Source organism: Erythrolamprus reginae, chromosome 1 (genome assembly GCF_031021105.1).
Source record: "Erythrolamprus reginae isolate rEryReg1 chromosome 1, rEryReg1.hap1, whole genome shotgun sequence".
In the NCBI taxonomy this organism is placed as follows: Eukaryota; Metazoa; Chordata; class Lepidosauria; order Squamata; family Dipsadidae; genus Erythrolamprus; species Erythrolamprus reginae.
Window position 1 is genome coordinate 189,929,814 of NC_091950.1, and position 144,179 is coordinate 190,073,992.

Genomic DNA, 144,179 nt, shown 5'->3' on the forward strand with positions numbered 1-144,179 from the left:
TTGGAGGAAGCAACCTTTATTATTTCAGTAGCTCTACCAATGTTGCCTCTCAACATTTTGCTTTCTTCATGTAGCAGGTGATCTGCCAATCTCTTTTAATTTGGAATATGGATAGTCCACAACTTATGGCCCTAATTGAGCTCAACATTTCTTTTGCCAAGCAAGATAGTTGCTAAGAGAGTTTGCCCCATTTTCATGATCTTTCTTGCCACATAGGTTAACGTCAATCATTGCAGTTGTTAAATGAGTGACACTGTTGTGAAATGAACCTGGTTTCTCCATTATCTACTTGTCAGAAGATCACAGGTGATCACATGATCCCGAGACACTGCAATTGTCATAAATATGAACCAATTTCCATGCACACGAATTTTGATCACATGACCATGGGGATGCTACAACCGTCATAAGTGAAAAAAGGGGTCATAAGTCACTTTTTCAATGCTGTTGTAATTTTGAAGTCACTAAATGAATCGTTGTAAGTTAAAGACCACCTGTATATCTAAGGAGTCCTCGGAGAGGGGCGGCATATAAATCCAATAAATAAATAATAAATAAATACATACATACATACACAAACAAACAAGGAAGACCTTTTTTATTATTCTCCGCATCCTTCACTCACCTCAGCTCATTCTGAGTGTCTTCTTTCAATTATCTATTCTACGATTCCGGAATATCGGTCTGTATTCTTCCTTTGTAACCTGTCTCTTTCTATTTCCGTCACACTGTATATCCTTTGTAGATCTGTTATAAGCAGCTTTTCTTTTTCTTTCTTTTCAAAAACTGGTGAATTCCTTAAGATTATCTGATTGGCAGGGTTTGCCATCTAACAGATCTAAGGAAAATTGAAATACCTCCTCCTACCCTGCACTCCCAATACAACTTCATGTCTCTTTGAAAGATCCATAATTTGCTTTTAAAAGTCATAAATCTACATATGCTTCCTTGGAAGAGTGACAGTTTGATAGAAGAGCGTGCTGGTTTTATTTACCGTTTCTCCTAACTCCTACTCCATATAATATTGCCTGTATCATTCATTTCAACATCTGAGAAGAATGGAACAAACTCCTCCCAGGCAATTGTTTCTGACACTTTTGAGCAAATATATTTTAAATTGCTACATTTTAGTCACAGAAGCCCTTCTGCGGCTACTACCTATAAAGCTCTATATGGCTTAGGACCAGATTATTTACGGGACCATCTTCTGCCACATGCCTCCCAGAGACCAATTAGAGCTCACAGAGTTGGTCTCCTCCAGGTCCCGTCAGCAAAGCAATGTAGACTGGTGGGACCTCGGGGGAGAACCTTCTCTGTTGCTGCCCCAGCTCTTTGGAGTCAACTCCCACCCGATGTCCGCACTGCTCCCACCCTGTTGGTTTTTCGTAAGGCCATGAAGACCTGGCTGTGCCAGCAGCCTTGGGGACCCTAAATTAACATCAATTGACCACCTGTATGAATATGACTTTGCATGAATGATATGAACGTATGTTGTTGAGCCGCTGTTATGAGTTTTAATTAAGGTTTTAGTTTTCTTGACTTCTTTATTATTGTTATTTGTAATTCTATAGGATAATTTTATATTCTTGTAAGCCGCTGGAGTCCTTCAGGATTGGGCGGCATAGAAGTCAAATTAAATAAATAAATACCGGTAAGCACCTGTTGCTTATTTCCCATATTCTGGGCATTAATGTATTGACAATGAGCATTTTTTTCTGATTTTCTTAACAGGGACCAAACAGGTGTGACCAAATGGAGGAGGCCAACAGTCATAGACCCAAAGCAGATGCTTTTTCTTAAACCCCCCAATCGTCACAGAACTGCCTTGGGAGGACTGCAGGTCCTCTAAAATAGGTGGTGGAGTTGCAGAGATAAGGAAATAAATACACTAAACATACCAAATTGCTTTCTCATCCAATGGGAGGCTTTTACTAATTTATTTTTTCTCTCCATCAACAGAAAGAATCCTTCAATTTGTGATTAGGCAATTCTACATTTGGTGCATTATCCTACATAACAGATGGACTGGCTCCAAGAAAGAATGTAGTAGTCTGATCAAATGTAGTTGGACAGAAAACAACTGGTTTTATATTGAGGGACTAGGAGAAACTACTCTTTGTATTAAGAATAAAAAACATTGTAAACTGCCTTTTCTATCCCAAAAGAAGACCTTGAAAACCAGCTTAAATTTCAACTCTCATTATTTTATTACTGTTTTGGCTACATTCTCTACAATTTCAGCAGCATTTTGAAGAGACAGTTATGTATCCTTATGTACAACAAAAACAAAATGTCTTGCAACATCAGAAACAAGAGCCACATTTTAACTGTACAATATTAAATGAAAAACCTGTGGTAATACAGCCTCCCTTTCTGCGACATGGACAAAGTTACATACAAGTATTCAGCATTATGAATATGACAAGAGGAATCTTGTATGGAAGAGAGATACTGCATTTGGAAAAAGGAAAAAAAAAACCCTTACCATACAAGGCAGTTAGAAAATGTTTCACATTTTAAAATATCTGTACAAGCCACAAGAGACATCTCTTTAGAGGAACATCTTCCCACCTTGTAGACAGTACTTCCAGAAACCGAGAATAACCATAAACAACTTCTACATCTAGTTCAGGAAACTGACTCGAACTATACTGTATAGTTCCAACACAGATCGGTTTGACATGCCTTGATTGTTAATGAATTATCTACTTTCAGTCTCTCTAGGACTTTCAGCTGACTTGCACCTTAACTTAAGGAGGTTGTTTTGATTTTTTTTGTTTTGTTTTTGTTTTTTGCAAAAGCAAAAGCAACATCATTTAGCAGCAATTAAAAGCGCCTTCAATGAGACTTAAAAAAAATACAATATCCAATTAGAAAAAGCCATACTTTTAAACATTTGTACAGAAATAAGTTGCTGAATTTTTTTTTAAACTGAAAATATGACATCTGTACAATACATTTACAATAAAATTAGAAGGGAATTTGTCATTATCCTGCATAGAAACATTAAACATGACCAATTTGCTTTTGGTTACATACACGGCCTTGTAAATCCTCCACAAAAAGCCTGGATAGCAGATAATCAGATGACAACTCTGCTAAGTATCAAAATGCCACTTAAATAGTTGAGCTAAGTTCAAACTAGATTTTGCTCCCTCACTGGAACTGTTATTTTTATCCCTTTGAAAATACAGTCATTCAATCAACAAACACATTTTTAAAAACTTCGCTCCGGCCCTAGCCCCGCCCCACCCCGATATTAAATCCCTTCTATCCACTGAAATTAAGAAACAAAGCTGTGTCACTCAACTTGACTTTGGTTTTTGAAATGTTGACTTCTTGGGAAGAAAGATTCTTTTATTTAGCTTTTTTCTTTATCTTGTCCAGGCACTGAGTTGTTGTTCTGTGCTCCATTTTCTTCTTTATTGAAATAATGAAAACTACCCCTCTTTATAAGAACTCTCCAGTATCAACCAAAAGGTTTTTTTTTTAAAGTAAAAAGATTATGTACAGTATTCCCTCCCTAGAAGTCCAAACACACATTTTCTTCAGTCTTAATAACACAGTACATCTGGTTGGGAGGCAGCAGGCAATGCTGTCCTTCCAAGTTTTCAAAATGAACATCTAAAATAAAGGTACCCTTCTCAGATCATGATCCTGTCTCCTGAGAGAAACGACTTTTCTTTGAAGGGCCACAGTATAAAGACACCATTGTTAAATTTGTCCTGCTGTGTAAACAACGCTAACAGGATGCTTTCAAATGAAAGTCCACTGCAGCTAAATATCATGAAGGTGTCAAGAGAACCATCTAGGTGAAGAAGCTTCAGTAAGGAATAATGCTTGATATAGGTGGTGTGGGAGAGGCTGCCAGTCCAGTCATATGCAAGTTTCCTGAAGAGTTTGATCTTCTCATGTGTGGAAGTAGGTAAGCATCATTAGCCAACTGATGGACATCAAACCGATCCTCCTTACGGTATGCCAAGCAACGCCTGATAAAGGCCTAGAAGGGGGAGAAACAGACAGCATGGTGTGGAATTAAATGTAGTTTGCTGATGGAATGTCACCCAACAGAATATATTCCTCTTTTTTATGCCGAGTTTGCAGAGAGGGGCGGCATATAAATCCAATAAACCTAAACCTTTTCTTCCTAGAAGCTGGGCAACCTCGATTTGAAGAATATATAGGTGAAAAATCCCACTATGCTAATGGAAACCCATTCATGTTAATGTTGAAATAGCATAATATCAAATTTGAAATCTCTGATTCACATTTCAGTTTACATTGAGTTTAGCAGATGTTTTTAGCAAGCCATGCTTGGCCAGATTTGTTCAGCGCCTCTTAACAAATTCAAAACTTGTGTTTCATTTATAGTCAACTATAATACATTAAATAATCCGAGATGCTAATTATAAATAGCATTTTCCCGCTAAAGTATTATGAAGAAAATACAAATCGACCATAAATGAATTGCTCAACCATATTGTAAGGTTGTATTAGGTACAATAGTGCAGAGGTCCCCAACCTTTTTTGCACCAGGGACCGGCTTTAAGCTAGACCAGTTTTCCATGGCCCGGTGGGGGGGGGGAGCTAGCTGTCAGCGGCGCCATAAAAGGGGCGATCAAGAGAGGAATGGGTGAATGAATGGACGGAGGGTGGGAAGGAAGGAAGGAAAGAGGGAAGGGACAGGAACAGAAGAAGGGTGCAAAGGAAGCAAGGAAAGGTGTGAAAGGGGAGAGTAAGAGAGGAAGGAGTGAAAGAAGGGAATGAGGGAGGAAAGAAGGGAGGAAGGAAAAGGAAAGCAAGAAATGGAGGGAGGAAAGGAAGGAAGGAAAGAAAGAAAGAAGGGGGAAGGGACAGGAACAGAGGAAGGAAGGAAGGAAACTTATGAAAGGGGAGAGTAAGGGAAGAAGGTAGGAAGGAGAAAGAAAAGAAGAAATAGAGGAAGGGAAGGTAAAAGAGAGAAAGAAAAAGAGCAAGAAAGAAAGCAAGAAAGAGAAAGAAAGAAAGAAAGAAAGGCAACTTCAAAGAAAGGCTCACTGAGCATCTCTCACTCTCTCTCTCTTTCTATCCCTCTTTCTTTCTTTCTCTTCCTTTCTCTCTCTCCTCTTCCTTTATCTCCTCTCTCTCTCCCTCTCTCTTTCTCTCCCCCCTCTCTCCCCTTTCCCTCTCTCTTTCTCTCTCTCCCTCTCTTGCTATCTCTCCCCTTTCCCTCTCTCTTTCTCTCTCTCCCTCTCTTGCTATCTCTCCCCCCTCTCCCTCTCTCTTTCTCCCTCTCCCTCTCTTTCTCTCTCTCTCCCCCTCTTTCTCTCTCTTCTTCTCACTTTCTCTCTCTTGTTTTCTTTCTGTCTCTTTTGCTTTCTCTCTCTCTCACTCTTTCTTGTTTTCTTTCTCACGCTCTTTCTCTCTCTTGTTCTCTCTCTTGCTATCTCTTTCTCCCCTTCTCTCACTCTCTCTTTCTCACTTTCTCTCTATCTTGCTGTCTGTTGCTCTCACTCACTCTCGTTCTCCGTTCTTCTCAGCGGTGACGCGCGCACGCCCTGCCCGCCTCACCTTTGCGAGAGCACTTTCGCCCCTGGCTCTCAGCAAGGGGGTTTGCAGGAGAGGTGGGGCTGGCGAAGGTGATATTCAATGTCGGGGGCATACAGGCGGTTGCACGCGCTCCCTATCTCCCTGCTAGCCCACTCGGAGTATTCAAAATAAGAAAAGCCTTCGCCGGCAAAGGTTTTTCTTATTTTGAATACTCCGAGTGGGCTAGCAGGGAGATAGGGAGCGCGTGCAACCGCCCGTGCGCCCCCGACATTGAAGACCTCCGCTGAGAAAAGCCTTTGCCGGCATTTCCTCTCGGCGTCAAGGAGGCGCAGCGGCGGGCGGAGAGAGGGAAGGGGGGGCAGCGGCGTCCCTCCTGGCCTTGGCGGGCCGCCCGACCCTCCCCACCTCCTGCAAACGCGAGGAGCCGGTTCCGGCGGGCGCGGGGCTTGGCTGGCTGGCGGGGGGAGCGCCGCTGGTGGTGCGGAAAGGCCGAGGGGGCCCTGGCGCCGCGGACCGGCTGAAAACCCCCAACGGCCCGGTGCCGGTCCGCGGACCGGCGGTTGGGGACCTCTGCAATAGTGGGAATAACGTTGTTCTAAATCTACTGAATTCTAATTTAAGAGTAAATCATTGTAAAAGGATGGTTAAACATCAGTTACTGATGTACATAATACTGTATTGTCAATTAATTTTTTAAAACTTTTAATGTTGTGCCACTTCTCCCTATTTTTTTCCTTTTAAATATTTTAATCTTGTTATTGGAAATATGTAGATAATCCCCAATCATCATTTACACAATAATCTTTAATAAAAATATAAAAAGGAAATTCAGAATAGCAATAAAGATTGTAGGAAAAATGTGTGTATTAGTATGCATCTAAATTAGAAATTTAACTAGGTTTCTAATTTACAGAAATCTCTTTGATTCAGGAGGGGCTTCCATCAATATACCAGAGAGAAAAGTGAATTTGCTGATTCACTGTCCTCGCTGGAACTTCACCTCTGTCCTGTGATGACTGAAGAGGTTTCCCAATCCCTGGAAAACTAATATGGAGATGCAAAAGAAAAGATCAATGGGTGAAAATTACATTTATTTAGATGTTGGGGCTACTTAATGCCAAAACAACTCTGTTCTTCATGTTCTTTTCATAAACATTCTTGTTTTCTGGGTGGAGACCTATGGCAGATTAGACATCCCTGTAAGCAAGGGAAGCGCTATGGCCAAGCTTGACAGCAAGTTCTGACCAATAAAATTCCCTCTGGAGAAGGAGAGATTACCCAATTATAGTCTGGATATACTGCTCCTCACAAATAGATCATAAAAATTGACTGTCCTGTAGTCGCTCACGAGTTTAGTGGCTTAGGAGCTAGGAAATCTACATCATCTACAAAACTACTGTGTAGTCTTTATGGACATATAACCAGCAAAAGTCTCACTTTCTTAAACTCTTCTGGGTGCGATTCATTTGACCTTGGACAAGTTACTCTCTCTCAGCCCAATTCACTTCATAGAGTTGTTGTTGCGGGGAAAATAGGAGGAAAGTGTATTGGATATGTTTGCTACCTTGAGTTACTTGTAAAAACAATAAAGGGAGAATATAAAACAATAAGCCAGCAAATTTAAGAGGGATCTTGGGAATGGCAGGAAAGAACAAAGGTACTTGATAAGCCACCTTTTAGTAATTTAAGAACACCTTAAAGTATTTTGACTTAAAAATAAAAAGCTTAGCCAAATCGTCAATAGTTTGGATGTTTTTGAAATAGTAGCGGAAGAAGAAATTTTCAGGAATTAAGAAAGGATATGAAAAAACTTAAGAATATCTTACTTGAACATTGGAGAAAAGTAAGGAAAAACCATTACTATAGAGAAGTGCTTAGATGGCTATCTACATTGGAAGCTCAAATACATCCGAATATAATTAATAAAAACCAAATTAAAACATACGAAGAACTTTTAGATTCCAAGGGATTCTTAAAATCCAGAGAAAAACTCAAAAGTGAAGGCTTGGAGTTAGATTGGTTACCATATTTTCAGGTACAAAGTAGATATAAAAAAGACCTAATTGAATTTGGAATATGTAAAAAACCTAGTGAAATAGATAAAATCTTAATAGGATCAGATAAAAAATTTATTACCAAAATGTACAATTATTTACTAAATTATGAAAATACAGAGAAAGTAGTTAAACATAATATGATAGCATGGATGACAAATTTCGGTTATTCTATTCAGTTAGACGATTGGGAAAAATTATGGAAAATTAATTATAAGATGACATTGTCGGTATCGTATAAAGAAAATCATAAGATGTTTTAATGGTGGCATTATGCTCCGGCACGTTTAGCCAAAATTCATCCAAACATAAGTAATAAGTGCTGGAAATGCAAATCTGCCATCGGTACATATTATCATATTTGGTGGTTATGTCCGGAAGCAGAAAAACTTTGGTCTAGGATTCAAAACTGGTTGAAAGAAATGTTAAATTATCTATTGGAAATGAAACTGGAAATTTATCTTTTGGGAATAATTAGAGGACAGCATAGTAAGGAAGATTACTATTTGATAACGCATATATTAACATCAGCAAGGTTGGTATTTGCACAAACTTGGAAAAAGGAAAATACACCAAATGAAGAAATGGTGATTAGGAAAATGCTAGATTGTGCTAAATTAAGCAAATTAACATATGAATTACAGAATAAAAAAAATAAAAACTACTATACAGTTTGGGGAAAATTTTATAGCTGGATAGGAAAGAAAAAAGAATTGAACTAACGTTTTAAAAAAAGAATGAATCAATAGAAACAGAATTGTAAAGTATTAAGCTAATTCATTTTTTTTAAAATTATATCTGAAAGTTTGTCTGAATGTTTTGTTTGTTCATTATTAAAATAAAAATAATTTAAAAAAAGAAAAAACTTAAGATTGAAAAATCTGCAAGACAACTGGCTGGAAATATAAAAAAATTAAGGACAAAGTAGAAGTTCTGGAAAGTAAGACAGAAGTTATAACTAGAGAGTTGGAGAAAGATTTAGAACAACTTGGCACAACTGAAACTGACAGAAAAAGATTTTTGTTTAAGTTTTAGAGCAGATCTGGGCATTCTATGGCCCACAGGCCACATCTGGTCTTTTGGTTGTTTATATGAGATGGGCAGTAATTCAAAAAGATCAAGGGGAAGATACCAGATTGCTGTGTTTCTGACTTTTTAGATTAGGATTCCAATGACACAGAAACATGGATAGATAAGGGAGATGTTTTGCAGATTGATTGATTGATTGACTGATTTGTATTTCTAGACCACCCTTCTCCAAATGGATTCAGAGTGGCTATTGTATTGTATTGTATTGAGGAGAATATTGTAATCCTCGATTGATGACTGAGAATAACACTAAACAATGAAATATATCTGAATAAAGGAGAGGTTGTGAGAAAACCCACATCACAGCTGCTACTTATAGGTAATAGGAGGAACAATATTTGCATTTTGCTTGCTAGCTGAACAGCTGGAAAGCAAGAGATACAAGTTATAGAAAAAAAGAGAATCATGATGTAATCTTAGATAGGTTTGATTAGAATTGCACTGTAGCTACCAAGAGGAAGATTGGAAGCCATTTATTTATATTTTCTTCTCATGTTTTCTGTTGGTCCTCCTATCTCCTTTTTTTCTTTGTTCGTTTTTCTGTCTTCACATTTACTATATTTTATGATATTTTTCTTTCTTTGAATGTATTTATTATCAATCTAAAATCTTTCAATAGAAACTATACTTTTTTTAAAAAGTCTCTGTATTCCATCAGAAGACTGGTTTATTACACGCAAGACTCCTGTAGTGATTAAGAACTTCATTTTCTTGGTTCAAAAACCATATTTCTTATAAAACTGAAAGGTTTGATTCATTAAGAGGTTCTGCATCATGCTCCCTTTTATATGTACTAATATTATCTTCATAATTCCTCAGCGCCTTTGCGGACTGATTACGATAATTCTGGTCTAGTAAATTTTCAAATTTAGCATTCAGAATACTTTTGTGTTCTTAGATGTGGATGGTGGTTGGTGATAGAGTATTATGAATTTTGTCAGGAGCAAAGAAACTAGAGAAGGAAAGAGTGGAAGTGTGGATTAGGGTAGATAATAAGCTACAATGAAAAAGATGACGTAGTTGGAAAGAAGCAGCATTATACAATATACAAATATTTAATCCAAGCCCAGAAGCACCAGGCAAGCCTAGTCTTGCTAAGCTCACAGAACTTGTTTAACTTGGATGGGACTACAAACAAAAATAGTGTACCTGAAGACATTCTTCTGTGCAAAATAAAGAGAAAATGCAATATTTTCCCTTTACGTGAAGAAGATAAAGAGGCCATTAACATGGAAAATTAAGTTACGTATGGAGGAATTGTATGAATAGGTTTTCACTTGCTTCCACATAAGGACTAATGGTTAAACAAGCTGAAACAAATTATTTCTATTTAGTCAGACATTATGACTAAACTAAACCAGAATGCCATGGCTGATTTCCCCACCCCCCATCAAACATGCTATTTCATTAGGTTAGTTTGGAAGAAATAGATAAAAGGGGCATTGGTCTTAGCTGATACACCTCTTCTTGTAGGGTGGAGCTAACAACCAAGAATGGGATGAGACCATCTGTTCAGCCAATGAGGACTGAGTCTGTCAAACTATAGATCTCCACCTTTGCCTTGATTTACCACTCTTTGGTGAAGACAGTGGTGGACAGACTCGGTTTGTATTTTCCCAAGATGCAAACATAAGAAAAGGATCACAATTTGATGTCCCAGCATGGAAAACAGACTGACTTTGGGCGGGATTGGATATTAGCTCCACCCTACGAGAAGAGGCGTATCAGGTAAAACCGACACCCCTTCTCCATAATGGGTGGAGCTAACATCCAAGAATGGGACATACCAAAGCTGTCTCTCCACTGGGAGGTCCAAGTCTGTTTAATGTTGTCAGCCTGTGAATGTACTCTTTGAAATAACTGGCGACCGAAGGTCACCTCCACTGAAGCAAAACGTCAATTTTGTAGTAGCAGATAAATGGCACTGGTGAGGCACAAGTGGCCACCCTGCAGACCTCCTCAATGCGTGCCTTCATGGACCATGCAGCAGTCATCGCTGCACTGCGTGTTGAGTGCACCATCACCCATCCCGGCCTTGACAGTGCCTGGAGGTTGTAAGTCCTAGCAATGGTGCTACACAGCCATAGTCCCACAGTGGAAGGAGATACCTTCTGGCCCAGAGAATTGGGTTGGAAGAAAACAAAGAGAATCTCTGTCATGCGCAACAAGGACATGTACTTAATATAAATTTTGAGGGCCCGCCTAACGTCAAGGGTGTGCCACTGTCTCTCTAAGGCATGAAATTAGGTAGTGCCAGTTCCTGAGCTCTGTAAAATCAGGAATTTATCTTGAGCACAAAAGTGGAGTCCAGCCGAAGGACCCCTCTGTCAGGATGGAAAATGCAGAGGTCCTGCTGAACCAACAGGGATGCAAGCTCAGAAATTCTTCTGGTGGAGGTGATCACTATCAGAAACGCTACGTTACAGGTAAGGAGGCGAAGAGGGGAAGACCTCAAAGATTCATAAGGGGCCCCCATGAGAGAGGTAAGCACCTTAGAGAGGTCCCAAGTGGGGTACCTGTGAACAACAGGCAGGCACAGGTTGGTAGCCCACTCAAAAACCTGCAGAACCTGCAGTGCTACGCTAGGGATTCCAGAGAGCCACAGGACAACATTTGATTGTTTTGGGCACACCTCTGCCCTCTCCTTCAGGATCTTCCTGATAACTTTGAGGAGGAGAGTCTGTGGGTGTGGGGACGATGCATAAAAGAAACTGGGCAGTCACTGGCAATGGAGAACGTCTGTCGTCTCCACACTCTGGGTCTTATATCTGGTATAAAATCTGGGCAGTTGCGCATTCTCCAGGGTCGTAAAGAGGTCTGCTGCATGCAGGCTGAATCATCTCGTTAAGGCCTTGAAGATGGAAGGGGGGGGAGACTCCACTCTACCTGATCAATCATTGTCTGACATAGCTAGTCTGCCATCCCATTGGACACGTCTGAGATGTGGTCCACCACTAGTGACTGTAGGATGCGCTCTGCCCAAAGATCCAGGGTTTTGGCCTCTGCCATCAGCGGCCTGGACATGGTCCCATCCCCCCCTTATGATTGATATGGGCTTTTGCAGCCACATTGTCCTTGAAGACAAAAACATGCCGCCTGTCAGTCAGATGTTGCAACTGCCTGAGCACCAGATAGACACGCATGATTCCAGTCAGTTGATGTTGAACTTTGATTTTATCAGAGTCTATCTGTCCTGGGCTACTGCCAACTGGACATGAGTTCCCCAATCATACAGGCTGGTGTCCATCATGATGACAAGTCTGTATGGCTCTTGGAAGAAGCAGCTTTTCTTGATGGAGATGTCCATCAATGGAGAGAACAACAGATATTCAAAGGCACTAGAACCATGATCGGTGATATGCTGCATCCCAATCTCTGGAAGGGCAAAAGAAACCACTGCAATTCCCTGGAATGCAGGTGAGCCCAAGGGGTAATGTTGATGGTGGAAATCATTTACCTAGGAGTGTGGAGAGCAGTTTCACGGGAACCCTGTTCTGCTGCAGGACCTGATGAGTTATGTCTGAGATACTATCATGCTGCTCCTGGGAAAGGTATACCCTGAACTCCAGAGAATCCACAATGGCCCCTAGATGGGTCAGACATGTGGCTGGGGAAAGAAGACTCTTCTCAACAGTAGTCGAAAACCCATGGTGTCTCAGGGTGTTAATCATTACCCAGATGCCCCATACCACTTGATACCTGGATGAAGACTGAATTAAGATATCATCCAGGTAACATTGAATACACACGGGTATGGCCCTGAGATGTGGAGCCACAACAGCTAACACCTTGGTCAAATGGGAGGGCTCTATATTCATAATATACACCTGCATACCAAAAATGTACAAGTTTATGGTGAGAAGACTGAATCAGTATGTGCAAACAAGCCTCAGTGAAGTTGATTGGGGGGGAGGAGGTCCCCCTTTCCTGATGCTAGTCAAGATGGTTTGGAGGCTGTACACCTAACCCTAACCATTTATAGATGATATACTTGTTCAAGTGTTTTAGATCGGGAATAGCTCTCCACCCACCCATGAATTTGGGGATGACAAACAAGATGGAGTAGAACCCCTGCCCTTGCTGGTCCTCAGCCATCTCCTGGATGGCTCGAATGTCCAACAGGTGCTGGATGGCAGCCGCCATGAGGACCTGTCTGTCTGGATCAGAGGACAAAGGGCATCTTATGAAAAATCTGGGGAAGGAGGTGTGGAAAGGAATTCTAGGGAAAGACCAGATGAAATTGTCTCACTAACCCACTCATCCATAGCAATTTTCCCCCAACAGCTTGCAAAAAAAAGCGCCAATCTACCACCAATGGGGTAATCGGGGGTGGGTTTACTTTTCACGTAGGAAGGAGCATCCCTGTCTGCCTCGAAACGACCGCTGGTATAGCCTACCCCTGGCAGCCCTGTCCTGGGGCTGTCATTGACTGGTGCCATATTGACCGGGAGATTTAGGGTAGCTAGACCTGAAAGGGACATCTCCAGTAGTTAGTACAATGAAAGGAATCCTTCCGGGTGAATGTGGGCAGAATCTTACATTTATCATCCCCAAACAACATATGACCTTTGTAAGGAGAGAATGTGAGGTGCCTTATTGTTGCAGGTGTCCATGTGCCAGCCTTTCAACCACTGCATTTGTCTCACTAGCAGAGAAATCCCTAGAGCCCTGGCAGCGAATCTGGCTGACTGTAACATAGCGTCTGGGGTAAACTGTGACGCAGCGAAGAATTTATTCAGATCTTGTTGAACCCTGAGGTCGGACACAGGAATCTGCTCCTGGACTTGTCTGAGCCACTTCAGTGAAGTACAGGAAATAAAGAAGATGGAAGTAGATGCCCAGATCGCCCAGACAGCCGACAGGATCCAAGACAGTGCGGGCAGCAAAAGGTAATGGGCTGAGCCAAAGAACCCTGTTTCACGGGCTCAGGCAGCTAACCACATGAACGAAAAGGCTTCTGCAGGCTCCTAAGTATCCAAGCTGACTGCCTTTGCCGAAGTGGGAAGGAGAGCATTAGCTGTTCTGGCCATAGGTCATTCATGCGGTTACCTCCTGTGACTGAGGAAAAAGTTTTTCTTGATGAAGCGGAGGGTGCACTGGCAGTTAAAATGCAATCAGCTGTTAGGCGCAATTCCTGTTAACCACACCAAAACTCTGCGGCCAGACCCACGATGCCTCTGAGTAGCTGGCAATTGCAAGTCTGGAGCTAGAATTCCAAAGGCCAGTCGGGAAGGACACCCACCCACCCCCACCCCGGGATGATTAGATGGCCCTCAGCTGAAGGCTCGGCAGCAGCTAGTGCTACAGCTCTGAGCCACTTTCGACTTCAGTAACGCTGAGCAATGTGAGAGAAGTCAGCAGGAGGAAAACTCACAATTATCAAAACCTTGACTCGGTAGTAAGAAATATCTGAAGATGGGAGATTGAAAAACACACGTCCTGTCAGACCGAGGACTGAATAAAAGGGCAAATCAAGGCAGAGGGGGAGATTTACAGTTTGATAGACTCAGTTCTTATTGGCTGAATGGACGGTGTCATCCCATTCTTGGATGTTAGCTCCACCCACTATGGAGAACTTGTCCAGAACTATTTACATAACCACTTTTCTTTGAAGAAATTTCACTTATCCAAGAAGCTTCTTTACTTCTGACCTTCAGGATTGGAAGGATTTATACCCCTTGCAGGATCTGGTCATTTCCATCCTTTTAGAGAGTAGCTGAGGCCACTTGGAGGTTCACCTGAATAGTGCAAATGGGTGTGGAATTTTGCACTACTCAGGTGATCTTAACGACACAGAAAAACCTCCAGGTGGCCTCAACAACTCTCTAAAACAGGTATATCAAACTGGCAGCCCATGGACCGGATGTGTCATGCGCAGGCAATGCCCACCCCAGCTCCATGGGGGGGGGGGGAAGTCACAATATATCACGTAATGGAAACATTTGACACCCATGCGCTACAAGAATGCAAATAACTGTCTGCAAGGAGTATAAATGTTGTAATGTTATGTTGTAAGCTGCCCCAGCTCTTCGGAGAGGGGTGGTATATAAATCAATCAATCAATATTTCCACCCCCCCACCCCCCCAAGTCAGAGCTACAGAAGCTTCTTAGATGAGCAGTGAAAGATCTTCAAAGAAAAACTAGGAAGTCCATTTGCTCTTGAAAAAGCACCTTTGGGACATAAATTTGGGGAACACAGAAAAAAAATGCATTTATGTATGAATTCCCATGTGAAATTTTAAAAAATTCTTTAAAAAATGTAAATGCATTTTATTTGTAATTAGCTTTAAAAGTTTTGTCTGACTGAATCTCGTGTCAGAATATACAGTGATCCCCCGCTCGTTGCGAGGGTTCCGTTCCAGGACCCCCCGCAACGAGCGGGATTTCGCGAAGTAGCGCTGCGGAAGTAAAAACACCATCTGCGCATGTGCAGATGGTGTTTTTACTTCCGCAGCGCTAGCGAGGAGCCGAAGATTGGGGGCGGCGCGGCTGTTTTAAAACGTCCCCGCCGACATGGGGGGCTCGCTAGCACCCCCCCGAACCCCCAACCCGGGTTTGGGGGTGTGCTAGCGAGCCCCCCATGTCGGCAGGGACGTTTTGAAAACACACGCGCCGCTTTCCAATGAGTCCCGAAGACAAACGGGGAAGTTTGACGTTTGTCTTCGGGACTCATTGGAAAGCGGCGCGTGTGTTTTAAAACGTCCCCGCCGACATGGGGGGCTCGCTAGCACACCCCCGAACCCCCAACCCGGGTTTGGGGGTGTGCTAGCGAGCCCCCCATGTCGGCGGGGACGTTTTAAAACAGCCGCGCTGCCCCCAATCTTCGGCTCCTCACTAGCGGGCAGGCAGGCGGCTCCTCGCTAGCGGGCAGGCAGGCGAGAGCTAGCGCCAGCGAACGGCTTGTCCGCGCTCACTCTCGCCGCTTTGGAGCTGAGTCCTGAAGCGAATTCGCTTCAGGACTCAGCTCCAAAGCAGCGAGAATGAACGGTGTGGGCGGGCGAAGGGCGGGCGGCAGCTAGGAGTTTGCGTGGGCGGTGGGGAAACTCCTTGCTGATGTCCGCTGCTCGCCCTCCCGCCAGCAAGAGGGGGAAGACCCAGGGAAGCCGCCCAGCAGCTGATCTGCCGGGTGCCATCTACGCATGCGTGCCCATAGAAAAAAGGGCACGCATGCGTAGATGGTGTTTTGACTTCCGGGTTGAAAAATCGCGAATTACCCTGTTCGCAATGGTCGGGGACGCAATAACCGGGGGATCACTGTATTACATTCTACCAGAAATGATGGGTTGAATTCTTTACCTTGGCTTCATTGCTCACAACAGGCTTTACTGGGAATTGTACTTCAGTGGCTTTTAATATTGTGTTTTCTTGAAGTATATCTTGTTGTGATTGGTTATGACCAAATGGCTAGAAAGAGGTAAAAAGAAAATCAGTTCATTATACCAAACATTCACATTTTTATTTTAAAAATAAACCTTATTTTTTTTTAATCTAAAATCATGCTGTTGCTATTTTAGAATAATGAGAAATGAAATCAGGTGTAAGTTGAATGGAGAGCACGATTGTGGTTAAATCATTAGGCTAGAAACTGAGACAATGTGAGTTCTAGTTCCACCTTAGGCACAAAGACACCTTTGTGGCCTTGGCCTAGTCAACTTTCTCAGCTCTAGGAAAGAGGCAATTAACAAATTACTAATCTTGCTAGGGGTTTGACCAGGCAGTCTCTGAGATTTTGACACAATTGAGCAGAAGGAAAAAAAAGTGTATTTGCTTGTACATATTTATTCATGCAACCATGCTAGTTAAACCTTTCTGTATGGAAAATTGCAGGTTATAGTACATGCTTACCTTTCGGCCATATAGACACTGGAAAAAGATTACTCCAACTGACCACACATCCACCTTGTTAGAAATTTTTGGTGGTTCTTTTCCTACGACAAAGCACTCTGGAGGCAAATACCTGAATGAAAAAAGGAAAGGAAAAAAACCATTCAGGGTAAACAGGCATATGATTTTTTACAAAACCTAATCAAAATGGTGAAGCACAAACATTAAAAAAACATGTATGTTGTTAATGCAATTCACAAACACACTACATTATTTATTAATTATGTTTATATTAAAAGTTTATTAAAAGCTTTCAGGACCTAATGTTGACTTTTATAATTATTTATTATTAATATTATTATTTATTATTATGAGGAGTCGAAATAATACTGTTTCAGTCAGAATATAGAAAAACGAACAAAAATATATTCATAAGTATATAAAAATGCAAAATCATTGTCTCATAAGCTTGCCAGACTAGTAAGAAACAAACTCTTAAAATTAAAACATTCCAGGTTTGCATCTTAGAATCAGTAATATCTTTCTTCTCTGACTTGTGAACGGCACTACTACATAAACTTGTGCTACTTTTATACATATCTCAATATCCAAGCTATAAAGTAAAATGCAGCAAGCGATTCTTTAGAGTTACTCAAATAAGTTATGAAATGTGGGAATTAGTATAGGGATCTAATACTATACCATTTGATGCAAAGCTAATAATATAGAGCATTGGAGCACATGGTTTACTAACTCTACTGCTCCAGATCCACAAGGGTAGACTCTTCTAATTGAATGGAAATTTCCTGTTTCTCACACAGCATTGCAGAGGGTCAGGCATTTCATCTTACTAATGAGAGTGTTCTTCTATGCGTAGGAGTTGTTAAAAGACATAAACATACGAAGTTGCTTTATGTCAGCAATTAATTTCTTCGAAAGCAATTCAGAAGCAAAGAGGCCTATTTGGTGCTTTGAATCACTGATTCAATACAAGAGTAATCCCATTTAACAACCGTATGAATGAGCTTAATGGTGGCACTATGAAGGAAAGCCAGTGTTAAGGAACCGAATTCATGTGGCTAGAGTTAATTTTAACAAACATAACCAAACAGTCCAAATCCTTAGTTCTATTTTCAATAGTCTGGACTTAAGACACCATCTGGGGTCTCGAAAATTGTTTTTACAATTTATATTGCACCAAAAGGGAGGCTAGAATATAAACCACACTGGCCTCTAAAGAGAACTACGGTAGATTGCAGGAGAATAATGTATGAGCCACCTCTACGTGAAAAGAAATTCAGTACTAGGGCACAGATGAACTGTACATTTTGAGTCACATATTTGGTAGGTTTGTTTCAGACTCTAGAAGAGTGATGGCGAACCTATGGCACCGTGCCATAGGTGGCACTCGGAACCATATTGGAGGGCATACGAGGTGTTGCCCTATGTCAGCTCCAGCACATATGTACGCCCTGGCCAGCTGATTTTTGACCTTGGGGTAGGCCATTTCGTCTGCTGTTGAGTCCAAACAACCCAACGGGCAAAACAGAAGTTTGGAAAAACGGACTTCCGGTCTGCTCATTGTGCTGTTTTTTGCACTCCCGAGCCTACAGGGAAGCTTCCTGAAGCCCAGAGTGCAAAAAATAGCCCAACAGGGTGACCAAAAGTCTGGAAAAACAGACTTCCATTTTGCTGATGTTTTTTTGCACTCCGGGGCTTCAGAAAGCTTCTCTGAAGCCTCCAGAGTGCAAAGAAACAGCACAACGGGCAAACTGCAAGTCTGTTTTTCCAAACTTTTGGTTTCCCTGTTGGGCTGTTTTTTCACCGTCCCAAGCTTCAGTGTGGCCTGTGTACATGCATAGGAGGGGGGGTATTGAGCACATGCACAGGGCGCAGAGCAGGGGGGATTTGCATGCATGGGGGGAGGCAATGGGTGTGGGCACGCATGCGCGCACTAGAATGTGTACACCTTCCCTTTTGGCACATGGACCAAAAAATGTTCACCATCACAACTGTAGAATGAAGAAAAACATTCCTCAGATGTTTGAAGTTTTGGACCTGCACAATATCTAGCTCATTTACAGACCAGTGATGCTGAGGACATTTAGGTCTCTACAAAAAGGAGTGCTACTGATCTTGAATTATTCATCTTCATCTCAATATCTGTATATTGTGTAAAACCATTTAACTCTCTCCTCAAAGTAATTTCTGTTCTATAACAAATGATATCATCTGTAAGGAAAATGATGGCAGCATATTTAATAGCTCTTTTAGCAGAATGAAAATCCCGTTCTTTTAATCTTTCTAGACTAGAAAGCCAAAACGCATCTGTTTTACTCCTCTCAGTGTAGGGAGGACAATTAAGATATAATAAGTATCTTATTATAAGCATTGGTTTCTAGTTTTGGATTAGCAAGCAAGCTCAATTTACTCAGAGAGTAAATTTACTGAATTGTAAGAAATTATGGTAGACCAAACTAGAAATTGAATTGATAAAGAGAATTCAAAATCCAGGTCGGACGTTGGTAAGATACACAACTGAGATGAATACAAGCCATTCTGAATGCTCACAAATTACAACTTTAAAGACCAGACCTGGGCAAGGGGCGGCCCGCCTGCTGTCTGTGACTGGCCCGCCTGCTGTCTGTGACCGGTCCGCGGGGGTCGGGGTCCACTCCAGTGTGAGGATGAAAGAGCTCACCGCGTCTGCCAGAACTCCTCAGATTCCTGCTTTCCTGATGAATCATGAGAAAAGCAGGAACCGGAGGAGTCCCAGAAGATGCGTTGAGCTCTTTCATCCTCGCACTGGAGCAGACCCCGACCTCCTACCAAGAGCGGCCGAGCACAGAAACCATGTAAACACTCCAGCGCAGGGGTCTGTAGAGTGGGTCTGGGTGTTTAGGTCAGGCCAGGGTCTGAATCTTTACAGTATGGGGTAGAACTTAGTTAATTATATTAATCTGGCCATCTAAAACCAACCCAATTTCTCATGCGGCCCCCTGGCAAAATTAATTGCCCACCCCTGTTATAGACCAAATACATTCAAAACATGGCGACATCTTCATTCATTTGCAATCATAATACTTCCCTCCTCACACACATTTATGATGGAAAATGGCTTTGCCTGCACATGCCAATTATGTACATCTCACAACGTTCTATAGCCACAATACAATGCTGCTTTAAGGATCTGGGGAAAAAAATAACCCTGTCCTTCATACACTCTCATTTGTTGCAAAGCATTTCCCGCAAAGTATCTGCAGAATACTAATACTGGTGAAACTTGATGATTTCAACACATTTAATGATCACCACAATTCACAAATCAAATATATCTGTTTGGCTTCCCTTTTTCAATAGAACCAAAGTTTTACAATTAAGAAATATTCAGAAATGGCACTTAGATTTATATACCGCTTCACAGTGCTTTACAGCTCTCTCTAAGTGGTTTACAAAGTTAGCATATTGCCCCCAACAATCTGGATCCTCATTTTAACCACCTCAGAAGGATGGAAAGCTGAGTCAACCTTGAGCCAGTGAGGATCAAATCCCTGGCAATCAGCAGAATTAGCATTCTAATCACTGCAAGACCACACCATAGCTCCCTATGTCTCTCAACCTGAATACATATGTTGAATATTAGAATGTTTCAGTGAAGATTTCTCAGTTTGTATTTGCATATCTGGCTTTTAAGTTCAACATATAAAATACAAATTCGGCACCAATAAGATATTAATTAAATTAGGCACAATACCAATCTTTTTACTCTATTTGTAGTGCAGCTGTGCATAAACTTTTGTTATTTATGAGAATAATTAAAATGTTGTTTTAAAATTTTTATTTTAAAAAATTTAAATTTTTTAAAAGTTTTTTTGCTTAATAAAAGAAAAAAGAAGTTTGTGAAATGGAAAATAATATACCAGTAAGTCCCAGCTCCTTGTGAAGTTAGGTCCATTCCATCAACACCATAGCTATCATCATCCATTATTTTAGACAGGCCAAAATCTGTGATTTTTATTTCTCCACATGCTGTTCCATCAACCAAAAGGATGTTTCCTATCAAAAGAAGAAAATCTCATTATAAAAAGCAAGTCTAGCCCATTATGGTGGCTCAATAACATTTCCTTCAGATGATGAGAATGTAATCGTTTCTACAGCTGAACAAAGGACTAAAGATGTGTTTTATGATTTGCAGAAGTATGAACAAAGCACCTCCTCTTTGAATCATTCAAATACCCATATTTTTTAGAGTTCATGTGGCTGCTTCAACAGTTGTTCCAATTCTCAATGCATATACACATTTGCTTAGCTACTTTGCTTCATTGGTGGACCCAGGAAAAGTATTGTCTATCTTACACAGACCTACAGAGTTAACAAAATACAGCTTTCAAAGCAACCAACTAGCTTTACAGATTCAGTGCATCTGACATACACCGCTTTCAAATGCATTGCACAGCCCTAAAAATTTTACAGAACTGAAATATCTAACAGGCACACTATAAGTCATAAATAAACTAGTCATAGAACAACTACCCAATGTAGCACTTGAAACCTTTGAAAGGCAATTTATTTATTTTATTTATTAATTTAATTAATTAAATTGTACTGCTCATCTCACCAGTGAGACAATGCTGGATAGCTTTATCTCTTAAGTTCCCATATTTCAAGTCACAGAATGCATGCAAACTTAATTATTTACAAGGCTACAAAAACTTTATTTATTTATTTATTTGTATGCCGCCCCTATATAAGGATAAGTATACATTTAATGAATTAAAATCCAAATTATGTATTTTTAAATAAATAATGCATTTTGGAGTAATGTAACGATGTCATGCTATTTATTATTATTTATTAAATTTGTATGCCACCCCTGTCCATAATTTTTGTGTATTTAGCAATTCATAGAATGAGAAACAAGAGCTTCAAGAACTGGGAAACAATGCCTGTAATTATATTTGCGTTATATTTTTGTTGTACTTCAGTTTTTCTTGATTTGACTAAGCTCTATAGCTACTGTACAGTAGAACTCCGACTTACGAGACTAATTGGTTCCGGAAGAAGGCTCGTAAGTCGGAACGCTCGTATGACGAAACATTGTTTCCCATAGGAAACAATGTAAAGTCAATTAATCCGTGCAACAGCAAAAAAACCCGCTGCCGCCGAACGCGGAAGTTAGCGTTCGGCTTCAGGAGACAGCTGCGAAGCGGCGCGGGTGTTTTAAAACGTTGCAGCCGGCCTGGGGGCAAGCCCCCGAGCCCCCCAGGCCGGCTGCGACGTTTTAAAACACGCGCGCCGCTTCACAGCTGTCTCCTGAAGCCGAACGCTAACTTCCGCGTTCGGCTTCAGGAGACAGCTGCGAAGCGGCGCGCGGGATACAAGCGCCAAGGAGCTGTCTCCTGAAGCCGAACGCGGAAGTTAGCGTTCGGCTTCAGGAGACAGCTCCTTGGCGCTCGTATCCCGAATGTGAGCTCGGGAGGCGAACAAAAATGTCGCTCCCCTCCCAGCTCTTATCTCGAGTAGCTCGTAAGTAGAGCTGCTCGTATGTCGAGGTTCCACTGTATTTTGTTATTTCTATTTGTACGTTATATTGAGTATATCTCAAAATAGAGAAATACTCAATCTTGTATATCTCTATATTGAGATATAATCCAAAAACAAAGGAACTGAATAAAATTATTTCCTGCCTATTCAAAAACAGACAAAAATAATGTTTCTATGCAGTGGAAGGAAATTGTTATTTTATATTCCAGAATAAAATCTCTAATGATGAATATATTACACAATAAAATAAGCAATATATTAACATCACACACACACAGAGTAATTCAAATTAGGTCATAGTATCAGCAATGTTATACTTAGCAGCCTCTTGCAATTTTTCTGCATGGAAGGTTGGGCTGAGAGAATGATAGGATCAAGTGAAACTCAATCTGCTTCTTCTTGTCCTAGTCTAACACCTTAAGTACTTCCCTATGCTATCTGTTTTTAAGCAATGCCAACCTGATGGATTTAATAAGGACAAAAAATAATAAGCATAAATTTATGCTTATTAATAAGCATAAAGCAAATGATATATTTTACAAGAATGCTATATAAAAAAGAAGTTGTATTAATATTTCTGACTCACCTGGTTTAAGATCATAATGTATAATGGGCGGTTTAATTTCATTGAGGTATCGCAGCGCATTTACAATTTGCATTACAATGGACCTAGCTTCCTTCTCTGTCATTAGTTTATGCTGTTTGAGATAGAAATCCAAATCATTGCCTTCACAATATTCTAACACTGTACAAAACCTACAAGAGTAGAAACAAAGTCCAGATAATTAAAAAAAACTATTTATTTAAGCATAAATTATAAATATGAAATTAACTGGATATTAAAAATATTAATATAATTCAAATTGCTCTTTAAAAAGAAGTATTATTTTATATACTTACGTATCTGTATCCAAGGAGAAGTAATCATAAAGTTTTACTATCCGTGGATGATCCAATTCTTTGTGTATTCTGTACTCTCTGCAGGCATGTCTTTTGGGTGGGGTGGAGAGAAAGGGAATCCATTAATCATGGATACTGGAATATCATTTTAACTTGCCACCAGAAAAAAGGTTTTTAAAAATGCTTACTTGTGATAGTTTTCCTTTTTCTCATCCCTCCAGCTTTTGTTAAGTTGATGTATCTTTACAGCAGCATACCTTTGCTCATAAAGATCAAATGCCTGCAAGATCCATTAGATGATGTTAGTAAACAGAAAAATACTGTTAAAGTTTCAAGTAAACAATTCCTAACACTTCTCTGTACAATGTGAGTCTTTAGACTTTATTAACTGAAACATGTAAAATGGAGATAAATAAAACTTGAAAAGTCAGGAATTATGGGATAAAAAGTTGAATTTGGAATGTTGAAAGAGTTCCAGAGGTATTTTCTTCCAGCAGTTCCAAAGGGAAAGAGGATTGACAATTTGTCCTGTGTGTGGGTGTGCTGATCTCATTAAATACTATTTTTCTAAAGGAAAATTGATAATGTTTGCAGTCTGATTTTTTAAAATTATAAGGCCAGTTTTGTAAACTACTTTGCAAATATAATTTCCCCCCTTTTTATGACCCTATAATACCTTGCATTGAGGTAGAGTAGAGGTGACTATACAACTATGATTAAAAATATGTTTTAATTGCCATCAATTGAATGTTTCATTTAAGATCATACATAATCTTAACTACAAACTAACTGAAACAAGGTAATTTCATAATCTATAGTCAAACACAGCTCTATACCATTGATAAGATTTGCAGAAACAGGATGCTGTTAATACAAATAAAAGTAAAAGGTTTCTAAGCTTCTCACAATAATGCTAGAAGAAATATATTGCTTTAAGCATATTAGCAATGCCTTAGGACAGTGATGGTGAACCTTCTTTAGCCCGGGTGCACAACCGCCCACATGCTGCCCTCCCACACATGCACACAGGCCTCATTGAAGCCTCTGGACTCCTGAAGTCTGGGGACAGCGAAAAACAGCCAAATGGGCCAACTAGAAGCTTGGAAACAAACTTTTGGCTGGCCCATGGGGCCATTTTTCACTGTCCCAGGATTCAGGGAAACCTCCTGAAACTGGTGATGGTGAAAAACGGCCCAATGGCCCAACCGGAAGTTAGTTTTTGAACTTCCGGTTGGGCCGTTTTTTGCCATTCCCAGGATTCAGGAGGCTTTCCTGAAGCTTGGGTAGAATAAAAATGGCCAAAAAGAAGGCTGAAAATCAGCTGGCCAGGGTGCGCACGCACTCTGGAGCTGACATCGGGCAATGCCTTGCTAAGGCAATGATAGCTAACCTATGGCAATGCCTTGCTAAGGCAATGATAGCTAACCTATGGCATGTGTGCCACAGGTGGCACACGGAGCCATAGGTTAGCTATCACTGCCTTAGGAGGATTTCTTTAGAAGTGTGTTGGCAATGAATGTATACTTATAACAAAAAAAGGGAAGATATTACCTTATATACTTCACTAAATCCACCTCGACCAAGTAAATGAAGTAACAAATATCTCTCATTTAATGTTGGATGGTCTTTGAACCTTAAAAAAAAATTAAGCACATGGTTTATAAACAAGACAGGGCTTTAAAGTTAGCGCTATCTAAGTAACTGTTTAAACAAGTAAGAGAGAGGAAAGAAAAAGTTGAAGAAAGTTATTTATTGAAGATGTAACCACTTGTTATATCTGTATAATGCAGGGAGGCTACGATTGGTCACATTAATATGCACTTGCCTGTGCCCCATTTAAAAATAAGAAGGAATCATAAATTAAATCAACAAATGGCATCTGACAGGAGTAATGGCATCTGGCTACTACAAAGGCAGATGGGGATCAAAAGCCATTATGCTATGAACTCAACCAGAAGATTGGCATCTCTAAATTCCTCTTCTTGTAGAACTGTTTCAATTCCTGCTATAAAGGACCATGGGTAAGATGCATGTCCACATTTCCTCAAGCACACAAAATTTCCACAGGAGATTGTTAATCTGCTCCTACACTTATATTACTACTATTATGGGAATCAATGGGAATTGAGGAGACAATAAAAGACACTCCTTCCCCCACTCAGCAAGTGCAGTGGGATGAAAGAGTACTAACTTTAGCTAAGAAGGACCTTGAAAAATGACTAACCAGCTTCTATTTGAACATTTTGACTGAAGACAAGTTCACTACCGCACAAGACTGTATTATGTCATTAACTACCGTGTTTCCCCGATAGTAAGACACCCCCGATTGTAAGACGTATCGGGGGTTTTAGGGGGTCGGCTAATATAAGCCGTACCCCGAAAGTAAGACATATGTCTTACTTTCGGGGAAACACGGGGGTATTGCCGCCTCCCTCTCATCTAGCTGGACCTGGAGAGCGAGAAGGCGGTGGCGAGGGAGGCGCTTGGGAGCGGCGCGGCGGGGAAAGCAGCGGGGGCGGGGGCCGCCTCCCTCCCTCCCAGCTGGCAGCGCACTCCGGGCCTCGCCGGCCGGCTCCCTCTCCATCTGTCTATGTCTTTTTCTGACTCCAGCGCTACCTTCCTGCTCAACGAGGTAACTTAACGGGCACGGTTTTTTCCAATATAAGACATACCCCGAAAGTAAGACATAGTGGGGCTTTTGGGGATAAAAAGAAAGTAAGACACTGTCTTACTTTCGGGGAAACACGGTATGTGCTTGGTGCTTTTAAAAACAGATTTTTAAAATGAGAAGTCAGACTTCAGACTTGTTTCCAGGTCAGTAAGATTTCTAACTGGACTTTAATGGAAACATTTAAGACACTAATCACTGCTTCACGGATTGCTTCTACTTTTATTCAGAGATCCATGAATGACAACATTCACATTATAGAAGAACAAAAAGTTTATCAAGATGTAAAATACCTGTGGTTTTGACTCTTTATTCTAAACCCCCCCGCCAACCTCAGATAATCGTTGCTATGGGTCATCCTTTCTACAAAAAGAACAGGATATTGGTGGAATATATTTTCCTTTGCCACCTCTAATATCTGATGACATTTGGGAGTACAGTGTTCCCTCGATTTTCGTGGGTTCGAACTTTGTGGAACGTCTATACCACGGTTTTTCAAAAATATTAATTAAAAAATACTTTGCAGTTTTCCCCCCTATACAATGGTTTTTTCCCGCCCAATGACATCATATGTCATTGCCAAACTTTCGTCTGCCTTTAAAAAACATTTTTTAAAATAAACTTTAATAAATAAACATGGTGAGTAATAATCTAAATGGTTGCTAAGGGAATAAGAAATTGTAATTTAGGGGTTTAAAGTGTTAAGGGAAGGCTTGGGATACGGTTCATAGCCAAAAATAGTGTATTATTTCCGCATCTCTACTTCGTGGAAATTTGACTTTCGCGGGCGGTCTCGGAACGCATCCCCCGCGAAAATCGAGGGAACACTGTATTCTACATGAAATTGGAGGAACTTAATCCAGTCCTTACATGAAAGGAGGAGCCATTCCCACCAAAATCAAACACAGATGGTCAAATGCCAAAATAGTTTGGCAGCAAACAAGGACTATCTGAAAATAAGATATTATTTTCTACTACTTCAGAGGTCTCTTGAGATGCATAAAAAGAAATTGGAAGCTTTTTTAAAATTACCGTGAGCTACCACATAAACTTTCAGGATATAAAGAATTTAATGGAGTTGGGATATTAGAAAAGGAAAAGGAATGAATTGGCTTGTTAAATCTCCTAATAGCCAATTTTCAAGTATGTTGAAAGAGGAAGGATTGTGAGGTAAGAAAAATCTGCTCATTGTATTATTTAGAGATATGGTAAAAATGCAAATGAATAAGAGCACATTTTACACTTTTCAAAATCATCATTCTACCTTGTTAAGAAAAAAATTCTCAGAATTACCTAAGGAAGTTGATGCATATTTTGTGTTATTTTATGTTTACTTCAAGAAAAACAAGAGTGAAAAAGAAAGCCAAAAACTGGCTAAGTAGAGTAATAGTATCTTTTGCTTATTTTTATGTCACATTTTTCCAGAACCAGTAAACATTGAGAAAATGAATATGGAACATTAAAGTCTAGAATCTTACTGAGAATTATCTTCATTGTTTATTCTTTTGAGTTCTCGTATATGAAGGTTTCTAACTCTTTCCAAACGTTCAAGTTCTGCTTGTATTTCAGCTTCTTCCTGCAGAATATATGTTACAAAAACAAACAAGGAAAAAAACAATATTTTATCCCCATCTCAATTGCAGTGCTGATAAAATAAAAGCCAGAAACTACTATTTTCATTGGTTGGAATCATTTTTTAATTTAACCCCATTAACAACTTTCAACCAATTTTGAGGACAAATGAACAGCAATATGGACTAGATGAGGTTGTTCTACAAAAAAAAGGCGAGAGAAAGTAGGACAAGGAACAATAGACAAATCTGCATTGATAATCATGAAGATTCTAAAGCAGATAATGCTAAAATGGTTCCTGTCTTAACTTGTTTTTGATCCAAGTAAATTCCTTCATTGATTGCCAAATTTCTGCCAAATGACTATGATATACTGATGAGCAAACTAATAAAGCTGATTGACATTAGAATAAATGGATATAGACATTTTAGAAAAATATATTTATATTTTACATATAAATATGTGACACAGTCATGTGCCACATATTTACATTAACTGTAACAAAAATGGAATGAAGTGCCGCAAGATTCTATCCTAGGTCCAGCACCCTTTTATATTTTTATTAATTACTTGGAGGATGTGGTTGAAATACAGTGGTGCCTCTACTTAAGAACTTTTCTTGAAAAGAACCGGGTGTTCAAGATTTTTTTGCTTCTTCTTAAGAACCATTTTCTACTTAAGAAACCGAGCCCGGAAAAATTTCCCAGGAAATTTGAGAGCGGCACGAAGGCCCAGCCAGTTTCCTGCTATTCCCCCTTTAATCCCGGCCATCTCGGGCTTTTCTGGACTGCCAAGGGAGCCTTTTGGTGGCACTAAAAGAGGCTTTGGCAGTCCAGAGTGAACTAAGCATTTTCCTTTCTCTGGGCGCTTGGAGAGGGAAATAAACCACTTCGCTGTGGTGATTCCCTCATGCTGCCTCCCATACACCCAGTGCAAGGTTGCCTCCCGGAGTGTCTGGGTGTGGAAAGGGGGCACTTCGCCCCGGCCAGATCAACTTGGCTTCAGCCAAACTGAGGAGTTACCACAGCGAAGGAAAGGCGCCGGCTACAAAACTAGTGAGCGAGGAGAGGGGAGTCCTTCAGCATGGGAAGGAAGAGGTAGCAGGTAGTAGCAGCAGCAGCAGCCGCCTTTCGGTCAAAGGAGTGGGATGTCTTCTTTTTTTAAGCCTTAAAGTTTTGGATTTTTTTGATTTCCCCTCCCCTCACCTTCTTCCTTTGGCAGTGACTCTCCTCCTCCTCTTCCCACCCAAATTCTGAGCTTTTATTTCTTTCCTAATGGGTTTGCACACATTATTTGCTTTTGCATTGATTCCTATGGGAAAAATTGCTTCTACATAAGAACTTTTCTACTTAAAAACCTGGTCACGGAACGAATTAAGCTCTTAAGTAGAGGTACCACTGTACTTCCACTCTGATTTACAGATGGCATAATTTTTGGTAGAATAGCTAATTTATTAAAAGACAGAAATAAAATTCAAAATTGTAGTATAGGTAAAAAATAGATTAAAGAGAAGAGTTATAAATAAAACAAAAATAAAAGAAATGTAAATGGCAATTAATGCAAAATTCATTTAAGAAACAAATATCAAATGCATGGGAATAGAATAGGGGATGCCGAATAGTAACTTACAAAAAATATGAATAATGAAAAAATATGACTATTTTAAAAAAAGGCAAAATCAGTTTTAGTTGTGTCAAGAGAAACAAAATGTAGTTTTCCATTTCTGGGAAGTGAAATAAACACTCTGTTAAAGTGGTCCCCAATCATTGTGGTTTGGTGGCCTGGCTGTGGGTAGAGGGAGAGGGAAACTGAGTCACATGAGTGGCGGGCTGATGCACACACAGCCCTTGTGTGAGTGGTGGGTTGTCCCACTCGCATGGCCCAATTCCAAATAGGCCATGGCCTGGTAGTGGGGCATGGCCCGGCAGTTGCGGACCCCTGTTCTATTTTATTCTGTCTTGATCACTCCTTCCCTGTCTATGAGCTCTGAATATTCTATTCAATTCTCAGGATGAAACTTGCAAAAGGATTCAAACAAACAGATCAAGAAGCTAAACTGCTTGATAAGAAAGTGAAGAAACTGAGAATGTTGATAAAGAAAAGAATGAGAGGGGATATGACAGCACTTTTTAAATAACTGACAGGATGTTACATAAAAGAAGGTCGAGAGTTTTGGAGAATATGGAGTAATGGATTTATTTAGAGAAAGCTACATTGCAATAAAAACAGTTTGACTTTTGAATGAATTATAGAGAAAGAGTAGTCTCTTGTTTACTGGGTGTGTTCAAGCAGATGTGAGACAGCATCTGTCAGGAATATTTTAATTTAGATGGCCACATTGAACACGAAGTTGCATTGAATAGCTTAAATTATTCTTCTCAGTTCTGTAACTTTTTTCATAGTAAAAGAATATAAATTAAACTGCATTGCAGCTAGTAAATGAAAAGCTTCCCTGACTGACCAATCAAAATTAATCCTACACATTGGCCATGGCAAGAAAATATAAATTTCTCCAGCATGTTTCTCATTTACAATCTTGGTATGAAATAATAAATAATCAATATCTACTTTGGACACCAATCCAGATAATAGTGAAGATATATATTACATTCAAGTTTTCTTTGAGAAACTAAAAATTAACCACTTTTAAAAAATGAAAAAAATAATAGATCTCTTTTAACTATTTTGGTCTACATTTTCTTTGGAGGCTGCTGGTCTTAAAGATCTCAGATAATATAAAAATGTAATATTAGTAGGCAACTTTTTATTCTTTCCATAAGCAAGGACAGTGTGATGGCCACAACTTTGAGGATAGGTTACAAGTACCATCATTCAGCACCACTGTAACAGTTGCTGAACAATTGGTTGCTAACTGACTACTATCTGTAGAGCAATGCACATATCTAATATCAACAATGTAGACTACATTCGTATCTAGACAGAAAATATTTATACTGCCATAATATTAAGTAGAGAGAAAGGGGTTTCAGTTACTCTTCAGTTACTCTGCAATTTAGAATCGTAAGCAGCTGGGCCTTATCTAGGAATGAGAAGAAGGAGATGGATGAACCCAAGCTTGCTATCTCCAACTGTAAATAATCATGCCAGTTCTGCCAAGAAATGTGACTGGGAATTGAAAAGAAAATATAAATGAATGCTAAAGTAATCCCTTCTTTTCTGAGTCTTTTGTAAGTCTTGAGAAACTACAGTAAACCCCTATGACAAACTGTTTTGTGTTTTTTTTCAATGATGTATATGTTCACATCCATCCTTTATTTATCTAATTTTCTGTGTTCGGGTACCAATTCTCATATTTGAAAATATTCATATTAAGGATGATTTGTGTTATTTATCATTCTTAGTTCTGAATATTCCAAAATGCTATTCTAACATTAAAGATCAGTAATCCTTAAACTGGGGAAATTATCTCCAAGGGTCATGTTGGCGTTTCCTAGGAATAATGGAGCAATAGGTAATTGCTTGTTTGAGGGTTGAAGATTCAGTGTGGGACTTCTGCGAACCAAGATCTCTGTATAAAACAACAGTGTCTGTTTGACATTTTTTGAGACCAAGAAAGATTGTAACTGGATCAAACTGTTTAGGAACCACTGTCCTAGGCGACTGCACCCATCCTGTCTGCCAGCTCATGGAATTCAATTCAATTCAATTCAATTTATTAGATTTGTATGCTATAGCAACTATTAAAATGGATACTTTATTCTTTTCTATCTGCATCCAAAATTTTAAATATGCTTTAGAGGCCTAGAATATCATCTATAGTAGGGTAGTCAAACTCAAGGCCCACAAGCCGGGTCCGCTCCATGGGATATTTAGGTGAGGCCCACGGGGCCACCTTGGAAAAAAGCAAAGGACCACAATGCAGTGCCTGTGCCAGCAAAAATGGAGCTCAAGAGGACTGCACGTGGCCCCATTTTCAGCACAATAGCCTCCTGCAGCCCATTGCCAATGAAAATAGAGCGAGCACCTCCCCCAAAGCTCCATTTTCAGTGGCAGAGGGCTAGCACAATAAACTAAAAACAAAATAAAAGGAGAAATGTTTCCCCTTTTGCATATGAGCATCCAATAAGGCACAGGAAAGGAGAAATTGAAAAGGGAAAGGGGGAAAAAGGAAAGACGGGGAGAGAGGAAGGAAGGAAAGATGAGAGGGAAAGGAAGAAGGAGAAGACAGGCAAGAGGAAAGGAAGGAGGAAGGAAGCATGTAATGAGTGTGATGGAGGGTCTGAGGGAAATCCTTTCCTTAGCACTTGGCCACCACAGTTGCCCTGACACCAGTGATGGTGAGCTGGCCACGCCCATCTGGCCATGCCCCCCCCCCCGCCGGCCACAGCCACAACCTCCAGCCCCCCTCCCCTGAGGTCAAACATAACCCTGATGTGGCCCTCAATGAAATCAAGTTTGACACCCCTGATCTATAACATAATTGGGATATACATTCAAGTTGAAGGATAGGAAACCAAAAGAAAACATGCAAATTGAAGCATGGTATATTGTGGTATATCAGGGACTATGGACATAGGTTTACAATGGTACAAAAATAGTACAAAAAAGAAATCTAGCAAATTCTGCAAAACCATTCATAATTTATTTTAAATTTTGAAGGCACTTTAACTATGCTTATCCATGTGCAGTGATACAAAACAGTAGGGGGGGGGGGGAGAGAGCAAAATGCACACAAATCCAAAATTAGGCAATGTTCATTTTGGTTTGTGCATATTACTGTTTGTAGGGTTAGGCGGTTTTGGGGGGGGTTAATTAAGGACAAATAAAAGACTGATTAAATGAATTTTGGGAAAATGTGAATGTAAGTTTAAAAAAAAAGAAGTATAATCTAACATGGATTTCAAAATCAAATCTTTTCTTTGAATGGTGGAGCACATATTTTCAGGAAAATTTAGCTTTTTAAATTATTTGATGAAATCAAGTATCTATCAAATACCGCAGGTTGGTTTGGTGATACTTATTTTTATTTGTCTATGTTCACTATACACAATCCTATGGATAATTATTTTGTGTTGATACATAGGAATGGCTATTTTACAAACATTTAAAATAAAATAACTATGACATGCACAATATGGAATTAAGGGAACAACTGATTTTCTAGAAAAGAACAAAGCCACAGGGGATGAAGTTTAATAGAGTCTTGTGTGGTTATAGCACTTCAAACTAATCAAATCTAAGAATGGATTAGGAAAAAAATGATTGCATTACATACCTTTTTGAGATGTCCTAATCTAAGCTTGAAAATTTCTTCTTGTTCATGATATTCTGCTAGTGTTAGCCTACAAGGATAAATACAAGTAATAAAACTTTTAAAAATCAAATGGAAAATAATTGGATATAAAGATACAACACTATTCTAAATACGAAGAAGCCTGTACATGCCTTGAAAATGATAGGTAACAAAGCTTGGGCTTTGATGTGACACAAATTAAGCACCCCCATGCTATTCACTAAAATAGTTTGACATTTTACAAACTTTGGTGTTGTCCTGCAATTGTTTTAAGAAATCTACTTATTGAATTTCAAGCAACTTATAATGTAGCCATAACTTTTTTTAGATTCACCTAGAATACTGAAAAATAATCAGTCTCCTTTAACAAACCTGAGAGAACTATGCTTCCCCCCCAAGAAAAATCAATATTGAAGTGTACCCAGCCCTATTCTGCCGACTTTGCAAAAACAATTGCGTCCTGAATAAGCAACGGTTGAATGTACAATTCAAGTATTTCACAATCCAAATTAATTCCCTTCTCCCTCCTCCCCCCCTCTGTCTCTAGAAGAACTAAATATTGGGTATATTTAGCATTTCTGCCTAAAGAGCTTCATATATTAGAAAACAAGAAGTGGTACAGCAGTTCTAATAATGGTGACACTAGAGTTTTAATCTAATCTAGAAGTGATCCCGGAAATGCAATAATACTGAAAGTCTAATGTGGGATTTACCCATTAAGAACTATGCTTTGTTTGAACGCTAAACCACTGATTACCCTTAAAAAGGTAGTTTCAAAGATATTGAATTTTACAGATCAGGAACAAGATTTGAAGACTTGTCCAGAATAAAATCTTTCTATGAATTTGTTTTAAAAAGTATATTCAAATGTTGTATTTAATAAATAATTTATCCACCATTAAAATCTAGTCTAAGTTATACATTTCCATAAATATGGGCATTTACAGAAAACAATTTTTATTACACATGCACATGTGGGGGTGTTATGTGTGTCAACAATATCAAAACTCTGGGCATGGCCAGGTGATCGAACACCTTTCCTGATCTCTCGCTCATGCTTGGTGCCAGATGCCAGATGCCCCTGTATACATCCATTTGTCTTTAAGTTAATGTTCTGAGCTTACAGTTGTGGCAAATTGGGCCTAAGAAATGGATCGTTTTCTGCTCCGTTGACGGCTTTGTTTTTCCTCTGTTTAGGCTCTGAATTGGCAGAAGGTGCTTGAGAATTATTTGTAGTTGGAGGCTTCCGTTTTGCCAGAAGTTTCCTTTGTCTTTCAATATCTTCTCTTTGTTGGTTTACCCACTCCTGTTGCCTGCAAATCAAAATGTCGCCTTTAAACTGCAGAACTTCTTAAGAACAAGTTATATGTCATATTAACTTCTGGCTTATTTGTTGCTTTTGCTTCATTGCAACCAGGCAGACTAATTACTTATAGACCTGCTATATTGTGGATTTGAGATCTTTATAAAAAAAGATCAGCAAGCTATTTATAGACAATGGCCAATCTGAAATCTGTGGTCTATGTTTACAATAATCTCTATGGAAAGTTGTCAATAATCTTCTTTTGAATTAGACTCAACTAATGGTTGGTTAGGCAAGGGAGGGAGGGAGGGAGGGAGGGAGGGAGGGAGGGAGGGAAGGAAGGAAGGAAGGAAGGAAGGAAGGAAGGAAGGAAGGAAGGAAGGAAGGAAGGAAGGAAGGAAGGAAGGAAGGAAGGAAGGAAGGAAGGAAGGAAGGAGCAGTTGATTAAGTACTCGGTTTCTTTGATTTTCAAAACAGAATAACACTGTGTAACAAACCAGTCACAGCACTAGCTGTATGACATAATATAAATCAACCACTCCTGGGAGCTGATAATTATTAGCAATTTAAAAACAAAACATTGACTAACTTTACAAGATTCTGAAATGCAAAGCCATCTGTCCACTGTTCAGTAAACGAAGCACCATGTCGAACAGTTGTAAAATGCCCAAGGCGTAATCTGTCTTGCATACTTTTTTCTCTGCTTGCCAGCTTTTCTTGCGTGCTCTAAAGAAACAAAAATATTCAAAAGGTGTGACTTAACTGTTTCCAAAACGGCAATTTCATCTACTAAAAATGATTTCATTAAAAATGATTTAGATATGCTCCTCTGTGGCATTTTTAAAGCATTTTGTAATGTCATATAACTATTATTATTTTCCTAAAATAGTAACTTTAATGCTTTTATTGATTGTATAGAACTCAGTAATCTTTACTCAAGCATTAAACTTTTCTTAGAGTACAAACAACAGCTTGCTTCTACCACTTAGTACAGTGATGGCGAACCTATGGCATGGGTGCCACAGGTGGCACACGGAGCCATATCTGCTGGCACGCAAGCTGTTGCCCTAGCTCAGCTCCAACGTGCATATGTGTGTGCCGGCCAGCTGATTTTTGGCTCGCACAGAAGCTCTGGGAGGGCGTTTTTGGCTTCCAGGGAGCTTCCAGAGGGATGGGAGATTTTGTTTTTACTCTCCCCTGGCTCCAGGGAAGCCTTTGGAGCCTGGTGAGGGCAAAACATGAGCCTACTGGGCCGACCAGAAGTTGGGAAACAGGATGTTTCCAGCCTCCAGAAGGCCTCTGGAGAGTGGGGGAAGCTGTTTTTGCACTCCCCAGAGGCCTTGAATTACGGGTGGGGGTACTCGTGCATGTGCAATAGCGCACACACATGCTCTTTTGGCAGCTGCGGGAAAAAAGGTTTGCCATCACTGACTTAGTACATCAGTTGAAATCACCAAAGCTAAACCGAATATCCTGTTTCAGTATCACGTGCCATACTACAGGGTTACAAATATTCTTAAGACTGAAAAACTTCAAGATCTGAATTCTTAAAAAATAATTATGGACTTCACTAATTATGGCTGTCACAGGATACCTGTTTATCCAGTGAAGGTAGCCACAACCTATTTTATTCAATGATTGGAAACTGTTCCACCTATCAGCTGACCTATGACAGGAAAGTGGAGATCTCTCACAAGGTGTCAATTACAACAATCCTGTCAGTATTTTGATTTAAGCAATTCCTTACTAACTCAATTTTTGGTTGAACTATTTCTGGTCCCATCCTTTATTTATAAGGTCAGTTTCCTTTCCATAACATTCTAAATGCAAATCAAATACAATCCAACTTACTTTTTCAATTAAAAGTTTCTTGCTCATTGAAATGCATTTATTTAATCTTTCTTTATATTTTTCAAGTAACTTTTGTTGTTCATCTATTTGCCGTCGTAGATCACAATTAGCCTAAGAATTAAATGAAAGTATAAACATATTATGAATACTGATTATTAAATTGCATATAAATAAAAGTAGTTGTATCTTCTCTTGAAAACCTTGGCATTTATTTACAAAATAATTTGCAGCAGAAGTGACACTAAAGAATTCATTTTAAGCATATGGAAATGTGGGAGGACATTATATTTAGAACACGATAAGCAAATGTTATGCCATTTTGTTTTTGTATTTTGCGTCAAATACAACTATGTAAGTTACCATTTTAAAACAGCATACAGTTTCTCCTACTCCATTAATTTAGCACAGGTAACCCAATATTTCTATTAATCTTATTATCATATTTACCCTGAGCAAATCATCTATACGACCTTCTTTTTTTTCCAAGTCTTGATTTTTATTACTTTCAAGTGCAGTTAATTTCAACATTGTGAGATCAGTCTGTATTTTTAAAAAAATGAGGGGGGGGGGGGGGACAACAGAGATGAATACAGATAAACGATAAAAACCCAGCAAATTAAATGCATATTATAACAGGCAGTTCTAAGTAATTATTGGACTCTTTCACCCAAGCAAAATAGCAACTTCCCTTAGGAAGACAGAGAAAAAATGACCATTATATAAATTTCTGTGCTTTTATTCAGAGAACACTGAGTGAGCACTCTAAAATTTATAATAGAAAATCCAAAACCTTCCTAAGGAAAAGCAAGGGCAATCTATTAGTACAAATATGTCTTAACAGATTTTGTTACTTGAACAACCAAGTAACAACCAAGAAACAAGTTAATGTGTCATAAATGATTTGTGTCAACAAAAAAGTTAGTTCGAGTTAAAAAATTAACTTTAATAGAAATTTCAGAGATAAAAAATATACAGATGTACTAATAAAGAAGAAAGAAAATGTCCACTGATATAGATTTTTAGGTCTAATCTTTACCAAAAACAAAACAGCCTTGTAATCAGAGCTGTGTATGTTGTGCAGACTCTGAAGGAAGGAGGCAAGTCAACATGACACCATGCTTCTCAATCCCAATCAGCTGAGCTAACTCAGGATTATTATGACTGATGGCATCAAAAGCTGCCAAGAGGTTATGTATGTATGTATGTATGTATGTATGTATGTATGTATGTATGTATGTATGTATGTATGTATTTATTTATTTATTTATTTATTTAATTTATAAGCCACCCAACTCCTTCCGGACTCTGGACAGTGAACAACAATTAAAAACAATACAAAAACAATTAAATCCTTTAAGAATAAAATCATTCATTTCTTCCTTGGCCGGAGCTAGGTGGTATTGCTCACAGGTCACTGTCAGCAGAGCCAGGTTTTCATACTTTCCAGAAGGCCAGAAGGGTGGGAGCGGCACAGACCTCCGGGGGCAGTTGGTTCCAGAGAGCCAGAGCCACCACAGAGAAGGCCCTCCCACGTGGCCCTACCAACCAATATTGTCTACCCAACGGGTCCCGGAGGAGGCCAACTCTGTGAATCCTAATTGGTCGCTGGAAGATATGCAGCAGAAGATAGTCCTGTAAATAATCTGGCCCTAATCCATGAAGGGCTTTATAGGTAATAACCAACACCTTGAGTCCGGAGACTGATTGGGAGCCAGTGCAGCTTGCAGTGTTGGTGTGATGTGGATGTACCCAGGCACACCCACAACAGCTCGCATGGCTGCGTTCTGGACTAACTGTAGTCTCTGAATGCTTTTTAAGGGTAGCCCTAAGTAGAGTGTGTTGCAATAATCGAGCCAAGAGGTGATGAGGGCGTGAGTGACTGTGAGTAAGGAATGATGCACTATCCCCATCTTGCCCATGCTAGAGGTTATCCAAAAGAATAGCCAATGCCATTTTCATCCTATACCCAGATTTGAATTCTGACTGAAATGATTCAGGTACTCTGTTTCTTCCAAGGCCCTCTGAAGCTGTATAACCATCTTCTCTATGATCTCCTCTCCCCCCCCCCAAAAAAAGGGGGAGATACTGTCTAGTATGGTAGAATCTAGCTATGGCTTTTAGAGGAGAGAAGGAACTAAGGATTCTTGATAACAGTCCCCTTCCTTAAAGAAAAAATAGTCACTCCCAGAATCCATTCACACAACATCTCCCGTGCTGCTTAACAAACCAAGAGAGATATAGATCTAAAGAGCAGGTGGCTGAGCTCACAGATCTGAGGATCCTGTCCACTTCCTCGGGTCCAATAGGTTCAAACCATTCCCAGATAACTTGGTGCAAGATTCCACCCTAGGAATCTCTTCTGGATCTATAATAAGGCCAGCATCCAAATGGGAACGAATCCAAGTTTCTTTATGTGAGAGATGCAATGGAAATTCCTCCACACAGTGAAATGCTGTGGATATCTCTTGTAAGAGGTTCTCCTTTTTACCCAAGAGAGTATGTGTCACTTGAAACAGGGCTACGGGGCAGCAATCTGTGCATGTTATAACAAGGGCAGAGAAATTCTGGCACTTCACCATCTTTACCACCAGCTAAGCCTTAACAGGACTCTGTTTGATGAGTTTGTTCCTTGTTTTTGTTATTGTGAATAAGTAATCCTGATACTGGACAAAATGATCCAGTAGATAATCCTGATACTGACCAGCATTATTTTCCTCCCTTCCTTCCGTTCCATTCATCACCTGATTTTTCCAGTTTAACTATGAGTCGTGGAAACTTAAATTCCAAAGCAAATGTTTTGAAATATTTTCAATATTTTTAAAATAAATATCTCCTAGCAGATCACTTGATATTACAGTGGAGAGGGTTGAAAACACACTGCTTCACTTTAATTATGGATACATACAGGTTCATTGCAAAGCTGCTTTCAGAAATATGAAGATAGAAACGGAGAGAAAGATTAATGAAACTAATGAATGCCTGCCTTCCTTCCTTTACTTAGCACTAAGTAGATACTGAGAATTTAAGATACACACCTGAGTGATTTTAAACGATAACTGTTTGGGTTGCGTAACAGGGTGGTCCCCAAAAGACAATGCCGTAGGAGAGGGGCTGTTTTGCCGAACCTAGATATACAAACAGTATTTATTTATCATATTATCAGAATATTGGAAGAAATCTGTATAAATATCTGCACTATAATATAATCTTTATAAATATCTGCAACCGGGAAGAATTTTATTTTTCATTCTCTAAATCTAAAGGTATCCATGAGGTACAAGGACCATGAGATATTATTGCAAAGTTATTGATTTTTTAATCAATAAAAATAAAGCATCTTAGAAACAGCACAGAGGATCAAGACATTTACTTGATTTTTCTTGAAGTGAATACAATCACTCTTGAAGCAAGAAACGCTTTACAGATCACTATATAAATACAATAACTATGCCATGAAAGTTCCAAACACTGTTGGTCAATGGATTTTCCCATGGTACTATGTTTTAGCTGATTGACTTACATTTCCCCTACTATAAAGCGACACAATGGAAAAAACCACTGTGAGCATTTGCTAGTTTCAAATTCTTCCAGTAGCAACTATCGTCCATTACAGCAAGTAGAAGTTGTGTTAAGTTTCAGTAACTAAAACTAAAATGGATGTGGAATGAAAGTCATTTACCACACAATAATCAGGAAACATTATTATTGCTATTGATGAACTAAGTTGATTTGTCTATTTTTATCTGTCTGAAGCTTTATGTAACCTCAACCAAAGGGACAGATAAGGACATCCAGAGAATTCACCAAAGAATAAGTGCTTGTCATTTTGCTAGACTGTTGGCTAGAAAGGATGCACTATCCATGGATACAGATATAAATGGTAACAATTTACATGGTTTTTAAATTTCTGCTGTTCATTAAAGTAGCTTGTCTAATTTCAGGCTTCTGGATGAATCTGAAAGAAAGCTAATGGTGCTCTAAGGAATTGATAAAATATATAGGGAAATAGTTTTCTTTTATATAATAATAAAAGAGGAAATCTTTTATCAGTGCTGAATAAAATAACCAGGAAAAGAAAAAAATGGGGGATACTTTTCAATGATTTTTTCCCCAAGTAAAACTGGAAACCACAATTATTATTATTTTTTTAAAAAAATGGATACTTTCTTATATAAGCGATATAACTGCAAAGATTGTTTACCTCCCTTGGATATTGCAGCTTCTCTCCCTAAATTTTCAGGTTTTTTATTTTGTAATAGTTTTATCAATGTTTTCCTCTAGTTGATAAAACAAAAGCAAGCACAAAACTCCTCAGCAAAAAAAATGCTTTCATCTTCCAAGATTATGCCACTGTGAACTAGCAGAAGGACTCAATGGACCGCATTTGAATGTTCAGGACTGTACATTTATTTAGGCTATGGAGCAACGTCTAGCATATTAGTTTATTTTTAAATAGACTTCTTTCCTTACATGTCCTTGCAACAGCCCTTCATAATATGATTTTTGGCATTTCTTATAAGCATCGACTTACAAGTATCTCCTGCTAACTTCAGACCAGACATCATAAACAAAGGAAATTAATTATATTTCTGTACAGGTTTATTGCCAAGTAATTGATCAGAAAAGGTATAAAACAACAGGATAATTTTGCTTGAACAACATAATATAAAAACGGCATCTGTAATATTAGTTTCAAAAGTGCATGATACATTCTCTTATTGGATGCTGACCAATGATGTCCGTAGATTACACTTACAGAAGAAGGGGCGGAATGTGAATTTTGAGGAGAACGAATTGCAGGAGGCATTCCTCTTACTGGACTAGACCCATTTCCACCTTGATACTAAGGGGGAAAAAATGCATATTTACTTAAGTATCAGCTGATTGCAAATAATCAACATTTATCTCTCAATTATAATTCACTATTTATTGTATTGTTAGCTTTATTCTTAGTATGATTATTAGATCATTATTGTTAATTTCAGTAAAAAAGTACCACTAACAAAAATAACATGATCTGCCAACTCTGTACAACAGTTTTATTTTCTTAACTTCACTTCTGCTAAATTCTGAGTGCTACTAAATTCTAGGCATGCCTAAATTATACATAATGAAAGTATTAGAAGTAAGTGTTTTGAAGAAACAAGTATCTTCTCAAGAAATGTTAATAACCTGCCTTATAGGATTTTTGTTTCGTTGATTTAGGTCTAACAGCAGAGTGACACTGGGCATTCACTATATAACAGACATTATAAAGTACAATATAGACAACCAGAAACAAGATAAAGAAAAAAATAATTATATATTAACATATAAATATATATCCAAACACCTCTCACACGAGGCCTCAGCCTCTTTGTGGTTCAAACTGAATCTTTAAGGTCTTCTGGAAAGCCATCATTTCCAGTTCCTGCATTATGTAACATTTATTTATTTGTGTTTGTTTGTTTAAGCCGCCCACTTGCTCTCAGTGATTCTGTGTGGCTTACAAAAATAAAAACCCTATCTACAAACAATAATAACTCCCCCCATCCCCCAGTGACAAAATCAGTCAGACAAGCCATTTGATGGGCTCCATCTCACTCCATCCCCACACCCACGCCTGAAAACCAGGTCTTTAGGGCCTTGGAAAAGTATGTCAAAGTTGAGGTCAATTTAATCTCTGCAGGAATGGAGGGAGGGAGCCATCATAGAGAAGGACCTTCTTCCGGGTCCTATCAGATGTCCTACCAGATGCAATATTCCTTGCCTCACTGGTCCAGTAAGTCAGATACTATTATTAAATAGTACATAGGAGAAAGCCATTGTAACTCCATAAATAAGCTGAAATAAATGTCTCCCAGTTTATAAACATAGAACTAAAATTGAACAAATTGCCACAGGTCAATGGCTTCGTAATGCATAAGGCTGAATTAGAACAATTTTATCCACATTCTCTGCAATCCTGTATTGGTAGGTTTTTCGTAAATAGTCCCATTAGAAAATTGTACTTTAGTTTAGATCACATGTATAGTTTAAAACTCATAGTGGCTTATGAAACTTTCCACTGACTCAATTTTATCACTGCTATTTGATGTGAGCCATGATAGCTTTGTTCCAATATCTCAGGGGTTGCCACAAAGAAGAGGGAGTCAAGCTATTCTCCAAAGCACCTGAGGGTAGGACAAGAAGCAGTGGGTGGAAACTAAACAAGGAGAGAAGTAACTTAGAACTAAGGAGACATTTCCTGACAGTTAGAACAATTTAACCAGTGGAACAACTTGCCTCCAGAAGTTGTGAATGCTCCAACAATGGAATTTTTAAGAATATGTAGGACAGCCATTTGTCCGAACTGGTGTAAGGTTTCCTGCCCAAGCAAGGGGCTTGACCTCCAAGGTTCCTCCCAACTCTGTTATTCTATTCTATATGAACATCCTTTTAATTCTAGATCTTTGATTCATGTATGCTGAAAGGGCATCAATAGCACAAAATCAAAACTGTATGGTTAAAAAAACTGAACACAAATTTGCTTTTCTGAAGCTTGCTATAGCTCAATAACCCTTATTAAAATTAATATCGGATGTTCCATTTAAATTTTCTTTTAAGACAGTGGGTAAATCAAGACCTATAATTTTTGATATCAAGTACCATCTGCATATGAAATAAGCACAACTAAAGCAAAGCTGAACTTTAATTACAAATAAAATCATTCTACAGAAAGACTAGCATCCATCAGTAGAAATACACTCCTTGCACATCATCCCCCAATCTCTAGTAAAATGTTCGAAAACCTTATAGACCTAATTTCAAGGCACATAAAGAGGGAAGGGAAGGAAACTGGAGGGAAAGATTAAAGGAAAACCACATAGTGCAAAGGGAAGTCTGGTTATATACTACTAGATTCATCCCATCACTATTAGGCTATTAATGACTAAATGGAAAAGTAAGCTATACATTTTAAATACACACTCCTTGTCAGTCCTAGATGTTGGGAGTAACATTTTGCAGAAGCTAACCCACCTAGATAGCCCCAGCAGCTAACCAGCCTGCCTCAGACCAGGATATCAGGAACCTTTGTCTTGAAGATAATTGAAGAACCTTACTGCAGAGTTTCTTACGAAAATATTTACTTCTTTAGTAGCAAACAATTCTTCATCCACTACAAGCCACTCTAAAACCATACTAAGCCACAATACCTTCAAGCCAAGCCACACGCCCAAGCCACACCTATGCAAAGGTGCATTATGTACTTTTGTCAGCCAATCAGGTTACATTGCAATTTGCATATTCATCATGACTAGGTAGTTTCACATTGTTAAAGTTATACAATTCTTTTCCCTCTGCAACCTGGAATATTGCATCACGTACGCTTCAATCTTGACACCACTTCCAATATTCCAATATTGCAAACACATACAAATATTCCATTATTTCTCTATGTTATACAAATCCATGTTAGCATCAATTAACCATACATTGCATTGCTTTCATGAATACACAATTCATACATTTGTAATTTACATTTTTGGTTTACAACTCCATTACATCATTATGTGCAGTTATATTTCACATTCTTGGATCCATAACACCAATATATCTTTGTCCTTAAACAACAAATGCTAACTGACTTTTGTCCATAATCCTTTTTGTGAATTTACATCCAGTTTCTCTTTGCTCTTTTAACAAACTAACATTGTTAACTACTTTTTGCCTTTTTTCCTGTTTACATTTCTTTACCTGTTGTGGTGGACTCTTTAACATTTCTACATCTTTCTGTGGCTTATATAAAGTGTTAATTACATATACTCATTGTGCCTATCCAAATCTTCCAGGTGGCTTACCTATGTTAGATCTTTCAGACCTCCTACGTAAAACTCTCTCTTCATCTCTAGGCAATATTTCTCTATCGTCACTAATCTCTGAAGCTTCTACAGGCTCTAACATCTCTCCCTCGTCATTCTCTTGCTTAACCTGACTGCATCCTGGAAGAACTTACATCATTATGATCATCATTAACTAACCTGGTTTGTTTTAAACATACCTCTATATTTGAATGTATTTTATCCTACCCTTGATGATTTTCAAAATTTACATTCCTGGAAATAATTACCTTTCCAAATGAACTAGAAAACCTGTAACCTTTGGGATCTTCATCATAACCAACAAACCTAAGTTTTTGCCATCTAGGCTGTCCCTTCAAACGTTTCTCTTCAGGAATGGGCAAAAGAACCAAAAATCCTCAGATATTTTAAATTACCATATATACTCCAGTATAAGTCGAGTTTTTCAGCATCAAAAATGTGCTGAAAAATCCAACCTCAACTTATACTCGAGTCAATGACGGCGCTCAGGCACTGCAATGGCCCGAGCGCCGGCAGTAAGGGTAGGCTGGACCCACCAGGGCATGGAATCGTTCTGCCGATGGAAATGAAGCTGCGTGCAGCTTCAGCTGACCGGCAGCAGTCAGTTCCGGGATTATTGATCTTGGCTCTCCTTTTTTCCCCTGCTGCTGTGTCTGCACTCCTCACTTTTTCTCTGTTTCTTCTTTCCTGGCCTCGGCGAGCTTCCCTCACTCCTGCCCAGCTCCCCTCCAGCCTCACGCGGCCAACTCCCGAGGCCAGGAAGGAGGAGAGAGAAAAAAAGTGAGGAGCACGCAGCAGCTGCAGCAGCAGCAGGGGGGAAAGAAAGAGCCCAGCCGCACCGCGCCAAAGCGGTCTATTTCCAACTTGTGAAGCCCTTGTGAAGCCTGCAGCTCAGATGGAAAACTTTTGGCACGGGGCAGCTCTCTTTTTTTGCTCCCCCATCCCATCCCCAGGGGGCCTGGGTGTGAGCCAAGCCAGGGGGGTGCGTGTGACCATGAATCCCCCACCACCAGTTCCAGTAATTTTCTTTTGGAAGGATTCCTTGCTGCAAAAAAATTACCAGTCCTGGCGGTTGGTGGGGTGGCGGCTCCAAGCAGGCAGTGATTGCAAAAGAAAGCGACTCTGTCCATGGAGGCACCTCCACCGCCCACTCTGGGATTCCTTGCTGCAATCCCATTCACTCAGCTTTTGCTTTGTAACCTTAAATAACAGTATTGATTGTGTAATTTACCCGAGGGGGAGGGAGAAAGAAAGATGCTAGGAAGGAAGAAAGAAAGAAAGACAGACAGGAAAGAAAGAAAGAAAGAAAGAGGGAGGGAGGGAGGGAGGAAGGAAGGAAGGAAAAGGTGGACCGCCTCAACCCAAGGCAAACGGCGGCTGCGGCTGCAAAAGTGACTCAGGCAGGTGCGAAGGCGGAGAGCCAGGTAAAAGAAACAGCCAAAGTCCCAGAGCCGAGGAGGGGGAAAACAAACGGGAGCCCAACTCTACAAATATAATAAATAATAATAATAAAATAATAATGTTTAGAATGCCTAGTTTCCTCTCTGCAACTCCACTCTCGGCTAGGGAACAATACTTAATCTTCCTGTGAACTATTCCTTTAACATTTAGCCATCTCTTGAAATTGTAACTTTTAAATTCACCTCCCCAGTCCATTTGCAATTTCTCAACCTTACATGCAAACTGCCCTTCTATCATGGCTACCCACTCTTTAAATCTGAATAATATCTCACTTTTAAACTTTAACAACAAACAAAATGTATATCTGGTATAATCTCTACTAAAACAAACACATACTTGGCTTGCTTTAAACAGACCTGCCAAATTTGCATGATCCAATTCAAATGGCACTCATGCTAAAGTTAGGTATTGAGAACCTTTTTACTTTTATCTTGCTGCAAACAGAACAATTAAGAAATTAGCTGCATCTCTAGTAAAATGTTGGAAAACCTTATAGACCTGATTTCAAGGCAGAGGGAAGGGAAGGAAACTGGAGAGAAAGATTAAATGAAAACCACATAGTGCAAAGGGAAGTCTGGTTATATACTATTAGATTCAGCCCATCACTATTAGCCCATTAATGACTAAATGGAAAAGTACGCGATACATTTTTAATACACACTCCTTGTCAGTCCTGGATGTTGGAGTAACGTTTTGCAGAAGCTAACCCACCTAGATAGCCCCAGCAGCTAACCAGCCTGCTTCAGACCAGGATATCAGGAACCTTTGTCTTGAAGATAATTGAAGAACCTTACTGCAGAGTTTCTTAGGAAAATATTTACTTCTTTAGTAGCAAACAATTCTTCATCCAGTACAAGCCACCTAATTTACAAGCCACTCTAAAACCATACTAAACCACAATAACTTCAAGCCAAGCCACACGCCCAAGCCACACCTATGCAAAGGTGCATTATGTACTTTTGTCAGCCAATCAGGTTACATTACAATTTGCATATTCATCATGACTAGGTAGTTTTACATTGTTAAAGTTATACAATTCTTTTCTCTCTGCAATTTGGAATATTGCATCAAGTAGGCTCCTATCTTGAGACTGGAAGCCATCTTTAACTTTGGATTTTCAGAGCTGCCACACTCGGCAGATGGGCATGCTGTGGGGAACAGGAGGGGGGGATGGATGGAGACAGGGTGAGATACATAGCCATAACAATGTTGTTTCCCCTGGGAATCAAGGACATTCAGTCTGCATCTGCAGAGGCGGGACTGGGGAGCAGCTCCAGGTGGGACAGTGACCTGATTGGAACATGTAGTGGACATGTGAATGCAGGGGAAGGGACTCTGACTTTACTTTGGGTGCAAAAACCCGGAGGCCTTTCAGATTCGGGTTTTCTCGGATGTGCCAATATGATATCTCTAATAAAATTGAGCTTCTTAACCGACTCAGGGCAGCGTACAACATAATAAATACGATATAAAGTGTATAAGAAATCTAATATTTTTTAAAAAATGAAAAAATTCTAAACCTCTATTTATCCTAAAACACAATCATCCACATTCATCTAGCTAGATCTAGCCACTCATAGCATTTGCTCGAGTTAACACTCAACACTCACGGCCCCCATGTCTGCTGGCAGAGATGGGTCTTCAAGGCTTTGCAAAAGGCCAGGTAGGAGGGGGCAGTACATATCTCCGGGGGGAGTTTGTTCCAAAGGGTTGGGGCCACCACAGAAAAGGCTCTTCCCCTAGGCCCCGCCAGATGACATTGCATGGCTAATGGGACCTGGAGAAGGCCGATTCTGTGGGACCTGACTGATCGCTGGGATACATGAGGCAGAAGACGGTCCCATAGGTAGTCTGGTCCTAAGCCATGTACGGCTTTATAGGTCATAACACTTTGAATTGCGTCGGGAGACCAATCGGCAACCAACGCAGCTCGCAGAGTGATTGTGAGATGTGGGAAGATCTTGGAAGATGCGCAATAGCTCACACGACTGCATTTTGCACTATTTGCAGTCTCCCAACACTCTTCAAAGGTAGCTCCATGTAGAGAGCATTGCAGTAATTGAACCTTAAGGTGATAAGGGTGTGAGTGACTGTGAGAAGTGACTCCCTGTCCAAATAGAGCCGCAACTGGCGCAACAAGCACACCTGTGCGAACGCCCCCCTTGTCACAGCCGAGAGATGGTCTTCTAAGCTCAGCTGTGGGTCGAGGACGCTGCCCAGGTTGTGGACCCTCTCTGAGGGGGGCAGAAACTCCCCCCCCCCACGAGTAATGGATGGACAGGTGGGATTGTCCTTGACAGGCAAAACCCACAGCCACTCTGTCTTGTTGGGGTTGAGTTTGAGCCTATCAATGCCCATCCAAACTCTCACAGCCTCCAGACACCGGCACATTACTTCCACTGCTTCACTGAATTGACACAGGGTAGAGATGTAAAGCTGAGGGTCATCAGCATACTGATGATAACTCACCCCTTAATGTGGGCACAGGAAGTTAACAGGAACATTTAACTATGTTGATACTTTTTGTCAAACCATTTGTATATTAATCTTATAATATAGTTTTTGTTGTTATTTTACATCATTTATAAAACAAAAGTGGTTAAGTCTTGGTAAAGTTGGGAATTAACAGTTGTGTTAATTTAGCCAGCTTCTCCACCAAACATCCATAGGTTGGATGACTAATACAACTTCAGATTCTTTTTCCTCAGCTCTAATCATTCAAAGCCTTGGGTAAAAGATTTGGTTAGGGTTGGGGTGAATTCTACCTGTACGGAAAATGACATGCCATAATTAAATAAAAGAGGAGCCATATTTTTATTACCAGGAGCCATAACTTTTCAGGTGAGAAAAAAAATACAATTTGTTTCCCAAATTGCTATAAGGACCTAAATAAAGAAATATAAGAAAATTCTAACTTTTGGGAGAGAAAACTGAGAACATCTAGCGAAAGGGAAGGCATCAATAATCCCCAGGAACACAAGCTCTTAAACTGTTATTCTAGCATAACATCTGAAATAACATCCAAGAAAAAAAACACTCATTATATAGGGTCATTAAGATTGATAGGATCTTTGATTAATGTTTGTACATTGGGATTACTGAACAAGAATAGCAAAATTAAAACTACAAAAGTCTCTACATTGCTTTTCATATGTTTCTTGCTCTCGGTAGGGCCTGTGACATGTATCAGCAAACAAACTGATCTGATAATACCATAAAATTTTACTACTGGTTTATTATTATACTGATTCAATGCAACAGCATTGATATGAAATGCGTTCCAAGGGACAAAGGGAGTCTTAAAATACAAATCTCTCATTCCAATCCTATTATCTTTTGTACTATCCCATTTTCCAAATATTTGTATGCAGAAAAGATTGTCTATAATTAATATACATGATGAAAAGAAGACAGATAAGCAAACTTGTTATCTTTTTCAAGCTTCCATAGTTGACTTAAAAATAGAGTGGAAGTAGAATTGATAGTCTTTTTAATACAATCAGCATAAAATGCTAAACTTTTAATCCTCCTTTTGATATTTGCTTTTCAGACTAAAACCAACTCCAAGGCAGGTTCAAAACTGGCTACAATTCCTAAAATACCTCTCAACTATGCAGTTTAATAATATAATTTGAAGTTCCGAACACCCAATCCACTTTCATCTGTTTTAGCATTTGTTGTAAGAAAGTCTTGTGTTTTTAGCTTGCCTATTTGAAAACCAAAAAATAATTTCACAAATTTTGGACTGTGAATGAAGATAAGCTAATTGAAAGAGCCCAAAACCATTATTTGCACTAAGGGCTCCACTGCTACTATAAACAATAATGGAGTGCAATCAATGACATGCTTAATTATGGAAAAGTCATTAAAATATACCAAGCAGATATACAGGAAAAGAATGGGGGTGGAGGACATATACATTGCTATTTAAATTAAAAGACTGTAACTCTAAGTAGCTTCAATAAACAAAAAGATAAGCAACATAAAACAATAAATAGTCCTCAAAGACAATTATTGTCTTATGATGGGAAATCCAACCATTTTGATTCCAATATACTGTAAAAGGCTGGGCTTAAAAGGACTTCTAATGGCCAAAATAATTGGGATCAGCTGTATGTTGGTGGAGGAGAATGTTCTAGAACAGGGGTGCCTGTTCGTAGCCTGGTATCAGCTTATTTGGAACTGGGCCACAGAGGTGCTGGGTGGGAAAGTGTGCGCAAAGGTGCATTTGTGAAAGTGGTGTGCACGCACAAAGCCATCTCTTCTTCCCTCCCCACTGTAGTGATTCACTTAATAACTGTGGCAAGGTAGTAAAGTGGAGCAAAACAACAACTGTATTACTTAACAATGGAAATTGGCTTCAACTATAGTTGTAAGTCAAGGACTACTTTACTATTCTCTCTGATATGGCACAATAAATGTTAGTCATAAAAGAATTCAGTGCCAGTAGGCAATAATTTTGAAACAGCAGGCAACAGTTTGGATTGATCGTACTTAAAATAATAAATATAATTTTGTATTCTAGGCACTTACTGCACATGAATATTTATGTATGCTATGAAACCATATTATAAGTTCCATTTTTAAACTACTTTTTAAAAATAGATGCCAGGAAATATCCTATCAAGTGAAGTACACTTTAATGTATAAATACTTTTAAATCAGAATCAAAATAAAAGATCATGTCAACAAAATGATTTATATTAAAATTGAACTTACCTCAAAATAGTCACTAATTTTGTGCCCACGTCCCCCAATGTTTTTCCCTAAAACAAATCAAGATTTAAGAAAAAATAGTGAGGAAATATATAAAAACCATAAACAATGTGGCTTATATTTTCTAAAAGATTCCTTACTACATATTATTTTAATTTGGCAAGTATTTAAATAAAATTTTCCTAAACCTATCTAATTTGAGAAAGGGAAGTATGAGAAACAATCTAGTTTTCCCAGATTTATTTTTACTACTGATTTAAGTATAGTAAGCTGATGTTTGTAAGACAGACACTATTAGTTTGCTGCAGAAAACAAATCTGCAGTTCGTGATGATCAGATTTATAATGGCATGAATATTTATATGGAATAGTTTACTGTTTTTAATATGTTCTCATTATAATAATTGTATTTAGCTTTTATTCATATTATTTTTTCAAGCTGATTCTATGATTTTCTATGATTCTAAATATATTTAGCAGAATCAATTTAGGAAGCAAAGGAAATATCAACATTTCATCATCTGAAGAGATTAGCAGCATAAAAAATTGATTAGTTATTCATTGTTATGGTTCTTACAAGATTAAAGCATTATATTTTTAAAATATTATTTACCAATTATAAAATTAAAAATGTCTAATCAAAGCCCTTAAATTGAAAACATGTTCTTATGATACTTCTAAAGGAGTTCACTTAAAAGGCCCAAAAGGCTATAAAGTAAGAACAATATTTAATAAATACCAGCATGATGAGCTTTTTTCTTAACGTTTTATTTTGTCTCACAAAATATTTTAAAATATTTGAAGGAAAAATATGAGCACGATATTAATAATTTACCTGGCAACCATAAAAGTAAATAGCCATTCAAACAACTATATATTTCAAAATACTGTTAGGGTCAATAACTTAGTAACAACTCTGATAGATATCATTTTTGTTATAATGTTAATTACGGGTGGGGTTTTTTGTTTTTGGCAGTCCCAACTATGAAATGTGAATAATTAAAGGAACCATGAAACAGAAAGAGATTCATAACAATCTCTAATACTTCAAAAACTGAACCTTTACTGAATATGATATTTTCATCAGCTGACAACTTCCATTCATACTATCAAACTGATTCCATAGTAATATATTTTACCTTGACTACTTTCACTCTGGTTTTCTGCTTTCCTTTTTCTACCCCTCGAAGACTCCAATTGTTTTTTCTCAGGAGTCTGGCAAGGAAAAAAAAATTAAACATGCTTTTTCAACGAATAAGAAGAGTTAGCAATTAATCTACATACTGTGTATCTGTACCAAAAAGAAGCAAAAGGGTATAATTTATTTCCATAACTCACATATTACTTTTGTAACACAAAACTGTATAATTACATAGCTATGAAGATTACATTGTTGTTTATCTCAGATAATTTAAACAAAAAAATTAAAATGCTTGTATAGAAATACAGAAAATATCCTTAAATATTGACTTCTAAACAATATTCATGTACTGTTATAAAAAAACCTCATTCAACAGAGTTCATTTAAAGTGCTTTGTTTGTTAATGAAATTATACCTTAACTTTGACCAAGGAAAGAAAAAGTGGAAACATTCCATATGGCAAAGTATGCAGCACCACAATAGAGATATTACCAGCATACATATAGACTTCACCATAGATATTAAACCACAACATAATGAAGGCATGAATAACTGTCCCTGAGAATCCCAGCTTTAAAAGTGGACATAATAGGCAGACTAGCTTGGAAATAAGCAAAGCGTTCCAACCATTCCATGGTGCTCAAGTTATGCACTTGTCCGTTTGAGAAGTAAGATACAACTCTTTTAGAACCAGACACAAGTAAATTTACGTGTAAAACTGGTGGGAACTTTGAGTCGGTTTTCCACCAGGAATGTGCCAATTTGACATGTCCCAATAAAATATTCTTTGAGGAATTTGCCTGCCTCGGAGTTGTTATTGAGTGGGATGTTTTACTTGGCACCTCAATTTTATTGAGGATCGCATCAAGGTTGTGGTTGACCTTGGGGAGGTGGGTGAGTGTGGCTAACTGGGTGGGCATGGTCAGCTTGACGCCACTCATGGAGCATGACCGACTGGGTGGGCGTAACCATTTTGACACCACTCCTCAAACTGCTTGTATGTTTCCTATTCGCACTGGTTAGACCGGGCCAAAGCCATGCTGGGACGATGTTTTCTCTTCACATTGAGTAGACCTGGCCGGTTTCATTGTCTGGGATGGCTTTGTGGGCTGGATCTGATCCGGCCTAAAGGCCTTGTGTTTGACACCCCTGTTCTAAGAAATAAATCAAGACATCTACTGTATCTCCTGATAATATGGGGTACCATCAGCAAACTAATAATATCTCACCCTAAACTGATGGATGAGCTATATCAGCATTTTAACATAGCTTTTAAAAAACACAGGGGTGTGGGGATATGAAACTCTATAGCAGCACATAAGGAGCAGCCAAGGTCTTGTTCATTCATCTATCATTACCACCATCTGAACTGTCCACTCAGGTAAGAGTATAATCACTATAAAATTATGCCAATCTCAGCCCTTACAGTTGACCCACAAGAATACTATGATTCATAATACTGAATGCCAATGAGAAATCTAATACCAAAATATTTGTACCTCCTTCATTTAGGTCTTGACAGAGAACATCAACAAAAGGGAGCAATGTGCTTTCCATCCCACATTCAGGTCTGATATCTCATCCTATACCTGTGTTCCAACCACCTTTTGCAAAACTTCCCTAAAAAGGCATTCAAAATATTGCATATACTGTATTGCCCAGACCAGTCAGCTATTTAGATGGTCTCTTCCTGAAGGAGCACACCACAGCATCTTTCCAGGCTATAATATTCCTCTCTTAAGGAGTCATTAATCATGTCCCAAATCCAATAATTCCCTCAACTTTCACTGCTTGACAGAACAGGGGCCAGGTTTCCAGTCCAGGGTTCACTAAATTCACAGTTCATCATGGAATCACCTGGATTGGCAGTCAAGGAGAGGTGGTATGTAAAGCTGTGTCAGATTTTATTTATTTAAAAGGTTTATATGATTGCCTGTAATTCAATATAGTGGCTAACAGCAGCAACACGGAAATATAAAGCAAGAATCCCACACAATTAAGACCATCAAGGCAATATAGCACTCTCATGCTGGCAGACAATTGTAGAGAATTAAGTAAGATGATCTTGAACAAGAACAATTATGGAGGGAAGATGATTAAACTATTTTTAAGTCCTGAGTAAAGAAATAACATTCAAAAGCAATTCAGGCAAGCACCTCCCTAATTCACTGGAGTAGAACAAAGATGGTATGTATACCGCAATCACACTTGCACCTTATAACAGCCAATCACATTAGAAGTAGTTCTAGTCTTCTGGTATAGTTTTCCTGGTCTGATATACCTGACCTGGGTTCAACTCCTATCCTGGAGAAATGGGGATGGGGAATTGTCTCCACATTTCAGAAGTCAACCATTATTCATGACAGAACTGCCAGAAAACACTGAGTTGTAGTCCCACTTTAGGCATAAAAACCTGGTAGGTGACTTTTGTTGAGCCACTCTCTCTCATCCCAATTTATCTCACAGGGTGAAAATAGGAGAAGAAACTGTTGCAGGTATGTTTGCCTCTTTGAATTACTTATAAAAGTATTAAATGCAGTGTTAGATCTATTATCACAACACTTCAGCCAGCTTTGTTTTGATGGCAGACTGCTATAAATTATGAGGGGGGGGGGGATAAACCAAAAGTGCCAAGCAAAGACAATAGTTGAACGATCAAAAGGCAGAAGCATGGGAACGGAATGTGATCAGAATGCAAACCAAAGAGGCACCAAACTTTTAAAATGCTATCCAAAACCAGCAGTTTGAACATCATTGGATATTAGCACCAGAAGGGGGGGTAGGGTTTAAGAGAAGGGGAAAACTATCAACTTTATATGAGAATCCTCAGATCTGGCTTTACAGAAACTGTAACTACTTGACTTTAGTAAAAAATATACTGTTTGCTACGAATAGAGTCGAGGGTCCTTTCTTTTCTAAATCCCCAAGCTGGGATAGGTCTAACAGGCAGGATAAAAATAATCTTTAAAAAATCCCCAAGTGCTGGTTTCATACTTCAAATGCAGTCTTTATCTACATTTAATTTTCAGACAGTTTGAACATAATCATAAGTCATCAGAAAATTAATGTTCTTGCCATTTTCAAATTACTACTGTGGTTTGAATCTCAATGCTTCAACTCATATATTTTTTTCTGTCAGCTCAACTGGGATAGAGGAGAGAGGGTGGTTGGTTATTTTTCCCACAACCTCACAAACAACTGTTTTCAATTTTAGAAATGTGAAAATAAAGTCCCCTATAGTTAATAGATTGAAAGAAGTGTCAAATTATCACAACGGAAATGCAGATATACAAAAAGACAGACATCTCTTATTTACAATTCTTATTCTTAAGGATAAAAATCAATTATCAATTTAAAATAAAATTTTCAGATATTTGATCAGATTGGATCTATAATAATACCCTGAATAAATCAGCAATTTTTTAAGTAACATATCCTTTTATTTACCTAATGGGTTAAAACAAGCTTAAGATATATGGCTTATTCACCTTATTCTTTTCCACATGCTGTGTATGTGTATTTTTTTAACATAACTATTAAAAATTTTTGAACTGCTCCTAATTTTATCAAAAAAAATTATTTGCTTAAAAATAATCAAGTTAATTCATAATGAAACAATACATCATTTTGAAATAATCTTCCTGTAAGTACTATCAATTCTGACAGGATGTGCATCATTTTCTCTGTATCTTTAATGCAAATATTCTAATGATAATTAGCTAGGAAGCCCTCCTAAATGTGTCTATCCTTTGCTGAACTCAGTAATATAAATGACAGGTTAGAAATTCTCACTTAAATATTTTTAACTACTTCATACCTCAGATTCTTTGTCACTTAGAGATCCCAAGCTACCAAAACTGTGGTTGGAACTCTCATTATTAGTTGAAGCCTAAAAAATAAAAGGAACAAAAGCATCAAATGTGTAAAATTGCTAATTATAAATCAAATAATGCATTACTAGGAGATTTCACAGTTTGAAAAATGAATGATTATACACACATACTCTGGTAATCGCATATGTAGAGTTATGGAACAAGCAATAACAATTGCAACAGTTCACAGAGGATTATGTGAGACATAAGATTCTATATGTAAAATTTAGTTACATTTATATTTTACTATATTTTTCATTGTAGAAGAAAACTTGTATACAATAATGATAATATGTATAATGAAATATCATTTACTAAATAAAAAATAACAGTTTAAAAACAGCAATTAAAAATAAATAAACAATTATGTGAGTGAATGCAATCATTTAAGAACTAAATAAATAAAAACATTTTAAGTTTCTTGTGAAAACCACTCCGTAATAAAAACAAGCTTAGTCTCACTGGAATTTTATCCAATAAGTTGGGCAACAGGAGAGAGAATGCTCTCTCAGCAACCACCATTGGTTTGGTCAGCAGTGAAGTCTGCAACATACCAAAATGGTGCAAAAATGAGGAAACACCCAATAACATCTCAATAGAAACCTTCGTATAGTATCCCATTATCTGACTCAAGTATAAAAGCATGGTATTTGTGCTATGATGCTCAAATGATTTCATTATCTGCTTATCACACTTGCTCTTCTAGAGGAAATGAATGTCTGAAAGTGCTTCCTGCATCAACATTATGCAGATGATCCAGGATGCCATGGTTGATTGTATTAAAAGTGGCTGAAAAATTAATAGAAATACTAAGGTCACAATTTTCTTACCCTCCTCCATTAAAGTGAGGGTTGTTGTTCATTGCATCATTTTGATTTACACACACAAAAAGTGCTTCTAAATCCACCTGTATGATACAACCTGATAATAGCAATAGTACTTAGATTTATATTCTGCTTCATAGCGCTTTACAGACTCTCCAAGTGGTTTAGAGTGTCAGCATATTTCCCCCAACAACTTAGATCCTTATTTTACTGACTTTGGAAGGATGGAAGGCTGAGTCAACCTTGAGCCCCATCAGGATCGAACTCCTGGCTGTGGGCAGAATTAGTTTGCAATGCTGCATTCTAACCACTGTGCCATCATGGTTCAGGGTTAGTTGCAATCACACACACAACTGCACACAATCTATATTAATTGCATAACAAGGTAGTAACCCTCTGACTTTATTTTGAATAGAGTAGTCCACATTCCTTTTTACCTTTGCTCCAACGCTACAGCTTCCCGTACTTCCAGTACTGCCACTCACAACTCCAGTAAATCTAGCCTCTAACAGTTCTTGCCTTCTTGGGTCCAGGCTATGAAGCTCTTCCATTGCACCTATAAAACATGTTTAATTCATTACACAACTACAAAATATTTTATGTAACAATCATACTATTTCCCACCCCCAAATGTAAACAAAAATTTGCATTATGTAGTCTTTCTCCAGAAATATCTTTTTGTAGTAAAAAAAAATTTGCATTTCTTAAATGCAGTACACAAAGTTTCAGAAAAGGGGAAAAAATGCAAACTGGAAAGAAGGAAATTCATATCAACTTCATAATAATATGAAATTCAGTAATGTATAAATCTTCAAATATATCAACAGTAGGATGTAGGCAGTTGAACAAAAAAAGTCCCCCAAGATATAGAAAAGTTAAGCACATTATCTAGATTTTTTTTCCTTTGCAGAAGATATAGAGATCTCATCACAGAAATAATAATTGTTTTTTCATCAAAGAACTCCAAGGGCTTAAGGTAAATGTTTATACATTCCAGTATTTATTGACAAATCAAAAACAAAGTAGGTCCAGATGGAATCTATTCATACCGCATTTCCCCGAAATTAAGACAGGGTCTTATATTCTTTTGAACCCCCAAATATGGCCTTGGCTTTATTATCGGGGGGAAGGCTTATTATTTTGGGAGTGCAGTAGGCAGAGAGTGTGGGACTGGATGTCCCATTGCCGCCACCTCCTCTCCCTGTTCTTCGCACCAGCCGAGCAGTGCCACTACCTCATGGAGCAGGACTCTGCAAAGCTTGTGCCGTTGCATGCAAGAACTGCAGGACTGCTGCGAGCTTCATCATACCGCACAGCTGGGGTCCTGCTGCCATTTGTGCATGCAGAGCCCTGCTCCACAAGGCAGTGGCAGTGGTGTGACGAGTCTCACAGAGACTCATTTATTTATTAATTATTTATTAATTGGATATATATGCCACCCGTCTCCGAGGATTTCTGGTAGGTAGGATGTGTTGGGCCACGACACGCACATCCTACGTAACACTTGCAGCTCCATCACATTCCTAGGCGTTGTGTCCAGAGAAGCCCATTGTAAAAGAAAACTTCTCGCAAGTTCAATCAAACTTCTTGAATTTTGGGGAAGGCTTATTTCAGCACACGCATTGAAAAGGCTGGTTTACCTTATTATGGGGACATCTATTATTTTCAAGGAAACACAATGGTTCTAAAAGCATTCAAACACAAAATGGCTCATCTAATCATTTGTTCAAAATATGTTTTTGAGAACTAGAAAGTGATTAATATGTCAAATTTTAAAAAGCAAACCAGGAAATTACAGGCTGTTTAGCTTAAAAATAACTTTTTCATTGTGATTCATCTAGTGGCCCACTATGCACTGTACACAAGTCTACAATTTGAGGCCCCACAAAATAATGACACTCAAAAATTGTGGAACACATTCCTAAATTCGAAATGTAATTTTTAATGTGAAGAAAAAGAAAAAAAATATAAAATATGAGAAACAATTCAACATTAGCTACTTCCAACTTAGGTCTATACCTCAATACCGTATAGTCTTACCTCTAGTATCAAAAACTTACAACTTCAATAATATACTTTTCAAAGGAATAGAAGCAAATTGCTGATTTTTAATCTAGTAAGCTAGCAAGACCTATAACTATCTATTCTCAAGTTATAATGAAAGCTTTACGTTTATTGACAAATGTATACCCTTTTAAGCCAAATGCTTCCATATATCTTAATTTTAGTCTGTTAAAAATATAATAAAGCCATCCACTTCAGTTTTAGAAAAGAACATCATCTCTATCAGTGTTCCACTAAAAAGGTATCACTGCATCCAAAGTAAATAGGAGAATTTACAATAATTTAAAATATCAACAAGTTTATATTAGTATTACTCTATTTTCACTAGGTATTGCACCTTTCTAAAAGTTTTTTATTGCAATTAAATTGTTATTTAATATCCTGAATGATGAGTATTTATTTTACAGAAAGCTCTTTCAAACATTTCAACATCTAATGATTGTCTTAAGGTCAGAGATCTGCACTGGAACACTCAATATTGCTGTACTAAATTTTCACAACACACCACTTTGATTAAAAATAAGTTCATGTTTTCATTTTAAAAAAAATTTATACACACAAGATTAAAATACACAAAAATTTTTCTATCTAACCTGTAACTATGCCAAAGCCTGCCAGCCAACCTGCCTGCCTGCCTGCCTGCCTGTCTGTGTGTGTGTGTCTGTCTGTCTGCCTGTCTCTCTCTCTCTCTCACACACACACACACACACACAGTATATAGCCTGTAGCAAATAGCTAGTTGAACAATTATAGTTATTTGTTTTTATGTATGCTAGAATTATAACTTTTTCCCATGGGATCAAGGCAATGTACACAGCATTCCTTTCCTAATTTTTTTTCTCTACAATTCAGAATGAGATTGGTTAAAATAAGTAATTTCAAAACCCACTTTGTGCAATTTATATTCGATAAATTCAAGAAACAAGAATCACACGGAATTCAGGAAGGCATATTTAATATTATTTAAAGGGAGTGAGCAAGTGAATTAAAGCTGAGTCTCATTGAAATGTTTCCTCCTGATAGCCTACATCTCAATTATGCTGCCTCCTTAAACAGTTACTGAACTGGTTCTCTTCATCCCTCTTTCCCACCATCTCTCACATCTAATGTGCTTCCATGGCTGACTATTTGCCATCAGATAGATGTTAATTCTTAGTAATCACATATAGGCCTTTGTCTGCAGTCTGGCCCTTTAAAGATTTTCTAATAGTATACTCATTGTCAAGCCCATCCACCTTGCTGCTGGTCATCCTTCTCTTTCCTTCCACTGTTCCTAGAATTTTGAATTTCTAACGGACTTAAATTTAGGTCTCACCAACCATAGACCAACATCCAGCCTGGCAGCCTGGCTATGCCTTCAGTTCTGCCAGCTAAGGAATGTAGGTTGGGAAGGCATGCATCAGAAACCCAAAGATCAGCTAAGGTTTCCTTTCCCCTTTCATGCTAGAATTATTTTGGTACCAAAACGTCTTGATTTATTATGCTGCTACCGACAGAGAGCGGGGCTGGCTGTGGGCAGACCTTGTAATTCTCTCTCTCTCTCTCTCTCCCTCTCTAAAAAAAAGGAAGAGCCACACTCAAGGGGCCAAAGAGCTGCACATAGCTCACAAGCCACGGTTTGCCAACCCCTGCCCTAGACCAAGTAAAGTCCCAAAACATTAGAAAATTCCTAGAAGCCTGGCATTCAGATAAATCAGTCATCAGCAGGCATATTTATTAACTGGATTTATATGCGGCCCCTCTCCAAGGACTAGAGAGATATACATATCATTCAAAAGGAGCAGTCAAAAGCCAAAAAGGAAACAGAAAAACATAAACATTTCGTCAACAGCAATCAACATCCAGTTGAACAAAGATTAACAATACAAGTAACACTAGACCAACAACCAAGAACTAAACAATATCCCCATCAAGGAACTACCAACTCAGACAAACAAGCTAACAGTAAGCAATAGCCTAATCAAAGAACCATTGAAACCACTCCCACCAATGCTGAAAGAGCAAGTCACTAGTATATAAAATGAGAGGAAAACCCACTCCCTTCTAGCACTGATGTTACAGTGAAACATCTACAAGAAAACAACCACATTTAGAAATAACCAAGGACTCCACAATTATATTACATTAGCTTTATTTACCAATAGCATTTAGATTTATATATGACACCCACACACCCCAATAGCACTTTATAGCATTCTCTGGGTGGTTTACAATGTAAGCATTATTTGTATACTGCCTCCAACAATCTGGGCCCTTATTTTACCAACCTTAGAAGACAAGTCAACCTTGAGCCCCAACAGGATCAAACTTCAGACTGTGGGCAGAGTTTGCCTGACATACTGCACTTGAGAGCATATGCACCAAGACAAATTCCTTGTGTGTCCAATCACACTTGGCAAATAAAAATTCTATTCTATTCTATTCTATTCTATTTACTACTGTGTCACCAGTGGTTAAACATATATAAATGGTATTTAAATAATGTTTAAATGTTACCAAGATCTATCTGAAATACAGCACTACATTCTATATCATTTTACAGGCTTAGAAAAAATAATTACTGAATGCTATGGTTCAAATGAGAAATATCTTCCCTCAATCGATTGTCTTCCAATCAGGATTCCTTCTCTTTTCAAACACCCACAATCACTCTAATAAATGAATTCATACTGTATTTTTATGTATCTTCATGAAACTTCATATGTATCATTTCCTCTTATGAAGCCCTTTAACCCTTGAATGTGCAAAAAAGTAATATTGTGCAGAATGCATCCTACATATTCCAGAATCCTATTTTTTATTACCGTTTTCATGTGTTAATTTTCAGCTAAATTTCAGCCTTCCATGTACAAAACTTTTTCTATCTCTCAGTATTTTCAAAACTGCACGGCTCCTTTCAAGAGATAATATGATTGAACCTAAATATAAAAAATATCTTATCAAATCAGGGTCAACATGAACATGAAACACAAGGAGGTATCAGATTATATTACTTGAATAATTTTTTTTAATGAGTTCCCCCTAATTATTCACTTGCTGTAATAAAATTGAAGAAAGTATGTTGTGTTACAAAATAAAGCCACTTCGACATATGGTTAAGGCATCAGACTAAAAACTGTGAGGTTGAAATTTCTAGTCCCACCTAGAACCAGTCAGATATTAATATTCGGCTACTCACATTTTCTCAATCCTAGGAAGGAGACAATGGTAAGGCATTTCTGAAAAACCTTCCCCCAAAAAACTTTAGGGACTAATCCAGGCGGTTATTAGAAGTGAAAAACCGAATTGAAAGCACCAATAAACTGTATATCTATAGAGTGGTACCTCTACTTAAGAACGCCTCTACTTAAGAACTTTTCTAGATAAGAACCAGGTGTTCAAGATTTTTTTGTCTCTTCTTAAGAACCATTTTCTACTTAAGAACCCGAGTCCGGAAAAATTTCCCAGTTTCCTGCCATTCCCCCTTTAATCCCGGCCATCTTGGGCTTTTCTGGGCTGCCAGAGGAGCCTTTCGGTGGCGCTTAAGGAGGCTTTGGCAGTCCAGAGAGAACAAAGCATTTTCCTTTCTCTGGGCGCTTGGAGGGAATAAACCTCTGCTAGCAATCCCATTAGGAAAGAAATAAAAGCTCAGAATTTGGGTGGGAGGAGGAGGCAGAGGAAGAAGGGGAGAAAGACTGTCGTTGCTGAAGGAAGGTGAGGTGAGGGAATCAAAATAATCCAAAACTTTAAGGCTTAAAAAAAAAAAAAGAGGGCCTCTGAGGCGACGAGGTCACGCGCCTCCCATACACCCAGCACGAGGCTACCTCCCATACACTGCACCAGAGAGAGAAACCCAGGTGAGCAAAGGGGGTGAACCTCCTGCTTCTTTGACTGAAAGGCAGCAGCTGCTGCTACCTGCTTCCTCTTCCTTCCCATGCTGAAGGGCTCCCCTCTCCTCTTGCTCGCTTGCTCGCTTTGTAGCCAGCGCCTTTCCTTCACTGTGGTGACTCCTCGGTTTGGCTGAAGCCGAGTTGATTCAGCCGAGAAGAAACGCTCCCTTCGCTCTGGGCAGCCTGGAGCGAACGGAACATTTTCCTTTCTCTGGGCGCTTGGAGAGGGAATAAACCACTTTGCTGTGGTGACTCCCTCCGCTGCCTCCCACACACCTGGGGCAAGGTTGCCTTCCGGAGCGTCTTGGCGCAGAAAGGCAAAAGGGGGTGCTTCACCCTGGCCGAATCAACTCAGCTTCAGCCAGACCAAGGAGTCACCACAGTGAAGGAAAGGCACTGGTTACAAAGCGAGCAAGCGAGCGAGAGGGGAGCTCTTCAGCATGGGAAGGAAGAGGAAGCAAGTAGCAGCAGCAGCAGCAGCCGGATGCCACGGGTGGCACACAGAGTTATATCTGCTGGCACACGAGCCGTTGCTCTAGCTCAGCTCCAATGTGCATGTGTGTGCCAGCCAGCTGATTTTTGGCTTGCACAGAAGCTCTGGAAGGGTGTTTTCCGGCTTCCAGAGAGCTTTGGGGGGGGGGGGAGAGTGTTCCTACCCTCCCCCGGCTCCAGAGAAGCCTTTAGAGCCTGAGGAAGACGAAATATGAGCCTACTGCGGCCATCAGAAGTTGGGAAACAGGTCGTTTCCGACCTCCAGAGAGCCTCCAGGGGCTGTTTTTGCCCTCCCCAGGCATTGAATTATGGGTGTGGGCACTCGCACATACGCGATAGTGCATGCCCACACTCTTTCGGCACCCAAGGAAAAAAAGGTTCGCCATCACTGCTTACCTATATATATCCTCAACAATATCTCATTCTTATGGATAAACGGTCTTGAAACCTATGGAGTAGTATAAAGATCCGTCAGAATTGCCTGCCAGATCAGCTATACCCAAATCAAAAGGTGATGTTTTATCATTATGCTTTATATCCACAGGACCTTAAAGAGTAAACTGTCTCCCTGAAAGAGCAACTTATTTATAGCATTTTTTATCCTGCTCTTCACTTCAGGCAGAAGTACTCTCAGAGAAACTTACATAAAAATCAATGAAAAAAACTAATTCCTACCAACGGGGATATTATTTTAAGAAACATGACACAAAATAGAAAAGAGATGAGGGAGAAGGAGAAGAATAACAAATCCGGGTTACAAAGGGAAATGTTAGTTCTTAAATAATACCAGCTGCTTATAGTTCAAGGAGAGGCCAAGCCTGAGGGAGGTGCTTTATCTACAAGACTGAAGAAATCTTTCCCTTCCCAAGTGATTTCTCTCCCTCTGAAACTAAAGCTGTTACAGCTGCTATGTACTGTAACAAGTGGATATTGTTTTGATTTTGACAATAAAACACTAATATTCACAACGCATGGTAGTTTTCCTGTCAGGATTTGCCACATTAATAGTTTAATGAACAAAATGTAGATTACGAGTACATCCCTCTTTTTCTTGGTTTAATCCCCCTGATAATTTGTTTTACTTAAAATAGCTAGAAATGCAAATGGTTTACATAATCCAGGAATGAAAGTGAAGGAGTAGAGTGAAATGGGACTAAGATTAAATATTTAAAAAAGATGGAACAAACAACAAATACTGTACGCCAATTAGCTTTAGAATTGTGGAGGGCTATACTGAAGTGGGAGACTTTCTGCCTTTTACAATAAACAATCAACAATAAAGGAATCAGCAGTCGAGAAACATGCCACAAAATTAGTACCTGGTAGAATAGCAAAATTGGTCTTGAAAAATATATTCAGATACCACAAATAATAAATTCAGATACCATACTAGGCCTTCCATCCTTCCGAGGTGGGAAAAATGAGGACCCGGATTGTAGGGGCAATATGCTGGCTCTGTTAAAAAAAGTGCTACCGCTAACATGTTGTAAGCCGCCCTTAGTCTAAGGAGAAGGGCGGCATTAAAAAATTGAATGAATGAATGAATGAATGAATGAATGAATGAATGACTGCAAAAATCCGAATCGTGCAGGGAATGGTTTTTCCTATGACATTCTATGAAAATGAAAGACGGACCCTGGTGTAGCAGGATAGAAAGAACCCTCGTTTTTCGCAGGGGATGCGTTCCAAGACCACCCGTGAAAAACGAATTTCCGTGAAGTAGAGGAAAGTTTTTAAAAATGTATTTAACGAGTATTTGGACTTTTAAAACCCACCCTTTGCATTAAACAGTCATTCTATAACATTTCTCAACTGGAGCTAATATCCTACCAGTTTCTTTAATAGAGTACAGTAGTACTGTAGAAGAATTTTAAATGGATTTAAAATGTTTAATGGATTTAATGGAATTAAGCCCCCTTTGAAAACCCGTGAAGTAGCAAATCCGCAAAAGATGAACTGCGCAGTAGCAAGGGATTACTGTATATCAAAATGTATGGAGGAAGCGGATCTGGATCTTATCCAATTAAGATTCAGACAAGTTTATAATATCAACATTGGTTGTGTTTATGGATGACTTAAAGATAGATATGGTGCATCCATCCTTCTAGATCTCTCTGATACCTCTTGATGATCTGGTATTTAACACTGGGAGCTGCTATTGAAGAATATTCAGAAGCAGTGGTACCTCTACTTATTAACTTAATTCGTCCGTGACCAAGTTCATAAGTAGAAAAGTTCATAAGAAGAAACAATTTTTCCCAAAGGAATCAATGTAAAAGCAAATAATGTGTGCAAACCCATTAGGAAAATCCAAATCTTTAGAAGCGAGGCGAACGGAGGGCAGGGAGGGGCAGCAAAAGGTGGCGGGTAGAGGAAGCAAGGCTAGCGGGGTGCTTGGAAGGGCACCGAAAGGGGCATGTGGAGGAAGCAAGGCAAGTGGGGTGCCTTGCTTCATCCATACGTCCCCTTTCGCTGCCTCTCCAAGCACCCCCCAGGGTGGCTGCGAAGAGCCCCTCGGACATGCTGTTTTCTAGCAGAAGGGATGGGGGGATGGAGACCCTGCACGGCAAAGCCTGGCTCCAGTTACCTTGCGATCATCAGAGCCTGCAAACTTAAAAGCACTTGTTTTTAAATGGGTTAAAATGGTTTATACAAGAAACACCCCCTATTGGTGGTGGGGTATGGATGTTTGTCTGTTGGTGGGCACAATTCACAAAACACTTGTTTTATGTTGTGTGACCCGGTTCATATCTCGAAAAGTTTGTACGTACAGGCATTCATAAGTAGTGGCACCACTGTATTTGTAAGCTGTAATGTATGTCTGATATATAAGACAAAAACAAGCTTGTATATTATTATTGTGTTGACTGTGCTATTTCTAAAGTAAACACTATTTTATACACTTTAATGTATTTGTCTTGTATGACTGAATAATTACTCATATTTCCTGAATATCTGCTAGAATCCCACATTTTCCTCTGTGCATGTCCTTAATAACTCAAGGATTCTGCACACTCCTTAAAAGTCTTGCACAATCTTGAAGGCTTTGAAGTTTGCCCATACTGTATAATACTATAGCTGTATGAGATACAGTAGCACACAGGATGCTTCTTGGTATAGTTCCAGATTCTGATAATTACTCTGGAAGGCCTGCATGGTATGAAACTGGTGACTTTCAAGTCTGTTTCTCTGGATGTGGTCTGCACATTCCTTCAAATCTAACAGAGAAGATACCCACCAGGTCCCATCTCTTAAATAGTGTGATCTTGAGGATAGGCTTATCAGCATGCATATTTGTTGAAATTATCATTGTTTACATGAGAAATTCCAGATGCTTTCTCCACAAAAATGAACAGATATAAGGATTTCTAACATTCTCAATGGTAAAAAAAAACATATACAGTGATCCCCCGCTCGTTGCGAGGGTTCCGTTCCAGCATCCCCCGCAACGAGCGGGTTTTCGCGAAGTAGCGCTGCGGAAGTAAAAACACCATCTGCGCATGTGCAGATGGTGTTTTAAACTTCCGCAGCGCTAGCGAGGAGCCGAAGATTGGGGGGCGGCGCAGCGAGCGAGCGAGCGAAGCCAAGCCGGCAGCAATGTCGCCGCCGCTGCAGCCAACGCGCGCTACGATCTTCCGGGCCAGCCAGGCTCCGTCACGGAAGGCAGCCGCTTGACCCGGGATGCTGGGCCGAGAGGAGCCGGGCTTCATCCGCTGAGCCTGGCTGGCCCGGAAGATCGTAGCGCGCGTTGGCTGCAGCAGCGGCGACATTGCTGCCGGCTTGGCTTCGCTCGCTCGCTGCGCCGCCCCCCAATCTTCGGCTCCTCAGCGGCGAGCGAGCGAAGCCAAGCCGGCAGCAATGTCGCCGCCGCTGCAGCCAACGCGCGCTACGATCTTCCGGGCCAGCCAGGCTCAGCGGATCAAGCCCGGCTCCTCTCGGCCCAGCATCCCGGGCCAAGCGGCTGCCTTCCGTGACGGAGCCTGGCTGGCCCGGAAGATCGTAGCGCGCGTTGGCTGCAGCGGGATGCCCGGGATGCTGGGCTGAAAGGAGCCGGGCTTGAAGATCGCAGCGCGCGTTGGCTGCGGTGGCAAGGGCTTGCGATGGAGGGTGGAGGAAGCGGCCATGGGAGGGCGAGCTGCCTCTGGGAGGAGGATCGGGCGGGACCAGGTGGGGGCTGGAATTTCTCTGCCAGGGCGAAGGGCGGGCGAGCGGCGAAGGGCGGGCGAGCGGGTGCTGGGGAGGGCTTCTCGCCCTCCCGCCAGCAAGAGGGGGAGCGAACGGCGTGGGCAGGCGAAGGGCGGGCGAGCGGCAGCGAGGAGTTTGCGTGGGCGGTGGGGAAACTCCTCGCTGATGCCAGCAAGAGGGGGAAGATCCAGCGAAGCCGCCCAGCAGCTGATCTCCCGGTTGCCATCTACGCATGCGTGCCCATAGAAAAAAAAAGGGCACGCATGCGTAGATGGTATTTTGACTTCCGGGTTGAAAAATCGCAAATTACCCTGTTCGCAATGGTCGGGGACGCAATAACCAGGGGATCACTGTAAACCTATTTATTTTATACAGTTTACAACACACACATACATATACACACACACTGTGTGTTAACATTTTTTTTGAAATCTGATTCATAACCAGATAATGTAGATAGAAATGGAATCTGAAAGCTTACTGTATTATTTTGGAACGTTTCCTAGCCATAGAGACTAAATCATATGTTTGTGCAGTTGTAGAATATTGTCCCAGAACAGCTTGAGCATAAATCCTTGGTTTCTGCTTTCATATCATTTGCAATATGAAATATTCCAATATTCATTATTCAGAAAAATACTTTTTTCAAAAGAACAGCTACATAAGCCCTATGGCGTTCCATCTCAAAGTACAGCTGAGATGATAATGTCCTAAAGCTACTGCTTTTGGGATTGAAGAAAATAAGGCTACTAATATTTTCACTAACGAAAAGATATTTTCCATGTTCTACAAAGCTAAACATTGACCTAGGTTCAATCCACGACCTTTGCCATTATTTTTGTATATAAGATTTGGTTCCTTGCACTTTCTTCACAGCTGGTTATGTCAGGAATGAGAGAAGTGAAACAATTATCTTACAGACTGTAAATAATTATTGCTGCATTAACTTACTAGAAAAGAAATGTAATTCCATTCTTGGAATACCAAACAGTATATTGTATTCTTTCCTGAGACAAAGTTTAGTGCTTCAAATACCAAACATTATTTAAAAGTGAGTTTCCCTGTGTTCAACGGGGTATTTCAAGCTAAGGAAGGATTAAATATTAAAAAGAATCAATGTAGACATTTTAAATGTTGACCTGTAGAAGCAAATTTATATTTGCCCTTCCCCCAAACAGGATACATATTTAAATTATTATGTATTATAACAGCATCCAGTTTTCAAATAGCCATTTTCCCTATTTTCATATATAATACTATGTTTTAACAGCCTTCCTATTGTTTTCATGGTTTTGAGTAGAATTGGATTTATTATTTATATCCCTTTCCCTTGAGACCAGCAAAAATTAAAAAAACCTGAAACTGTTGGTGGGATGTAGTCTGAATTCCCAGGAAGGAGGGGGCTGCATTCCAGAGGAGGAAGAGAGAGCAAAGTTTAGTCTGGTTAGGAGAGTGTTAAGATATTGCTTCTCTAGAAGTCTAAAAGTATATCTTGAATGATGTAGTAGTTGCGTTAATTTGGCAAGGTTTTTGTCTATAGGTGAGGAATAATAAAGGAAACCGCTTAGAAATAACTGCATGTCTTTCATGTATTTTTGGAAGTTGAGCAAACCTCAAATACTAACCAATATCAGTCTTTTATGACAAGATGTATCATCATATTCCTAGACACAATTAACAGCTTACTTCATATTGTAAGTACTGTAATGCTCTCTACATGGGGCTACCTTTGAAAAGTGTTCGGAAACTTCAGATCGTGCAGAATGCAGCTGCGAGAGCAGTCATGGGCTTACCTAGGTATGCCCATGTTACACCATCACTCCGCAGTCTGCATTGGTTGCCGATCAGTTTCCGGTCACAATTCAAAGTGTTGGTTATGACCTTTAAAGCCCTTCATGGCATCGGACCAGAATATCTCCGAGACCGCCTTCTGCCGCACGAATCCCAGCAACCGATCAGGTCCCACAGAGTGGGCCTTCTCCGGGTCCCGTCAACTAAACAATGTCGGTTGGCGGGCCCCAGGGGAAGAGCCTTCTCTGTGGCGGCCCCAACTCTCTGGAACCAGCTCCCCCCAGAGATTAGAACTGCCCCTACCCTCCTCGCCTTTCGCAAACTCCTTAAAACCCACCTTTGTCGTCATGCATGGGGGAACTGAGATATCTCCCCCGGGGCATATACAATTTATGTATGGTATGCTTGTGTGTATGTCTGTTTAATAATGGGGTTTTTTAATATTTTAAATTGTAAATTATTAGATTTGTTATAAACTGTTTTCATTGTGTTGTGAGCCACTCCGAGTCTACGGAAAGGGGCGGCATACAAATCTAATAAATAATAATAATAATAATAATAATAATAATAATAATAATAATAATATTCTGAACCAAGAAAAACTTCTAGATAATGTTTTAAGAATACCTTAAGTTATATACTTAAGGTATTATATACATGATTAGGATACTGAGTTATAGTATCCTAATCATGATGAAAGCCATATATCAGTGAAGAAATTAGTAGTAATAAGATAAGGAAGAAACCAAGAAAAAAGCATGTAAGAAAATTAAGATAGAAGGTGTGCTGGTCTTACTGATATGCTCCTTTCTCAATGTGCTGAGAGAATCCAAGGAATGGGTTAACTCTGCTCTTCTGCTCAGAGACTGAGTCAATCAATCCTTTAATCCCACCTCTTTTGCCTGCACATGCCGAGTTTTGATGAAGGCAGTGCAACTGACTTGACATATTTTTAGTGCTGAATCTGGCCACTCCTGGACTTTGGACCAGGGTAGGGTTGGATTCTCTTTCAACACACTGAGAAGGAGACAATCAGGTTAAGACCAACGCCCCTTCTCCATTGTGTTGAGCAGAGAATGCAAGGAATGGGACATACCAATGCCGGCTGTCCTAAGGATGGGTAGCAGTCTGGTCCCAGGTCCCCAAGACTACATGCACCTTCTGGAGCATCCGCCTGCCAAAGGCTGCTTCAGCTGACACGCAGGCATCCAGTTTGTAGTGTCTTATGAATGGGGATGGGGAAGTCCACGTTGCTGCTCTACAGATGTTCTCGATAGAGGCCTGTGTCGCCCATGTCCTGGAACCGACCGAGGGCCAAGTGAGATGCCTTGAGCTCCAGCCAGTTGAACTTGTTTCTCAGGTCTGTCTGGGACTACTGCCCTTGTGCCATCTGGGACTGGAAGTGGGCACCCAGCCAAAGAGGCTGGCATCTGTGGGTTCCTTGTTTCTACTTATACTGCTTGTCCGCCTGCTAATGGTGATGCCACAGTAGGTGACGGGCTGCCACCAAAGAGGCAATGGCCCTGGGAGCAAATCTGGTACAATTCAAGGTGGCATCCAAGAACTCCGCAGCTGCTATCAGTTTGTTAATGTCTTGATGGTAGCAGCAATCACCAGGGGGAATCCTCACTTGCATTTGGTGGAGCCAGAGCAATGAGGCCTTGTTGAAGAATAAGGCAACTGTAGCTATTTTGACTTCCCAGGTAGCCGCCTGATGCACCTTGCAGATGGTCAGTTTCGCCTTCTTATCTCTGTCTTCAGAGCATCCCCTGTGTCATTAGACAGGAAAGTAGAGGATGTTAAGACCACCACAAGGCCATCTATGATTAGTGGTTGCAATGTCTCAGAGAAATCCGGGGCCACATTATAAAATATTTTGCCACTCCCAATTGGGGGAAGGTAAACCCCTAGTTGAGCCCAGTCGTTGGATCACATCCCCCAAAAGTGTGGGTGATAGAATTTCCTCACTCTCTGCAGTTGGCTCTGAAAAGAGCAATTCACTAGTATCCAAGAGGTCTAATGCTGACTCCTTTATAGGTGGATTACCTCCTAGGTGCACTGTGTCTTTGGCCTTAAATAATAAGAATTTAAAGAGTGCTAGGCGAAAGAGCCCTGTAAAGCCTGGGGGGTCTGGAGCTATCCCCTCATCCTCAGAGAGTTCCATTTATTTTTGGTCTTCATCTCTGAGAGTGATACCCCGTTCTGCATGGAAGATGGAAGTGATTGAGACTCTTGAAAAGTCACCAAATCCCTTTGATACTGGGATGTCATATATTGGTATTGATGTAGGGGAGTTTCAGGTGGCACAGGAGCAACCTGAAGTTCCTATTGTAGGGCTGCAGTGAGGCCCCGTATGATGGACTCTGAAGTCATAATCTTCTTCTGGTCAAAAATTTCAGGCCTCTGACATTCCCGTAGGTGAAATCTCGCCACCATGAGTGTAAAGGTGCATCCTCTTTGGAGATGGATAATCGAACACCTCATTGCCTTCTGATGAAAAGGATGACTGAGGGAATTGCTTTCTGGCACCATTTTGTGTCCCAACCTGAGAGCAAAATGCAATCCGTTGCTTTATATCGATTGGCTGGCTGAACTGCTGGGCATGGGAAAATTCAACCATTTCCTCTCTAGGGGACTTTTGCCCCTCCTTCACTCCACTTTCCTCTCAGCCTTGGCAATTCTTTTGTCAATGGTCTTCTAGTGCCTCCGAGCATCTTTCTCCTCTGCTTTTGAAGCTCTTTGGGAGGAAAAGGCCTTAGTCTTTAATCTGGCTGCTGCTCCTTTGGAGACAGACTTCGTCCCTGCAGAGCTTTTTGGATGGCTCTGGGTTTAGACCAGCAACTCTGGTCCTTCTCACTTATCCCTGGCATTCCTGGGGTCATGGGATCCACCATTTTAGGTTTCTGTCCCTCCGGATAAGGCAGTCTTGTTCCTAGGTGCAGTGGCTTTTCCCCTCTAGCCGCTTTGGAGTATGCATCAGGATTTAACTAAGCAGTAACTACAGCCCTCTCCAATGCCTGTGGGGCCTGGGTAGGTAACGACGGCTCCAGGATGGGAAGCTAGCCAGGACTTAAAATGGCTGTGCTGGATGGAGTGGGGGAGCCAATTGTGGCAAAGGTGGCTTTGCCAGGCAGACCGGGTTATCAGCCACTAAACAAGATGGCTTCTCCAGCTGCGACGAGGGCAGCTATGCCAGACAGATTGGGGGAGCCAGCAGATCAAAATGGGTGAGGCGGCTATGCCAGGCAGACTGGGAGAGCCAGCCTAGCTATTCGTTGTCTTGCGGAGGCTTATGCGGAGCCAGAGACCTTACTATAAAGTTTCCAGAATCCAAGGAATAACTGTTCTTTCTTCTGCACGTCTCCCTTGAACAAAGACTGAGTCAAAAAACTGGGCATCCACAGGCAAAGGAGGGGTGACCAAAGGATTGATTGACTCAGTCTCCAAGCAGAAGAGCAGAGCTAACCCATTCCTTGGATTCTCTGCTCAGCACAATGGAGAATAAATAGTAACCTTGTGGGCTTTTCAATTTCTTTCTAATTATAAAAGAAAGCATGGCAAAGGTTACATCCAGACTCCTAACAGCTAGACCAGCATTTGTAAGATATAGTCATCTAACATTGAGTCTTGTTTATCATTAATATATCTCTCTTCATCATATATAGGGTAATAGGATAATACAGTGGTACCTCATCATACGAACTTAATTGGTTCCAGGAGGAGGTTCGTAAGGTGAAAAGTTCGTAAGATGAAACAATGTTTCCCATCGGAATCAATGTAAAAGCAAATAATGCATGCAAATCCTTCAGGAAAATCCCAAACTTTAGAAGGGAGGCGAACAGAGGGCAGGGAGGAGCAGCTAAAGGGGGTGGGTAGAAGAAGCAAGGCTAGGCTAAAGGGTGAGTGGGAAGAAAGAAATGCAAGGGGGGCGTCTTCCCTTTTCTTTCTTCAAAAGACACCGTTTCAGTGCCTTTGCAAGCACGTTGTTCTTTGCAAAATCTTTCCTCCAAACTGCCCCTCCCTTTTCTTTCTTCAAAAGACACCGTTTCAGTGCCTTTGCAAGCACGTTGTTCTCTGCAAAATCTTTCCTCCAAGCTGCCCCTCCCTTTTCTTTCTTAAAAAGACACCGTTTCAGTGCCTTTGCAAGCACGTTGTTCTCTGCAAAATCTTTCCTCCAAGCTGCCCCTCCCTTTTCTTTCTTAAAAAGACACCGTTTCAGTGCCTTTGCAAGCACGTTGTTCTCTGCAAAATCTTTCCTCCAAGCTGCCCCTCCCTTTTCTTTCTTAAAAAGACACCGTTTCAGTGCCTTTGCAAGCACGTTGTTCTCTGCAAAATCTTTCCTCCAAGCTGCCCCTCCCTTTTCTTTCTTAAAAAGACACCGTTTCAGTGCCTTTGCAAGCACGTTGTTCTCTGCAAAATCTTTCCTACTCCAAGCAGCCTCTCCCTTTTCTTTCTTCAAAAAAGGGTGGGGAAAGAAACCCCTTCATCCCAGCAGCAGCTGCTTGGGTTCGTAAGGTGAAAATAGTTCAGAAGAAGAGGCAAAAAAATCTTAAACGCCAGGTTCGTATCTTGAAAAGTTCATTAGAAGAGGCATTCGTAAGATGAGGTACCACTGTATCCTCCACATAGTGATACCATCAGGCAGAGACAATTCCAATGAATGTTTACAAAATCTCTCTTCAAAGTATGTGGTGGCTGATGGTCTGACACCAAAGAAAGGTAAAATCCTCCTTCAAAGAAATGCTGGACATGGTGACCCAGTACTAAGAGAGGCTTCTATTTTTCCTATAATGGTATCAGAATGAAAACTTTGAAATTGTACAACCATCTCTACAGGTATCTCATTCAAAAAAGTTTATCTCTGATGTACAGCTTTAAAACTAAGCTCTCCTAAAGTAGACACGGAGCCTTTGAAGTCTAAATCAGTACCAGGGCACAGACTAAACAGTTTACTGATATCCAACTAGGATTCCATCCAGAGTATGTGATGCATCTCTTTCTGACAACTACAAATATATCCCTTATTGAAAATTGGTCTTTGTTCAATTAGCTTGCACTAAGAATTACCTTGATTTAGATGAAGTTTCAGAAATTCTCATATGTAGATTTTCCTTCATATTATTACTGGGTGATTTTTTTTCTTGAACAATGTTTTCTCACTTTGTACAAACTACTATATTTTAGTTTCTTATGGGATTATTAATATTCGTGAACAGCTGTGAAGAAAATCAAAGGGAATCAGCTGATAGTTAAAGGGGGAAATTGCTAAATAAATAGCTTTTCTGGACAGGGTTGTAGTTTACTGCCAGTGAAGAAACTGATATAAACCTTACAAACCAAAATAGTTATAAAAGTCCTAAACAGCTTGAGATCAAGATACCTGGAAAAAAACATTTCCCCATATAAATCTGGAATACCACCCCCTTAAATATAAACTATACATTGTCCTACAATCTAAATATATGCCAAATAATTTTATTCACCTTGGCATCTACCTGAAATGCATGATGCAATTGAACTAATTATCACTACCGTTATGTCTGTTTTTTAATGTTTTCATATTATGTTATTTATATTTATGTGTACAGTGTTCCCTCAATTTTCGCGGGGGATGCGTTCCAAGACCGCCCATGAAAGTTGAATTTCCACAAAGTAGAGATGCGGAAGTAAATACACTATTTTTGGCTATGAACAGTATCACAAGCCATCCCTTAACACTTTAAACCCCTAAATTGCAATTTCCCATTCCCTTAGCAACCATTTAGATTATTACTCACCATGTTTCTTTATTAAAGTTTATTTAAAAAAAATATTTATTAAAGGTGGACGAAAGTTGGTGATGACATATGACGTCATCGGGCAGGAAAAACCGTGGTATGGGGGGGGGGAACCACAAAGTATTTTTTAATTAATATTTTTGAAAAACCGTGGTATAGACTTTTCGTGAAGTTCGAACCTGCGAAAATCGAGGGAACACTGTAATTCGAATTCAATATTCAGTATCTCAATACTGCATGACCAGTAATATAAAATTTACATTAAAATATAGTAGACAACCCATGTCCCATGAATCATTTCAGGGATATTTCCTTACCTAAATGACCAAAGACAGGCAAAAAAGCAGTGGGAGTAACTTCCAACTTCTTGCCAGCTTCCCCACTGAATTTCATTTGCATGGAGCATCAGAAATCTTCCTTCCTTCCTTCCTTCCTTCCTTCCTTCCTTCCTTCCTTCCCTCCCTCCCTTTGCTTGTGAAACACTTACAAGGAAAAAAAATCAGTGGGGAAGCCAGCAGGAAGAGCAAGTTCAAAGCCAGCAGGCAGGTAAATGACTACTACTAGGTGTGGGAGCAACAAGATGGTATACTTCAGCAAGGATACATATGGCTCTGTGAGAGATATCACACGGGTCAGGAAGGATGCATGAAAGGTGCCTTGTAGGTTAGTGACTGATGGACCGCAAATGTCAGGAAGGTTGCCTTGGGATACCTGAGAGTGTGTAAGACAGAGGTCGACAAACCCAGGCGCCTGGTCGCCAGTGGCGCCTAGAAAATGTTGTCTGGCGCCTAGAAAATGTTGCCTGCTGTACTGTATACCGGGACCGGGCCGTTGGGGCTTTTCAGCCGGTCCGCGGCGCCAGGGCCCCCTCGGCCTTTCCGCACCACCAGCGACGCTCCCCCCGCCAGCCAGCCAAGCCCCGCGCCCGCCGGAACCGGCTCCTCGCTCTCCCCCCGCCGCCCGCCGCGTTTGCAGGAGGTGGGGAGGGTTGGGCGGCCCGCCAAGGCCAGGAGGGACGCCGCTGCCCCCCCCTTCCCTCTCTCCGCCCGCCGCTGCGCCTCCTTGACGCTGGGAGGAAATGCCGGCAAAGGCTTTCCTCAGCGGAGGCCGGCGAAGGTGATATTGAATGTCGGGGGAGAACGGGCGTTTGCGCGCGCTCCCTATCTCCCTGCTAGCCCACTCGGAATATTCAAAATAAGAAAAACCTTTGCCGGCGAAGGCTTTTCTTATTTTGAATATTCCGAGTGGGCTAGCAGGGAGATAGGGAGCGCGTGCAAATGCCCGTTCTCCCCCGACATTCAATATCACCTTCGCCGGCCCCGCCTCTCCTGCAAACCCCCTTGCTGAGAGCCCGGGGCGAAAGTGCTCTCGCAAAGGTGAGGCGGGCAGGGCGTGCGCGCGTCATCGCTGAGAAGAACGGAGAGAGAACGAGAGTGAGTGAGAGTAACAGACAGCAAGATAGAGAGAAAGTGAGAAAGAGAGAGTGAGAAAGGGGGGAGAGAAAGAGATAGCAAGAGAGAGAACAAGAGAGAGAAAGAGCGTGAGAAAGAAAACAAGAAAGAGTGAGAGAGAGAAAGCAAAAGAGACAGAAAGAAAACAAGAGAGAGAAAGTGAGAAGAAGAGAGAGAAAGAGGGGGAGAGAGAGAGAAAGAGAGAGGGGGGAGAGAGAGAAAGAGAGGGAGAGGGAGAAAGAGAGAGGGAGAGGGGGGAGAGATAGCAAGAGAGGGAGAGAGGGAAAGGGGGAGAGAGGGGGGAGAGAAAGAGAGAGGGAGAGAGAGAGGAGATAAAGGAAGAGGAGAGAGAGAAAGGAAGAGAAAGAAAGAAAGAGGGATAGAAAGAGAGAGAGTGTGAGAGATGCTCAGTGAGCCTTTCTTTGAAGTTGCCTTTCTTTCTTTCTCTTTCTTGCTTTCTTTCTTGCTCTTTTTCTTTCTCTCTTTTACCTTCCCTTCCTCTATTTCTTCTTTTCTTTCTCCTTCCTACCTTCTTCCCTTACTCTCCCCTTTCATAAGTTTCCTTGCTTCCTTCCTCTGTTCCTGTCCCTTCCCCCTTTCTTTCTTTCTTTCTTTCTTTCCTTCCTTTCCTCCCTCCATTTCTTGCTTTCCTTTTCCTTCCTCCCTTCTTTCCTCCCTCATTCCCTTCTTTCACTCCTTCCTCTCTTACTCTCCCCTTTCACACCTTTCCTTGCTTCCTTTGCACCCTTCTTTTGTTCCTGTCCCTTCCCTCTTTCCTTCCTTCCTTCCCACCCTCCGTCCATTCATTCACCCATTCCTCTCTTGATCGCCCCTTTTACGGCGCCGCTGACAGCTAGCTCCCCCCCCCCCACCGGGCCATGGAAAACTGGTCTAGCTTAAAGCCGGTCCCTGGTGCAAAAAAGGTTGGGGACCTCTGCTGTATACAGTATATTTTTCCCGCCTTGTGTTTACGCCCAGAAATGGTACATCTTGGCTTCCGTAGCTCCGCCCATCAACCTCGGAGCGAGCTGCTTTCCCAGCGTCCCCTGCGCTTGCGTGCGTCTCTCCCTCCCCCCCTTGCCTCCATTCCGCCTCCTACTCGAACCCCTTCACTCCCCCCCACCGCACACAGACGCTCCGATCTTGGCCGCTCACCCGCCTTCGGAGAGAAGCGGAAGCCCCTCCCCTCCCGGCGTGAGGTTTTGTTCATTCCTCCTCCGGCCGCGTGCGCGGTGACTTCCGACCAGTAACCCCTCCTCCCCCCTCCCCCCCTCACCCGCGTCCCCGGCCCGGTCTCCCTTTCCTTCTTCTCTGTTTCGGTTTCTGACTAACGGTCTCCCCTCGTTTGCTTAAAAAAAATTCTGGCTCCTAAATTTTTTGGCTGGCTCCTAGATTCTGAACAACTTTGTCGACCCCTGGTGTAAGAGGTTTTGTAAGCGTCAAGGACAGCACGGGAGAGCAATTTGCATCACGAAGGGGACACAAGCGGGTAGGCAGCATGGATCAGAAAGAGCATACAAGGGTGTATGAGAGGTGACATACGGATAAGAAGGGGTGCGTGTGCAGGAGTTCATTAGAGATGCCAGGTCAGGTCAGGGAGAATACCCAGGGTAAAGCACGTGAGGAAAGGAGCAGGTGAGTGTTCAAGAGATGTCATACAGGTCAAAGAGGGGATTGAGAGGTAGTGTGGGCTAGGAAGATAAAAAGGAATTTTGTGAGTGGTTTTGAAACCTTGCAGAAAATTAAAACTGATCATGTATTGCAGTAGGCAAAGAGCATTGAAGCGACAACTTTCCCAAATTTCATTTCTTCAGGAGGAATGAATCTCAACGTTTTATAAGTCAGCCTATTTCAGGTACCTTTATTGACAAAGTTTTGCCTTATGATGCACTGCTTCTCCCAGTTTAAGATTATGGACATGATAGTTTTAGGTAGGTAGTACTACATAATTTCCACATATTGTTACTATTGTTCATCTACCCAAATCTCAAAAATGTTTTTCAAAGATTCAGGTCAAAGCAAGCTTCAAAGTATTCATCATATGAAAACCTAATTATAGTGTAATTTAGTTTTAATAAATATTATCTAAATCAGCAAATTATCTACCAAGTTTAATTACTTCAATAGAACATTAACTATAAACATTGTTCTTCCTAAAAATCAAGTAAAAATTGATCTTTCAGAATCATGGCCTCTGTTTTATTATCTAGATTCTTTTAAAAAAGGATTTAAATACTTCGATAACAATGTGATTGCATGCCATTCAGATCAAAGAAGACCATAACACCAAGTGTCCTCAAAATAGAACACATTCTGTCATACACAAGAAGTATTCAGGGTTAAAATTTTATTTACTTCTGACTCCAGGTTCTCTTCAAAACATTTAAATATATTAAAGGGTTAAATAAGGTCCAGGAGGGAAGTGTTTTTAATAGGAAAGTGAACACAAGAACAAGGGGACACAATCTGAAGTTAGTTGGGGGAAAGATCAAAAGCAACATGAGAAAATATTATTTTACTGGAAGAGTAGTAGATCCTTGGAACAAACTTCCAGCAGACGTGGTAGATAAATCCACAGTAACTGAATTTAAACATGCCTGGGATAAACATATATCCATCCTAAGATAAAATACAGAAAATAGTATAAGGGCAGACTAGATGGACCATGAGGTCTTTTTCTGCTGTCAGACTTCTATGTTTCTATGTTTCTAACTCCCAAATTTATTCTAGAATGGAAAGGTATCCTAGATAGAACACATAACAGCTTAATTATGGAGTAATTTCAATTTCTTTAGTATGCCAAAGATTGTTTACACTGACTGGACAACAATTCCAGAAGGCACTGAGATGCTGTTTCTTCCAGTTATCCATTCTATGATAAGTACCTCTTTCACCCACAGACATCTCCACTGGGACAGGTAATTTTACCAAGCAAACATTTGCATGATGAATATGCTGTTGTCTGTAACCATAACAAGTGGCCTGTGATTCTATTACATCTTTTGTGAGAAAGAAAATAACTAATTTGGATTTGTTGCATTCTTAGAGCTATACAGATAACTTGGTGAAACCAAATCACTACGTTTCTCCCAAGTTGTAAAAAATTTATCTGGAATTCTGGGCATGCCAGTACAAGCTTGACTATAGAAGGTTTACACTAACCTGCAAAGGCACTTATTACTTCCCAGCTGTGGAAAGCACGGAGCTGCAGCGATATATTTCACATACTATGTCTCATAGGAGAACCGCTGATTAATATTTATGTTCTTTGATCTTTGAAATGCATATTTCCAAAGGAAATAACGAACACAGGGTAGCAATGGTTAGGAATGTTACATATCTCAAAGATAACTGCTAATTGTGTTATAACTTTTCTTGGCTGTGAATCAGGCAAAGAGAAGCAATCTAGGATTGGCCACTTCCTGATTTAACCATTCAGTGACACCTTCAATACTGCAGTAATTATCATAGATAACTAATGAGATGTCTCCTCTACAGTTTTTCTCTGTGTTTTTTAAAAATTCTTTTCCAAACAGAATAAATGTTGGCTTACTTGAACGTCCATCCTATGTGCATTGTGGGAGAGTCCAAGCATGGGCTATCTTCACATCTGATTAGCCAGAGATTGAGTTGCAATTTCTTTGGCCATGCCTCTTCCTCTGGCCAAACTCCAGTTTTTTCAATGAAGATGTGGATCTGGAGTCCATCTGATGCATCAACCACTCCTGGACCCCGGACCACACCAGAACCAGGGTGAGATTGGACTCTCCCGCAACGCACATAGAATGTTTAGGTAAGCCAACATTCATTCTCCTATGCATTGCTTGGAGAGTCCAAGCATGGGATACAGTGATCCCTCGATTTTCGCGGGTTGAAACTTCGCGAAACGGCTATACCACGTTTTTTCAAAAAATATTAATTAAAAAATACTCCGCGGTTTTTTTTCTATACCACGGTTTTTCCCACCCGATGACGTCATATGTCATCACCAAGAGTCACTTCTCTCTCTCTCTTTCTTTCCTGTCATTCTCTGCTTCAATCATTTTCTCATTTCTCTTTTTTCTCCTTTTCTATAATTTCTCTCTTCTCTCTCTACCTTCCACTCTCCCCCCTCTTGCTCTCTCTCTCTTTCTCCCTCTCTCTCTCCCTCTCTGTGAGAACGCCTGCCCCCACCTCTCCTGCAGCCCCCTTGCTGATAGCTGGGACGAAAGCGCTCTCAGCTAAGGGACTGTGAGAGGGGCGGGCGGGCATTCTCAAAGCGCTCAGAGTGGCTACCGGCCGAATGAGGAGGATGAGAAGCCGTAGCTGCCAGCGCTGCTGCAGGAGGACCCGTGTCCCAAGAAAGCCGGTGAGAGGGGTGGAGCGGGCGGGCGGTAGCGGCGAGGGGGCCGGAGGCGCGGGGGCAGCCAACATTCAAAGCAATCTTTGCCAGCCTCCGCACTTTCGTCGCTCCCTGCCCTAATTTCAAGCCCGGCTCCTTGCGCTGCCTTGAAAAAGGGTGCGTGGGGGTAGTTTTTGGCTGTCCATAGCCAAAAATTGTGTTTTTACTTCCGCACCGCTACTTCACAGAAAATCGACTTTCGCGGGAGGTCTTGGAACGTAACCCCCGCGAAAATCGAGGGAACACTGTATACCCAAACTAAATCAATGTTGGGTGGGGAACAGATTGGACTAGGGACCCCTCAGCTGGTAGAACCCGTTGCAACACTCGTCTCCCAAACACTGTCTCCAACGAGGCAAATATGTCCAGTTTGTAATTTCTCACAAACGGTGATGGCGAAGACCACATGACTTCTCTGTAAATCTCAAGGATAGAGGCCGGTATGGTGCGCTGTTATGCAGCAAGCAGATGGTCTGGCCTGACGCTCAAAGGTTAACTTGATGCAAGCCTTTAGTCAACAACCAATGGTAGATAATGACACTTTCTTGCCCATCATCCTAGGTTGAAGAGAGACAAAGGCCGCCCAGATAGCCTCGTATATTCTGGTTGACACCTTTCTGGAAGCCAAAATGGTGGAAATCATGTCCCACCGGAGTGTCCTCCACTCAACTGTCAAATGGCTAGTTTGAGTCACTGGGGATGAAATGTTGCATGGCTCCTTGGTGAAGGGAGACACTGTGAGGGGAAATCCTCCAAGGACATGAAATGAAGTGTCATTAGAACTGTGAACCGTGACCTCCTCGGCCAGTTAAGAAGCTACCAGGATCACCTCCACTTCCTTCTCCATGACCTTCCTGATGACCTGTGGAATTAGTGGAGTCAAGGGAAGATGTACACAAGTTCCGCCGGCCAAGAAAATTGTAGTGCATTGATCCCTGCACTGCTGGGTTGCAAAACCGGGTAAAAAATCGTGAAAGTTGCGTATTTTGAGGTATGGCAAAGAAGTCCAGACACATATGGCCAAATATGTCCACGATCTGGTTGAAAAGAGCTGTGTGGAATTGCCATTCTGACTGGTCGAGCGTTTTTCTGCTCAACAAGTCCGCCTAGGTGTTGGCCACCCCCAAAATATAGTCTGTCCATAAGGAGCACAGGGAGATATTGCCCAGGTGCATACTCTATGCTTCGCGTATCAATATTCTGGAATAGGCGTTGATTGCTTACCTGAACGCCTCTTCTCGTACGGTGAGCGGGTACAGCAGTCACATGGGTTGCTCATGTCCAATCCGGTGGAACTGAGCCTAGTATTAAAAAAGCTTGCCGGATCCGCCCCTTCCCCAGAATTCGCGAATCCATAGACTAGGCTCAGTTGTGAAGCTCTGTAGTGTTCAACTCTCATTGTTAGAGGAAGAAAGAGATAGAAAGGTAAAGAAGACACATACAAGGGCGGGAAGTGACTGCTGTACCCGCTCACCGTACGAGAAGAGGCGTTCAGGTAAGCAATCAACGCCTATTCTCCGTACTGAAGGAGCGGGTCCAGCAGTCACATGGGACATACCCAATAGATGGTCCCTAGGGTGGGATTAGCTTGCTATCGTGTGAGATAACGGATTGGAGTACCCTTCTGCCGAAGGCAGCGTCCGCTGAAGCGTAAGAATCAATTTTGTAGTGCCTGATGAAGGAATTTGGCGAGGCCCAAGTGGCTGCTTTGCAGACCTCCTCCAACGGGGCTTGAGTCGCCCAAGCGGCCGAGGTGGCTGCGCTCCTGGTGGAATGCGCAGTGATGTTCCTTGGAACTGAGAGGGAGGCCGACTCATAGGCCTTAGATATAGTCCCTCTGATCCAACGGCCTATTACTGTTGAAGACACTTTGGCCCCCATGACTCTGGGATGATAGGCTACAAAAAGTGCTTCTGACCTCCGAAAGGGTCCTGTGCGTTGGATATATATTCTCAGCGCTCTGGTGAGATCCAGGGTGTGCCATCTAATTGCCAAGGGATGGTCTCGTTGGAGGCAGAAGGAAGGTAGGACAATATCCTGAGATCTGTGGAACATGGAACTGACCTTGGGTAAGAAGGTGGGGTCCAGTCGCAAGACTACCTTGTCCTGATGGAATTGGCAAAGGTCCTGCCTGATTGAGAGGGCAGCCAGCTCCGAAATGCGTCGGGCAGAGGTAATAGCCACCAGAAAAGCTACCTTAAAGGATAGGTACCTGAGGGACGCCGATTTTAGGGGTTCGTATGGTGCCTGCGTGAGGGAGTGGAGAACCCGTGGCAAATCCCAGGATGGATACCTGTGGACCTTGGAAGGTCTGAGGTTGGCTATGCCCTTGAGGAATTCCTGAACTTCAGGGAAGGATCGGAGAGGCTGTCTGCGGGGGCCCCCTAGGACAGATGAAATGGCTGCCAGATGACGCCGGAGGGTGCTGGTAGAGAGTCCTTTATGGAAACCTTGCATAAGGAAGGAAATAATTCTGTGTATGGGGATGCACAGAGGGGAGAGACCTTCCTGAAGACACCACTGGTGAAACTTGGACCACGTGTGGTCGTAGATTCGGTTGGTCGAGCCCCTTCTGGCCTTTAGAATGACCTCCACTGAATCAGGGTCATGCCCACGCAGCTCTAAATCTCTCCTGATAACAGCCAGGCGGTGAGGTGGAACCACTCCGGGTCTGGATGGAAAGAGGCCCCCTGCCGCAGCATATCCCCCGAAACGGGGAGTCGCCAAGGGTCCTGGACGGACAGCTGTTGGAGGTCTGCGAACCAGGGCCGGCGGGGCCAATGAGGGGCGATTAAGATTACTCGGGCCCTCTCGGTAAGGACCTTGTGAATCACGTCCGGGAGGATTGGAATCGGAGGAAATGCATAGAGTAGGCCTGGAGGCCATGGACTCCGGAGGGCATTGATCGCTTCCGCTCCCGGGGATGGAAATCTGGAATAGAAGCGAGGGAGTTGGGCGTTCGCATTGGTCGCGAAGAGATCCAGGACTGGTAGGCCGAATCTGAGGGTGATTTGATGGAACAGGTCTTGATGGAGGTTCCACTCTCCTGGGTCTATCGTTGCTCGGGATAGCCAATCCGCCTGGATGTTGAGACTCCCCGAGATGTGATCGGCTAGGAGCGACTGGAGATGTTTTTCCGCCCAAAGGCCCAGCTTGAGGGCCTCCCTCATGAGAGCCTAGGATCTCGTGCCCCCTTGCCTGCAGATATGGCTTTTTGTGGCAATGTTGTCGGTGAGAATGAGAACGTGCCGGTTGGGGATGCGAGGAGAGAAATGCTTCAGAGCCAGGGAGACGGCTCTTAACTCTAGCCAATTTATTGGCCTGGAAGCTTCCTCCGGGGACCACGTGCCCTGGGCTATCATCCCCTGGGCGTGGGCGCCCCATCCCGATAGACTGGCATCTGTGGTGATGACAAATTGATCCGGGCACCTGAACGGGGATCCTCTGTCCATGGCCGGAGACTTCCACCACTTGAAGGATCTGCGAACACTCAGTGGGATGACAATGCGTCGATTTGAGTTGCTGTGCCCCGATCTCTGAAAAGGCAACAGAAGCCACTGGAGTTCCCTAGCATGAAGGCGAGCCCAGGGAATGATGCCTATGCATGACACCATCTTCCCCAAAAGAGAAGATAGAGTAACTATGGATACTGAAGGATTAGATAAAATGTTAGAAATTAACTCCACTATACTGAGTTTTCTCTCGGGAGAGAGAAAAACCTGGGAAGATTTTGAATCAATAATGGCTCCCAGGTGAGGAATGGAAGTGGAAGGTTGGAGGTGACTTTTTTCAAAGTTGATGGAAAACCCATGGTCCTGAAGGACTGACATGGTGACAGAAAGGTCTGATTTCACTCTCTCTAGGGAGTTCCCATGAATTAAAATATCATCAAGATAACATAAAATGTGGATGGGAGACGCCCGGATATAGGCCGCCAGGGACCCCAAGAGTTTTGTGAAGACCCGAGGGGCCGAGGAAAGGCCAAATGGCATCGCCCTATACTGGAAATGCCTGCCTTGAAAGGAAAAACGTAAAAATTTTCTGTGGCATTTGGCTATAGGAATGTGAAGGTAGGCCTCAGTGAGGTCTAAGGAGACCATGAAATCTCCCGAGTGAATGGCGGCCAAAATAGAAGACAAGGAGTGCATTTTAAACTTCCTATATTTGATGAATAGGTTTAGTTTCTTTAAATCCAAAATGGCTCTCCAACCTCCGGAGGACTTTGGAACCATAAATAGGATGGAGTAAAAACCTAGGCCCTTCTGACCGGAAGGGACCGGCTGAATGGCTCTAATGGACAATAGATGAGAAATGGCCTCCTCCATACGGTTACAATCTGAGGATGACCTGGGCGAAGGGCAGGAAATAAAACGTTTAGGGGGAGGAGAAATAAATTCTAAAAGAAGGCCTGATTGAACAGTGTCAATGACCCAAGGGTCCTTGGAGGTGAGACGCCAATTTGCAGCGAAATGAGCTAGGCGACCCCCTATGGGAATGGAGGAAAGGTTACCATCTAGGTTTTTTTGAAGCCCTGTTAGAGGCAGCTCCCCTTTGGAAACGAAAACCCCTACCCCTGGAGTTCCTACCTTGGGAACGAAAGCGGGGGGAATACTGACCTGGAGATCTCTGATAGGAAGCCGCTTGATCTTGCTGGCGCCCTGGGCGACGAAAGGACTGCGTTTTAGTAACCTTTTTTGTGGTTGGGCCCAAAACCTTCTTCTTGTCTGTGGTCTCCGTGAGGAGAGGATCCAGAAGATCACCGAAGAGAAGGTCGCGCTTTAAGGGGCCCTGGGATAACTGCCACTTTTGGCGAACTCCCGCTTGCCAAGGGCGAATCCATAGGAGTCTTCTTGCCGTTGTAGAGGCTGCAATAGACTTAGCAGAAAATCTAGTAGATTGTAAGGTGGCATCAGCCACGTACTGGGCAGCTGCAAAGACCTTGTTGAAGTCTTGTTGACCTCTCAAGTCATCTGGAGGAATGTGCTGTTGAAGTTGGCGAAGCCACAGCAGCATGGCTCTGGAGAAGAAGGAGGCTGCTGCAGAACTTTTAATGGCCCAGGAATCAGCGGAGAAACCTCTTTTGAGCATTTGCTCGATGCGCTTGTCCTCTGGACGGAGGACTTCCTCCGCCTCGCCTGGCACAGCCGCTGCCGAGTGAAGAATTTTGACAGGTTCGTCTGGTTTGGGAAAAGATAGAAGCTCTTCATAGGAAGAGGAGAGTTTATACAACTTTCTGTCCTTGGTAGAGGGATTAAGGCCAGAGGCTGGAAAATCCCACTGTTTAAGTAAGGCATCTTTAAATAATTTAGGCATAGGGATTACCTCGTTATCCTCCTGTTCCTCTGTGAAGTAAGGTAAATTCTCCTCCGGGGGATCAGTGGAAGTGGAGGCTTGTTTCTCCTGGGCCGCTAATCCCGTAGAAATTCTAGCTTTGAGGAGGAGAGATTTGAATAGTTGAGAAGGGAAAATAGTAATGGGAGGAGGGACCTTTATTTGGGATTCCTCGTCCTCAGATAAGCCCTGGAAAGGGTCTTCATCCTCCTCTACATCCTCATATTCATCTTGGGAGGACTCTGAGTCATCCTGAATAGGAGCTCTGACCGCTGGGGAAGAACCCAAGGGGCGGGAGGAACGAGAAGGAGGAAGAGGTAAAGGAAGCTCATTGATGGAGGAGAGTTTGGCATCAATGGCTTTGGACAACACAGCAAAAATAGATTGGAACTCAGGAGGTAAACTGGAAATATCAGCAGAAATGGCAGAAGAATCCCTAAAGGCCTGGGAGGATCCTGGCTGGGGGGAATCTTCCATAATATCTGGTTCCTCTGGACCTATGCCCCATAGGTTAGGTTGGGGTCTGTCTAGGTTTGGCTCATCCAGAGATAACACAGGGACCCCAGAAGGAGGCAGGCTAGAGGCCTCTGGTGGGTCTTGACTACTGATTACTTGGGCCTGCACTTTCAAACGTTTTGCTGATTTATCATGAATCTTTTGTAGGGCTAGGTCCCTTCTCTTCTCGGCCCTGGTGACCTTGGTCGAGGGGCGGGCCCCTGGAGAAGAGGAGGAAGAGGCCTGGGGGATACTAGTAATCTCATCGCCTGTAGGCCTGGCCTCTCTGGGACCTTTAGTTGTGCCTCTCTTGGGAAAGGTAGCCATAGTCTGACAATTAACAGAAGACAAGGCTGAGCCAATAATTAAATTATAAGGAGAAGATTTCAAGGACTTCCCAAGAGGAATGGATCCTGCTTCGAGGCCTCGAAGCTGCTGAAACGTGAGGACAATCTGGGCAAACCCAGAGTTCGTGCCCCCAAATCCAGCGGGGCCAGCCTCCCTAAACTTTGCAATTAAGTAAAACCAAGGCACTCTGGTTGGAGGCTAGGCCGGTGGAGAATTTAGCCTGGGACCCCCAAGGCCCGCTCCTGGATCCACGCGGTGGACTGAGGCCTACGCGGCTGGCAGAAGGCCAACACGAGAGGCCTAGATATTTTAAGAAAGGGCGCGAAGGCCTTCGCGCCAAAAAATCGCTTCGTAGAATTTCTTAAGGGGAAAAGCGATCGACTAAGTCCAGGAGACTAAAGGCGTCCCACTCCGCAGGAGGTATTTTATAAGCCCTTAAATATAGTTTTATACAATAATTAAGCAATAATCCAATAATAAATACTTGCACCAGGACCTCCAGGCCAAGGGATTAGAAGAATCCACAAGCGGCCGCAGGAATCGTAACCGGCAAAACCGCCGGGGGAAAACGAAACCGCAACTTCTCCCAAGTAAAAAAGCCTAGCCGCTTTTTATTTTTTTTTTTTCCTTTTAAAAACGGCTGGCGCAAATAGTGCAAGTAAATGAATAAAGACAATAAATCTTACTACTTTTTTGAAGGAAAGGTCGAAGGGAAGGTGTTAGAATGTTGAACGAGCATTCACAATACAACCGCAGGATATGCGAACTGAGCGAATTCTGGGGAAGGGGCGGATCCGGCAAGCTTTTTTAATACTAGGCTCAGTTCCACCGGATTGGACATGAGCAACCCATGTGACTGCTGGACCCGCTCCTTCAGTACGGAGAATGTGTGCCCCCTTGTATGTTCACATGTGTCTTTGCTGTGACATTGTCCATCAACAGGAGGACATGCTGGTCTGAAAGATCCTGTTGGAAATGGTGGAGCACCAGATGAGCTGCTCTGAGCTCCAGCCAATAGAGGTTGTTGAGAAGGTCTTGCTGCGACCAACGACCCTGAGCAACCTTGGCATTGAGGTGGGCGCCCCATCCAAACAGGCTAGCATCGGAAGTCAGCAACAGTCACGCCAGCTTTCAAAACAATGAACCATTCTCCATGGCGGGCAACACCCAGCAATCCAATGAGAGCAGGATCTGTCTGGGCCCTTTGATGTGAGAGAGAATTCCTGCGACCTGACCTCTGGTTGGGCTGGAGCAGCTATTTTAAGGGCCTGGAATGGAGCTGAGCCCAGGGTAAAATGGAGAGGCACAATATCATTTTGCCTAAGAATGGGAAAGGAGTAGTAGAGGTAGCAATTCTACCTGCTGTATCATGTTCCTTATACTGTCTCTGCGGTACAAGAGGAAGACTAGTGAAAACTGGGTGTCAATTACTGCCCCCCAAATGGGTCAGTGTGGTGGATGGGGTACAGTGACTTTTCTCCCAACTGACGGGGTTCTTGCAGAGTCTTGCAAAGTTCTTGCAGGGTCTGGATCATGAAATTGAGATCCTTCTCTGCCTGCTTTGACAACTGAATTATTAAGTCATACAGGTAGCATTGCAGATGGATAGGTCTGGTACGGTGGTGCACTGTTATAATGTCCATGAGCTTTGTGAAGACCCATGGAGAACAGGACAGGCCAAAGGGAAGAGTCTTGTACTGCCAATGGTGGCCAGTGTAAGGAAACCTGAGGAACCACATGTGGGACAACCTGATGGGCATGTGGAGGTATGCCTCATTCAGGTCTACAGAAGCCATAAAGTCTCCTTTCCAGATGCAACCCAGGATCCTAAGAAGGGATTGAATTTTGAACCTCCTGTATTTCATAAATTCAAAATGGCCCTCCTGAACTCTTGGGCACCAGAAACAAAACTGAGGTCCTTTGGGACCTCTTCTATGGCCCTGATGTCTGTCAAGTATTGAATGTCAGCCAGCATGAGAACCCTTTTTGTGGCCTCCCTGGAAATAGGGCATTGGAGAAATCAATGTGGGGGGACTGGATGAAAATTCCAGAGTGAGCCCGAGCCTCAGAGTTTGTAATGCCCATGCATCTGTAGTCGTCTCTCACCATTGGTCGCCAAAGTCTTGTAGCCTGCCCCCAGTAGGAATGTGTGATCGCAAGTCACTTGTTGCATCTGTATGGGCTGTTGCTAGACCCGGAAAGGTTTTCTAAACTGAGGTTGACGAGCCCTGTCCCAAAAGGACTATCTGTCCTGAGGCCTATCAGGGTAGTGGTAATACTGATGCTGATAGGGCTAAGTGGAACCTCACAAGTCAGTTCCACAAAGCACAATGTATAGAATAAAAAAGAGCACTAGGATTTCAAGTGTCCAGAACAGCATTATGAAATTTATGCAAGTCACCAAGAAAAAGCAAATTCTGGCACCTTAATATGATTCAACTGAGACCCAACTTTGATCCATGATATGTTGCTCTAAAATCTCCTAGTGGATGTATTCAATCTTTCCTTAATTTTTGGTTTTCACTCAATCATGATTTACTGACATATTCAGATTAGCACTAGCTACAACGTTTCAAGTTTCCAAATGATATTTCATACAGTCATTTTAAATATGGATAGCAAAAGCTACATTTAACCTTCACCTAAAAGAAGACGAAAGAATCATTCTAGGGAAGCTTCCTGAAGAAACGATCATGTGATATCAAAATATTTCTATTCCTATAAGCAGATTTTAGCTTAGAAATTTTGCATATAGATAATGTACAGCATTATCCTACTACATTGATTCCCATGTTCTTTACTTCTCCCTGTTGCTTTCCAATGTTAAATTTTAAATTATAAGTTCCACAAGACAAGCCTGTATTTTTTACTGATTCTATAAACATACTCCATACTACAGCAGCATTTAAAGCCATCAGATTGTTAAATATAACTTCAAAAAATCTAAGGGTACACAATAAAATGTTGGCTTTAAGAATTTAAGTAAGCAACATGAATAACTTCAAAAGTGCTGTACACTAACCTCAGTGTCTGATGGCATTCACCATGCACCTTGCTCTATTGTTCTGAAAATCATGCAAACCAGGATAAATTTAACATTGGATATTAAAATAGCACATCTATAGCCAACTATCACAAAGATAAATTCCCTTCACTGAAATTTGCATTAGGTAATAGAGTTTAATGTGCTGACATCACAATGTTCTTTTATGACATTCATATGTTTTGGCTCTTTCAGGATTCACCAATACTGCACAAGTCAAAAAGAGGGCGGGGAAAATATTTACAGACCCCTCGCATCCTGGACATAAATTGTTTCAACTCCTACCATCAAAATGATGCTATAGAGCACTGTACACCAAAACAACTAGACACAAGAACAGTTTTTCTCCGAACACCATCACTCTACTAAACAAATAATTCACTCAACACTGTCAAACTATTCACTGTCTGCATTACAATTACTATTAATCTTCTCATCATTCCTATCACTCATCTCCTCCCATTTATGACTTATGACTATAACTTTCTTGTTTGTATCCTTATGATTTATATTGATTGTTTCATAGTATGATTTGATTATTTGTGCCCTATGACTATCATTAAGTGTTGTACCTTATGATTCTTGACAAATGTATCTTGTCTTTTTATGTACACTGAAAGCATATGCATCAAAGACAAATTCCCTGTGTGTCCAATCATTCTTTATTTGGCCAATAAAAAATTATATTCTAGTCTATTCAAATATTCAGTAGTCAGAACTAGGTCTAGTAATTCAAGAAACTGTAGTACAAACCGCACCACTAACTAAAAAGTTAATTGTCATAAAATTCTTATTATGGCACACATTTTAAGACTATAGCGCAATTGCATTAGATGAGTGAAATGTCTTAGACTATAATCTTTCTTTGATTTGGAGCCACAGAATGACAGACAGAGTAGGATTTGCAATATAATTGCAACTTTAGAGGAAGAGAGTAACTTTTTGGTTGGGTCAGGTTGCTGGTCTTACTCAGAATTTTAAGACTAAAGTCCAAAAAGTCAGACATAAGGATCCATTCCAATTCAATACTTTTCATATATGTGTGTGTGTGTCTGTGTGTGTGTGTGTTAAAATAGAAGACTACAGTGATCCCTCGGTTAGCGCGGGGGTTACGTTCCAAGACCTCCCGCGCTAACCGATTTCCGCGTTATACTGGATGCGGAAGTAAAAACACCATCTACGCATGCGCGCCATTTTTTTCATGGCCGCACATGCGCAGATGGTGGAGTTTGCGTGTGGGCAGCGGGGAAGACCAAGGGAAGGTTCCTTCAGCCGCCCAACAGCTGATCTGCTCCGCGCGGAAGCAGCGAGGAGCCGAAGATGGGGTAAAGGCAAAGGGGAAACTGAAGCTTTCTCCTGTGACAGGGAGGGAATTCCGGACAGCCCTATCTCTTCAACAGGAAGGCGGGACTGGCACCGCTTCTTCTTCTTCTTCTCGCTCGGGAAGATGAGACAATCGCCGTCGCCCGTCCTCGTTCCCGCCCTTTCCCACCCCGTCCGTCTTTTCCTATCCAAACGCGCTCTAGTCACGAAACTTCTGGCAAGTCGTGCTCAGTTGGCAGCCTCCGATGCCCCCGAAGGTGCAACCCCGAGACGGGAATTGTGGAGGAGGTTGGACGTCCGAAACAAACGTGCTGTGTGTGCGTGTGAGGAGAGGGTAGGTGGTGGATGGTGCGCGTGCGTGCGGGAAATGATCCTCGCAAGCTTTTAAATTAAAGAAACATAGAAACATAGAAGACTGATTATTATTTTGATTATTTTATTATTAATTATTTTTTAATTAATATTTTTTGAAAAACCGCGTTGCAGCGTTTCGCGCTAATCGAGAACGCGCAAATCGAGGGATCACTGTATTATCAAATCTACAGAAATCATAGACCTACATATATTAAATCATTAGATATTTAATCCTGATTTACTGTATAATCCATAATTAGCTGAGTTTATTACATGTTATACCTTGTTTGGTTTACAGTATTATATGAATCAAGATTCAATATTTTAGATGATATTTTTTCCTAATCATTCTAACTACTTCTCCTCAATTGTTCCCTATATCTGACATGCTTTTTCTTTTTCTTTCTTTCTTTTCCTGTCCATGAGTTCTCTACTATTGTACATCAGTATCTGGGATGCTATAAAAGTTTTGGGTCACAACTACTCAAAAGATGCTGAAAGTTACAATCCAACAGAAACATATCCACAGGTTCTTATCTGTCGTGAAGAGTCTACTACAAGCAACAGCAGAAATGGTCTTTCCATTGATAAAATTGAACAGAGAGAGAAGAGGAGAAAGTAGAGAGGAACCTTTAAATTATGAATCTGGAGATTAGCATAATCTCTATAAGTAAAATGGATTACAAGGAGAACCACTGAGTCAATTCTGGAACAAATAAAGACTGGTTCTTCTTTTGTAGAGATGCTCAACAAGCAGAAACATATTCTGCATTTCTGATGCAAGCAAATGATGGACTAGAAAGTTTGGCAAAGATTAGCAAGATCCAACTCATTGACTAATAGAGTATGCTGGAAAATGAAACTATAATAGCATTTAAAATATAACAAAATTCAATAGATTAGATATATTGAAAGTAATGAAATCATATGTATATTGCAAACATGGATTAACTCAAATAGGGCAATTACAAACATAAAGGAAAATACTGATTTTAAAAAAGATATTTATTATCCACCAGTTTCTACAATGATCAAGATATAAATATTTATGTGTACTAATAATCCAAGATCTTTGGTAATGCAATTAGAGTATCAATTGTACTGCAAAATGTATGGCTGCTTAAAAATATTTGATTCACATGAAGTACACATCCAAATTGACAGAGCCAAAGTCTCCCATTCCCTTTATAGCGCAATAGCTCTTCTTCCATGGTCTGTCTAGATGTTTTGGTAACGTCTTATAGGTCAATTTGGAAATTATTTACTTTGGCCCTAATTGGTACAACTGTTGGCAGACATAAATATCCCAACTAAGAGCCAACTTGTTTCTGTTCAGATTAAGAGGTAGAACCTGCTATTAAAATATCCATGGTACACACCCAAATGACAATCAAGTTTAATACTTCCAATTGTTAACAACAAGTTGCGACCAGGAGGCTCTTTATCTTTCTTCTGAGTGACTACTCTTTAGGAAATCTAATAAATAAATAAATAAACTTAGAAACTTCAAAAAAGATTGCAAAATTTTTAGCAACAGCTATAGGTGCTAGAAACAGGGTGTTGGTCTTATCTGACATGCTCCCTCTCGATATGCTGAGTATAGTTAACTCTGCCTCCTTTCTTTTAGGGACTGAATCCATGAAACTCTTCTGCCACGCCTCTCATGACTGAACCCTGGTTTGATGAAGATGTAACAGTTGATTTGACATACCACTAATCTTATTGTCCACTCCTAGACTCTGGACCAGACAATTGCCAGGGTGGGGTTGGATTCTCACTCAGCACATCAAGAAGCAGCATGTCAGGTAAGATCAACGCCCTTTCTCCAATGTGCTGACGTCACAATCCAAAGTATGGGACATACCAAAGCCAGCTTGTCCTAAGTGTGGGTTACATCTGGTCCCAAGTCTCCAGATTTGTATGCAGCTTCTGGAGGACCCTTCTCTGCCAAAGGCTGCCTCAGCCAATGTCGTGTCTGATGAACGGGACGATGAGGACCAAGTCCCTGCTCTACAGGTTACCTCTACAGAGGCCTGTGTTGCCCATGTAGCCATTGTGGCTATGCTTCTGGTAGAATGGGCAGTCACTCGCCAGGATACTGGAGGAGCCTAAAGCTCGTAGGCTTTGGCAGTGCATATCCATATCCACCGTCACACTGTTGATGAAGAAACCTTGTTACCTAGTGTAAAATGTTGGAATGACATGACATTGACTCAGTTTCTCCTCAGGGAAGGTATTCTCTTTATGTAGATGCAAAGAGCCCTCCTGACATTCAAGGTGTGTCATTTCTTTTCTTGTTCATGGGTTGGTCACAGACAAAAGTCCGGCAATATGATACCCTGCACCCTGTGGAACCGGGAATTAACCTTGGCTAAAAGGAAGGGGTCGACACGTAGTACTACCCTATCTGGATGGAATATACACAGCAGTGGTGAAATCCAATTTTTTTTACTATTGTGTGCATGCCTTGGTGGGTATGATGTGGCAGGGGAAGGATACTGCAAAATCCTCCTTTCCTTCCACTTTTCCTTTCCACTTTGGGGAAAGGCTATTGCAAAATCTCCATTCCCACACTACTCTGGGGCCAGCCAAAGGTGGTATTTGCTGGTTTTCTGAACTATTCAAAATTTTCACTACCAATCCTCCAGATCCTGTCAGAACCTGCTGTATTTCACCCGATACACAGGTCCTCCGTTACAGAGAGGGATGCCAGATCCAAAATTTGTCTGGCCGAAGTAATAGCCACGAGGAAGGCTACCTTGCGTGTCAGGCATTTCAGGCTATTCTCCCATAATGGTTCAGAGGGGGTCAAGGAGAGTGCCTGCAGACCTTGGGTAGGTCCCAGGTGGGATACTTGTGCACCATTGGAGGCTTTAAATTGGTTGCTCCTTTAATGAAGCTGCGCACCATAGGATGATGCGTGAGGAAACCTATATCCCCGATGCCAGCACTGCAACCTGTCTGTGTATGGTTTTGGTGATAGTCCTTTGTCCAGTCCATCCTGAAGGAATTCCAGAATCTGAGCCACTATTATTGAGATGGGATCAACACCGCCCTTGGAACACCAGCTACAAAAGTTCTTCCTAGTTGAATCATAGATTCTGTTATTTGATGGCTTCCTGGAGGCCTGGATTGTTCTGATTTGTCCTCTGTCAGGGCTCTCCATGCAAATGCCAGATGTTCAGCTGTAACCATTATAGCTCTGGATGCACTAGCGCCCCCTGACTGAGGGATATCATTTCCTGTAGAATCCTCAAGGGTCAGTCTATCGTTAGGCTGACTAGGTCTGCGAACCACAGCTTCCTGGCCTAGTGGGGGACAAGTAGTATTTTTGCTTTCTCCTCCAACATCTTCCTAATAACCCTCAAAACCAAGGAAATAGGCGTTGATTGCTTACCTGAACGCCTCTACTCGTACAATGAGCAGGTACAGCAGTCACGTGGGTTGCTCGCTGTCCAACCCGCCGAGGACCGAGCCTAGTCTTTAAAAAGCCTGCTGGATCCGCCCCTTTCCCAGAATTCACGAATACGTAGATTTATGCTCAAGTGTGGTGGGTCAATAGTGTTCAACTCTCATGATAGGAAAAGATACAGGTTAAAGGAATAACCATAGTAAGAAAGAAATACAGGGAGGGAAGTGACTGCTGTACCCGCTCATCGTACGAGAAGAGGCATTCAGGTAAGCAATCAACGCCTATTCTCCGTACTGAGAGCGCGGGTCCAGCAGTCACGTGGAACATACCCAATAGATGAGTCCCTAGGGAGGGATTAGTTCACTATCATGAGAGATAACGGATTGGAAGACTCTTCTGCCGAAGGCAGCATCTGCTGAAGTGTAAGAGTCAATTTTGTAATGCCTTACGAAAGAGTTTGGAGAGGCCCAAGTGAATGCTTTGCAGACTTCCTCCAATGGAGCTTGAGTTGCCCATGCGGCAGATGTGGCTGCACTTCTTGTGGAATGTGCTGTGATACTTCTAGGTATGGTGAGGGAAGCTGACTCATAAGCCTTTGAGATATAGTCCTTCGGATCCAACGACCTATTATGGTTGAGGATACCTTGGATCCCAGGAATCTGGGATGGTAGGCCACGAATAGGGTTTCAGACCTTCGAATGGGTCTCGTCCGTTGGATGTAAAATCTCAGCGCTCTGGTGAGATCTAAGGTGTGCCATCTGACCACTAGATGATGGTTCTGGTTGGAACAAAAAGAAGGCAACACAATGTCCTGGGATCTGTGGAACATGGAACTGACCTTGGGTAGAAAGGTGGGGTCCGGGCGAAGGACTACTTTTTCCGAATGGAACTGGCATAAATCCTGCCGAATGGAAAGGGCTGCCAATTCCAAGATGCGTCAGACAGATGTTATCGCCACCAGGAATGCTACCTTGTAAGATAGGTACCTGAAGGATGCTGATCTTAGGGGTTCGTATGGTGCCTAAGTGAGGGAATGTAGAACCCGTGGTAAGTCCCAGGACGGGTATCTGTGAACCTTGGAAGGCCTGAGGTTCGAAATACCTCTTAGAAATTCTTGGATTTCCGTAAAGGAGCGGAGTGGTTGTCTGCGAGGCCCTGCTAAGACCAAAGATAGGGCAGCCAGATGACGTCAGATGGTGCTGTATGGAACCCCTTCATGAGGAAGGCTACGATCCTGTGAATGGGAATACAAAGGGGGGATAGATCCTCCTGTGAGCACCATTGGTGAAACTTGGACCAGGTATGGTTGTAAATCCTGTTGGTGGAAACTCTTCTGGCTTTTAGGATTATTTCTACAGTGTCCGGGTCGTATCATCGCAGATCTAAGTCGCACCGGATAATAGCCAAGCGGTGAGGTAGAATCACTCCGGATCTGGATGGAGAGGCCCCCTGCTGCAACATATCCTCCGAAACAGGGGTCACCAGGGGTCCTGGACGGACAGATGTTGTAGGTCCGCGAACCAGGGCCGGCGTGGCCAGTGAAGGGCTATCAGAATCACCTGGGGCTTCTCGAGGATGCTCTTGTGGATCACATTTGGAAGAATTGGAATTGGAGGGAAGGCGTAAAGTAGCCCTCGAGGCCAAGGGATTCTGAGTGCATTTGTCGCCTCCGAATAGAAGTAGACGGATGGAGCTGACTTTTCTTGAGATTGATGGAAAAACCATGATCCTGTAGGATAGGCATGGCAATGTTGAGGTCTGAACAGGTGTCCTCTTTAGAGGAACCGTGAATTAATATGTCATACAAATAGCATAAAATATGAATGGGCATGGCTCGGATGTGAGCCGCCAGGGCTCTTAGGAGCTTAGTAAAGACTCGAGGAGCCGAGGAGAGCCCGAAGGGCATGGCCCTATACTGATAGTGCTTGCCCTGGAAGGCAAAGCGAAGGAATTTTCTGTGACCCTTGGCAATAGGGATATGGAGATAGGCTTCCGTGAGATCCAAGGAGACCATAAAGTCCCCTGGATGGATAGCGGCTAAGATGGATGACAAGGAATGCATCTTAAATTTCCTATATTTAATGAACTGGTTTAATCTTTTAAGGTCTAAGATGGCTCTCCATCCTCCAGATGTCTTAGGGACCATGAAGAGGATGTAGTAGAAACCCAGACCTCTTTGGGAGGAGGGAACTGGTTGGATAGCCCTGATAGACAACAGGTGTTGAATAGCCTCTTCCGTTCGGAGACGGGATGGAGAGGACCTGGGGGATGGACAAGAAATGAAACATTTGGGAGGTACAGAAATAAACTCTAACTGAAGACACCATTCCACAGTAGCAATAACCCAGGGGTCCTTACAGGAACACCGCCAGCTGGAGGAGAACCAGGCCAGGCGCCCCCCCTATGGGAGTAGAATGAGGCTCACCATCTGGGCTTTCTGGAAGCTCTGGTCAAGGAGGAACCTCTTTGGTAACGGGATCCTCTACCCCTGGGATTTCTGCCAGCTTAGGAGCGAAAACAAGGGGAACACTGACCTGAGTTTCTCTGGAAGGCGAACCCTTGATCCTGTTGACGGTTGGGACGTTGAAAGGGTTGAGTTTTGATGGCCTTCTTGTTGGTGGGCCCCAAAACTTTCTTTTTGTCAGCGGTTTCAGTGAGAAGTGGGTCCAGGAGGTCGCCAAATAGGAGGTCACGCTTCAGAGGACCCATGGCCAGCTGCCATTTTTGTCTCACTCCCACCTGCCATGGGCGGAGCCATAGAAGTCTTCTGGACGTCGTTGAGACCGCTACTGGCTGCAAATCTTGATGATTGCAAGGTAGCATCAGCTACATATTGGGCCGCTGCAAAAACTTTACTGAAGTCCTGTTGGCCCCTTAGATCATCAGGAGGAATATGCTGCTGGAGCTGTTGAAGCCATAAAAGCATAGGTCTAGAAAAGAAAGATGCTGCTGCTGCACTCTTAATAGCCCAGGTATCCACGAAGAAACATCTTTTGAGCATTTGCTCTAAGCACTTGTCTTCGGGTTTTAATACCTCCTCTGCTTCACCAGGCATAGCAGCCGCAGAATGTAGAGTCTTTACCGGTTCGTCAGCTTTAGGACAGACAAGAAGGTCTTCATAAGATGGAGAAAGCTTATATAGTTTCTTGTCTTTAGTTGTGGGATTGAAGCCAAAGGCTGGGTGGTCCCACTGCTTAAGCAGAGCATCTTTAAACAATTTGGGCATAGGGATGACCTCATTGTCTTCCTGTTCCTCCATGAAGTATGGTAGATTTTCTTCAGGAGGATCTGTGGAAGGAACAGATTGTTTATCTTGCCCAGCTAAGCCTGTGGAAACTCTTGCCTTGAATAGAAGAGATTTGAAGAGTTGAGATGGAAAAATCGCAGCCGGTGTTGGAATCTTGATTTGAGATTCCTCATCTTCTGTCAGGCAATGGAACGGGTCATCTTTATCCTCTACATTCATATCGTCGTTCTCATCCTGAGAAGGATCCAAATCCTCATTAATTGGAATTCTGTAGGATGAGAGAGAACTCACGGGCCGAGGGGCGCGTGGAAGGGGACAAGAGTGAGAAGGCACATTGATAGCCGAGAGCTTGGCATCAATGGCTTTAGATAAGGCAGAAGAGATAGATTGAAACTCTGAAGGCAGGTTAGTAATGGTAGCAGGTAGAGATGGAGATTCCCTGAAGGTCTGGGATGGATCTGGCTCGGAGGGAACTTCCATAATGTCTGGCTCCTCTGGACCTAAGCCCCAGAACTTAGGTTGGGGTCTGTTTAGATTTGGCTCATCCAGAGAAAGCACAGGGACCCCGGAGGGAGGCAGGTGAGAAGCCTCTGGGGGGTCAGGGCTAATGTGCACATGGGCCTGCACCTTTAAACGTTTAGCTGATTTTTCATGTATTCTCTGCAGAGCTTGGTCCCTTCTCTTCTCAGCCCTGGTGGATCTAGCCATTGTAGAGGCTCCTGAAGAAGAGGAGGAAGAGGTCTGGGGGATATTATCAATTTCATCGCCAGTAGGCCTAACCTCTCTGGGACCTTTAGATGTGCCTCTCTTGGGAAACGAAGTCATGGCTTGAACAAACTACAGTGATCCCTCGATTAGCACGGTCTCGATTAGCGTGAAACGCTGCAACGCGGTTTTTCAAAAAATATTAATTAAAAAATAAGTCCGCGCTAGTTCTCTCTCTCTTTCTCTCCCTGTTGCCGGCGTGGTATATGAGAGAGAAAGAGAGAGGCAGAGGTCGGGCGCATTACCAGGAGGTGGAGGCGGCGTGGGGACGCTGGGTGCCGGGGACACCGAGGAGGGGGTGGACGTGGCCTCTCAGCTGCAGAGCCGAACAAGGGCGGAGGCAACGGCGGAGTCCGGCGCTGGGGCCATGCGGGGCCGCTCATCCAGGGGGGCATGGACTGGCAAGTCGCCCTCCTTTCTCTTTCTTTCTCTCTCTTATACCACACCGGTAACAGGGAGAGAAAGAGAGAGAGCGGAGGGCACCTTGCCGGTCCACGCCCCCCTAGATGAGCGGCTCCGCATGGCCCCAGCGCCGCCCAGGCAAAGGGGAAACCCCAAGATCGCTTGCCGCTTGCCGTATTGCAGCGAAGGAGGCGAAGCAAGGCTCCAAGCTGCAATACGGCAAGCGGCAAGCGATCTTGGGGTTTCCCCTTTGCCTAGGCGGCGGGAAGACCAAGGGAAGGTTCCTTCAGCCGCCCAACACCTGATCCGCTCCGCAGCGCGGCAGCAGCGAGGAGCCGAAGATGGGGTTTCCCCTTTGCCTGGGCAACGGGGAAACCCCATCTTCGGCTCCTCGCTGCTTCCGCGCTGCGGAGCAGATCAGCTGTTGGGCGGCTGAAGGAACCTTCCCTTGGTCTTCCCCGCCGCCCACACGCAAACTCCACCATCTGCGCATGTGCGGCCATGAAAAAAATGGCGCACATGCGCAGATGGTGGTTTTTACTTCCGCACCACTATAACGCGGAAATCGATTAGCGCGGGAGGTCTTGGAACGTAACCCCCGCGCTAATCGAGAGATCACTGTACATGGACAAGACTTGAGCCAAAATTTGGTGGGAGAAGCATCTAGAGCAACGTTCCCAAGAGGAAGGGGCCCTGTTCCTAGGCCCAGGAGCATCTGCAACTCACAATCAATCTGGTCGGTACCAGAGTTCGTGCCAGGGAGTGCAGAGGGGCAGGCCTCGCTAACCTTAAACAAAGTAAACCAAGGCACACTGGTTTGGAGGCCTAACCAGGGAGAAAAGGCCTGAGGGTCTCGCAGCTTACTCTAGGGCCAAGCGGCGGACTTAATGGCACCAGGTGGGACGCGCATGGGCGATCCGCAAGTGCCGAAAAATTACTGGCCGCTGAGGGCCTTCGTACCAAAATAAACCGCTCCGACGATTTTATAAATGGAGGGAAGGCTAAAGTCCGGGGGACAATCAAGGGAAGCTTGCTAACAGTCCCACACCGCAGGAGGAAAAAAGCCCTTTTTGGAACCATCTTTAGCTTGCCGGTAAACCTCCTGGCCAATTAGATTTACGAAAAAATACAATCCAGCAGCAGCGCGAGCTGAGCATTTTAGAAAAAACCCACTATAGCCGCACCGCGGCTTCTCCCTCGGCACCAAGCCCAGTAAGGCTGGCGCGCAAACCAAGGCAAGCTCTAAGTAAAATACAATATTAAATTCTACTTATCTGGATAGAAAGAAGACAAAGAGAAGGTGTTTTGCGAGAGGAACGAGCCACCACGAGTCCTGCTGGATCGCAGGACCGATCGAATTCTGGGGAAGGGGTGGATCCAGCAGGCTTTTTAAAGACTAGACTCGGTCCTCGATGGATTGGACAGCGAGCAACCCACATGAGTGCTGGACCCGCCACTAGGTGTGATCGACTGTGGTCCTGCTGAGCTAGTCTGCCTGGACATTTGTTTTTCCTGAGATGTGATCCGCTCTGATGGAGACAAGATGTTTCTCTGCCCAGAAGCCCAACTGCTCTGCCTCTCACATGAGTGCTCTGGAATGTATGCCCCCTTGATGGTTGATGTGGGCCTTGGTGGCTATATTGTCTATCAGGATGAGAATGTGATGGCCAGTGATCATCCTGAAACCCTCTCAGGGCCAAGCAAACTGCCCTGAGTTCCAGACAGTTGATATTGTTTGGCAGGTCCTCCTGTGACCATTCCTGCCCATGCCCCTGTGCCATCTGCACCTGAAAGTGTGTGCCCCAGCTGAAGGAACTGGTGTCTGTTGTTATGGTTAGGTGGTTGGACTCCTTGAAGGCACAATCTTTGTCCAGGGCCTGGGACGTCCACCAAGGGAAGGACTATAGCACTTTATCTGTGACCAGAGCCTTGGTGTTGAATTGCTTTCTCCAGACCTCTGGTAAGGTAACAGAAACAACTGCAAGGTCCTTGTATTTAGACATGCCCAGGGAACTATCACAATAACATCTTGCCTAGGAGCTTTGAGGGAAGGGCCATTGGAACTTTGCAGTCCATCCGAATCTGATTTACTAATTTCGTTATGCTGCCCTGATGTTCATGTGACAGATAGACCTTGCATAGTGAAGTGTCTATGATTGGCCCCAGATGAGGCAAATGGGTGGCAGTAGTCAGATGACTCTTCCCGTACTTTATGGAAAAACATGATCCTGAAGAATCTGGATTGTAACTAGCAGGTCCTTCATTGCCTATTCTGGGATGACTGGATTAAAATGTCATCCAGGTAACACTGGACTTGGATTGGTAGTGCCCTTATGTGGGCAGAGACTGCTGCTAGGACCTTGGTGAACACCCTGGGTGCTGCAGACAGACCGAATAGCAATGCTCTGTATTAGTAATGGTGACCTGTGCAGTAGAGGAACCATTGATGTAATGGTAGGACGGACACCTCAATCAGGTCTATGGACATTAAGAAGTCACCCTCCCAGACGCTCTCCAAGATGGACTGGAGTGATTACATTTGAACCTGTTGTAAATGAGGCACTTGTTTAATCTTTTTAGGTCTATAATTGCTCTCTGCATCCCCGAGGCCTTAGGGACCACAATCCTTGCCCCTGTTGGCCTATCGGGACCAGTTGGATAGCTTGAATGTCCAATAGGTGTTGGATTGAGGTCCTTGTTTGTGTTGTTTCCTGGTATAGGACAACATATGAAGAATCTCGGAGGTGTGGAGAGAAATTCAAGCCTGAAGCCTAGTCTCAGTTTTAGAACACAGGTGCCTGGTGTGATTGCCTCATTGTTCACAAATGGCGCTAGGTGCCTGCCAATGAGAGGCTCTGACCTAGGGTCACTTGCACCACCGGAAGGGATGACTTCCAGAGCCACGAAATGGTTTCTTGGCCTGGAATTGCTGTTTGCTTTTAACTCAAAATCTGGCTCTATGTGTTTGTCAATCAGTTCCCTGTGGGAACTTCCTTCCAGTCCAGTCTCTGCTGGTCGAAATGGGAAACTATGGACATAAGGCGAGGGCCATTGGTCCACTTGCCTATGTAGAGATGGCAGGATTTTCCTCCTATGCTTGGTTTCTACCAAGATGGGCTCTATGGTCTCCCCAAATATTTTGCTGCCCATGAAGGGTGCAGAGGCTAGCCTCCATTTGGACTTGGCAAAGGCCTGCAGTTGCAAAGCCTCAGTATGCAGTGAGCCATTACCACTGATGCTATAGCCCTGGAAGCAAATCTAGCTGCATCTAAGGAGGCATCAGCTGAGAATTCCGTCACTATCAGTTTGCAGCATTTTGGAGTACTAAATTCTTCCAGGACAAAAATAATAATAATACATTCAACACATTATATCTATGAAGAATGAAAATATCTGCACTTTTCCTCCATGCATGGTAACCACTGAAAATAAAAATATGATAGTCCCAATTTGTGTTCCTTTAACTAAGCAAAGATCATCAACCAACCTAGCAAGCTTTCTTCACTTGGAACAAAGTTTAAGAGGGCAATAATCAAGAATTTAAGCAACCTATGATTTGTTCATGTCTACCAATGTTGAGAGAAACAAACAGAGACAATGGTCCTCAGATCTAACAACAGCTGCTTAGCTTCATGAACTTCAAGTGAATAATAGAAGTCCACTAAGTTGTAATAAGAATGGGAAGATGCTTTTTTGTGTATAAGAATATAGAAGCATAAGTCACTTAGAATCCATACAGGAAGTGGGCAATCAACTGTTTAGTTTGATGTTATGCTTGTTTGCAACAAAGCTAATTATCAAACCTAGCTATGTCTGAAAAACTTCAAATTAGTCCCAAACAGGAGCCTAATTCAGGCAAGTAAAATCAGGAGATCTATAAATTATTGCCAAGTCCCTTGTCTGAGGAGGCTCCCATAGTAATAGAAGCTGCATCTATCAAGTGTAAGAATTGTAGCAATGGGAAGTAAATTGAGTAAAATAAAGTGCATTATTCTGTGAAAAGAAATAATCACAGGATATATTTTAAATGTAAATGACTACAGTGATCTCTCGATTAGCGCGGGGGTTACGTTCCAAGACCTCCCGCGCTAACCGATTTCCGCGTTATACTGGATGCGGAAGTAAAACCACCATCTGCGCATGTGCGCCATTTTTTTCATGGCCGCACATGCGCAGATGGTGGAGTTTGCGTGTGGGCGGCGGGGAAGACCAAGGGAAGATTCCTTCAGCCGCCCAACAGCTGATCTGCTCCGCAGCGCGGAAGCAGCGAGGAGCCGAAGATGGGGTAAAGGCAAAGGGGAAACCCCATCTTCGGCTCCTCGCTGCTGCCGCGCTGCGGAGCGGATCAGGTGTTGGGCGGCTGAAGGAACCTTCCCTTGGTCTTCCCGCCAGATCACTTGCCGCTTGCCGCTTGCCAGTCCACACACGCCCCCCTGGATGAGCGGCCCCGCATGGCCCCAGCGCTGGACTCCGTTGCCGAACGGCGAAACCGGAAGGGGCGAGGTGGGGGAGAACGGGAGGCTCAGCATTCCGGCAGTCGCAGCGCTGGCTGTCAACTTTTCTTTTTAGCACTGGGGAGGCAAGTCAGCTCCTGCCCAGTTTTAAAAAGAAAAGTTGACAGCCAGCGCTGCGGCTGACGGAATGCTGAGCCTCCCGTTCTCCCCCACCTCGCCCCTTCCGGTTTCGGCGGTTTCGCAGCGCTGGCTGTCAACTTTTCTTTTTAGCACTGGGGAGGCAAGTCAGCTCCTGCCCAGTTTTAAAAAGAAAAGTTGACAGCCAGCGATTGTTCCGCTGCCGCCAGCATGGCCTGGCTGGCAGCGGAAGATGTAACCTTCGCAACCTCGGAGAGCTTCCTGGGCATGAAAGCTCACGAAAACCAGGAAGCTCTCTGAGGTTGCGAAGGAGCCCACGATCACTCGGCTGCAAGCGGGAGGAAGGCGAATCCCACGGGGCTGGGCTCGGTTATCCCCCCGGCTCCCCTCCTACCAGCCCCGCCGCGGAAGGCTCCATTCTGTTCCCTGAATGGAGACCGCCGGCCGCTCAATCGGGTGGCAGGAAAGCGAATGTCACGGGGCTGGGCTCGGCTCCCCCAGCCCCGCCGCGGAACGCTCCATTCTGTTCCCTGCCGGCCCGATTGAGCGGCCCGCGGTCTCCATTCAGGGAACAGAATGGAGCCTTCCGCGGCGGGGCTGGTAGGAGGGGAGCCGGGGGGATAACCGAGCCCAGCCCCGTGGGATTCGCCTTCCTCCCGCTTGCAGCCGAGTGATCGTGGGCTCCTTCGCAACCTCAGAGAGCTTCCTGGTTTTCGTGAGCTTTCATGCCCAGGAAGCTCTCCGAGGTTGCGAAGGAGCCCAGGATCACTCGGCTGCCGGCGGCAGGAAAACGAATGTCACGGGGCTGGGCTCGTCTCCCCCCCCCATAGCAGCCCCGCCGCGGAACGCTCCATTCTGTTCCCTGCCGGCCCGATTGAGCGGCCCGCGGTCTCCATTCAGGGAACAGAATGGAGCCTTCCGCGGCGGGGCTGGTAGGAGGGGAGCCGGGGGGATAACCGAGCCCAGCCCCATGGGATTCGCCTTCCTCCCGCTTGCAGCCGAGTGATCGTGGGCTCCTTCACAACCTCAGAGAGCTTCCTGGTTTTCGTGAGCTTTCATGCCCAGGAAGCTCTCCGAGGTTGCGAAGGAGCCCAGGATCACTCGGCTGCCGGCGGCAGGAAAACGAATGTCACGGGGCTGGGCTCGTCTCCCCCCCCCCATAGCAGCCCCGCCGCGGAACGCTCCATTCTGTTCCCTGCCGGCCCGATTGAGCGGCCGGCGGTCTCCATTCAGGGAACAGAATGGAGCCTTCCGCGGCGGGGCTGGGGGAGCCGAGCCCAGCCCCGTGACATTCGCTTTCCTGCCACCCGCAGCCGAGTGATCCTGGGCTCCTTCGCAACCTCGGAGAGCTTCCTGGGCATGAAAGCTCACGAAAACCAGGAAGCTCTCTGAGGTTGCGAAGGAGCCCACAATCACTCGGCTGCGGGTGGCAGGAAAGCGAATGTCACGGGGCTGGGCTCGGCTCCCCCAGCCCCACCGCGGAAGGCTCCATTCTGTTCCCTGCCGGCCCGATTGAGCGGCCGGCGGTCTCCATTCAGTCTAAGAATTAAAAAAAAAATATTTTTTAATATTTTATTTTTTTAAATAATATTTTTTGAAAAACCGCGTTGCAGCGTTTCGCGCTAATCGAGAACGCGCAAGTCGAGGGACCACTGTATACCCTTATTTTTCATTTAAAAAAATATGAAAATATGGTCTTCTGTAGATCCAAACTCTGAATACCACAATTAGCCAAAATTGTTTTGAGAGCCCATTTTGAGTTCCAATATCATTATAATTGTCCAAAATTCAAATTATGCTGCATCGCATCAGAGAATTTGATTCAGATTTAAGAATAAGCGAAGACACAAATACACTCACATCACACCAATCCTCCACGAACTGCACTGGCTCCCTATTGGTCTCCAGATGCAATTCAAGGTATTGGTCATTATCTTTAAAGCCCTGCATGGCTTAGGGCCAGGCTATCTTCGAGACCGCTTTCTACCACATAGCTTTCATAGACTGGTAAGGGCCCACAGAGTTGGTCTTCTCCAGATCCTATCAGCTAAACAGTGTCAACTGGCCACAGGGGAGGGCTTTCGCTATGGCTGCCCCAGCTCTCTGAAACCAGTTACCTCCTGAGATCCGGATTACCCCCACCCTATTGTCCTTCCAGAAACTGGTAAAGATCTGGCTTTTACAGCAGGCCTGGAGCCACTGATCTTATGTTGGTAACCAGCAAGATCCGGCCATGAACACTAGGCAGAGTGTGTGAATTGTAAACTCTGATTTTTAACTGTTTTTAGAGGTTTTTGTATTATTGTTGATGTTTTATATTTCTGCTGTGAGCCGCTTAGAATCCCCAGGGAGTTGGGCGGAATAGAAATTGGATGGATGGATGGATGGATGGATGGATGGATGGATGGATGGATGGATGGATGAATTTAAATAGGTAGGCGCTTGTTTACAAAAAAGCAACATGAAAAACAATTTATTTAATTATTTAATTAAATTTAAGTAATTTAATTTTCCATAAAACGTATCATGCAAGTAGATTCACGTGCTTGGGTTTTCAAACCAAATAACAATGGACTGACACACAACACTCAATATATTAAACCATTAAATATTACTTACAAATAACAGTGGTTACTAACCAGCTCAGTGCATTGTACGATTCAACCAACATTTTGCTTAAATAGAATGATTGCCAATTCCTGATAACAAATAAGAGGCATTTCGTGGATTATGAGGTGATTACTGCAATATAAAGTTTAATAAATAAATTTACCTAGTAATCACAGCACAATAAAAATGTCCTAGTTTAAATTCAAGATAAAACCATTTTTAAACCATCCTAAGATGCACTGATCATTTTAACATTACACGTTTTTAAGTGTCAGTTATAACTTAACAATAGCTAAAACTTTCAACCAATAAATATATACTAGATCCCAAAGCAAACCACAGCTTACCACGATTCATTAATCCCCCCTCCTTTCCAATCAGTAGTACTCCCAAAAACTTTGCTTTGCTTGCACTCTTTTTTTGCAAATGTCTTTCTTTTGCAAGCATCAACTAATGTAGCCTGTGATGGTCTGGTTGGCTGAAGCCACCACCATGACAATTTGGATACGGACAGATTTGTTCTTCCCTCCATCCCCTTTGTTTGCAAAACAAAATCATTGCATGTCCATGGGGAATGAAAATAAAGTGGGAGCAGCAAAGTCTTCAGATACTCATGCAATCTATGTGGATTTCCCACCGGACTAATGATTGCTTACCACAAATTACTATTACTCCTGATTTAGTTGACACACCAAAATAATCAACATACAATAATGTTATGCACTATGGTTAAGAAAAAGTTAAGTAAATCACAATCTAATCTGTGCTTGAGGTTCATATACTATGTTAAGGCTGACTAAAGCATAAACTAGCTTATCGTGTGACCTTTGGTTACAGGATACAATTCAAATACCACATCCTAGTCATTCAAAAGGACCCTGCAGTTATACCATTTTGCCATATATCTGTGAACACAATCTTTGGCTCTAGTATTACAACATCTTCTCATCTTCTAACCTCCAAACCAGTCTGGAAATACAGGGCAAGGAGTAGCCTTTGAAAAATGTGAAGTCAAAAACTCCAGCTTTTAACCTGCTATGAAAGAACAAAATTTGTTACCATTAATAATCTTATTTTCAGATTCTCATCAAAGTAAACTTAAGATGGTGCTGTGGATATGATAGAATATATAAGATGGTAATGCATAATTATTAACTTGGCTTTTTGCTTAATATGTCACAAACATAATAGGAAAAGCACATATTTTGTATTTTCCAAAGCATTAATATGGTTACATTTTCGATCTATCTAGTCAACTACCCAATGCCTGGGCATGCGAAGCCTACTAGGTAGCATTATGAATTAATTATATAAATTATTTTCAATAATTTGATGCGTTAAAATATGTGTAAGTCATGAAATTCATTCACATATGTTTAGAGCACTCAAAGATGCCCAAACTCAGTGAACTTTTTAATTAATTACAAATTTGCTAATTTTGAAATAGTGAAAGTTCCTTCACATATTTAAATTTCATTCTTTCTGAAATTATTGTAAATTAGTAACTTTGCTCTTTTATTTAAAGAAATATTCATCATCAAAAGCTGCCAAACAACATTTTTAAATTTTTTACAATTAAATACTGCTTAGCAATGAGAATCAACTTAATAATAAAAGTTGATTCTCTTTGCTAAGCAGTATCTAATTGTTAAAATATTTACTATTATCATCATCCCAAAATGCCAATGACTGAAGAGGTGGCATGTTTTCATCTCTCACCTATCTCAGCAACTTGTGGTTGGGCAGATCAAAGACAATAAATATACATACAGAAATACAGGTAGTCCTTGACTTGCAACCATTCGTTGTAACTATTTGAAATTACCACAGCATTGAAAAAAGTGATTAATGTCCCAGGGTCATGTGATCAACTTTTAGGAACTTCTGACAAGCAAAATCAATGGGGAAGCCAGATTCACTTAACAACCTTGTTACTAATTTAACAACTACAGTGATTCATTTAACAGCCATGGCAACAAAGGTCATAAAATGGAGCAAAATTCTGGACAAATATCTCATTTAGCAACAGAGATTTTGGGCTCAACTGAGGTTGTAAGTCAAGGACTACTTGTAATCATTTTCATGTAATAGCATCCCTCTTAGCATCACAACTAATCTTATGCAATTCCAGCATTTTGTTTGCAGGCATTTAAAACCAGACACTAGTTCTTCATCCCAATTATGACTAGTTTCACTTTTCATTTTATAAAAACATCCTGAAAATATGAACATTTTTAAATGTTGAGATAGACCACTAGGACTTCTAATCCTAACACTTGCTTAGTGCTGGAACTCAAAATAAAGCATCCCCGACAGAGGTTGCCTAGTATTCACCTGAACGCATCGATTGAAGATGCATGTACCAACGTTTTGGATAACTGGTTCCGCTACTGAATTGCTCTTCCTGTTAAGAAATTATCTGTCTTCCTGCAACTTAAATCAATTATTTCATTCTAGGGCAAGAGAAACCCAGTCTTGACTTTCTTTTATATAACATTCTTTCAAAGACTTAGGAGTGCTATCACATTCTGCTCAGTCATTGTTTCTCAAATTTAAACATACTTAGCTCCAATCTCTCTTCATAAGACTTATCATTTAGCCTTGTAATTATCCTTGCTTCTCTTCTTCTGCATCTATTCCAGCCTGAGTCATTAAAATATTATGCCCAAAACAGAAATGATTTAATATGTAACATGCAAATCTAACTGTAATAAATACAGACGAACAATTACGTCTTCTAATTTAGAAGTTCTTTTTTGATGCAAAGTCAAATTGTTTTGATCTTTTTTGCAGTCACCTCACAGTGCTGGCTTATATTTATTTTGCAATCAACTATTATTTCAATAGTATTTCTCTCATATCATTACTAGAACAGGTTACTTTCTCTTTTGTACTTGCACATTTGCTTTGTTTCTTAAGTGAAGAATTATGCATGTGTCTCTTTTTAATTTCATTATGTTGCTTTCATCTTTTTCTATAAGCTATCACAATAATTTTGAATTTTATTAGTTATAGAAATGAACTCTGAGTGGCAGGTATTAATGGAACAAGTGCAACATGAAATGCATACAGGAATGTCCTTGAAAATAATAATTGGTCCAGTACAAAGCAGTGCAAATAATTTTGAATGCCCCAAGTCTGTCCAAGTTGCACTGCTGCTGCACAAGCTGCACTGGTTTTCACTTTCTTTCTGGGTGTAATTCTCATTTATGAAATCTGTGGGACCATCTCTCCCCTGAGGGTACCTGTCATTCTACCAGATCAGGTAGTATGGCCCCACCTCTGGTTCTTTCCCTTATATTGTTTTTTTAAAATAACATTGCAAGCCATTCAGTGTCTCTTGACAGTGAAATGGACAGCATATCAATTTAATAAGTAATAATAAATGTTACTATCTAGCAAAAATGAGGCAACATGCCTGCTTGGTAATCTTCCCTGCCCTTTGGAATGCCATTTCCCTTGAGATCTAGGCCTTCTGATAAACCCTATTTTTTTTCTTACAAGTACTAGGATACTATATGGCTGAAGTCCAGAAAAATCATGTATAGATATGAAGTTTGTCTTGTTCTGGGGGCATTAGGAATTTTAGGCTAATTCTATGCTTTTATTGTTTGTAAGTTGCCTAAGATTGTGCTGCATAAAAGCAGGGTTGTATACATTTTAAAATCACAATTCATAACATAAAATATCAAATAAATGTGAAACACATTTTCACCAAAAATCAATAATCATTCATTGATAGCCTTCTCGTGGTACTATGGATATCACTGAACCAGAAGATTCACAACAATAAAAACAATATGGCTGCCTAATCTTAGGTAAATACAGACATGATAAAAGAAATACTGTCCCCTACTCAAGAGAAATGTTTTAACGGTAAGAGATAATAAATACTCACACATTCTGCCTAAAACAATGAACAACAGCATGTATGTACACATCAATTATGCTAAAATGACATACATGTGGAGATGTCATCATGTAAAACCAGCCCATGTATTTATATCCTGATGTCTGAATTGTCACGTTTTTGCCATTTGTCCACCTCCATACAAATGCCCATAGAAAAGAATTCCACCCTGCAGAAGACTTTTTAAAAAGGGCATGGGGGAATCAATAGAGAAGGTGCAATTGATTTCTGCCCTGGACTAGGGTGAGCCATAAAGACAATTTAAACAGATGCATTCTATAATTTTGTAATATAAGATACAGCAGTTCTTACTATGAGTTACAGGTTATAAATACCTGCTGATACTGTTGGCCATGCATAGTTCATAGCCTTAATTGATAGAGACCACATTCCTTTTAAAAACAGTGGCACTAACTTTTGAGTAATCATGCATGGAATTAAATATATAATAAGGGATCACCCCTCAGAACCCCAATTCTGACATTCAGTGAGAAAGAGGCCCATTTTGGACAGCATGATTTCATTTCCTTCACAAGTCGAGAAATTAGTGTGGAACTCTCTGAAATATAAACCATTCACTATCTTCCACTAACCACGTGCCTTCACAAAACATGTAAATCACACAAAAATGTGTGATTTTACAGGTGAGATAAGAAGCAGTTTACCACCTACTTCCCTTTATATCTTTAAATGCCAACCACAAGAACCCTTCCTTCAAAAATCAGATTAAAAATACCAGAATTTTTTTTTTAAATCACTGGAAGACTTCCTGTGACATGCCAACAGAGTAGCAAGCCCTAATCAAAAATATACTGCATTAATGCTTGATATTTTCAATAATTATCACATTTTTAAAAATACTATCTCTTTTTCAGAATCCGGTAATTTTCAATACTCTAAGTCTTTACTTCTACAGCTAGTGAAATACTGTACTTCATATTTGTTAAGTATCCCAATGATCTTCATAGGGAATTGCAACTTCCAAAGTTGCCACCTCATCTGCTCTCCAAAAATTACAAATACTTAATGATTTTTAGAAATCCTTAAATGAAAACTATGAAAATGCAACATTTTTGTTGCATATAGTTCTCAAATTATGAGCACAATAACAATTTCTGTTGCCGAGCAAGACAATTAAGTGAGTTTTGCCCCATTTTGTGACATTTCTCATTACAGTTGTTAAGTGAATCACTGCAATTCAATTAATAAGAAATTTGTTAAGTGAATCTGGCTTCCCCAGTGACTTTGCTTGTCAGATTGTTGCAGAAGATGGCCATGTGATCCATGACACTCCAACCATCATAAATATGAGTCAGTTGCCAAGCATCTGAATTTTGATCACAAGGTCATGGGGATGCTGCAATGGTTGTGTGAAAAATGGCCATGTCCCTTCTCAGTGCTGATGTAATCTCAAATCGTCACTAAATGAAGGGTTGTAAATTGAGGAATACATGTTTGTTGATTACTTCAAATGCTTGAAAAGTGAATGCAGAGAGTTTAGAGAATTATTGTCTGTGATCAGAGAGCAACTAGAAAGAAATATAGTTTAAAAGTATGCTGCCCAATTTTTTAAATGACACAGTAAAGGCAGGCAATTATTTTTGTTCAATGGCCACTTCCTCTGGAAGGGAGCTATTGAGGACAACATGTCAACAGTGGGTGAGGCCTAAGCAAGCAGTGGGAAGAACCTAAGATAAAAGTTGAGGTTATCTATTTCTAAACCTCCTTTCTGTTTCCCATGTCCATTTGTTTTTGTTTTTAAAAAATATTTTATTCTGATTTTCTCTGTATCCCCCACCCCACCAATCTGCAAGTTAGGACAAGATGCTCTTTTTATTGCCACAGAAATGAAATGACTGTAGAGAACTTTTGAATTTTAGAGAACTTTTAAATTTAGGGCAACATTATTACCGTACACTTAACACCTATCCATGCAGCCTGTTTTATGTTAATGAGTTTTATTATACATTGGTTACTGACCACAGTAAAAAAAAATCATCTTCTAGGACAAGGCCTTTGTTAAATTAATCTGAGACCTCCATATGGTCTTAGTTCTTTTGATTGTTCACTTCAGTGTCATATTTTTTTCCATAAGGTTTATTATTTAAATGAAAGGATGCAAGCGGAACTCATAGGTTTATAACAAGTACTAAAGGTCAGATGAGGGTGGATTAAAGTTTTCATGTGACATGGAAATTATCTTTGTATCTCTGAAGTAATATTTGTAGCTCCCAATGCCAGAGATAAACTTTAATGCCAGTAAATTGTCTTCTGAAAGAGTTACTGAAGCAATTACTATCCATGATGGCCTTGCAAGTCGAATTAACAAAATGAGAAAACCAACCTCTCAGTACAGTAGATAAATATTAGGTACAGCAAGTACTGCAAATAGGAAATGCAGCCAGAAAATGGGTAAGGTCTATTTATGTATTTCAAACAATATAAACAAGTAGTAAGACAGGTTTATTGATCTAAAAATAAAGACTGACCCAATATTAAAGATTACTATACATATTAATGAAGTTAACCAGCTAGCCAACTGTGCGTTAGCAACTGCTTAATAAACCTGGTTCAAACTGATATATACAACTTTAGCTTTTCAAAGTTAAATTTCCCCAAAGAAACCAGAAAGAACCAAATGTCATATCATTCATACATGATATAAACCAAACAATTTCAGGTATTTTCTATACCACCTTCATTTCAAACAGTGTTTAATATTTTCAACTTCCTATCTAGGAACGTGTGCAAAAATGACATAATTCATACACGTCTAAATGGGGGGAACAAGATAGATACTTCCACTATGTATCACCAGGATTCTAATTATTTTCAGATCTCGGGCCTTTTTAAGATACTACTGACAAAATTACCAACTATTTTCTTTATCGCGTAAATGTTTTCTGAACGGGAAAATATCTACTTTTTCAAAAACAATGCAATATTTCTCATATTTAAAGTTTATGTACCTCTCAGGAACTGCTATTTCAGAAATACACATATACAACACCAACACAAACAAAAGGCAAAAAGGCACTGAATTCACTGGAATAAGATCTGTAGTCGGAGAGCTATCAAAATCAAAAAAAAAAAAAAATCATGAATATGCAGTATTCATTCTTCCAGTATACCATATGTTGTTGAATCAAAGTTCCTTTATATCCCCTGCTCAACCAACATTTTAAGTCAAATTAATTATTTCATACAGCAGTATAATTGCTACATCTTGTGGCAACACAGTTTAATGCAAGAAAGCAGGGGGGGGAATGGACAAACAATAAAAAAGACTTGTTTGCACATAACCTTCATACAGATATTCCCTGCAAACACCCACAACACCCTGCTCTCTCACTGTCGTTCTGCTAGGAGAGGGTGGGGGAAGGAAAAGAGGGAGGGAAGAAAGGGGGGGGGATCGTCTAAGATGCCATGGAGAAAAGGGGGAAAGTTGCAGTTTATTCTGCACCCCGGGATTTTAACACATGTCCCTTCACTTCTGTTGAGAAACCTACGGCTGAAGAAAGTCTCTTCCCCGTATCAATAAGTGCGTCGATCTTTGTCTCTTTTTCCACCATCCTGCACCTCCATGATGCCAGAAACGATTCGACCCTTTTTCCCCCCTCTCCATTTAAGCAACAGCCACGTTCATCACCATTATTATCACCATCAGCGGATTTTTGGGGGGAGGGGGGATTGAGGGGGGTGAAGAGCCGCCTTTATTTTTTTTAAAAAAATGCAACAAGAAATAATCAACTACGGGAAGGGGAGAAGAGAAATTTGCAAAAATTATATTTCCCTTTTGTTAAAAAGAAATCAGTTTTTAAAAAAACAAAAGAGGGAAGGGAGGTGATCCATGGAAGACCCCTCATTCGTCAAGGAACTGTTTGGAGGGATTGTAATAAAATCCTAACGTCTTCCCAAACAAGCCCTGAAAAGTGAGAGGGAGGGAAGGAATTAAGTGGACCCCCCCCAAAGGGGGAGGGGGCGGAATAAATGGCTACGTTAGGGCTGGAGTTTTCCTGAGGAAAGGGGGGGGGGGCGCAGAGTCTAGACCTTCCACCCTCTCGGATGCAGAAGGCAGACATTTCTCGCCTCTTCTCCTTGGCCTCATCGCGCACTCGGCCCCGGCAAAGCCAGGCGCTGGCCTCAGGCGGCGGCGGCGCCTGCCGAGGTTGCTGATGCTATTGACACCGCCGTGCCCCTCCCTCCCTAAGGGCCCATTCCCCACATCAGGCAGCCACAGCCAGTCATCGCCCTCCTCCTCGCCTCCCCTTCCCCGCCAAAGCCCCTTTTTCTCGAGCGCTTTCACGTATTTTACCTTCCTTGATCGGCGGGTTGTTATGGAGCAGGGAGGCCGCCGCCGAGGCCGCCACGGCCGCTGCTGCCGCCGCCGCCGTCGCCGCGGAGCAGCCCTGCAGGCTCGGTGGGGACGTGGAGAGCCGGGACCAAGATGGCGGCCCCTCCAAACTTCCACTGCTACTTTGGACACTCATCAAGCTACTTTCTTGGAGCCCGGCGGCAGCCGCCGGGGGCAGCAGCACTTGGGGAAGAGGCGGCGGCGCGGCGGTGGCGGCGGAGGAGAAGACGCGACCAGCAGCAACCCGGCCGCCACTGCCGCCGCCGCGGTCATGGCCGGGTGTGGGACGGAGGAAGCGGGGAGCGGGGAGCCCCGGGCGCGGGAACACGGCGGCGGGGCTGCGGGGGAGGCCGCCGCGCGTCCGGGCAGGAGCTCCCGTGTCGTCCGACAGGCGGCCGAGGAAACGCGGCGGCGGCTGCTCAGGCCGGAGCAACCTGCCCACGCCTCTGCACTGCGTCGCCTCGGAGCACGGTCTCCAATGTGGGAAGACGAAGGAAATCCTCTCGCTCGCTCTCCGCCTAACCTTCTCCCCTGCTAGGGAGCGGGCGGCAGGGAGGGGTCATGCGCAGAGACGATGGCGGGCTGGCAAATGGTGAGGGAACGGCGATGCCGGCGTGCCACTCTCGCTGTTGCTGCTGCCGCTGCCGCTGTGCATCTCGGCGGTAGCGCTGGCGGCCCCTCCAGCTCGCCTGGGAGAAGGACGGCGCACGCAGTCGGCTGGGGCACCTGCTCCTCCCCCCTGCTCCTCCATACAGCAGGCCGTCGCGCCGCCCTGCGACGCGCCCTCTTTGGCCTGGTGGTTGAGCGGCTCGGCGGCTGAGACGGGTCCCGCAGTGCCTGGCCCTGGCTCGCCTCCCACCCGGCGTGCGTCGTACGCCCTCCGTTCAGCCGCCGCCGCGCCCGCAAGCCGAAGCCGCCTCCTTGCTTTGGACCCGGCGGGAGAGTCGGGGTTACCCGCGCGGTTCTCCCTGCGGGGCAACTTTGGCAACTGGTTCCCCATTAAAATGTGCCCCCTTGCACACACACACACCCGGTTGTTCAAAGTTGCTGTCCTCATGGAGGAGAAAGTACGTTCCATGTGGTGGGGGGAGGGACGAGAAATAATTTAATTTTCCTTTTAATAGAAACACAAAAGCAGGCGATGGGGAATCTGCCTTTCCACAGATTGAATTGCCTTGGCTGTTGGATGGGAGTTGATGTCCAACAATTTCTGGAGGGCCACAGTTATTTTTTAAAAATGGGATTGTACGAATTAATAAAAGATTGGTCTATGAGCGGAGTGGCTATGTTCAGGAGCTATTTATTTATTATGCTTATAGGCCGCCCAACTCCTTAGGACTCCCGGTGGGTACAACATGTAAAAAACAAAAAACAATCTACCTTTGATTGCCAAATGTTATGATCAATAAAAGCAGGCTGCCATTTTCTCTTGCTTTCTGACCTAACAAACCTGAATGACAACTTCTAGGAACAGCATGCTAAATTAAGATTTTGGTTTTTGTAGGGCAGTGTTTCCCAACATTGGCAACTTGAAGATATTTGGACTTCAACTCCCAGAATTCCCCAGCCAGGTGGCTGGGAAATTCTGGGAGTTGAAGTCCAAATATCTTCAAGTTGCCAAGGTTGGGAATCACTGTTGTAGAGCAATTGAGATCGTCTTGACACGGGCTAGGTGCTTTTTTAAAAAACAAACAAACAACAATTATTGAACTCAATAGTTATTTAGATGTAATGGATATTACTCAGACGACCTTTTATCTGATAATTTAGAAATCACTGCCGGGTGACTGAGTAATCTGGCTGATTTTGATAGGGCAGCTATGACTTGATCATATTAATTAACTTGGAATAAAAGTCACTCTTTCCTTTTCATGATTCAGATTTTTACTCATTTCAGTGCCTATGTTGAAATGGAAAGATTGATTTATGTGCAAAAATAGATGACATTTTTCCGTTACTTACCATGTTTTCCCCCAAATAAGACATCTCCTGATAATAAGCCCAATCAGGCTTTTGAGTGCATGGCAATAAGACCAAGCACTTATTTCAGGGTTCAAAAAAAATAAGACAGGGTCTTATTTTCGAAGAAACTATTAAAATCACCGAATACAATAGAAAATGGAACAAAAGCAGCTGAGAATATTTCAGGAGGATTCTTTTGATAGAACCATCAAAAAATCATTAAATGCTAATAATAAGAAAGATTTTGCTGAGTAACTTAAAAATAGTAATTAATATCCCTAGTAAACATTACATTGCTTGACATATGTAGGAAATATTAGGGACCACTATGCAAAATATTATTTCTCTAAAGCTCTCTTGCTCTGCCAAGCCTCAAATGGCAGATCTATCCAAAGAAGAAGTAATGTAACATGAGTGCCTTCTGGTCCCAAACCATATACAGGTAGTCCTTGACTTAGAGACACAACTGAGCCCAAAATTTATGTTGCTAACTCAGAAATGTGTTGAGTTTTGCCCCATTTTACAACTTTCCTTGCCACATCTTGTTAAGTGAATCACTGCAGTTGTTAAATTATAATACTTTGGGTAATTGAGCCAGGGGTTTCCCATTGATTTTGCTTGTGAGAAGGTCACAAAAAGTGATCAAATGACCTTGGGATACAGCAATGGTCATAAATGTGAAGCAGCTTTCAAGCATCTGAAAGTAAATCACATGCCCATGGGGATGACCATTTTCATGAGTGAGAATAGAATAGAATTCTTTATTGGCCAAGAGTGATTGGACACACAAGGAATTTGTCTTGGTGCATATGCTCTCAGTGTACATAAAAGAAAATATAGATTTATCAAGAAACATGTACAACACTTAATGGCTGTCATAGGGGTCAAATAAGCAATGAAGAAACAATATTAATAAAAATCTTAGGATACAAGAAACAAGTTACAGGCATACAGTCCTAAGTGGGAGGAAAAAAGATGATAGGAATGAGAAAAAACTAGTAGAAATAGAAGTGCAGACTTAGTAAAAAGTTTGACAGTGTTTTTTTAGTAGAGTGATGGCGTTCGGGGGAAAACTTTTCTTGTGTCTAGTTGTCATGGTGTGCATGCTCTGTAGTGACGTTTTGAAGGTAGGAGTTGAAATAGTTTGTGTCCAGGATGTGAGGGGTCAGTGGTAAAAAATGGTAATAAGCTACTTTTTTCAGTGCCATTGTAACTTTGAACAGTCACTAAATGAATTGTTGTAAGTCGAGGACTACCTATAGTGCAAAGATGTTTGAACTGTATTTCCCAACATATTTTCACAGGGTCTGCTGACTAGGGCAAGTTCAACCTCATTTGGAGATTAGATTCCATCCCTGGTTACATGGTGGACTTACATTCACAAGTCTTCAAAATATAATTCCTCTCATTCCCTGCGCAATCTCAATGTGCACTCCAAATAAGCTCCCTAGAGTCCCCTGAACGATATGTGTGTCTTCAGGGAAGAGAAGAAAAAATAATAATTGCTCTATCAGTGAAGTCCTTTATACCTTTAGAAAGAGAGCTAAATTGGATTTAAAGGCAGACCACTAGGTCACAAAGATAGTTGGTTTATTTATGAGCCATGAAACTAGGGCTACCTGATTTGGGATTTTAAAAATCTGGATGGCTATTTTCTTTGCTACCATCTAAACGTCATCTGGGTTTTTTTCAGCCCAGATTAGTAGCAAACCCATTAATGTTGCTGCCACATTTCAGATCAACTGCAGTTTTTGAGCAATCTTAATATAATATATAGCAATAAAAGAGCTGCTGATTCAGTTCTACAGAGGAATTATTGAGTCTGTCATCTGCACTTCTATAATAGTCTGATTTGGTTCTGCAACCAAACAAGACAGGCACAGACTTCAACAAATAATTAGAACTGCAGAAAAAACAGTTGCTACCAACCTGCCTTCCATTGAGGACGAGTCAAAAAAAGTGCTGTGAAAATATATGTACAGACATCTCACATCCTGGACACAAACTGCTTCAACCCCTACCCTCAAAACAACGCTATAGAGCACTGCACACCAGAACAACTAGTCACAAGGACAGTTTTTTCCCCAAATGCCATCTCTCTGCTAAACAAATAATTCCCGCAACAAACTGTTTACTAAAACTGTATTACTATTATTCTTCTCATCCTTCTTAATACCTATCTCCTCTCACTTACGACTATAAGAAGGTTGCTTGTGTTTTTACATTTATATTGTTTGTTTCCTAGTATGATTTGATTGCTTATTGGTAACCTATGACTATCACTAAGTGTTATATCTTATGGTTCTTGAATGTATTTTTTTATTTTTTTTCCTTTTATTTATACTACACCAAAGACAAATTCCTTGTATGTTCAATCACACTTGGCCAATAAAGAATTCTATTCTGTTCTATTTTATTATCTAGTGTAGATACTACTAGTGTAGAGATGAGTAAAATAAGAGAAGTTTCACCTGATGTGCAAGTTCAGGTAACAAACCTTACAGGCTACTGATGTTTTTTGAATATCCAAAGCAAAGCTTTGCCACTTATCACCTTGATAATAACAGCTGTTAAAACAAATTATAGGGCACGCAGTCTGTAAAATTATCTTGATTGTAAACCTGTAGATTCTACAACGTGTTTGCGATTTGTTGTCCACAATTTGCTTTTTGATCCTGTTACGTATATTTTCAGATAAATTTGCTTTGTTTTTGTACAACCAGCATGATTGAGTGCCCATGCTCCCATACAAGTAGCCCAGTTTCCCATGTTGAGGTAGAAATATCCACTTTTCCAGATATTTGGATGATCTACTAAATGAATCCATTCTAAGGACTTCCACAACTTGCTAAACAGCTAACTCCTATTGATTTCCAATACCATCCTGTCTGCTACATTCAGAGCCTTCTATAAGGCCTATAACAAGGTCTTCCATTAAATCCTTATTGACAACATGGTAAAATGTGGGCAAAACAAAATTAGTTTTAGGTGGTTTGGAATCAACCTGCCAAAAGTTCTCAGATCAAATGGATACTGTCCTTTTCATAAATGACAGGTGTGGGTATAAAGGTGATGTTTATTAAATGTGCAGATTAAGCAAAGCAGGAAGGAAATAGTTACTTGGAAAACTATTGACAAGGTGAAGAATTCATCAATAGAATACATTCATTTGTCATAACAGGTGAAAAAAATCTTGTCATGCTATGTCTATAAATTTAATATGCAGAAAACTAGCATTTTTCATTGCCCACAAGATATTTTCATGGAAATATTCATGAAAAATATTTTCTTTAGTTCTGGATGCAACTTTAGGATTTGGATAAATTCCTGAATATTAAAATGGGCCAAAGCCCTGATATTTAATATATCATTTGTAGGACACTATTTTCTTGTGATGTTGTTTGCTTTAAAAATTTGCTCCAGAAGTATTTTACAAAAAAGTACAATATAGGATAAGGTTCCAGCTGTGAGAATAAATATATTCTGGTAGAAGCTAAAGTAAAGAAGAATATGATCAGATGTTATGACTCTAGAGAGGGCTTGAGCAGACATTGAAATTTAAAAAGCAGTAATGTACATTCAGAAGGAAACAGACTCAACTACTTGGGGGAAATAATACCTGGAAAATGGGATGCAAATTGATCTAGTGAAAATAAGAGTAATCTGGAACACATCACCCCCAGCAAGTGAATACGGTATATTGAAATTCTGCCAAAGCACGTAATAACCTTAGAATTCTCATTTAAAGAAAGAAAGTAACAAAAAAAGGAGGATGGATGCAAGGCTTTTGCAAAGCTAAAAAGGTATTTGAAACAACTGACACTCTTAGGTATTTTGATAGCAATAGCAGATAGATCAAATTGTTCTTTGTCCTTTAAAAATAGTTTTGGAATAACATGTATAAATGATTATTGGAAGTTTATAACATGCATAGAAGTGTCACAAAGATGGAAACATGGACAACTGAATTCACGTTCAGCCTATGGGTGGGGAAAGTATTACGTTTGTGTATCAACTTTTTATACAGTAAGTATATTTAAAGTTTGAAAATGTCCATAGCAAGCCTTTGGTAACTATGACTAAAAAATGCCTAGCTAGCATTTGTCATAGATTTCATATAATGTTCTTCTTAGTTGCAATTGCAGGAGCTGAATTTTAATCCTGGTAAAGTTTGATGATTGTGGAACTTTGCACAGTGCAGTTTATCAAGTTAATTGATTCTTACGTACAATGCCCATGACTAAACTATTCAGTCATATTTTGAAGTAGGTTTAAATTTGTTTAGAGTCACCACCGTAGCTAGCCAGTGTTCTGTTTTATTATGCATTATAAAGATTGGTAAAATCTTTAGTTAATAGATGGTAGGATGGGTGAGTTTCAATATGTTACATCTCAAATTGCAAGTAGAAACTAAATGATATGATTTCAGAGGGTTATCAGGACTTTAAAAAATACAAAGGGAGACTCGGTCTTATACTGGCCAAACATGAGTATGGAATTTGAACATGTTCATTAATGTAAAATATGTTGAATAAATCAACTCTAGAACAAAAAAACCCCGTTATTAGGAGATGCAATATAATAACCATTTTATAGAATGATTGATTATATTTACTCTAGCAGAAAACAGTGTTCTAGATTATTTTTCTATATTAAGATCACCTATTAAGATAGGATAGCAGGATTCTAATTGCAGGTACAGATTAGAATAAGACATTCAGGCATATTTTTCCTTAAACCTGGGATACCTTACAAAATTGCTTTAGAGAAACTATAAATTAAGGATGTCACAGTGTTCCTCTTCACCTGACCCACTTGATTGGGAGGTTAACATGTTGTACAAAGAAGAAGGGGTTGATTGATGTATCCACTATCCTCACAGAAGTTAGATTTTCCTTATAAGAGACACAGTTTCTTCGAGGTTAAAGTAATTCCCCATCCCACTGAATAGCTATCATACAGAAATGTGTTTAAAGAATTAACTAGTTCTTCCGCCACGGAAATCAAGAGGGTGTCCTAGAGAGGCTCTATAACAATGGGCAATAAGAGCAAAATCTCTACTGTTATTGTGATATTTGCCTCCCTGTAACCGGCCTAGTAGGGAGGGTGGAAAATGGACAGTAATGGATGGAAATAGAAAAGAACACCAATTGTGACAGTGTTTTTAAAGAAAATATAATCAAAGGGAAGTAGACCAGAAAGCAATGGTTTCCTAGGGTTCCTTAGGATAGTTAGGAGCACTATAAAATGGGTCAGCGTTCAGAATCCAGGTATAGTAGTACCTCTACTTAAGAACTTTTCTACATAAGAACCGGATGTTCAAGATTTTTTTGCCTCTACTTAAGAATCATTTTCTACTTAAGAATCCGAGCTGGGAAAAATTTTCCAGGAAATTTGAGAGCGGCACGAACGCCCGGCCAGTTTCCTGCCATTCCCCCTTTAATCCTGGCCATCTGGGATGCCAGAGGAGCCTTTTAGTGGCGCTTAAGGAGGCTTTGGCAATCCAGAGCGAACGAAGCATTTTCCTTTCTCTGGGTGTTTGGAGAGGGAATAAACCTCAGCCAGCGCCCAGAGAAAAGAAATGCTCCCTTCGCTCTGGGCAGCCGAGGAGTCACCAGAGCGAAGGAAAGGCGCCGGCTATAAAGCGAGCAAGTGAGAGGACAGGGGAGCCCTTCAGCATGGGAAGGAAGAGGCAGCAGGTAGCAGCAGCAGCCAGTGTATGGGACGCAGTGTATGGGAGGCAGCCTTGTGCCGGGTTTATTGGAGGCACGTGCTCCTCCTGGCCACCTCAGAGTCCCTCTTTTTTTTTTTAAGCCTTAAAGTTTTGGATGTTTTTGATTCCCCTCACCCCACCTTCTTCCTTTGGCAGTGACTGTCCTCCTCTTCTTCCTCCTCCTCCTCCTCCCATCCAAATTCCGAGCTTTTATTTTCTTTTATTTTTTATTTGCATTTTTTGCTTTTACATTGATTCCTATGGGAAAAATTGCTTCTACTTAAGAATGTTTCTACTTAAGAACCTGGTCACAGAATGAATTAAGCTCTTAAGTAGAGGTACCACTGTATCTGGATTTAAGATTCCTGTTTACAAAGGTGAGTGAGTTAACTGAGAGAGGAGTGGCTATTATCACTGTGCCATGGGGAAAAAAACCACTGAGTGCACGGTATCTGTATCCTAATAGGCTTATAGAAAACAGCCAAAATTCTTTTTAATAATATTGCAAAAAGTTACTGCTTTGAAAGAATAACATTAGCTTTAATATACACTGCTCAAAAAAAATAAAGGGAGCACTTAAAAAACAATATAATTTCAAGTAAATTTATTTATTTATTTATTGGATTTGTATGCCGCCCCTCAAACTTCTGTGAAATCAAACTGTCCACTTAGGAAGCTGAACTGTTGTGCAAATGGAATAGATGTGCAAATGAAATATTCAATGAGAATATTTCATTCATTCAGATCTAGGATGTGTTATTTGAGTGTTCCTTTATTTTTTTTTGAGCAGTATATATTCATATAAAGAAACATAGAAACATAGAAGACTGACGGCAGAAAAAGACTTCGTGATCCATCTAGTCTGCCCTTATACTATTTCCTGTATTTTATCTTAGAAGGAAAAGGGAAGGAGAAAGCTCAGTTGCAATGATATACAGCTCAAAACCTTTTTTTTAAAAAAAAAATAGGGTTAGACATAAACAGATAAAATGCTTTATGGATATAGGATAATAAATCAGGTGAAACAAAAACAATCCTTTGATAATTGTCCTGAAGTATTTTCACTCCTCTATATTTGTATTTTCAGAGGCAATTCCTGGATTCAAAAAGCAGGTGTGTTTTGTTAAGATTGTTCCTTAAACTTAGGAAGTACTAATTCAGAAGGGTGCTTCTGTTGATATAACAAAGGTATTTGTAACTTATTCCTGAGGAGTGTGAGACCTTGAAGAAGCAACAACAAACTGGATGAGAGGCCTAAAAAGGGGTGAAAATGATTGTTGGAAACCAGTCTTGATTGGTTCCACAGAGATCAAGCTCAATATGCAGAGAAGAATACTAATTACTGAGTACTGTATTACTAATGTCAGGTTTACTTTTTTTTATTAAGGAAAGATATACAAATAGTAGCCTATCCCTTTAAAACTTGAGCATAATATATGTATTAATGGAAATTGATTGTGACTGGGTTCAGAATTTAGCTGATTATTAAGAAACTGTTGGAGAGCGAAATCAACATATAAAATACAGTGTTCCCTCGATTTTCTATACCACGGTTTTTCAAAAATATTAATTAAATAATACTTCATGGGTTTTTTCCCTATACCACGGTTTTTCCCGCCTGATGACATCATATGTCATTGCCAAACTTTTGTTTGCCTTTAATAAATATTTTTTAAAATAAACTTTAATAAATAAACAGGGTGAGTAATAATCTAAATGGTTGCTAAGGGAATGGGAAATTGCAATTTAGGGGTTTAAAGTGCTAATGGAAGGCTTGTGATACTGTTCATAGCCAAAAATAGTGTATTTACTTCCGCATCTCTACTTCGTGGAAATTCGACTTTCGCGGGCAGTCTCGGAACGCATCCCCTGCGAAAATCGAGGGAACACTGTACATGCAATGTAAACTTTATAATAAATAAGGTTATTTCTTTTCCAAACTCAAACATAGTGTTGTTGCTTCTTAGGAAAACAGTACATCATGCAAAAAACATTGAAAGTGGAAAGGAAGCACATTTTAACGAAGCATTAGGGAAAATGTATTAATATTGAGCACTGTTTGATAGTCTAAAAAGTGCAAAAAATTTCTTTTACTTTTTAGATACTTAAGCAGTGATTAATTACCCAGCTGCCAGGGATCACTTTCTCCGACTGGGTTCATACATTTTGCTAAGCTTATACCACATAAACCACATTATGGCTTTCACATGAATTTAGGTTTTTTTCTCTCTTTTCCCCTGTAGTGTTTTTTATTTTTATTTTACAAAAGCCTTCACATTAAGGCATCCCCTTACCGGGGGAATTACCTCTATATAGTTCTGATGATTAACCCTCAAGGGACTCTGCTAATATCTGCCACTGATTAACTCCTTGTAAGAAAATATCAACTGCTGGCTGTTAACAATCAGTCTTCCAAACAACTATAACATTTTGCACATATTCTCAGAAATTAAGTTCTTTTACAACAAAGAGCTTTCCCTGAGCTTGCGGCAGGAACATCAAGGACAAGCCTCAAATGGCTTAATTGTTTTTATTGCAGTAACAAGAAGTCCCAATAATAAAGCAATTCAGCTACTGCCAAATCCAGCTCAGTATATATAACAATCTCAGGGTTTAAATCTCAGACTCCCCCCCTCCCTTTGCTCTTGTGTGGTGAAGCATTTCCTTCTTTTCTTGACATGAAAGCCCACCTGCATTGTGTTTTGAAAGGAACCTATCTGGTCTTAGACTCTTCATTCCAACCTTGTCAATTTAAGCCTTCCCAATGTTGTTTCATCTGCTAAAGTTGCACGTTCAGGGTTTAAATACAGAAAGAAAGGAAGTGAAGGGAGGAATTGTAAACTAGAAGGGCTGCAACTTGGCTAACTGAGAGCAGAGGAAACCCATCGGAGCTTGCATGGAGGAGAGCGTGGATAGTAGAGTAAAAATACAAACGTGGAAGTCTCCTAACTTTTGGACTCAACTCCTGATGACTTCATAGGCTTATCTAGCTAGTTGCCTTGAAAACAGTGCAGAAGTAATTGGCCATTGCCTTTATCCAGGATATCTAACTTTCTTGTTTAGGATGTGGCATCCCCCCACCCCACCCCACAATGTCCCTTTTAAGTGTTTTACCAAACCTGGACCTATTTGGCTTCTGTCTCCAGACAGGGTAAGATGTAGCGATACAAGACTGGCTCTGAACTGCTATCATCAAGAGGTGGTAAGAGCTTTTGTTTATCTATGTGAGATATATTGTAAATTAATAGATTGATAGAAAGGAGATTAAAATGTACATATACATTTTTGTGATTATATGTGGAATAACAACAACAACAACAGAGTTGGAAGGGACTTTGGAGCTCTTCTGGTCCAACCCCTGCTTGGGCAGGAAACCTACTCCACTTCAGACAAATAGTTATCCAACATCTTCTTAAACATTTCCAGTCTGGAGCCAGTCCTGTATCCCAACATCTTACCATGTCTGAAGACAGAAGCCAAATAAGTTCAGGTTTGGTTAAACACATGAAAGGGACATTGTCAAGGAAATGCCACTTCCTGAACAAGAAAGTTAGATATCCTGGATAAAGGCAAAGGATAAACAACAACAACAGATTTGGAAGAGACCTTGGAACTCTTCTAGTCTAACCCCCTGCTTAGGCAGGAAACCCTATGTTGAATCCTATGTAAATAGTTGGTTCCAAAAAACGCTGTCTGAGCTGAAACAGGAAGTCGTGCCTGATTGGCTCAGACGCGGGCTGGCTCTCTTTTGGCGGGAGCCGCAAATGTATAAAAGAGCGGCTCCTCGCCAGGTTAAGCCAGACGTGTTCCGCTGATTGTCACTTCCTTTTAAGAGCTGAATAAAGGAACCGTCTTTACTTAAGCCTTGTCTCTGGACTCTTCACTGGCGACGACGGACGGAAGAACCACGCATGCAAAATGAACAACCTTCAAATCGGCCGGGCTCCTGAGTTCTTCGATCCGGAGAAATCCTCCTGGGACGCCTACATAGCCAAGTTCGAGATCTTCCTCGAAGCCGCGGGAATAAGGGACGCCGACGCCGAACGGAAGCGGGCAATCTTCCTGAACTACTGCGGCCCAGAAATATTCGATCTCGCCCAGACTCTCACCGATCCGCTTCCAGCCAAATCCGTCGCTTGGGACGTCCTGCAAACCAAGCTCGCGAGCCATTTCAAGCCGACAAAACCAGCCGTCGTTTTCCGGCACCAGTTTTCAAGAATGGCCCAGCTCGAATCTGAATCCATTAATCAGTTCGCTACGCGTCTTCGAACGGTGCTTTCAAAATGCAAGTTTGATAGCCCAGAAGCTCGCCTCACTGATGCCTTAATTTTCGGCATGAGAAATGCCATGGTCCGGAACAAGCTCCTCACCGAAGACGAGCCGTCTCTCCAGGCAGTAATCAAGCTGGCACAAACCGCAGAGGTCGCCGACGCTGCTGCCAAAGAGCTGAAGGAGCACGACAAGCGGGAAGTCATCGGCAAGATCGACTCCACGTTTTCCCACGCTGAGGCCCCAGACGACCTCAGCCCACCAGCCCTCAACGAGGACAGCTGTTTCCTGCTGCAACAGGACCAGCCGAGACAACCCAGATACCCTCGCCCCGTCGCCCCCTGCGCGGGCTGCCGAGGAAACCATCCGCGCCAACGCTGCCCTTTCCGGGACGCCATTTGCCGCCGCTGCAACCGACGCGGCCATATCGCCGAAGCCTGCAGAGCACCCTTGCCTGAAGAATCTTTCTCCATTCCTCATCCTCCTCGATTCCAGACCCAAACACCTCAACCGCGCGAAAACCGGTTCCCCCGGTTTTCCGGCCGCAAGAACTACTCAACCGCTAACCGCGACTACTCAAGAGGTAACAATCAATTTTCCGTGAATAGCATGGCAACAAAAAATGGGGGCAAGATTGTAATCTCACTGCTCCTAAACAACAAGCCATGCTCTATGGAACTTGACACGGGGTCTAAATACACCATTATGCCTTGGGAAAAGCTTATAATGTACATGCCTAGCCTCTCAAAGTCTGACCTTTTACAAACCTCATTGGTAATTAGAGATTTTCAAGGGGGGATAATACCTGTTCTAGGCCAAGTGAATGTACCTATTATGTTTAAGACTGTTAAATGTATCCTTCCTATGATTGTGGTTGCAGGGGCTAGACACTCTCTCCTGGGTTTGGCTTGGATGGAACCATTGGGAATTGAAATTTCGGGTATCTGAACTGTTAACTCTGATAGCATGCCTAACTTCTTACAGGAATTCCCAGAGGTATTTAGCCCCACCTTGGGATCGTATAAAGGGCCCCCTATCTCCTTTTCTATTGACCCCAAGGTCCCTCCTGTCCGGCTCAAACCACGCAGGGTACCCCTCCCGCTCCTTCCCAAGCTTGACCTACAGCTAGATAAGCTCATAAGCCAGGGCATTTTAGTTCCTGTAGAGCAGGGGCCATGGGAAACACCCATAGTCACGCCTCTTAAACCGGATGGCTCTTTGAGGGTTTGCGCTGACTATAAGTCAACGCTCAACAAAGCCCTCCAACATCACCCTTACCCCATTCCAGTGGTACAACAGCTCCTTCACTCCCTGGGGGAAGGGAAAGTGTTCGCAAAAATCGATTTAGCCCAAGCTTACCAGCAGCTCCCCGTCGATGGACCGACAGCACTCGCACAAACAATTGTCACCCACAGGGGTGCGTTTAAATGTACCAGATTACAATTCGGAGTAAGCATAGCCCCCGAGATTTTTCAAAGCATAATGGAACGTTTGTTGTCAGGAATTAAAGGGACCATTCCCTATTTTGATGACATTTTAATTTCAGGAGAAAACCAAAATCAACTCAACAATAGAATAAGAGAAGTATTACATAGACTACAAAATAAAGGGTTGAGGATCAAACCTGACAAATGTGTGTGGGGAACCAGCAGTGTGGAATTTTTAGGATATAGAATCGATGGGGAAGGCATCCACCCCACTACAGAAAAATTAAAAGCCATCAGGGAAGCCCCAGAGCCACAGAATAAAACAGAATTGCAGGCATTTTTAGGCCTTCTAAACTTTTACTCTGTCTTTTTAAAACAGAAGGCAACAGCAGCAGAACCTCTACACCAGCTGCTTCAGAAAGGAACCCTTTGGACATGGGGGAGAACTAAGCACGAAGCCTTTTTGCAAATAAAGCAGTTGTTAACTTCCACAAGTGTAGTAGTCCAGTATAGCACCTTGCTACCTGTCAGGCTTACGTGCGATGCGTCCCCATATGGCGTGGGAGGGGTCTTGGCACATGTTTTGCCAAATAATACAGAGGCCCCAATTGCTTTCTTTTCCAGAAAAATGACCAATACTGAAAGAAATTACAGCCAACTAGACAAGGAGGCTCTAGCGTTAGTGGCTGGGGTGAAGAAGTTTCATAACTATCTTTTTGGCAGGAGTTTTGAATTGGTTACTGACCACAAGCCTTTACTAGGCCTTTTAGCCCCTAACAAACCAACTCCCCCATTTATGTCTCCAAGACTGATTAGGTGGGCCTTGTTTCTCTCAGGATACCAGTACGAGCTCATTCACAAAGGGGGTAAAACCATCAACCACGCAGATGGTCTTAGTAGGTGCCCAATGGCAGAATTAGTAGAGGACCCTGCCCCATCTGCTGATGTTTTAATGATAGAACTCGAAGACAACCCACTAACAACAGCAAGGGAGGTGGCTGTGCACACGCAGCAAGACCCAATGTTAAAAAAGGTTGTAAACTGTGTACTCAAGGGGTGGCAAGATGACTCTATAGAAACAAACCTAAGTGATTTTAAAACCAAAAGATTGGAATTGTCATATGTTAAAGGTTGCCTTTTGTGGGGTGATAGAGTAATCATTCCTGAAAGTCTAAAGACCAAAGTACTCACCATGCTACATGTGGTCCACCCTGGTATTGTCAGGATGAAGGGTCTAGCTAGGGGGCATTTATGGTGGTCAGGTCTGGATACTGATATTGAAAAGTGGGTAGCCAAGTGTGATCCATGCCAAGAGTCTCGGCCAAATCCTCCCAAAACAACTCCAGCAGAGTGGGAACAACCTGCAGGGCCTTGGTCCAGAGTCTATATTGATTTTGCAGGGCCAGTGGGGTCACAATATTTCTTAGTAGTGGTAGATGCATTTTCCAAGTGGGTGGAAATCATTGCAATGAATAATATAACCACTAGTGCTACAATTAAGGTTCTGCGCCATTTGTTCGCCACCCACGGTTGTCCTGACATCTTAGTGTCAGACAATGGACCCCAGTTGACATCCAGGCAATTTGAATTACTTTTAGATAACCTGGGGGTCAGACATGCCCTCATCTCACCTTACTCGCCCTGGGCTAACGGGTTGGCAGAACGATACGTTCGGGTGGCAAAAGAAGCATTGCGCAGGTCAGGCCCTGGAGATGTACAACAGCATCTGGACCAATTTTTATTAACACAACATATTACACCAAATTCACACACACACATAAGTCCTGCTGAAATACTAATGGGAAGGAAACTCAGATCCCCACTGGATAGATTACACCCAAGGTATTGTACTCATAATCCTATGTATGTGAATCCTGAAAGGCAATTGTATTTGGGTCAAAGTGTTTTTGCAAAGAATTTTGATGGGGGTTTGAATTGGTTGAAGGGAACAATTGTACAACAAACTGCTCCTAAAACATATATTGTAAAATTGGAAGATGGTCGAATGTGGAAGCGGCACATTGACCATGTACGAAAGCGCATTGAAAGCTCCCCTGAACAAACCGCTAAAACAGACTCTCCCACTCTAATAGACTGTAACGCGCAACCCGCCTTAATGGACATTCAAATGGACTTACCGAGCCAGGAGGGGTCCTCCAGTGACGCCGAACCATCTTCGTCCTCCGAGGTCGGTGTTGTGCCTGCCCACTCGACTCAGCGGGCCGGAGTCCAAACTAGGCCCCAGCCGCATTGGGGAGGTACAGGCGAACCGACCTCCACCGTTGAAAGCGAGGACTCAAATGAACTGCGCAGGTCGGAGCGATCCCTGCGTAGACCGAGCAGATTGGAGGATTTCGTCACGTGGCTTACTTAATGATGTATTCTGGACTAAGGAGGGAGGGGTGTTGAATCCTATGGAAATAGTTGGTTCCAAAAAACGCTGTCTGAGCTGAAACAGGAAGTTGCGCCTGATTGGCTCAGACGCGGGCTGGCTCTCTTTTGGCGGGAGCCGCAAATGTATAAAAGAGCGGCTCCTCGCCAGGTTAAGCCAGACGTGTTCCGCTGATTGTCACTTCCTTTTAAGAGCTGAATAAAGGAACCGTCTTTACTTAAGCCTTGTCTCTGGACTCTTCACCCTACACCACATCAGACAAATGGTTATCCAACCTCTTCTTAAAAACTTCCAGTGTTGGAGCAGTCACAACTTCTAGAGGCAAGTTGTTCCACAGATTAATTGTTCTAACTGTCAGGAAATTTCTCCTTAGTTCTAAGTTGCTTCTCTCCTTGATCAGTTTCTACCCATTGCTTCCTGTTCTATCCTCAGGTGCTTTGGAGAATAGTTTGACTCTCTCATCTTTGTGGCAACCCCTGAGATATTGGAAAACTGCAATCATGTCTCCCCTAGTCCTTCTTTTCATTAAACTAGACATAGCCAGTTCCTGCAATAGTTCTTCATATGTTTTATCCTTCAGTCCCCTAAATCATCTTTGTATTATTCTCCGCACTCTTTATAGAGTCTCAACATCCTTTTTACATTGTAGAGACCAAAACTGAATGCAGTATTCCAAGTGTGGCCTTACCAAGGCCTTATAAAGTGGTATTAACACTTCGTGTGATCTTGATTCTATTCCTCACACACAGTTTGTATGTGACTAGTATATTCAGAGGGGAGATTAATTTCATATATGCAGATATTTTATAGGCAGGTCATTTTAATAAATAGTTTCTTTTTCTGATTCTCCCCCTTGTAAAACCAGCTTAGAGTCACTATTTACACAAACTTATTCAACCACAGGTTTATGGGAAGAGAGAAACACCCTAGGATTATTTGGGTTGGCTGGATTTGGCAATTTTAAGTTGACAAGATGGAGAAACTGAGCATTTTGTTTGTGTTTATATCTCTCTTCTCTGGAGGTGATTTATTTAAAAAAAAAAACCAAAATTGCCTTTTTATTTAATTGTTCAACAGAAGTGTAGTGCCTTTGTAGAGTCCTCCATACTATTGGAATAAATAGGAAAGCCACCTTGAAATTTAGCCCCACCTATAACTGAATCAAAAGATGGCCCTACTTTGTCACATAATTCAGTACTACATTAACCTAAAACTTGGTAGGAAGTGCTATTTTACATGTGGGTTGAGTGGAAAGTAATGCCTCCATATCCATATTTTTTTAAAATATAGAGATAGTAATAAATGAAGCCAGAAGACTGTCCTTGAAATGGCGATTTTGTTACTTGAATCTACTCCATCGTCTGTCAACCTTTCAGGATAAATTTGGCCAGCAAAATGATACCATAACAAATACCGGAACTCTACTTTATTGATACAAGCTATAAATAAAAGAATATTGAAGGCTGTTTTGTGGGCTGTCAAAATGCAGTAAAGAAATTCCTCAATTTTATAGCATAACAATTGCTGACAAATTTCAGATCTTGAAGGTTTCACTTCTGCTATCAGCATTCAAAGAACATATTTATTATTTTATTTTATTTTATTTTATTTTTATTATTTTATTTTATTTTATTTTATTTTATTTTATTTTATTTTATTTTATTTTATTTTATTTTATTTTATTTTATTTTATTTTATTTTATTTTATTTTATTTTATTTTATTTTATTTTATTTTATTTTATTTTATTTTATTTTATTTTATTTTATTTTATTTTATTTTATTTTATTTTATTTTATTTTATTTTATTTTATTTTATTTTATTTTATTTTATTTTATTTTATTTTATTTTATTTTATTTTATTTTATTTTATTTTATTTTATTTTATTTTTTTATTTATTTTGTCCAATACAAAATAAACGTTAAAGAGAATAAAAATATGTAGTAGTAAATATCAGGGAAAGGATAGAGGATAGACTACGTCAATGAAAAATAGAGGAAAAGATACATGAATGGAAGAAAAGATATATAAGATATTGGAAGGGCAATTGGACAGGGGACGGAAGGCACACTAATGCACTTATACTCGCCCCTTACTATGATTTATACAAATCATTGATGTTGTTCAATATTGGAAGATTTTGGTGAGTAGGATTGGCTTACAACCAGTCACTTAGCAATGGAAGTCACAACAAACCTCCAAAACTTATGACCAGGTTCCAATGGCTGTTTCCACACCATGCAGTCACATTTTGGACATCTGGCAATCTGCTTTCATTTATGCCTATTTGCAGTATTCTATGGCCCCATTACTGCAATTTTCAACCTTTTTTGCACAAACTAGGGTATATTTTCAGTTTTCAGCAAAAATGCCCCAACAAACAATGGGTTTGCTTAATGCCACGAAAAATGATTGTAAAGAGAGATTGGTTGCATGATGACTTTGCAATCATAATGTCTTAATGGTCATAATGTCAGGGTTTATTATAGTCCTAAGTTGAGGACTATCTGAAAGCCACACTTTCTTGTGAAAAAACAGCCTTCATAACACTTTCCTTTTGAGTGAGCCACCAATTCTTAATCAGTTTACCAACCTTTTTCATGTCGACCTCATTGGCTTGTCACAAATTATCTACTTTATTCTTGATTGTCTAATCAAGTTTTCTTGGTTCACCATCTTTATATTTCCAGGTGCAGGAAAACGTAGTGTTCATGTCATCATACTCATCCCCGTAAATAATTTGCGTTCATGTGTGAATTTCAATTGGAGGAACTGCTTCGGTTATCAATTCAATTGCAGTGTGTCACTTAAGGTACACTGACAAGCACTCACTGCAAGTTTCCATGTCATAAACAATAGCAACACAATATTTTCTCATAGCAATTTTCTACCAGCTGAAGTAAAAACATAGAAACATAGAAGACTGACGGCAGAAAAAGACCTCAAGATCCATCTAGTCTGCCCTTATACTATTTCCTTTATTTTATCTTAGGGTGGATATATGTTTATCCCAGGCATGTTTAAATTCAGTTACTGTGGATTTACCAACCACGTCTGCTGGAAGTTTGCAATTCAGTAAGAGCTGGGAATATTGTTAGCACCTGGTTAGGACTGGAAAGAAACTTTATTCGGAGCAGGTTACAGCAATGAAAAACCCTGCAAAGACTTAGGGATTGGAAAGCATTCTTTGCAGAGAGTAACAATGAAAGAACCTGCAAGGTAAGAGCTGGGAAGATGGTTAGCACCTAGTTAGGGCTGGGGAGAAAAGCTACATTCAGAGTATAAGACTCACCTGAATTTTAAGCCTCTTTCAGGGAGGAAAACGGTGCGTCTTATACTCCCAGAAATTTGGTATGTATTCCCATTCTTTGTTTCAACCAGCTATTGTATTATCCATTAAAAAAAAGGATAAGAGAGTCTTCCTCAATTCATGGGTAACTTTAAAAAAAAGTCATATCTTTGTATAGGTAACTACCCTTATGAGAGTCAGATTGGTGTAGAGGTTAAAACACTAGATTAGAATTTAGGAGATGAGTTCTACTTCCATTTTAGGCACAAAGCCAGTTGGGTGACTCTGAGCCAGTTCTTCTCTCTCAGCTCTAAGGAGTAGCAACCCACTTCCAAATATCTTACCAAGAATATTGCAGGGACTTGTCCAAACAATTACCAGAGGAGTCAAGGCTGACTTTAAGGCATCAAAAATACTACCATTGCTCTATCTTGTATGCTCTTTAGTGGCATTGAAGGACTGCAATTTACTACCACTCTGTGGGTGTGGCTTATTTTGAGGGTGTGGCTTGCTGGCCATGTAACCAGGTGAGAGTGGCTAGGTGATCATGTGGCCCAAGGTGGCATAAAGGTCATGTGACTGGCTTAAAGGTGGCCAATTTGATGTCACTCACGTCAAGGGTTTGAGTTAGGGTGAGGGTTAAGATGCCTGACCTCTCCTCTCCTCAAAGAGATACAATTTCCTTATCTATTTACTATTACTGAACATCCAAAATATACTATTTAATTCTTTGTATATAAGCCATATGTGTGCATACATATTACAGGCACACAAAAATATACATTATCTACTATATAAAGTGTCTGTACACAAACATGCACAGCTCTTCTAATTATACATGTTCAACCTCATTTACTGCGATAAGAAAAACATACCCATAGCGCAGAAGTTCTGCATATCTGACCAAAATTTTTCTACCAGTTCTGCATACCTGACCCTACCTGTAGGAGCTCATCACTGTTTAGTGGTATTATGATGTATCTTTAAGTCCAAATCATATTGGATCTTCTCTAGGCATTCATGTGTTATTTGAATAACAATACCACTTAGACTTATATACCACTTCACAGTGCTTACAGCCCTCTCTAAGCGGTTTACACAGTCACCCTATTGTCCCCAACAATTTGGGCCTTCATTTTAACCTCCTCAGAAGGATGAAAGGCTGAGACGACCTTGAGCCAGTGGGCCTTGAACTGCCAAACCTGCTGGTAGTCAGCCATCAGCAGAAGTGGTACTGCACTCTAACCACTGTGCCACCGTAGCTCTTATACTGAGTTGTTGCTGTTATTTATCATTCCATGTTACTTTTGAGCAATTTCCTCATACCAGATTAAACAAAAAATTTGTCTTCAAAAATTGTTCAAAATTGTTACAAAGGAAATGTTTTTCAGGAACAAACAAAAAAAGCTTATTGTCATAATTATTGTTACCAAGAGATATAGAAAGCTTTGTGAAGTAACGTACCTGCAAAATTATATCTTCATCATTGGCAAACTTGGTAAAACATCAGATTACTCTTCATATGAATGGAGAAACAGTTACTTTAGAGATGCTGGTTGTATTTTAACTGCTGCAGCCATTAGTCCTAAATTGCAAGCCTTAAAGGAAGATATAATGTATTGAATTCTCCAGAGTTTGTAATCTGAGTTGGAATTAGTTCTAATAGATTCACACTAGCTGTGTTTTCATTACACACTAAGCCAGAAAGCTGTTAAAAAGCATGTATATTGTTATTTTGCTACCATCTTATCATAAATTGCCATTGGTTTGGATTTTGATAAGGTAGTAAAGCTAAACTTACCGTATTATAAAAATAGGGAGCAACTATAGTTTTTGCCATATGGGAACTAGAATTTGGAATCATAGTTTATGGAACATTTAAATTCTGAAAAACCGGAATGGTTGCTCTTCATTGTACTGAAGTAATAGCCCTAAAATTCTGAATTATAAATAGTTAAAATGGTGGTATGTGTGCACTTGTTAACTGGGCTGTGGGGCATATTTCATAATATATGGAAATCCACTTTTAGGCTAATTTATGAATGAACAGGGTGAAAAAAATTGTATCCCTTTCTTCCAGGAAAATAAACCTTCACAATTGATGGTTGTTATAAAAACTCTTTAATCCAATTCCTAAATAGACTTTAAACACAGGTTAATTGCTAAAAATGCTTTTTGCTGCTTTGGCTGAGTTGCACACAGAAAATTGTGAGTTTGTGTCCTCACCTGAAGACCTTTTGAACTAGAACCCAAAACATATTTGTACGTGTGTAATGTGTGTATGTTTTAGCCCCTTCTCCCCTCTAAATTTCAAGACCCTTTATCTTGGGAGAACAATTCTAGCTGGAAGATAATATCTAACAATTATAAAAAGATGGATAATAGAACTGTATAAAATAAAATAAAAAGATGGAGTTATGCCTTATCTGAGTTTGGAAATTAATTCGCAGAAAGGGAATCAGGAAAGATTTGTTTGAAGTGAATTAGGATCATTTGGTTGCTAAATACAGCTTCTTTGAGTGTTTAGAATGTGGTCTGAAGTTCACTCTTCTATATAAAAAAGAACAAACTCAGAGATGGTTTAATGCAGTGGTGAAATCCATATTTTTTACTACCAGTTCTGTGGGCATGGCTTGGTGGGCATGCGAGGGGAAGGATACTGCAAAATTCCCATTCCCTCCTCACTCCTGGGGAAAGAATATTGTAAAATATTCATTCCCACCCTACTCTGGGGCTAGCCAGATGTATTTCCTGGTTCTCCGAACTGCTCAAAAATTCCACTACCGAATCTCCAAACGATTCAAAATTTACACAACTGGTTCCCCAAGACCTGTCAGAACCTGCTGGATATTACCCCTGGTTTAATGTTCAGTCTTGGTCCCAATCTTTTTTTCCTTTTTCCCCAGATATCAAATGTTGAATGAATTCATCAATTTAATTTGGAACTGTTGTTTTTTTTAATTTAGGCAATCCATTCCATGAATATTTCATAACATTTGTTCTTACAACTCCCAAATAGCTGTGCTTTGGAATGTCAAGTGTTTTATTGTCTATAAAATATTGCTAAATGCTTTCCAAGTATTCCAACTAACAATTAAATTCTAATTCAGCTTTCTGCTGAAATTGGGAAGCTTACAAAAAGGGAGCAATTTTGCATACATGCTTGAAGGGCATACATATACAGTATATTATATATACATATATATGTACAGGTATGTGTATGTACAACAGGCATTTGTCATGTACAGTACTTACTGTATTCATAGTCCAAATGACAGTAAAAGAGAGATAACTAATTCAAAAGAAAAGATCTATGCCCATAAAACTACATTTTTTCCAGAGGGATGATAAAAATCTGCTTTTAATTATTTGTGTAATAGAAACTTTGTATGAATAAGAATTCTGGTCAGCTTTGGAAATTGGCACACTGAAATTCTACAAATGGCTTCAACCCAACCTGATTTCTCTCTGCCAGCAGGAATAATCTAAAAACATCCTCAAATTCAAGCAAGGAGTATCTATTTTTGGATTAATTTGCCTCTTGCTTCTTCATGCTAGCTTTGAACTAAATTTGGTTCATTTTGTAATATCACTCTTATTTCCCTTCCAGAAATCAGTCCTAGAGTTCTTTTCACTATAATTAAATGGAGGAATTGTTTATGTAGAGATGGGAAATCACTTGATTCAATATATTATTTGAGGTACTTTCCAGGAATAACATGCAAAATTTTAGAAAAAAGGCAACCAGACCCCTGGAAACTGCCCCAATATCAATTTAATGAATGTGTTATGGACGTGCAAGACAGAAGTGGGTTGGATTCAGACTGGTTCTATAAAACTGTTAGTAATTTGGCGGCTTGGGTCACTGGAAGTGACCCAGGCCTGCCACGCCCCTGAGCCGGTTCTCTTGGAACATCATCTTTCGGCTGTGGCGAGGAGGGCGTTTGCCCAGGTTCGCCTGGTGCACCAGTTGCGGCCCTATTTGGACAGAGAGTCACTTCTCACAGTCACTCATGCCCTCATCACCTCGAGGTTCAATTACTGCAACGCTCTTTACATGGGACTACCTTTGAAAAGTGTTCGGAAACTTCAGATCGTGCAGAACGCAGCCGCGAGAGCCATCGTGGGGCTTCCAAGATTCGCCCATGTTTCCTCAACACTCCGTGGCGTGCATTGGCTGCCGATCAGTTTCCGGTCACAATTCAAAGTGTTGGTCATGACCTTTAAAGCCCTACATGGCTTTGGACCAGACTACCTCTGGAACCGCTTGCTACTGCAAGGTGACAGCCGGGCGGCGGGGCTTCCGAGAAGCCTCCCGAACGCCAGTTCGTAACTTGAACAAAGTTCGTAAGAAGAGGCAAAATTTTTCTGAACCCCGGGTTCAGTTTGGGAGGTTGCTGGGAAGCCCCCCAGCCCAGCTGTCACCTTTTAAAAGAGCCGCGCCGCTTCCCAGCTGTCTCCCGAAGCCGAACGCGGAAGTTCGGCTTTGGCGTTCGGCTTCAGGAGACAGATGGGAAGCGACGCGGCTGTTTTAAAAGGTTGCAGCCGGCCTGGGGGGCTTCCCAGCACCCCCTGAACCCCGAACCTGGGTTCGGGGGGTGCTGGGAAGCCCCCCAGGCCGGCTGCGACCTTTTAAAACAGCCGCATCGCTTCCCATCTGTCTCCTGAAGCCAAATGCCAAAGCCGAACTTCCGCGTTCGGCTTCAGGAGACAGCTGGGAAGCGGCACAGCTCTTTTAAAAGGTCGCAGCCAGCCTGGGGGGCTTCCCAGCACCCCCCGAACCCCGAACCCGGCTTCGGGGGGTGCTGGGAAGCCCCCCAGGCCGGCTGTCACCTTTTAAAACAGCCGCGCGGCTTCCCAGCAGTCGCCGAAAGCCGTTTTTTTTGCGGGGGTTTTTTTGGTTGCATGGATTAATTGACTTTACATTGTTTCCTATGGGAAACAATGTTTCGTCTTACGAAACTTTAGTCTTACGAACCTCCTCCTTGCACCAATTAAGTTCGTATCATGAGGTATTACTGTATCTTCTTTTCTATTCTTTCTTAGATATATTTTACTATGAGTATTTCCTCTATAACCTTCATCATGTATTTTACTATGTGTATGTGTGTGTGTGTGGGTGTGTGTGTGTGTGTGTGTGTGTGTATACACGGTCTTGGTATATTCGGGTTTCTTCCCGTGTAGGATTTGGAAATTTCTGGCGACGTTTCGATGAGGTCCCACTCATCATCTTCAGGCTGGTGTTTCTGTCCTTGTTCTAAGGCGAACACTGCGAGACCTAAGCTGCCTTCCTTCTATAAATACTGGTGGCTGGGTGTGGTTTGATGGCTCAGCAATTGCCTGCTGTGTAGAAACTTCCTGGTGAGTCAGTGGGGTAACATCTGGGGTCGTTGATGTAGCTGAAGTATGCTGATTAGTTAATGGTTGTTGATTAGGCGTGATATCCTGAGTAGTTGGAGCTTGCAGGCTACTTGATTGTTTTGCAATATGTGTTCTGAGTCTAGTTTCTGTTTTTATGGCTGGGTTACGTTTGAGGGCTGGTTTCCAGATGTCTGGTAGGCGGGAGGTATCATCCCGCTTGTTCATATTTTGGGGATGTTTTATATATATATATATATATATATATATATATATATATATATATATATATATATATATACCCACTAAAACTCTCATTGTGTATTGGACAAAATAAATAAATAAAATAAAACTGTATTCTAGTTGAAGAAGCTAAACCATAACTGTTAAGTTCGAGGAATGGAGGAAACGTTGTAGCTTTAACACTTTTATTAGTTTTGCTGGAACGTACCTCAACAAGTAACTTTTAACCAACATAATAGCAAAAAGCCGCTAAAAGAAAAGGTTCTGTCCCTTTTAAACTTTTTGCCCCAGAGGGGCGGCTTGACAGCTGCCTGATTTTTGCCTGTCGCGTCTTAGCCAATCCGCGGCCCACATGCAAAATAGGGCAGCATCTTCCCGTATACAACAATAACTTTTCTTCCCACATAAATCTATGGGTGTGTTTGAGTGTGTATCTCTACAAACACACACACACACACATTTTCAAGCACTCTTTTGGTTCTTCATCATTCCTTTGTAAATAATTCACTTTCAAGTCCATAATCTGAATAAAATTAGTTACTTGAAGTATATACTGTACAACTAATTTAATTTAATTTAATTTAAGGAGCGTGCATAAGTGCACTAGAGTGCCTTCCGACCCCTGTCCTATCCCATATATCTTCTTTCTCTAATCTATTTCCCTTGAAGATGTCCTCTATTACCTCCATTGTGTATTATTGTGTATTGGGCTAAATACATACATACATACATACATACATACATACATACATACATACATACATACATACATAAATGATAAACCGCTTGAGTTTTTTCAGCGAAAACATGCTGAATATTGTAAACAATCATCCTGGCAGAGAATTGGGAGGGTGCGAAATGTTTACTTCTTCCTAAGAGGGGTGCAACAGAAAATAATTGAGAAACACTGGTTCAAACAATGAATGGGGAGTAGGCTACAGAGGTGGGTTCCTCCCGGTCCACACCGATTGTATAGAACCGGTGGTGACATCACAAAGCCAGTTATATTGGTGCCAGTCCATGGACGCTGCAATCTATTGGGGGGGGGGGGGATGTTGTTTTTTTTCTTCTGTGCATGAGCAGAACCAAAATTCTTATGTTTTTTATTTTGGGGGTGAATTTTTGGCACTACATATGCATGCACGAACTGTGCACATGCAGCCATGTAGTGTGGGAGGAAGCGAACCAACAGCAAGGTAAGTTAGAACTCACCCCTGTTAGCTTTGCTTAGATGTGTTTTTGTATATTCATTTATACGGATGCACCTAGATAAACATTTTGCAATAATTACCACAGTTTAAAAAACAAACAAATATAAAACACCCATCTAAGTTGGTTTCACCTGTGTGCTTGGTTAATTGGCTACCTAGGTTATATTGTTTGATAGAAATTTCAGAAAGGTAGATTTCCCTCCTAAAACTACTTTATTGTAAAATCCCATTTGTGACAGATAGTCCTTCAAATATAGGATGTCTTTAGGTACAAAGCTATTTTCTGATAGACGTTCAAATAAAAGACCATTTCTAATAAAATGGGACATAGTGCCATCACAGTCAAAGTAGTGCACGGTAGTCAGGAATATACAGTATATTTCAAAACTGAACAGTGTTTTATATCTGTTACAATGTGTATTGTTTTCTTTTTTTCTTCGTGACCTTTACCCTTTTTAAAACTCTTTGTAGGAAAACAAAAATTAAAATCATGTTTAAAGGTTAGAATAATACATAAAAGAAGTCTTCAGAGCCAAATTATTTTAGAATTTTAGGCAGACAATGCAAAATATTAAATGGGGTCATAATTAGAGCCAGATAAGAGAATATTTGAAATCTAGTAAGCTGTGACTATTGGGTGTGTCCCCCCCCCCCCCCCCCCCCAGCATCTTTGGAGAAAAATAGGCTAGCTTTCATTTTCCATAATTCTTTGATTTAGAAAAAAAGAAATAATTGGGAGAATTATTTTTCCCCTTAATTTTAAGATGAATAGATTTATAATTTAGATTGTGAGATGTTTCAGTGTTGGAAGGGAAAAATTGTCTTTGAGATTCTGTTTACCTAGAAAAAAGCTTAATTAGAGCCATTTGGATGGCTTTCTCTTAGTAAGCTCATAAAGAATTGCAGTGTGAAGAACTCATATTCAAGTTTATTTATTATTAATTTATTATTTATTAATTAGATTTCTATGCAGCCATATTCCTTGGACTCAGGGGAGCTCACAACAAAATAATACGTAACATATAGAAATCTAAATTTTAAAAACATATTGAAACCCCAATATCTTTTAAAAAAAATAGTCACTCGTGTTTAGACAAACAGACATATATTCATTTGTCGTCTGGGACTAGATGTTGGTCTTAGCGGCCCCAAGCCTGTCGGCAAAGATGGGTTTTTAGACTCTTGCGGAAGGCGGCGAGGGTGGGGCCATGCGAATCTCTGGAGGGAGTTGTTTCCAAATTTATTTAAGTCGTTTCTAAAAACAAGATATTTTTAAAATAAAATATCTTCCTGGATAAACCAGATAGGAGACACGGCTAGATGAACAAAATCTACTTTATTTATGTTTACTTCTGCTGCATGAATCCCAGCGACCAGTTAGGTCCCACAGAGTGGGTCTTCTCCAGGTCCCATCAACCAAACAATGTCGCTTGGTGGGACCCAGAGGAAGAGCCTTCTCTGTGGCGGCCCTGACCCTCTGGAACCAACTCCCCCCAGAGATTAGAATTGCCCCCACCCTCCTTGCCTTTCGTAAGCTGCTTAAAACCCACCTCTGCCGCCAGGCATAGGGGAACTAAGATACACTTTCCCCCTAGGCCTTTACAATTTTATGCATGGTATGTTTGTATGTATGATTGGTTTTTATATAATGGGTTTTTAACTGTTTTTAGTATTGGATTTTGTTATACTGTTTTACTGCTGTTGTTAGCCGCCCTGAGTCTGCGGAGAGGGGCGGCTTACAAATCCAATAAATAAATAAATAAATAAATAAATGAATGAATGAATGAATGAATAAATAAATAATTAACAGAATCTTGCAAATCTGAAGGTACAAACTCCCTCCTGCCACCATTTCAATGGGTAGATCAATTAGGGCAGGTCCTTCCTAAATTTCTTTTTTTGAAAGTTAAGTGACTGCAGGCTCCTCCCTCTCTCATCTTGATTGGAAGCATCGTTTTGTTCCTGATCGTCCAAGGTCTTCCACACATTCCATTACAATTTTACTGTGATGGATCAAATTAAAGGCATATCCAAACTGGCATTCTGTTTCTAAAAAAACAACCAAATGCAAATAGTAACTATTTGAGTAGTAACTATGTATACTCAGACCACACAAAGCAAATAAAGTATTTGTATTTTGGTAATCCCCTTCACAGTGACGACATAGTTCTGTATTCCCTACAAAATAATTTTACCAATCTTTCATACATAACCATTTCAACAAGTCAAGAAGATAAAACTGTAGGACTGAAACATCTCAGAACTATAATGCAAATCTTATAATAATCTAATTGGTCCAGAAGGGATTGCTGTTGTTGTTGTTTTAACTTTTAAACTTTAGTCTTTTGAGTCTTATATGGTTCATTGAAGTCAATTTTTACCACATCTACCCAACTATACAGGTAAAGTTTCCATCGCACATGCTTGCTATTGTGTTTCCCCGAAAATAAGACACTGTCTTATATTAATTTTTGCTCCAAAAGTTGTGCTATGTCTTATTTTCGGGGGGTGCCTTATATTTCTCAAATAAGACAAATTCACATCCAGAAAAGCTGACACCCCCAAAGAAAGTGTACTGTATGGTACACTGATCACGGTACGGTACTTGTCAGTATGGCACCCACACACACAAACGACGGCACTTATATGGTACAACAGTATACTCCCGCTATTGCAGCATCCGGCCACCAGAGGAACTACAGTCTACGCACTGTAGTGGAGACTGTAATGGTGGTGAGATAGCAGCAGACTGTGTCTGCTGTACTGGACGGTACAAAGCGATGGAAGGGGCCAGCAGGGGACGCCACATTATTACGGTACCGCTATGAACAGCTTTGAATGGTACCGTATGTTTTTCCACCGTACCGTATGTAAACTTGACTATGCCTTATTTTCGGGGGGGCTGCCTTATATTAGCAAATTGTGCAAAACCTCTGACATGCCTTACTTTTGGGGTACGTCTTATTTTCGGGGAAACAGGGTAGTCGTTTCCAGCTCCAGGGGCGGTGCTCATCTCCATTTCTAAGCCAAAGAGCCAGCACTGTCCAAAGACATCTCCTTGCTCATGTGTCCAGCATGACAAAAAGCCGAAGGCACAAAGAGCACCGTTATTTTGTCACCAAAGGTGGTCCCTATTTTTCTACTTGCATTTTTTACGTGCTTTCGAACCGCTAGATTGGCAGAAGCTGGGACAAGTAACAGGAGCTCAATCAATTATGCAGCGCTAGGGATGTGAAACTGCAGAACTCCTGATCAACAACCTTAGCGTTTTAGCCACTGAGCCACCACGTCTTCTACCTGAATATATAGTATAGTAATTGAAAGGGACTAGTATCTGATATTCCATTAAGGGCGTTTCCTGAAATAGCCTCACCCCTCTGGAATTAATTGCCATCTGGGGCCCATTAAGTTTTATCCTTATTGAAAAGATGAATATAAGAAATCTGGGTAGGAATAAATGGATGAAAGAATGAATACATATGCTTCTCTTGACTTGTTTTTATCCTAACAGTTCTGCTGTATAATTATGCTAGCATTCTTTCATTGGACATTTGCTTTTTATTATTTATCAGGAAATCACCAAGGAAAACTAAGAGTGTAGGTTAAATTAAACAATCCAAAAAAATATCCTGCAAAAAAGCAAGCCATTTCCATATAGTTAAGCTACCAAAACAAGGCTCCCAAAACCTGAAAAAAATAACACTTGACTGAAGCAAAGCAGTTTAAAACTCTATTTACTGCTATTCATTGGGTCTTTGTAGCTCCAAGCTGGAGATTTTTGTATTAATGCCAAAAAATTTAACAATAATTGTCCATTCAGTCACCAGGAGTCAAGCTTGTTTGAAAGAAGATTTGACTGAATTATTACTTATTTAGTAAGATACTGAACTGCCATGTAAATAATTGTTAACAATTGCTAGTGTCTAATGGGATTCTAGGTTTAATTATGGTTTGAAAACTGGGTTAGAGATTTGTATAGCCTTCCATAATTCTATACAGTGTTCCAAGTACTGAATAACATTTATATTAGGTTTTGGCCTATTGAGGCAGAGGTGGGTTCCTACCGGTTCATTAGTGGTGATGTCACGGAGTTGGTTCTGTCGATACCGGTCCATGGATGCCACCATTTTGCTTTTGGATTCTGCACATGCACAGAAGCTAATTTTTGCTTCTGCGTATGTGCAGAAGCGGGATTTTTGGCACTACACATGAGCCCATGCATGCACAACAGGTACACACCCATGTGGCATAGCCACACAGCATGGGAGGAAGTGAACTGGCGGTGAGATAAGATAGAACCCACCCAGAAGAGGGTTCCTCCAGGTTCAGACCAGTTTGCTCAAACCGGTAGTAATCCGCTGGTGATGTCATGATGACATCACGGATTCCGATTTGATTGATGCCAAGCCGTGGGCACTGCCATCTTTTTCATTTATTTATTTTGCATTTACATTTTTATTTTCTTCTGTGCATAAACAAAAGCCAAGTTTTCGGCACTGTGCATTCATTGCCATCTTGTTTTTGGGTTTAAATTTTTTTTAAAAAATTGCACTGCGCATGCGCGCACCCATGCAGTGTAGCCATGCAGTGCAGGAGGAAGTGAACTGGTATGTTAGAAACCCCCCTACTCCCCCCCCTGAAAAGAGCCTGTCCTTGATAGAAAGCGTGTGTGTGA

The 144,179-nt window shown here is 41.4% G+C and overlaps 1 protein-coding gene across 3 annotated transcripts; it reads right to left on the reverse strand.

Annotated features, from left to right (window-relative positions):
* Nucleotides 1-2,183: 2,183 nt before the first annotated feature.
* TLK1 (tousled like kinase 1) lies at nucleotides 2,184-114,510 on the reverse strand. 3 transcript variants are annotated; one of them, XM_070731752.1, is made up of 21 exons: nucleotides 113,601-114,510; nucleotides 55,881-55,999; nucleotides 54,565-54,636; nucleotides 50,746-50,821; nucleotides 49,611-49,657; nucleotides 40,346-40,432; nucleotides 38,625-38,714; nucleotides 36,037-36,129; nucleotides 35,590-35,700; nucleotides 34,328-34,464; nucleotides 33,560-33,748; nucleotides 32,418-32,484; nucleotides 27,088-27,185; nucleotides 24,493-24,574; nucleotides 23,130-23,221; nucleotides 22,942-23,031; nucleotides 22,628-22,797; nucleotides 20,418-20,553; nucleotides 16,519-16,630; nucleotides 15,970-16,077; nucleotides 2,184-4,000 (listed from the first exon to the last, which is right to left on the reverse strand). In XM_070731752.1, the coding sequence occupies exons 1-21, from the start codon at nucleotides 113,773-113,775 to the stop codon at nucleotides 3,824-3,826; spliced, it is 2,328 nt and encodes a 775-aa protein (XP_070587853.1). In that variant the 5' UTR covers nucleotides 113,776-114,510; the 3' UTR covers nucleotides 2,184-3,823. The 3 variants fall into 3 exon arrangements, with proteins under 3 accessions (XP_070587853.1, XP_070587854.1, XP_070587855.1); XM_070731753.1 differs by lacking the exons at nucleotides 49,611-49,657; nucleotides 50,746-50,821; nucleotides 54,565-54,636; nucleotides 55,881-55,999; nucleotides 113,601-114,510 and adding an exon at nucleotides 45,603-45,831; XM_070731754.1 differs by lacking the exons at nucleotides 49,611-49,657; nucleotides 50,746-50,821; nucleotides 54,565-54,636; nucleotides 55,881-55,999; nucleotides 113,601-114,510 and adding an exon at nucleotides 42,589-42,787.
* Nucleotides 114,511-144,179: the final 29,669 nt, after the last annotated feature.

Coding starts and splice junctions, on each gene's coding strand:
- TLK1 (XM_070731752.1), bottom strand. CDS start 113,775: ATGAGTGTCCAAAGTAGCAGTGGAAGTTTGGAGGGGCCGCCATCTTGG. Junction 49,658..50,745: donor CCAGAGTGAAAGTAGTCAAG/GTAAAATATATT, acceptor GATTTGTTTTAG/GGAAAAACATTGGGGGACGT. Junction 34,465..35,589: donor AGAAACTTTTAATTGAAAAA/GTAAGTTGGATT, acceptor TTGTTTCTTTAG/AGCACGCAAGAAAAGCTGGC.